The 121,896-nt window shown below is 44.6% G+C and overlaps 3 protein-coding genes across 5 annotated transcripts; 2 read left to right on the forward strand and 1 right to left on the reverse strand.

Moving 5' to 3' along the window:
* Positions 1-3,219: 3,219 nt before the first annotated feature.
* On the reverse strand, positions 3,220-17,533 carry LOC134400158 (perilipin-3-like). Its single transcript, XM_063128448.1, has 7 exons — positions 17,420-17,533; positions 16,570-16,765; positions 14,137-14,186; positions 12,886-13,159; positions 9,364-9,569; positions 4,925-5,053; positions 3,220-3,585 (listed from the first exon to the last, which is right to left on the reverse strand). Exons 1-7 carry the CDS (start codon positions 17,531-17,533, stop codon positions 3,220-3,222), a joined length of 1,335 nt encoding a protein of 444 aa, XP_062984518.1.
* Positions 17,534-30,897: 13,364 nt separating this feature from the next.
* Positions 30,898-77,493, forward strand: LOC134400159 (stimulated by retinoic acid gene 6 protein-like). Its single transcript, XM_063128449.1, has 19 exons — positions 30,898-30,923; positions 37,537-37,618; positions 40,355-40,455; positions 43,478-43,608; positions 46,500-46,620; positions 51,568-51,613; positions 53,765-53,893; positions 55,350-55,420; positions 56,224-56,335; positions 59,072-59,213; positions 62,846-62,921; positions 65,314-65,395; positions 70,927-70,975; positions 71,072-71,189; positions 71,901-72,020; positions 73,967-74,130; positions 74,314-74,466; positions 75,475-75,558; positions 77,020-77,493. The coding sequence occupies exons 1-19, from the start codon at positions 30,898-30,900 to the stop codon at positions 77,142-77,144; spliced, it is 1,932 nt and encodes a 643-aa protein (XP_062984519.1). The 3' UTR covers positions 77,145-77,493.
* Positions 77,494-82,607: 5,114 nt separating this feature from the next.
* Positions 82,608-121,591, forward strand: LOC134400202 (stimulated by retinoic acid gene 6 protein-like). Of its 3 annotated transcripts, XR_010025567.1 has the most exons (19): positions 82,608-82,815; positions 85,224-85,296; positions 85,391-85,491; positions 87,835-87,968; positions 91,044-91,164; positions 91,408-91,453; positions 94,738-94,863; positions 96,503-96,576; positions 97,944-98,055; positions 101,109-101,271; positions 104,551-104,626; positions 105,159-105,240; positions 106,326-106,374; positions 106,475-106,592; positions 109,245-109,364; positions 112,272-112,435; positions 115,225-115,371; positions 115,946-116,294; positions 121,540-121,591. XR_010025567.1 is itself a non-coding variant. In XM_063128496.1 (18 exons), the coding sequence occupies exons 1-18, from the start codon at positions 82,796-82,798 to the stop codon at positions 116,038-116,040; spliced, it is 1,821 nt and encodes a 606-aa protein (XP_062984566.1). In that variant the 5' UTR covers positions 82,608-82,795; the 3' UTR covers positions 116,041-116,729. The 3 variants fall into 3 exon arrangements, 2 of the variants coding, with proteins under 2 accessions (XP_062984566.1, XP_062984567.1); XM_063128496.1 differs by lacking the exon at positions 121,540-121,591 and having other exon boundaries at positions 115,946-116,729; XM_063128497.1 differs by lacking the exon at positions 121,540-121,591 and having other exon boundaries at positions 96,506-96,576; positions 115,946-116,729.
* The last annotated feature ends 305 nt before the right edge of the window (positions 121,592-121,896 follow it).

A 121,896-nucleotide genomic window follows, 5' to 3' on the forward strand; every position in this document is an offset into this window, starting at 1 on the left:
GCTTAATTGCCATGCAGTTTTCAAGGGAACTTGCAGCTGGAGAGAAAAGGGTTTCCTCTGCCCTTCCCATATGCTGTAACCCCACCCCACCAAAAGCCTTCCCCTGCATGACAATTAAGCTGAGGGGGGAAATGCTTACATTAGTGTGGGATTATCTGGGTCAAGGTGCAAATTAATTGAATTTATTTTATTTGAGATGATTTGGATGAAAAATTAATTAGCTGGCTTTGCTTCCTGCAAAACATAAAGAGCTAATGGACTGCTGTATATCAGAAGCATGGCATCTTCCATTCCACCCTGCCTTGGGAATATAACAGCAGCTGTTGAACAGAATACAGAAACATAGACACCTCGCTTTGGAAGTGGAAGCCTAAGCCACACGCTAAGGAAAATGTATGCCGGCAAATAGAAGTGAACAGAGACGTTCAGTTCCCATTAGGCCCAGGTCTATTTCTTAAGAGTCCTAAGTATCAATTGTACCAATGGTAGGTTCCCTCTCCCCCCCCCCCCAGCTCAATTGACATATGCATGGCAATTCTCAAGGGGGGTTATAAATGCTGCAACACATATGCCTCCCCCAAATCCCCCCAGCTTAGCAATTAAACATAGGAAAAAACCTATCTTCTGGCTGAAATACTGGAAGCTTCCATCAAAGTAGGCAATATTAAGCTAGATAGGAATACGGACAACCTCATATATGAGTAAATATACCATTGGTTTGCCCAACTGCAGTCTTCAAGTCTGATTTACTGTCCTTAAGAAGAGCAGCCTTTGGGCATGAAAAAAGCTAGCATATGGAGTTTTCCAAACAACAGACCACATTCTTTCTTGATAGAATGGAAGCTTGTTTAATGGAGGAAGAATTCACATTATTACTGCATAACATCAGATTAAGATAGACAAAACAGCCACCCCACCAGAAGCCTGTCCCTATATATCCTTAAACTCATTTAATCTTAAAATGTGTCTCCTTCTGTGCATTTTATAAACTCGGTCCTGGTTTAATTTATCCTTTCCCTTTTTTGTTTATGGGCCTACTGTACTTTGTTATGCACAATTTTAACTTATTGTATAATAAAATGCTTTCTGAAATGATTATATGTAAGAGTTGGATGCCTTTTAGCATTTTTTTTAGTGTTGTGAACAATGAGAAGGGCAACAATTGTTGAATGTGGCCATAAGCACCTCATTGGGGACCCCAGATTTAGGTCAAAAATAGCAATGAACCACTTTCAGTGGTGAAGTGCAGGTACTCATGATAGCTCCCATAGGACTCCAAGTCCAAAATTGCAGGCAGCTGTGTTGATCCCCATGGAACCAGTTCTAGGAGTCTTCATCCATTAGGAACCAATCTTTTGTAAAGCTAATGGGTCTTAATTGCCCACTCAAGACCATGCCACTCCAGAGTACTTTGCATTACAACAGGGAACCATCTATTGTTGCTGGGTATATTCATTCTCACCTTTCCCCAGCTACTGCTGATTGCAGCTAAACTCAGAGGGAACAGGGTATTATTCCGGTGGCAGAACAGCACTTTTGCTATTCAAAAAGTAGGGTGGATCTCCCTCTGGTCATGTATCATGCCACTCTGCAATGTCCAATTTCTGTAATATTTGTTAAGGAAATAGCAAAGTATCAAGTGGAAAGCTCTAGGCTTGATAGTTAAGAGGCCATTAGAAACAACTGGAGTTTTCAGATTACACCTACCAGCCAGGATAGTGTTATGGCTTGTGTGTGCAGGACTGGGTGTAGGGTGTTTTACAGGTTAGCCTTGGTGGGCCTGCATGCTCCTGTGAAAGGCTGCCTGCGGATCTTCTTTGCACTCAGGGAAGTGAGGCAAAGAAGACACAGTACACGCTTAAGGATTACAAGGGAATTTTGTAATTTCAGTTACTGAATGCAAAGGTGTTTATAAGTATTTTCCGTCTCATGAGGACATGTTACAGTGGTTGGATGTGTTGCGAAAAAGAGGTCCCACAAAAACCCTTGGGCCGGCCAGCTACAAGAGGGAGAGACTCCACAATTCTGGTCTCCACAATTCAAGGAGGACGCAGACAAGCTGGAGCGTTTTCAGAGGAGGGCAACCAGGATGATCAGGGGTCTGGAAACAAAGCCCTATGAAGAGAGACTGAAAGAACTGGGCATGTTTAGCCTGGAGAAGAGAAGATGGAGGGGAGACATGAGAGCACTCTTCAAATACTTGAAAGGTTGTCACACAGAGGAAGGCCAGGATCTCTTCTCGATCCTCCCAGAGTGCAGGACACGGAATAATGGGCTCAAGATAAAGGAAGCCAGATTCTAGCTGGACATCAGGAAAAACTTCCTGACTGTTAGAGCAGTACAATGGAATCAGTTACCTAGGGAGGTTGTCGGCTGTCCCAGACTAGAGGCATTCAAGAGGCAGCTGGACAACCACCTGTCAGGGATGCTTTAGGGTGGATTCCTGCATTGAGCATGGGGATGGACTTGATGGCCTTGTAGGCCCCTTTCAACTCTGCTATTTTATGATTCTATGAGACCAAACTACTGCTCTTTGAGTGAAGCAGTAGCATTACTTCCACAGAAAGGCATACCTCGTGGTAAGGTTTTCTGCCTATGCTATAGGTAGTGTACTGGGCATGGAGCCCATTCTCCTACTCTCAAGGGACTGACCCATATCAGCAGGTATTAGTTAAACCCTAGGACTACTTCAAAATGGTAGCTCAAGTTTCAAAGACCATTTGTGTAGGACTTACGAGGACTACAACACAGCTTTTTCACTGCGGTTAATGTTTTATTTGCATACACTCAACATACAAAAGCCTCAGATACAACTGAAGTATTCCATCTGTACTTGCCTCCCATAAACAAGGCCCTTCAATTTCTGTAGGTGACAACTTGGGCCAGACAAGGCCAACTGAGCCTTTGACTAGCTGATACATGGTTCTGCCTTGTATAATGATAAAATACTGAAGAAACCTCTTATGTGGGTTTTAGAAGAGATCGGTCCATTTGGAAGCTTTTCTAGAAAGACTATGTCACTGAGTTTGTTCAAGGAAGGTGCACCACCGATCTCTAATAAGTGTTGCTGTGTCTACTTTACCATTACCAATGGATATTTAATTATTACACCTTTTATACAGTAGAATTGCTACAAGCTACAGATCTGGCTCCATGAGAGGTAGATAGGTATTACCTAGAGCTCGAAATAGAACCCTACTTTTTGGAGGTTGCATTCCTTTAGGTGTCCACCTTGGCCTCCTCTTCGGATTCTGGTAACTCCACTGGAAGGGTTCCGGCAGGAGCGAACGGTCCAACTACCCAGTTGAGGGGAGTGTTCTTCGTCACATACTCCATGACCTCATGCACAGCCTCCTGGGCCTTGTCGATCTTCTCCGGGCTCTGCTTCAGGACATCACTAGGAAGATCCTGAACGGATCTGACACCGGAGAGAGCAGTCTGCAGCTCCTTCATGTCACTATGGGCTGTCTGGACCTTTTCTTTGAGAGCATCAGGGAGGCCCTGCATGTTAGACAGGAGATTCTTGCAGACAGCCTGCATCTGCTGGGCAACGTTTTGGGACATGTTGAGAGCCTGGGATTCCATCTGTTATGGAGATAAGACTTCGTTAGCATTACATTTCTCTCCCACTCTCAAAATACTAGAACCTGGGGACATCCCATGAAACTGATGGATGGGAGATCCAGGACAAATAAAAGGAAGTACTTCTTCACACAGTGCATAGTTAAATTATGAAACTCACTACCAGGAGATGCAGTGATGGCCGCCAATCTGTATGGCTTCAAAAGGGGGTTGGATAAATTCCTGGAGGCAAAGGCTATCAATGGCTACTAGCCCTGATGGTTTTGTGCAATCTCCAGTATTCGAGGCAATAAGCCTGTGTGCACCAGTTGCTGGGGAACATGGGTAGGAGGGTGCTGTTGCACCATGTCCTGCTTTGTTGGTCCCTGGTCAACAGCTGGTTGGCCACTGTGTGAACAGAGTGCTGGACTAGATGGAGCCTTGGTCTGATCCAGCATCAGGGCACTTATGTTTATTGTACAACATCCTGAGAGATTAACTAGAGGGAAGCACAGACCTTTTCAAAAGATGTGCAATGCATGGCTTAATTCAGAGATGTGCAGTACAAGCTTTATCTGCTCATGCATCAGGGGAGCCCTGCCCATTTCTCTTCTCCCTCTCTACCCCCAACTCAAGTTTCTCTTTTCCACGCTACATGGCAAGCCACTCCAACTCCCTGGAGCTGCCATGGGAGGCTGCAACCTGGTGGAACCCAAGCACACTCCACCACACCACCCATGTGAGTCAAAATGCTTTTTGCTCGTGTCAAGGAACTTTGAACCAGCCCTTGGTGTTGGCTTGTCTTTATTCATCTTTATTGAGAAGCACCCCAAATCTCTTCTTTTAAAAGCTTATTTCACTATTTAGGAACCCTCTAGAGCAGCCTTTCTCAACCTGGGGCGCTCCAGATGTGTTGGACTGCATCTCCCAGAATGCCCCAGCCAGCTGGCTGGGGCATTCTGGGAGTTGTAGTCCAACACATCTGGAGCGCCTCAGGTTGAGAAAGGCTGCTCTAGAGGGTTCCCATCCAGATACTGATCAGGTCAAGAGCTGCTGAGTTTCAGCGATGCAATCTAGGAACCTGCTTTGTACAGAGTCCATCTAAATCAGTATTGCCTACAGTGGAGAGCCACTGCCAGTCTGGATCTGAACAGACAGTGTACTCTGCCACTGGACGATGTCCCTCTCCATTCTCTAGGCCAGGGGTGAGCAGAAGGGAGTTCTCCAGATGCTTTGGACCAACTCCCAGAAGACCCTGCTGGGATGGCCAATGGTCAGGCATGAAGTCCAAAAGATCTGGAAGTCTATTTTCTGCCCATCCTTGCTCTAGGTGACACTCTGTGTCTTTGTAATGCCAACATACCTCCTGTTGATTTGGTGCACTGGTCTCGTTCTCCTCTGATTCACTGTTGTTCCACTGTTGCCACATCTGCCACAACACCTCCTGGCCATGAAGAACTTTCCATTCAAGTCTTCCCTTGAGAAACTTAATCTGGAAGGGCATTTTGAAAACAGTGGTGTTTAATACAAGGAGAAGAGCCCTACAGGCCCTGTCACTCTTGGCTCTGAAACTGCATCCTCAGTCTCGTTTGGCCACGCCCATTCCATCCTTGACCACAGCCCCCTTTTAAGCTGTTTCCTGTAAAAGCCCCTTCCCAACATTCCACCACACACTTTACCACAGCAAGAGAACAGAATGCAGGCCAATTCTTAATTACTGTGATGAAATTGTCAACCCAGTGTGCGGCCATTGTAAAGAAGGCAAACTCCATGTTAGGCATTGTAAGAAAAGGAATTGAGAATAAAACTGCTAATAATAATAACAACAACAACAACAACAACAACTTCTTGGCCCTGTGGGGAAGAAGAAAGACCGAGGGGACAGGAGCAGGCCGAGGAAACATCGGGGCCTGCTCCTGTTGGTCTCTTCCCCCACCCCCACAGGGCAAACTGCCATCTTGGCCCTGTGGGGAAGAAGAAGGACCGAGGGGACAGGAGCAGGCAGAAGTAACATCGGGGCCTGCTCCTGCTGGACTCTCCCCCCCCCCCACAGGGCAAACTGCCATCTTGGCCCTGTGGGGAAGAAGAAGGACCGAGGGGACAGGAGCAGGCAGAAGTAACATCGGGGCCTGCTCCTGCTGGACTCTCCCCCCCCCCCACAGGGCAAACTGCCATCTTGGCCCTGTGGGGAAGAAGAAGGACCGAGGGGACAGGAGCAGGCAGAAGTAACATCGGGGCCTGCTCCTGCTGGACTCTCCCCCCCCCCCCCACAGGGCAAACTGCCATCTTGGCCCTGTGGGGAAGAAGAAGGACCGAGGGGACAGGAGCAGGCAGAAGTAACATCGAACATCGGGGCCTGCTCCTGCTGGACTCTCTCTCTCTCTCTCTTTCTTTCTCTCTCCTCCCTCCCTCCCTCCTTGACTCCTTTTCCTTGTGTGTCATGTCTTTATTAGATTGTAAGCCTGAGGGCAGGGACTGTCTTTTTTGCTAAGTGTAAGCCGCTCTGAGAGCCTTTTTTGGCTGAGGAGCGGGGTATAAGTATGATAAATAAATAAATAAATAAATAATTTTATTTATTTATTACCCGCCTCTCCCTTTGGATCGAGGCGGGAAACAACATTAAAACAGGAATCAATACATCTTAAAAATTCACGATTTTACATTGATCTGGATAGGCCTGCTGGAAAAGGCTAGTCTTTAAAGCTGCCTTAAAATCACACAGTTAATTTTACGAATCTCCTCCGGCAGGCCATTCCACAATCTGGGGGCGACAGAAGAAAAGGTCCTCTGGGAAACTGATGTCAGCCTAGTACCATACTGCCCTTATACAAATCTATGGTGCAACCACACTTAGAATACTGTGTACAGTTCTGGTCACCACACCTAAAAAAGAATATTATGGAGCTGGAAAAAGTGCAGAAAAGGGCAACTAAAATGATTAAGGGGCTGGAGCATCTCCCCTATGAGGGAAGGTTACACCAACTGGGATTGTTTAGCTTGGAAAAAAGGAGGCTAAGGGGAGACATGATAGAGGTGTACAAAAATCATGCATGGTGGGAGAACGTGGATAGGGAGACAATTCACTCTCTCTCTCAAAATACTAGAATCCGGGGTCATCCCATGATGCTGATTGGTGGGAGATCCAGGACAAATAAAAGGAAGTACTTCTTCACACTGTACATGGTTAAATTATGGAACTCACTAACACAAGATGTAGTGATGGCCACCAATTTGGATGGCTTTAAAAGGGGGGTTGGATAAATTCCTGGAGTAGAAGGCTATCCATGGCTACTAGCCCTGATGGTTGTGTGCTACCTCCAGTATTCGAGGCAATAAGTCTGTGTTCACCTGTTGCTGGGGAACATGGGTGGGAGGGTGCTGTTGCACCATGTCCTGCCTTGTTGGTCCCTGGCCAATGGCTGGTTGGCCACTGTGTGAACAGAGTGCTGGACTAGATGGACTCTTGGTCTGATCCAGCATCAGGGCACTTCTTTTTACTTTCATAAAGTTCTAGGGGACCAGTTCTACTCTGCCTTTGTCTCAGTGAACAGGACTGAGTTTGCCATCCTCCCTCTACACTCTTGGTAGACAGCAAGACAGTCTGAGAGACTTAGAATTAAGAGGCTGGACACCCACATGGGCCACACCGTTGATTAATGCCAACACTTCTTGAATGTTGAACTCAAGTTCCTTTGGAGCAAGCTTTTATTTATTTTATTTTAATTATTGCATTTATATCCTGCCTTTTTTCCTCCGAGGAACCCAAGGCGGCCTACATAATCCTCTTCCTCCTCTCCATTTCTATCCTCACAACAACAAGTAGGTTGGCCTGAGAGTCTGTGACTGGCCCAAAGTCACCCAGTGGGTTTCCATGGCCGAGTGGGGACTAGAACCCAGACCTCCTAACTCCCAGTCCAGCACTCTAGCCACTACACCACACTGGCTCCCTTTTGAGAGTTTCTACTAGTCCTCCCATATTACTGCTAGAGGCCAAACGCAACTCAATGAAGACGGTGGATCAGGAACTTCCAGGATTACATTTAGAAGTTCAAAACACTGTGTGTTGGGGCCATAGTGACACAGGAGGGAACTGAACTCCATCCCGGTGCTATTTTCCTGTTCAAAAGAGTCACCTGCCAGAAGCCCCCCTCCTTTCTCCTGCTTGGGGAAACAAACAGGTACTCTTCAAGTTCAGCTTTAAGCAGGGGTCATAACTTCTGCCAGCTGCACTGACTTTTCAGGTCTTATCTTCTTGTTCAGAACAATGAGGATCTCTACACTATCAAAATGTTGTGATGACCCTTTACACTATCAACATTCTCCCACACTAGAGGCCTTCAAGAGGCACCTGGACAACCATCTGTCAGGGATGCTTTAGGGTGGATTCCTGCATTGAGCAGGGGGTTGGACTCGATGGCCTTGTAGGCCCCTTCCAACTCTGCTATTCTATGATTCTAAAAGTCATTCTCTAAGCGTGGCTACTTACATAGCCCAAAAAGGCACCATCCATGTAGAGGAGGGAAGTGTCAGCAGGCTTGGGAAAACCCAAAGATTTGCTGCAATACAATGTAATATGCAGTTCCCCCATCTACCCAAGGAGAAAACCCCAAACACAGCTCTATGGGTTCTGAGTATGATCGGTGGACAAAGAATGCGGACTTTGTTGTGGTGGGGAGAAATGCAAAATTGGAGGGGGAGGGCCAATAGAGTATCCTGAAAAGGGGCATGGCTGGCAGGCACCCTGAAGAGCATACCATTGTTGGTCCCAACACACATATCATGGACCCTGTATTTTAATAGCGCAAATTTCCCCTTCCCTTTAAATCAGGGCCAAAGCCACAGTGGTGGAGAGTTCGAGGAACACAGATATTCCTAGATTAAGTATCTCCTTTTTTAAAACAATGTAATGAAAAGTAGAGCCGTTCTTGAACAGTTTGAGCCAGATGCTCAATAAGACACAGATCTGCTGCGGCCTTCTAGCATTTTCACCAATGAACTTACAGAGGCACTGGGGTATCAACAAGCACTAGAGCATGCGCTAAAAGGCTTTAAGCAACTGTAACAACGTTTATCCATCGATTGAAATAGCCCAGTATGCTTAAAAGGTTTCTGCGATTGTGTCAATCCCACCACCACACCACCTAGTCAATCCCCCACCTTAAAGTCATGCCATGAGAAGCTTTATGGCTTTGGACCTGCTTTAAATATGGATCTGAAACCTATAGACCTAGGTGAAGTATAAAGTGTTGGTTATCACCTTTAAAGCCCTACATGGTTTAGGTCCAGGCTACCTGCGGGATTTTCCTGTACAATCCGCCCTGCGCACTCAGGTCCTCCGGGAAGAATTTACTCCAGCCAACAAAAACAAGGCTGACAACTATTACTCAGAGGACCTTTTCTTCTGCCGCTCCCAGTTTGTGGAATGGCTTGCCGGAAGAGATTCGTCAACTTAACAGTCTTCCGGAATTTAAGAAAGCCATAAAGACCGATCTCTTCCGGCAGGCCTACCCAGCTGAATTTTAAGATGCCTTTTTTAATGGTATGCTGCTTTTAATGATGCACTGGTTTTAAACGTTTGAATTAGTGTTGTACCCTGCCTCGATCCAGAGGGAGAGGCGGGTAACAAATAAATATATTATTATTATCTGAAAAATATATGCTATTGTGTCCATTTGCATCTTATCCCACCCCAAGGTGTCGGGCACTGGTTCCTTCCCGACAGCTCATCTGTCCAGCCACTCAGTCCTTGGACCAGATCTACACAGACCGTGGAAGAGTCCAAAGAGGCCTTTTGGTCCTTACCATAAACATCGTTTGTTCAAGGTGGAAGAGTATGTCCTGCGCAGTTCGCTTGACTTTCTGCAGCTTTTCCAGGGAGTGCTGGTAGGCTCGGGTTCGGAGCTTGGCTGTGAGGGAGCCCAGCCGCACGTAGTAGCTCTGCTGCACTTTCTGCACTTCGAGGGGAGCGACATCAGATTCATCGAACGTCACAGAGGCTGCCAGGGCAGCTAGAGAAGAGAATGCGGTCAGAAAGCCCTCCCCCTTTGCATTTCAGCTGGGGCCAGCGGGTCACCGCTGCGGCCACCCGACACCTCCCTTTACTCAACGCCCAGGAAACCTCAATGACAATTACGATAGAATAATTGTGGACTAGGCTGGGCTTTGCAGCTCAGAGGGCATCAAATAGGTGCTATGGCTTTAACCAGCCCAGCCGCCCTTCTCCAGAAACTGCATAACCATGATTTATGCCATTAACTGCATTGATTGAGCCCAGAGTAGTTGTTTTAAATCAATATTGTTTTTATGCTTTTGATGGTTTCAAATTTTTGTAGATCTGTTTTTAAGGTTCATTGTTTTTAACTTTTGTAAACCGCCCAGAGAGCTTCGACTATGGGGCGGTATACCAATGTAATGAAATAAATAAATAATAACCAATTCCGAACCTTAAGTCAAAAGAACATGCGAACTACAAGTTCAACCACAGTTTTTAAAGCTCAGCTAAAAACTTTTCTTTTTTCTAAAGCTTTTAGAACTTGATTTTGATCTTACTTTTATACTGTTAGTTTTACTCTCCCCTGTGCCTGTTTGGGGCATTTTCTTCCCCTTCTTATTGTTTTATTATGATTCTATTAGAATGTAAGCCTATGCGGCAGGGTTTTGCTATTTTATTGTTTTAGTCTGTACAGCACCATGTACACTGATGGTGCTATATAAATCAATAATAAAAGGTCAGCTATGAAGAGGCCAGCATGACAGCATATTGGCCATACACCAAACTTCCCGAACCTGGTGCCCTCTACAACTCCCACAATCCTCAACCAGCAAGGCTACGTCTTGGGAATTGTATTCCCAACACATAAGGAGGGCACCAGGTTGCCATAGACAGTCCAGACTAGATTCCATGTCGGTCATTTGCAGCTTTGGATCTGTTCGGCCAACACACTAAGCCCTGGTTAGGCCACAAACCCTTTTGCAGCAAATGGTTAGTGAGCGTTTTTATAGCCACCAGGGTTAGGAATGGTGCACATGGCACATTAATTCCTGATTCATATGACATGGTAAGCCACGTTTAGCTCAAAATGCTTAACCATTGTGGCTTAGCGTGTCGTCTGAACAGGCCTTTATGGAACTGCTGCAGCTAGGCATATCATGTGAACCTAACCCTAACCATGGTGGCAACATAACCACAGTTTAAATTTATTTATTTATTTATTTATTTATTACATTTTTATACCGCCCAATAGCCGAAGCTCTCTGGGCGGTTCACAAAAATTAAAACCACAGTAAAACACCCAACAGGTTAAAACACAATTACGAAATACAGTATAAAAAGTGCAACCAGGATAAAACCACACAGCAAAGTTGATATAAGATTAAAATACAGAGTTAAAACAGTAAAATTTAAATTTAAGTTAAAATTAAGTGTTAAAATACTGAGTGAATAAAAAGGTCTTCAGCTGGCGACGAAAGCAGTACAGTGTAGGCGCCAGGCGGACCTCTCTGGGGAGCTCGTTCCACAACCGGGGTGCCACAGCGGAGAAAGCCCTCCCCCTAGGGCTTTCACTAACCCATTCACTAACCATTTGCTGCTAAAGGGTGAGCGGCCGAATCATGTTTTAGCATGTTATCTGAACAGGCCCAGTGGATATCACACAAGTACACTCTGGTGACTTTACACCAACTTCAACTGGCTTGTGTTGGCTGGAACAACTCTATTATTCTCCTAGTTGCTCAGTTCTCCTGCCTGTTACGCTGTCTTCGTTGTGTCACATTTTAAGAACACCTCTTGGTTATCCAACTCCATTACATGGGTTGGGGGGTGGGAACATTCTTACAGCAATTTCAAATTGTATCCATCACTGCAAAGGGATGAAACTCTTCTTACTGCCAGAAAGATAAACCGCCCAGAGAGCTTCAGTGATGGGGCAGTATATAAATGAAATAAATAAATAAATAAATAAAGAAAGAAAGAAAGAAAGAAAGAAAGAAAGATAGGCTCATTGAGCAGCATTAATTGTAAGGTGCTACGTTTACACTGCACATCCTGGAGATCTGTTTGGATCATGGTCGTTTCTATACCTGATCATTAACCGAAACACATCCTGGATCCCCTCAAATCATGTAAAAAGAAGTTTGGGTTGATGATCAGATTTTAGCCCCACTGTATGTAGGGAAAGATGCACTGTGGTCTTTCCCTGCATACTTTCCCTTCTGCTGGATTCCAATAAAACAGATGTGGCTGGCTAATGAAAAGAACACTTTGAGAGCACAAGCAGCAGACGGGTCCCTTTTGCCTCTCACTTGGGATACCGCCACAAACTTCCTATACATGTGAAACAAATTCAGGTTTAAGCACGCAGACCAGCTGCCAATACATACGCAGCCAAGAGGATGGATTTGGCAGCTGAGAGATCTTTTATCCAGATGAATCAGGAAATGGGCATTGGGCTCAATCTTGGGGGGGGGGGAATCTATTCTCTTATTTAACTTGGTCTTCTCAGAAAGTGTTTAGCCACAGTCTTCCGGCTGATCTATTTATGCAGTTAACAGAACAGGCTGTGTACTCTCCCTTGCACTCACCAGCCTAAAACGCAGGCAAGTGAGAAGGGCCTCTGTTGATGCAGGCTGGTGCGGGAGAAGATGGTCCTTCAAATAACTTGGGTCCCAAAATCATTTAAAGCTTACGTTGAAAAGCATCATGAACACTGACAGTATCATATAGAGATGCAGTAGCAAGTTTTTAAAATGTGAAGCAGCTTTATACCAAGTGAGGTCCTTGATCCATCTAGCCCAGCAATCAGGTGACCCCCTAGATGTTTTCCACTACATCTCACATAATCCCCATCATTGGCCATGCTGGCAGAGACTTATGGGAGTTGTAGTCCAACACACCAGGAGGGCACCAGGTTGCCTGCTCCTAGTTTACACTGGCTGGCAGCTGTTCTCCAGGTTTTCTGGCAGGAGATATTAGGGACTGAACCTGGGGCCTTCTCAAATAAAAATCGCAGATGGCGTTCTAGAAATTACAGCGTACTACTTAAGATTTGGACCAGCTTTCCTAAACCTGGTGCCCATGTTGGCTGGGGCAGCCCAACATCACTGGAGGGCATCAGGTTGGGGGAGGCCAATTTAGAGGTTCTGCCCAACTCACTTCACACTTCCCTTGAACTAATGCTATGCATGCAGATTGTTTCAAGATCATACTATTTACAGCTCCAGTAGACCAGATGCAGTCAGCCAGAGGGATAAATATTCTCAGTCTACACTTTTAGTGGACAAATAATTCCTCATCTGGAGAATCCCGGAAAACTGCAATATTCTTACCTAGCTCTGCATCGGTTATTGGGAGGTAGTTGTCTATGAGGTCATCTGATCTTTCTATCATGTTGTCAAAACCTTCAGCCACCATGAGCCCCAGTCTAGATTCCATCATGGTGTTCATTCTACTCATCACCACAGACCTAGCCATCTCCAAGCTCTCCTGGGCAGCCTCTTTGGCTACGTCCACCATATTTGACACAGCATCCTTTGCTACAGTGACTGTAGTGTAAACTGGTGACAAGGACTCTGAGACAAAGCCTTTTGCATCTGATACTACCTAGGAAGAAAAGTTCAAGAGAAACAAGATGAAGATACCACACTAAGAGCCATACTGTGAAAACTCATAAAACCAAGGTCCCGGGAACAGCCCCTCTCAAATCCCAAGTCAGTTTGGAAGTTCGTTACTTCCCCAGTGCTTATTTGGATTAGACCAGGCTTCCTCAACCTGGCACCCTCCAGATGTGTTGGACTACAACTCCCATCACCTCTCAGCCATCATGGCCAATGGCTGGATTAGAGTTCTCACTGCAGGAATGTTTACACCGGGGTGGGCAGAAGTAAGAACATCAGAAGTGCCCTGATGCTGGATCAGACCAAGGGTCCATCTAATCCAGCACTCTGTTCACACAGTAGCCAACCAGCCATTGGCCAGGGACCAACAAGGCAAGACATGGTGCAAGAGCACCCTCCCACCCATGTTCCCCAGCAACTGGTGCACACAGGCTTACTGCCTTGAAAACTGGAGATAGCACACAACCATCACGTCTAGTAGCCATTGATAGCCTTTGCCCCCAGGAATTTATCCAGCCCCCTTTTAAAGCCATCCAAATTGGTAGATCTCCAGATGTTTGGAACTTCAACTCCCAGAAGTCCCGGCCAGTATGGTCAATAGTCAGGAATGCTGGAAGTTGGAGTCCAAATCAACTGGAGATGTACTTTTGACCCACCCAGGTTACACAAAGGGAAATGTTTACTTGAGTATCTTCAAGCATTCCAAATGTAGCACTGATAGGTGGTTAGGAAGAGCAAGGGAGAGAAATACCCAAGATGAAACAGGAATGCCATAGAATACACATAAAGATCCTCTTAAAGTATTACTGAAGTTCTTATCCAACTTCTACTACTAGCTTAGAAGTGTAACTGTATCAGAAAATAGCAACAGTCCAAACACAGGAAGCCTCCTTAGGCCTAGTCCATCCAACTTCTGTACAGATTGTCAGCACAAGGCCAGGGGAGTCAAGGCTGAGGCATTACCTCCTGTAGCTTGTCAAGACCCTTACAAGCAATGTTGTTGGCTGCAGCAACTGTAAAAGAAAAAGGAGAGCAATTTACTTCCTTGCTAGCCGTCTCACTGCAGTCAAGTTACTTGTTGAACGTTTGACAAAGAGGTGTGTCACATTACTATGACACAAAGGAGGAAGGTTAGCAATACAAATTCAGCCATGTGACTTACATAGGCATGTACATGACAGACAGGGATGGCATGTCACACGGGCAGAGAAAAACTCTGTACACTCAGTCCCCTCCACACATCCAGCTGTAACTATTGTCTTAACCAGCTTTCTCCAAGGTAGCCAGTCTTCAATCTAGTTTTAAACTAGCATGTACATAGGAAACTGTCTTATACGGAGTGAGAACTCTGGTCCATCTAGTTCAGGATTGGCTACACCGGGGCAGGCTGAAGCCAGATCTCTACATGATTTGGACCAACTCCCCAAAATTGGAGTTGAAGTCCAAGAACCTGGAGACCTACTTCCTGCTGTCCTCAAGCTCTCCACCAGCAGCTGTCCAGGGTTTCAGGCATGGGCCACTCCCAGCTCCACCTAGAGATGCCAGGGACAGAATGTGGGAACACCTGCATGTAAAGAATGCTCTACCCCTCTGCTACAGCCCTTTCGTACCATGGCAGTTCTGTTGCTCATGGTGTGTGCATGCTCGTCCTTTTTGCTGCACTTTGCAGGCTTCCAAAAAAGAAGAAGAAAAAGATGAAGAAAAAAAGAAGCGGAAGCACTGGCAGAGAGAATCTGAAGAAGAGAGCAGCCATCATCATAAGAAGAGCCCTGATGCTGGATCAGACCAAGGGTCCATCTAGTCCAGCACTCTGCTCACACTGCGGCCAACCAGCCATCGGCCAGGGATGAACAAGCAGGACATGGTGCAACAGCACCCTCCCGCCCATGTTCCCCAGCAACTGGGGCACACAGGCTTACTGCCTCTGATACTGGAGGTAGCACATAACCATCAGGACTAGTAGCCATTGATAGTCTTTGCCTCCAGGAATTTATCCAACCCCCTTTTAAAGCCATCCAAATGGGTGGCCATCACTACATCTTGTGGCAGTGAGTTCCATAATTTAACTATGCGTTGTGTGAAGAAGTCCTTCCTTTTATTTGTCCTGGATCTCCCACCAATCAGCTTCGTGGGATGACCCCGGGTTCTAGTGTTGGGAAAAAAATGTCTCCCTACCCACATTCTCCACACCATGCATGAATTTTGTACACCTCCCTCATGTTTCCCTTTAGCCTCCATTTTCCCCCAAGCTAAACAATCCCAGTTGATGTAACCTTCCCTCACAGGGGAGATGCTCCAGCCCACCAGATTTAAAAACTCATGTTTCCTTCTCTAAAGGGGTAGAGAAACGGAGTACGAGCAAGACTACAATGCACATTCCAGCACCATTAGTAGGTTAGACCATCTTTCCCCAGCCTGGCGCTCCCCAGATGTGTTGCACTACCATAATCTCCTAGCTGGAGGGCACCAGGTTGGTGAAGGCTGGTCTACCCACTGGTATGTAGGCTCAAACACTACAAATCAATTCCAAAAATGGTGTTTATGCACCAGCTCCAGAACCTCAGTAAGAGGCCTCAACGTAGGCCCCTGAGTTGTAAGTAGAACTTTGCTTGCTCTTGGCTTTGCTGCCAAGGTGCAAGAAACTCGGAATGAATTCTGCCTTGGCTGAACCTGGCTCTCATGTTTCAGGTGGGCTAGCTACCTTTAGTTTTAAGCACAACACTGCCCTAGGGTTTTGGTTGGGAAGGAAGGGAAGATGTCTTGGCAATGCCATTTGGAGGGGACACCATTCAGTCCCATGCACAGCTGGCTCTTGCTGCATTGCAACCCTACAGAACAATGCCTCTTTCAGCCTCTGCTGAGAACTCAGCCCTGAAAAGAAAGGGCTGCATCCCATGTTGGTCTAAGTTATGTCTCACTCATTTCAATGGGTTACTCTAAGTAGGACTAATATTGGATACCACCAAATATGGTTGGATGTAATGAAGATTTAAGACCTATGAACAATCCAAGTAAGCCCCATAGGACTGACACAGGCAGAAACTGCCAAGGCACTTCCAGAGTAGTTCCACCACCCTAGAAGGGAAGCATCTACTTCCACCCTAGCATCAGTTTGGGGTGAAATAACACAACCCTGAATTCCTAGGCTTGAATTGCTGGAGTTAAGGCACATTCAATATTGAAGCCATTTGTTCCCTGGATGTTGCTGGACTACCATAATTGCCAATCATTTGCCATGCTAGCTGGGGATGGTGGGAGTTGTAGTCCAACATCAGTTGGAGAGTGACAGGTTGAGAAAACACAATCTAACCCAGAAGAATGAGCCTTGGAGGGAGAAAGAGCTTAGACCCACACCTAGCAATGTGGTTATGTATTTAATTTGTCAGATTTACTTACTCTGTGGTTCAAATTTATCCAGAAGAGGCTGTGCACCATTTGCAGCTGAAGCAGCAATAATCTTCACTTTCACCTCTGCCATATCACAGACTGCTTGGATAGCTGGATGGGATTCCTTGGCAGATGCGTAAGTAGCGGAAACCATCTCATAAGTAGAGCTGACCAAGGGCAGCTCAGCTACCCTTTTCATGACACACTAGGAAAAGACACCATATTGAATCACTAACTCGTTGAATCCTATAGGAGGTCATAGTCTCGTACCTTCCTAGGTTTTAATCACGTAACATCATCAGTAAAGCTAGAATTCATAAGTGAAGGTGTATTTCACACCTGTACTTAGAGCTACATCTAGCTTAGTGGGGGTGGGCCAAATTCCAGTTTGGTACTGTAATTTCCTTCAATCAGCAATGTTTGGATTAAAAGCATAATTATCTATCATCAACTGCCCTGTAGGAAAAGTCCAGGTGCAGGCAAAGACGAACTAAGAGCCTGGTGAAATTCGCTCTTCATCACAACAGTTAAAGCTGCAGGTGCCCTGCCCTCTTTTAAATCTGGTCACTCTAGTATAGCTCCTGCAGCTTTAACTGTGGTGATGAAGAAGGAATTTCACCAGGTTCTCCATATATACCAATGACACCTGCTGAAACTCCCTTTTCTATGCAACTGTTAAAGATACAGGAGCCCTGTCCTCCTTTTCATAGGGTCACCCTAGCTAAGTAGGAACAGGAAAGTCAGGTGATTCATGATTGCATCTTTCACCTTTTGCATGTAGTTTGGCCTAGAGATGCTGCCTCAGTATTCAATTGGTTCTTCCAGTCTCAAGTTAAGCTGTGTAACAATGACCACCTACCCAATTCTCCTGTTCTGTTCTTTCAGGGCTTGTAGCCTTGGTCTCCTCTTCAAAAGAAGACATCATGATGATGAGGTGCCACCACTGGAGGAAGTAAAGAGCACTTTCATACATCAGCAACACATCCAGTTAGGTTACACTTACTTTTTTACACACACACAGAGAGAGAGAGAGAGATCTAAGCTGCTACAGTAAAATGGAAAAGGCACTTGGAACCCTACTCAAAACCTTTAATAAAAAGATTGTAAGTAGTGTTATGGCACCTTAGAGACTAACAAGTATCTGAAGAATCGTTTCCTACCATATGTATCTGCCTAGACCCTAAGAGATCTTCAGCTGTTTTTCCCCCAGAAATGATGCGGGTAGTTACCAAGAAGAGAACCTTTTCTGCTGTGGCACCCCAGTTCTTTCTGACACCATTTTCCCAAGCATTTTAGTCTTTTAATTTTGTAATTTTAAACCTGTTGCTGTATTTTAATTCTCTGTATTGCTGCTAGAAGTTATAGCAGTTTTATATTGTAATTTTAAGCTTTTACATTTTTATTGTATTTTTATGGTGTATTTTGTGGTTTTAGATGTTGGGAGAGGTTCAGCTATTGGGCAGGATACAAACGTAATAAACAAATTTATTCTAGCATGATCTTTTGTGGACTGGGCATAGTCCACAAAAGATTGAGAGAATAGATTTGCTAGTCTTTGAAGTACCACAAGAATTGGTTGTTTTTGCTACTACAGTCTTTGCTACCCCTCTGGAAATAATTTTAAAAAGTGATTCTTATGGCGATCTGTTAATTAGTAGTCCAAGCAATTCTCTCTACAAGAATGCAGCCTGAATAGTTAAGAGGTGTCTTCTATCACTATGTTTCTTCCTCAAAAGCCCTCTTAAGCCTTCCCATATGACCCTGAACCAACACCAGATTGTACTTGGTTCTTATGTGGAAGTATGCAGGGTTGCAACTGGAATGGCAAGAAACCATTTTAAAAACAACAACACCTCATTACTTTAACAGAGAGATGGTCTGCAAGGGATCCGTTGAGGCCTCTGGCAAGGGGGGAGCCTGCTGCCCCTCCCCCAGAAACCTCAGGCTAGGTGGGGTCTGGCTTCACCCACCTTAGGCTCTTGGGGGGGGGAGGCCATTCCTGATAAATCACCCATCCCCCCAAGCCTCCAGGGAATGCAGCCCTCAAGAGAAAACACCGGCTTAAAGCAGAATGACTCATTTCCCCACCCCCACTATACTCAAAGGGGATCTGGTGCAATCCCAGGAGCCAGTAAGACTGGACTTCCCTATAGAGGATTTTCATGGCGTTGTAAGTTTAACAGCCCCCACACCCCAATGTAAAGCAGGCCAATATTAGCTCCTGGTTACAGATAGGAGCCAAGTCAGAGAGAGAGGTTTACTCAAGATTACCTAGCGAGTTCAAGGCACAGAAGAAGCATTGTTGGATCAAAAGTTCCTAGCTTACTCACAGCTGGTTTTTAGTAGTAACATTTCTGTAGACCACAGTATTCAAAACTAGCCAAAAGCGCATCCATTTAACATGAAATCTCTTCAAGCCCTTAGGAAAAAAGTTCAGCTCTATAAGGAAGGTCCTATTGAAAGTACTCAGAAGACCACGTTTTGCATGGTATTTTTTTAGCTGCACCTTACTAGAGTTGAGATCTGCGGGACAAAAAGATCTGGGTCCACTTCATTCAGGCGTCTACCTCCAGCAATACCCACCCAACTGCCTTCTGCAAGCCCACAGGAACTGTTTGTCCCCAGCGTCAAGTACTCAAGAGGTATCCTGTGTCTGAACAGAATGGTTCTGTTGCAGTTTGCATAGGACCGACCCTCCACAAAAGCATTGTATTTTTGGACACTAACTCTCACAGCCTAACATGAAGTTAATTTAAAAGGATACTAAACAGAGCCATGCACAACAATGCAGCACATTCCAGACAAAACAAAGTAGCAACACGTAGGAGTTAGTTAAAGCTGAGCGCGAACTTACCACGACTTTACCCCTACCGCCCAAGGACTCGTGCCTTACAAAAGCCCACCTCGCTCAACGTGGCCTTATATATCAGTGACGATGTCATGAAGAGGCCGGCCAGCCTTGATGGACTGTTGAGAAGAGCAATCAGAAACATCCTACAGAGGAGTAGGTGGGTCGCTCTGGGAAAAGGCTATGCCTGCGATCCTATAGCGTCTTTCATAGGAGTAAGGCCCATTGAACGCCAAGGGACTTACTTCTGAGTAAGCATGTTTTAGGATCGCGCTGTAGGTTGAGACATTGGTGGCTGCTGGTCGTTTTTTTTCTTCCTGCCTGCGCTCTCCGTGCCTTCTAATTTAAACTCTTAAGGATTTGCATGGAGTTACCAACCGTATTTGCAGAGTGGATCTTGTCAGTGTGTGACAGTGGGCATCCCACTGGTGTCTGTTTCCTTGAACAGTACTCAATCCCTGTTTGAACCGGAGCCAGGGCCTGCCTGGGCAATGGTTTGTTTACGTAGTCACATCGATGTTCATGGCGCTTTACAGAATAACATCAACAAAACGACAGTCCCCCTGCACTGGCCCTGGGGGAGATTGCAATTTAAAAGCAATGTATCTATTGCTTTTAAATTATATATTGTTTTAACTTGGATCATGGTTTAATTTGTTTTTAACTGTGTATATTTCTTGTTTTATACTGTATGTTTTTATCTGTACGCCACCCTGAGATCTTAGTGATATAGGGCGGGATATAAATATTTAAAATAAATAAATAAATAAATAAACAAGCCTTCTCGCAACCAGGTGTCCTCACGAGGTGTTGGACTGCAACTCCCATCATCCCTAGCCAGCCTGCTGACTGGAAATGATGGGAGTTGTTGTCCAACACCTCTGGACTGTGCCAGATTTGGGACAGCTGATCTAAATGTTGTCAGTGGAGAGGGACCAAAGGGCATTACGATGTTGGAGGTAGAAAATCCAAATGACATCCCCCTCCCTACAGGAAAAATATAACATAAGTTAGCCTGCCTTGTAATGTTGCTTCCCTACAAAGTTGGGAGTCTTTGATGTATAGAGTCTAAATGTTTTTAGTTGCTTTATAAATAATCAATGTTACCATATTTCTTTGATTGTAAGACGCCATCAATTGTAAGATGCACACTAATTTCAGTACCACCAACAGAAAAAAAACACCCTAAGACACACCTGCGATTTTAAGACGCATCCCATTTTTAGAGATGTTTATATGGGGGGAAAAGTGCGGCTTAGAATTGAAGAAATACGGTATTATAACATCTTCTCATATTTGTTGCCCATGTTGGCTGTCCCACCCTGTCTAATGGCTGGGATGGCCCTGCCTGCCGCTTGTTCTCTAACCGTGCTTCTGTGAGGAGTACAGGACACGGAATAATAGTCTCAAGTTACAGGAAGCCAGGTTCCGGCTGGACATCAGGAAAAACTTCCTGACTGTTAGAACAGTACGACAATGGAACCAGTTACCTAGGGAGGTCATGGGCTCTCCCACACTAGAGGCATTCAAGATGCAGCTGGACAACTATCTGTCAGGTATACTTTTGGGTGGATTCCTGCATTGAGCAAGGGGTTGGACTTGATGGCATTATAGGCCCTTTCCAACTCTGCTATTCTATGATTATATGAGGAGTGCCCATAGGGTAGCCACAGTTTTACCCATAGGGTGCCTGTGCCTTTAATAGCCACTTGACGGGCAAAAATTCACGAGGTGAAGCGTTCCTCATTTATTCATGGAAAAGCTGCACCTGTTGAATTTCTACCTTTCCTGATGCTGCTAAAGGAGAGTTTATAACAACAACAACCAAAATGATTATCCTGAGCTCACAGGACCTAAGGATAGAATGATTGACACCCTGCTCCGTAGGGTAGGCAGATGCAAATGAAGGCTCTTGCACCTTTAACAGTTGGGCAGAAGAAGGCATTTCAGCAGGTGAACCTTGTGCAACAAGCTACACCTGCTGAAATGCCTTCTTCTACACAACTATTAAAAGTGTCCTCTCTTACATATGGCCACCCTAGTAGGAGCAGATCTAGGAATATTTATCACTTTGTTCAGTAGTGGTGGTAATTTACTGCTATGATGATTTTCTAAATGGGGGAATAGTGGATATTACAAAGTGGATATTTCTCCCATCTATGGTAGCATCCTCATTTACTTACTAGTCCACAGTAAGCTTTGTTCTTGCAACTCTGTCTTAAATACAGAGTTTCCTAGTGTGTGTTTTGGGTCCAGATCTGAGACTCTTCATGAGGATGATGGGTGTTGGTTGGTTGTGTTTATATAAAGTGCTTCTTCTTATGTTTGATGTTTTGTGGCTTAGCTTTTGAACATTGTTCTCTATTCTCAGTTCGCCCTTCTGCTCTTTAATGCTCCTGTGTACTCCTTTTTGTGGGATGTTTTGCACATGAGTATTTCCCTTTGTGTAACTGTGCAAATATCTACTACCTGTACTACTTAAAAAATGTTCTAGTCTGTTGCTATGCCTGCCCAATAACATATATTCTTTGTGCAGCTCAGACAATAGTAAAAGAATAAGGGTTAAATACTGGAGAAGGTTGCATCCAAGGGCAGATTGGGGCAGAGGGGGTCACTTTACCAGGTGGGTTTTTTAAAATGCTATCCTCTCACCTTCTCTCTCTGCTCCCACAGAATCAATGGGGGGGCACTAGCGCCAACAACTCCAGGCTGATATAGCTGAGTGGTCCAATCCTGGTACCCATTGGTGGAATGGAGCAGCTTTGGATAAAGCAAATCTCAGGCGGCCTCTACCCTGTTCCCAGAATGCCCCATTTTGGAGCCTACCGGTAGTAAATTTACACCCATGGATTTCTCCGTGGATATTACTGTTGATTCCTAGGTGAATGTAGCACTGCTGCTGGCATAGGGCATTATCCTAACACTGGTCAGCCTGTGGATGGGGGTGGTGGTTAAGTTTGCCAAATAAATACAATGTTAAACATAATATCGAAACAGTGGAAAGCAGTATTAAAATGTTTCTTGCCAGTATAAATAAAACAATTGGTAATGCAGATACATAACAAAACACCATTTGGGAAACCCAGGTGGTATAAGCATGGATTGTTTAAAAGTCCTGGGTGAATAAAAAGGTTTCCACCTGGTGCCGAAAAGATCATAAAAGATGGCACCAGGCGAGTCTCTCTAGGGTGGCTATTTCATACTACAAGGGTGTATTTAAGGAACTGTGTTTTTCTAGGTGGGAGGAAGAAAATACTTGAATGAAGATCTAATTAATACAGTCATTAAGACATCAAGATAATTTATATACCTGTCAGTAGAGGTTTTTCGTTTATCAAAGACATTGAAAGGAGGATGCAGCAGAGGTATACAAGATAATGGTGTGGGTTGTGTAAGTGGGGAACTTTGGAGACAGACAATAGTCTTTAGGAGAATGGAAAGTGATTTGAGAATCTTCTGTTTCTTTAGTGTCTGCAGGGTTGTTGTTTTATGTTGTTGTTCTACTGTAGCCTTTGTTTAAACATATTTTGCAGGGTTTTGAAAAATCTGCATCACCATTTGCAAGATTTGGAAAAACCTGCATCACCATAGGGGAAACTGGAATAATAGTGTACACCATGAGCAACAGACTCCCTTTCAAACAGCTTAAGAAGTCTCTGGAAAAAAAGGTAGTGGTGGGAGACAGTTATCCTACCCCATGGCTTTTGGCTTGTCTAAAAGGCTAACACATTCATTCTGGTATGAGCTTTTGTGGACTAGAGCCCACTATCAGATGTGTGAAGTTGAGTTACAAATGTGTATATACCCATATGTGGATGTGGCAAGGGAGAAGCATTGTATAAAGTGAGGTCAGAGTGAAATTAAACATAGGAAGTATAGATAGTAATACCTTATTTAACAGTGGCCATTCACGAAACATTTGTTGGGTGATCATACAGATATCATCAGATTGGTGAGCTGATGTGCTGGTTCATATATATATATATATATATATATATATAATCTTTGTCTCTGTCCAGGCAACACGAAATGGAGGCGATGAATCTTAGTTCAGCTGTTTCCCACTGAAATCTTTATTTGAAGTTCCTTTGCTCAAGAATGATCACTTTAATGTCAATTGAAATGTCCCCCCACTGGCTTTTGAATATTGCCATTTCTGCTTTCAGGTTTGTGTGTGTTCTTTTGCATAGAGACTGACCTATTTGTCCTAGGTAGAATGCAGGGCATTGCAGGCAAATATAGCCTGCTTCGGCTATTGGGCAGTATAAAAATGTAATAAATAAATAAATAAATAAATTACACCGGAAGATGTAATATATGCTATATAGACCCCTGATATATAGACCCCTGATGTTGTAGGGGTGCTGCAGGAGCATAGTATTTGGTCGTGCAGTAGCATAGCCAGAGTACGCATAGGGACAGAGTTGGCCACAGGACCTGATGCCTGTATGTCCATTGAGCATGGTCTGTTGGCCATGGGTGGTCTGTCCATATGGTTTACCACCCAAGGCCTGTGAGAGGGAAGTATCACTGTTCAGGATGGGCTGTAGATCAATGATATATTTGAAGTTATTTTAGCTGGCAACTGTAAGTGCTAAGAAGTGGTGTTCTGTTATTTCTTTTGTGTCTGTCCTGTAGTAGATTATTATTGGGTAGTTCCAGTCTGGTCCTCTTGAAAGTTTCCCAACTGCTTCATTGAGTGGGTATTGTAGTTTCAGAAATGTCAGATATAGAATCATAGAATAGTAGAGTTGGAAGGGGCCTATAAAGCCATCGAGTCCAACCCCCAGCTCAGTGCAGGAATCTACCTTAAAGCATCCCTGACAGATGGCTGCCCAGCTGCCTCTTGAATGCCTCTAGTCTAGTGCATCACAATCTCACTAGGTAACTCCCTAGGTAACTGGTCCCATTGTCGTACTGCTCTAACAGTCAGGAAGTTTTTCCTGATGTCCAGCTCGAATCTGGCTTCCTGTAACTTGAGCCCATATAAATCCTTACGTTACGACTTTCTGTCTGACAAGTCTGAACAAATAGGTTTGTATCAGAGGACTTAGCAGAAGACCATGGATTTTTTTTGGTGCGTTCTGGGTGGAAGCCAAAAGCATGTAAGTATGTTTAGTGGTCCGCAGATTTCAGATATCCTGTGCCTAGGCCAGTCCAACCAATAGTTTGACTTTATGGACACTATTGTACAACAACATAATGGACATATAACTGCCACTATAAACTGGAAACCTATTGATTGTTATACATACTTGGTAGCAGAATGTGTTTCATCATTAATTATAGTGAATAGGTCCCCCTGGTTGCAAATCCTGTCTTAAATTTAACCCAACGCTTTTTTGGGTGTGTGTGTCTTATATGTGTGTATGCTTGTTATAAAATTGTTTTAGGGCAAAATGCACTAGAAAGTTCTAATTCAGAATCCCTTCAACATGAAGATCTGTACAAGAACACAGACTTCAATGGGCATTACGCAAGATAACTTCTCAGTGGATCAGGCCCCAACATTAAGTTGTTTCTCTGTGTGCTAGAGTATTGATTATGATGCACACTGTTCATAGAGAAAGAGTGTCTATCGCTGAGTGGAGTTTTGAACCTAGATCTCAGTTTTGGGTTGACCATTTGGTTTGTCTCTTCCTTCCCATAACAGGAATGTTAAACATGCATTTTCAGTTGTCCATTTCTGATGAGGTGCTTCACTCCACCACTGTAGGCATGGGTGTTTGTTTTTCAGCAGCGTGCTTGGATTTTCTGCTCTATTGGAACTCTATCTGTTTATTTGAATTTAATGACATTTCATAGCTGTTTATGTAAACTTTCCTCCTGGGTGTGCTTTGGTTTTGTTCTGCCCTACTGAAAAGAAAGTTGTTCTGCTGGTTGTGGGACCACATGGGAGTGACTTCGGGGTGTAGTCAAGTCTGATGCCAAGTTCCGGGACCTATCATCATGATTTAAAACCACGTTCTTTCCCTGATGTAGCCCGAGGCGGTGGTGGTGGGTTGCGGATGCATTTCAGCAAGCGCAACTACAAGGTGGCGACAAGATCGCTAGGAAGATATTGGAAGGAAATCCTTGACAAAAGGGAGAGCATTAGCAGTTCAGAGCTGCAAACATTTCTGTTGAACTGACTTGCCCTCATCTTTCCCACACCACCGACAGCAGCCTTTTGTCAGGAAACTGTTTGGCCTTCTTGAACACTGTGAATAAGACTCAGATGTCAAGACATTAAACAAAAGGGCCTGACATCTTTGAATGGCTGTGGATAATCGCCCCAGGAGGCAATCTACCTGCAAGAAGTGGGGTTTGAGATTAGTGCTCTGTGGGGGGTGAGGTGGGGAAAGGGTGCAGGCTTAAGAATTTAAGAAGAGCCCTGCTGGATCATACCAAGGGTCCATCTACTCCAATATTCTGTTCATATAGTGACCAACCAGCTGCCCATGGGAAATCCACAAGCAAGACAGGAGTGAACAGCACCCTCCCACCCATGTTCCCCAGCAAGTTGTATACATGGGCATACCGCCTCTGAAATAGGAGATAGCATATAGCCATCAGGACTAACCTTCTCTTCTTTTGGTTTGAATCCAAGGAGAATGAGACAGACAACCCTTTGAGTCAGCAAAATGTGAAGCATAGTTGTCCTGCTGTCTGATGCAGGGCAGCTGCTGGATTGTCTGCCTCCAATCTTCTCTGCTTGCATATTTGCAAATAAAACAAATATCACCACATCTCCAGTGTGCTCTGTCATCCAAAGGAAATTCTGCTGTAGTAGTGCTGCTTTTGGGATATGTATTTATTTTCTTATCTTGTAACCTGGCTTTTCATCCAAGGAACCCTGGCAGCATATATGATCTTCCTCCCCTCCATTTTATCCTCACAACTATCTGTGAGATAGATTAGGCTGAGAGTCAGTGACGGATCCAAAGTCATCCCGTGAGCTTTGTGGCTGAGTGGGGATTTGAACCCTGCTCTTCCTAGTCTAACACTCTAACCACTACACCATGCTGGCTGTCAGTCTGTGGAGTGTGCAATATACACAGCTTTTAGGAACCATCTCTATATGATGACCCAGCTACAGGGAAGGTTGGGACAAATTTAGCTCAAAAAGTGGTTGACCAGACCCTTAAGCTTGTGGGATGTACTTCTTTTTCTAGAGGTTTGAGATGCACCAGCTGGAAACCTGGTACAAAAGATGTGTACTTAGAATTAAAGAATTCCAAGCCCAGGAATTTGTTTGAGTTATTAGAATTGAAGAGAGTGGGGAGTCCTTCTGCACAAAAAAATCACCCATGGTTACCCCTACACTCTTGTCTTTTAACTTTTTTATTTTTTTTATTTTAAACTTCACCATATAATACATTCGAACAAAGGTATACATAAAACAACTACACTTACAATAAAAACATTTAAGGGTAAGGTTGTAAGCCTATGCGTCAGGGTCTTGCTATTTACTGTGTTATCTGTACAGCACCATGTACATTGATGGTGCTATATAAATAAATAATAATAATAATAATAAGGTTAAAGTACATTTTTTGGCCCTCTTCATGCCAGAAATGCTAACTAATTTCTTAATTACATTTATACATCAATCAAATTCAGTTCTTTCTCATGACTTATCAGAGTCTCATACATTGGATTCACAGAATCATACTTCATTTCTTTCTAACCCCTCCTCTTTCCCCATTTTAATACTAAAATCCCTAAACAAATATATCATTTTTCTCTATCTCTTTCAGATCTTCTATCAAAGGTTTCCATTCCAGCATAAACATAGTTGTTGACCTTTCTCTCATTATCGCTGTGAGTTTTGCCATCTCTGCGAGTTCCAACATCTTCAACATCCATTCATCCATTGTTGGTATTGCTTCCAGTTTGGACCCCTATACTCTTAATTTCAGCAGTATCATTTGGGGAAGAGGGAGTCACTTTGCTGCTGCTATTGTTACCCTTGATGATTTACTGCAAATCACCCAGTTCTCCCCACCCTGGCTGTTTGCTGTGCTGTCACTTGTCTCTCTCCATGAGTCAGCCAGAAGGCATGCTCAGGATGGTGATTCGTGTCTAGGCACAGGTCTATAGATTATCTTGTGGCAGAAAACACTCGTGTCAGGCCTGTTTCCTGCAGCACATGCAACATGAGGATATGATATATGGAAACGCTCACATCTTTAAACAGCACCATACATGTGTCTGGGAGTCCTATCCCAAGCTGGGTTTCCCATATATGTGTTTTGGTGTATAAAAATGCATGTGCTGTCATGCATAGTCTTCAGTTATGTGTTACCTGTGGGAAACCCCTCGGTAACACTGGTGGTCCCTACAACAAATTGCAATGTGTTGAACCACCCTTGAAACATTTATTTCAAGTTCTTACACCTTGCTCTTCCTGCAGAAGGAGCACAGGGTGGCTTATAACATTAATAGAACAGTAGGATTTTATTGTTGTTCTACTTAAGAATCTTTTTTTTGGGGGGGGGATCCCAAGACATTTTGCTGCCTGAAGTGAAGAACAAGATGGTGCCTGCTTCCATTCCATGTACAAATGTCAACTGGACTGACAATTTATTCTAAGGTTGTTCACATCCCCACTTCCTGATTCACCTCAGAGGCTGCTTCAGAGCCTCCAGAATGGCTCTGATTTGACTTGGGGTGCTTTGGGGCTCAGCCACTTTGCTTTGGTACTGAAGCTGAAGTGAGGTTCGCCCCCCACAAAGTGGGCCAGCCTTTGCAGGTTCCTGGGCACCTGTCGCACCCCTGCACAGCAGGCAGCCAGAAAAGCCAGGTTGAATGCTGAGTAGGAGCCCGTTCACCTTGGGATGACCTAGTACTGCCTCATATTCAGGCTGAGGCAGGCCAAATCAGCCTACCTTGATTTGGATTCGGGGCTTTAGCCTGAGGTGATGCACAGCCCAAATTTATTCTTTCTTCGACACTAGCATGGGGACAGCATCCTCCACCACACCTGAAGGCAGCAGGTAGCTAGTTTAGGGGGCACGAGGCAGGCAGCGTGGCAACACCTTGCTTCCACCTCTGAGGTGACTGCCCCATTCTGACTAGTGGTAGGGCTGCCCCTGTTTTCAGGTATGCCTCCATTTAAGAGGGCTGGGGAGAGCAAAGTAATCTTGCAGCAATTAAAAAGACTAAGGGTGAAATCTTATGCATTCTTAGACAGACACCCCCACACACAACTCCCAGCATGGCTGGCTAGGGGATGTTGGAAGTTGTAGGACTTTTTTCTGTCTAAAGATGTGGTGTGGTGGCTAAGGTGTTGGACTGGGAGTTGGGAGATCCGGGTTCTAGTTCCCACTCAGCCATGGAAGCTCACTGGGTGACTTTGGGCCAGTTGCAGACTTTCAGCCCAACCTACCTCACAGGGTTGTTGTTGTGAGGATAACATAGAGAGGAGGAGGATTATGTATGCCACCTTGGGTTCCTTGGAGGAAAAAAGGCAGGACATAAATGTAATAAATAAATGAATAAAAATAAAGATGTATAAGTTGCATCCTAACAAATGTCTATGCTTTCATGGACTAGTGTCCATTTAGATCAGTGGTTCCCAAACTTTTTCAGGTAACCGCCCCCTTGGTTCCACAAACTCATGCCCAGTGCCCCCTGGGATTCCAATAGGGTCGGTGAGGGGGGGAGCAGTTAACGGCAGCAGCAAGCCCCATGCCAAGGAGCACTTGGAGGGACCAAAATGCTGCTGCAAGAGAACGCATGTGCTTAAAAAGCAGGTCAATCACAGCAGTGTCCTAACTTAATTTTTTTTAAAAAAAAATCTCCATTTTTTGCAAACCTCTGCTAGGAGGAGGCACTTTGAGGAGGGCCTTAGTTGATGAGTGTAGTATATTTGGGTAAGGTCATGCTGGGAGATGCTCCATCAGCCTGAGTTGTATGGAGCTGTGCTGCCAACAAGACCCTCCTCAGTATTAATACCCTCCTCAATTAAGAAGAGTCCTTTTAAAGGTGAATTGAAATGTTTCAAAAGCACCAAAACGCTAACAAAGAGATATACCCTGCTTGGTGTGCCCCGCCACGCTGGCTGCAGACAGAGGCATTCACTCTCTTTTCCTTCGCTTGGCAAGCCTGGGGTGGGTGTTTCCCAATTAAAGGGGCCGTGCTCCTCTGGAGCCTGCTGGTCTGGGTGCCCAGGCTGAGCAGCGGTGGTGGCCGGACAGAGGAGCTGAGCTGAAAATGAAAAAGGGGCCATGCTGCATGCGGCCCCTTTAAATGGGAAGCACCCGCTGCAGGCTTGCCAAGGGAAAAGAGAGCGAACGCCTCTGTTTTGCAGCCGGTGTGGCGGGGCACACCAAGTAGGGTATGTCTCTTCATATAGGATTCTTCCCCTATATGGTTGGGGACCAAACTACCTTCTCCCATTAAAATGCTCCTGGGTTTTAAGACCTTCTGGAGAGGCGTTTCTAGGAAAAGACCACCTCGAGCGCCCCCTGCTGCCCCTTTACCTCTTAGGGCCCCCCTGCCGCCCCCTTGCCTCTTAATGCCTTCCTATGCAACCCCATCACCCCCAAGGGGGCAGTACAGCCCACTTTGGGAACCACTGTTTTAGATGCACGTCAAAGTCAGTCTTTAAAGTGCTGCAAGCCTGTTTGTTATTTTTATAGCATCAGGCTAACAATGGCTTACGCTCTAGAAATTGTTCCTGGGGAGAAAAGTAGACCTCCTGTGTCAGATATTTGGATGCTCCCAGCTTTGAAGGCGCACACAGAAACATAACTCAGATCTGTCTGTTTTCTAAAAGCTCCTTCTTAGTCTTTAAGACCTGGGTTGACAGCTTCTGGACCTCTTTGGTGTTTTAGCCTACAACTCCTATCAGCCCCACCTGGCATAGGCAATTGAGTGGGATCATGGGAGCTGTAGGCCAAAACATCTGGAGGGCCTCAAATCCTCCCCACCCCCTGTGTTAAAGGGGCTATTTTTAAAGCGGCAACAGATTTTGCCCAGCACAAATTTTACCTTGTTGGTTTGATTGTGTATTTTAGAATTCTTGAGAGTTGCTCTGTGTGTCGGTTACTAAAAATCGAGATGATGATCAGTAACTGCATCGCTAAATCTCAGAGGGGAGGGCTGGCAGCCTGCCAACACCCCCCTCTCCCCCCCACGGGAGGTGGAACCGAACAAAGACTCTGCCGGCGGCTCCCTCGGGGAATAGAGGCGGTTTATAAACACCCTCTGCGGGAGGAGGAGAAGCGCGTTCAGCGAAGATGCCGGTGCCGCCCTGTTGATCCCTTCCGCTTCGGAGGGCGCGCTGCCATCGGGGGAGAGGGAGCCTGCGAAGCGGCACATAGGATGCCCGAGTGGGAGGGAGGCCGGGCGTAGAGCGCAATGGCTTTGCGCGGAAAGGTGGGGCTTGGCTGGGCTCCGATCCGAAATTAAGTTAGAAGATCGGCACCGCCGCCCCTGCCCTTCCCAGCAACTCCCACCCCCATCTTCTCCCTTGGTGAAATCCAAGCTGGGGAAGCAGAGCCATGGAGGACGCCGGAGAAGATTTGGGGTAAGTTGGACGTTTGGCGCGCGGGACCCAGGGGCTGCTGCGGCGGCGCGAATCCGCGGGAACGTGTCTCGCATCCGGACGACGGCGACTGGGAAAGTTTGTTAGCCGGGAACGGAGGAGGGCGACGTGATGCCCAGCCGTATCTCGGGGTGGCGGCTTTGGAGCGAGCGGGGCGTTGCTGGGCTCACGGAACGGGCAGCCGGGGAGAGACCCGGGCCTGCGCGGGAATGAAGTTGGCGGGGGATGCCAAGGAGACGGGGGACGCGGGGTCTGGGAGGCTCCCCGGCGAAAGGGAAGGGGTTTTTTTTTTGCGGGGGGGGGGGGACACTGGCCAAGGCCCGGGAACGATCCCTCCCGGTGTTGGTTGGAGGGCGCGCAGCACATTGGATCTGGCCGGCGGAGGGGAGCGCGCTTCCCCCTGGCCTCGCCTGCTCTTCCCCCAAACAAAATCCTCCTCCTCTTCCGCACGGGTCTTTTCCTCCTCCGCTTCAAGAAGGATTACGTATAGGAATGTATAGACCAGAAAAGGGCGGGCGGATCCAGACGCTAACGCTCAAAAGGCAGGGCGCTGCTATTCCGTCTTTTTCCCGTAACACCTCACCCCGGGTAATAAAAAAAGGATGGAAAAACTGGAGAGAAACAGAGGCGAGTTATTAAAAGAAGGTGATGTTGCCTTCGTTGCCTCCCCCCTCCCCTCGTAAAATTCCGTGAATAAAAACAGAATAAAAGCCTCATCTGGAAGCACCCAGCGAGAGAAAGGGTCGGAGAAGGGAGTTCCCCTCGCTTTGCTTCTGCTTTGGCCCTGGAAGTACTTGGCTCAAAGGGGAAAATAGAACATAATATACCCCAGCAACTAGGTTACGGCCCCTTAGGGGAATCTTGTCCAGCCCAAAGTTTTGCTTATGCACACTCTGCTCTGAAACATGAAGTCTTCTTGCAAAAATGGCCAATACACCTATTTTGTTAGGGATGACACAGGGGCGAGCTACAGGGGCAGCTCAATTTATTTATTTATTGAATTTATATCCCACCTTTTTCCTCCAAGGAACCCAAGGTGGCATACATAATCCTCCTCCTCCTCTCCATGTTAACCTCACAACAACAACCCTGTGAGGTAGGTTGGGCTGAGAGTTTGTGACTGGCCCAAAGTCACCCAGTGGGTTTCCATGGCCGAGTGGGGACTAGAACCCAGATCTCCCGACTCCCAGTCCAACACCTTAGCCACTACACCACACTGGCTATGGATGCATAACCACCCTTCACTGGCCAAAGCTGAACAGCATAAAACGTAACCAAGTCCATTGAAATTTCCCCAGCCTTCCCTGACTTAACTCTGAGGCTCCAAAGCCAACCCAAACAAACAGGTCCCCACTCCCTGCACCTCACCCCCGATGGGCACAGAGCTCCTGAGGAGCACTGCGCCCCATGCATGGGTCTCGACTCCTTGCGAGGAACTGGGACAAACAGCGGTGCCTGGCCACACATTCCGTGGTCTCAGACTGCGGAAAAACGAGGCCTAAAGGGTAGGGCGAGATCCTGGGGAAAGAAAGGATGATCCCTCCCTGATCCTGGGATCACCCTGGGATTCAGCTCCGCCTAGCTATGGCCAGAGTTATAATTGAAACTTGGATTTTATCTGCCAGGAGATCTGAAAAATAATCTGCACTTCATTATAAACACATTATGTTTTCTTATAGTACAGTAATATATATGCAATATATTATAGTAGATACAGTAGTTTTTTGTTTTACTAGTGATTATATTGTATGTTTTTGTTATTACTTTTAGAATTTTTTATGATTACATGATATGGTTTTCTGATTTTACTGTAGAAGAGTAGAGATGTTGATCAATGCTTATTGATAAAGTTGTATTGAAAAGGGAAGTTCAGCAGGTGTTATTTGTATATATGGAGAACCTGGTGAAATTTCCTCTTCATTACACAAGTTAAAGCTGCAGGTGCCCTTTCCTCTTTTAAATCTGGTCACTCTAGTATAGCTCCTGCAGCTTTCACTGCGTTGATGAAGAGGGAATTTCACCAGGTTCCCCATATATACAAATGACACCTGCTGAAATTCCCTTTTCTATGCAACTGTTAAAGATACAGGAGCCCTGTCCTCTTTTTCATACGGTCACCCTAATAAGGTTGATTAGGATTGTGGTCCTGGTCCTTATAATTTTGTTTATTGATTTAATACTCAAATGCCTATACTGCTTTGCACTGAAGTATCAAAGCGGTGGACATAAAATACAATGGTATCAAAATAGCAATACATATAACAATAAAAACAGCAAATTAATCAGCCATAAAGCTCACATTTCTCGGTGTGCTGCAAATAATACCCAGCTGGGTCATACTTCAGAGAAACCCCATGTGAAGAGATGAATTTTAAGAAGTTGCAGTGCTTTTAGCAAGGGTGTAGTTTGCTGTTGGAAAAAGACCCCAGTTAGCAACCTCGCTGCTGCATTCTGCACCAGCTGCAACTTCTAGATGTGCATGTACTTCAGATTAGGGTGAACCAGCCTGTCCTGTGTTCTTTGGGGCCTTCCTCCTCTCTGCTGAGCCCCCAAGCCTTGCCTGGAGTGTGCAGTGCTCAAAATTCAGTCCCTTTGAGTGGAACATGTGCCCCAGGCTACCATTTATTTATTTTTTTAAAAAAACGTTGTATAATGAGCATGCTGACCCCTGGTGCCAGCCCAGGATGAAGCACATATGCTTAAAATTATGGGATGTGATATAGTGTCAGACTGGGAGTTGGGAGATCTGGGTTCTGGACCCCACTCGGCCATGGAAACCCACTGGGTGACTTTGGGCCATTCACAGACTCTTAGCCCAACCCACCTCACAGGGTTGTTGTTGTTGTGAGGATAAAGTGGAGAGGAGGAGGATTATGTATGCTGCCTTGAGTTCCTTGCAAGAAAAAAGGCAGGATATTAATGCAATAATAAATAAAATATTACAAACAAAAGGCAAAGAGATGTCATGTTTCTGTGGGGGACAGAAAGTGGTGTAGTGGAGCCAGCTTTTGCAGAGATGCAGCACCAGGACTTGTTTACTATTATTTATTTATTTATTTATTTATTACTAGCAGGGTCTCTGAGGTCATCTGCCACCTCCACCCCCCTCAGACTTCCCTGTTCCCTCTGAGCTCAGCCGCAATCATCACATTCGTCTGGGAGAAATTATTTCCCCCAGCAACAATACATTGCTCCCTGATGCAATGCCAAATATTTTGGAGTGGCTTGATCTTGAATGGCCTAATCTACACCAAGCAGGATATTGCACTATGAAAGCGGTATGGAGCCACACCAAGCAGGATATAGTGGTATGAAAGCGGTATGTGGGTTTGTGTCAATGGGCCCCAATGGTTGTCAGTGCACTTCAATACCTCTATAAAACAGTAGTGTGGCTCCTTCCTTTTATATATTGCTCAGTTTCATAGTGCAATATCTTGCTTGGTGTAGATTAGGCCTAAGACTCATTAACTTAACAAAAAAACCAAAACCCTTTTCCTCTCGGAGAGTCAAACTTTTAGAACTAATTTGATGCCAGGAACAACATAGCTGCCTGCATTTTTGGATGAGAGACTCCACTGCAAAATTTTCCACAGGGGACAACCCGTCCTTTCTCCTGCACCTTTTAAAAACAGTACAGCAGGCCATGAGTGAAAGTGTGGGCCAGATTTTGACTATACCTTGGCTGAAGTCCATCTAGTCTAGTGTTTGTTTCCAACATTGGTGCACAAGATGCTTCTGAGAATAATTTGAAGAAGGGTGCAGCTCTCCCGTATGTATTGTCTCCATCATTTTCTCAGATATACAGACCTTGAATGCAGAGATTCCATTCAGCTATAATGGCAGTTCTTAGTTTTACACACTCTAAATAGATGGTTGGAAATAGTTGTGGCCTTCTAGATGTTTTTGGACTTCAAGTCCAATCATCCCTGATCATTGGCTGGGACTTATGGGAGTTATTATTATTATTATTATTTATTTATATAGCACCATCAATGTACATGGTGCTGTACAGAGTAAAGCAGTAAATAGCAAGACCCTGCCGCATAGGCTTACAATCTAATAAAATCATAGTAAAACAATAAGGAGGGGAAGAGAATGCAAACAGGTACAGGGAAGGGTAAGCAGGCACTGGGTAGGGAAAAACTAACAGTAGAAAGTAACAGTAGAAGTCTGCACAACATCAAGTTTTAAAAGCTTTAGGAAAAAGAAAAGTTTTTAGTTGAGCTTTAAAAGCTGTGGTTGAACTTGTAGTTCTCAAATGTTCTGGAAGAGCGTTCCAGGCGTAAGGGGCAGCAGACAAAAATGGACGAAGCCGAGCAAGGGAAGTAGAGGCCCTTGGGCAGGCGAGAAACATGGCATCAGAGGAGCGAAGAGCACGAGCGGGGCAATAGTGTGAGATGAGAGAGGAGAGATAGGAAGGAGCTAGACCGTGAAAAGCTTTGAAGGTTAACAGGAGGAGTTTATATTGGATTCTGAAGTGAATTGGAAGCCAATGAAGAGATTTCAGAAGCGGAGTAACATGGTCAGAGCGGCGAGCCAAGAAGATGATCTTTGCGGCAGAGTGGTGAACAGAAACCAACGGACTGATGTGAGAAGAAGGAAGGCCAGAGAGAAGAAGGTTGCAGTAGTCCAACCGAGAAATAACCAGTGCATGAACAAGCGTCTTGGCAGAAGAGACAGACAAAAATGATCGAATCCTGGCAATATTATACAGGAAAAATCGACAAGATTTAGCTACTGCCTCAATATGAGGAATAAAGGAGAGCGAGGAGTCGAAGATAAAGCCAAGGCTACGAGCTTCCTTGACCGGAGTAAGCGTAACATCATTGACAGTAAGAGAGAATGAGAGATGAGGAGAAGGTTTAGGAGGAAAAACAAGCAATTCAGTCTTTGCCATGTTAAGCTTCAAGCGACGATGAAGCAGCCAAGCTGAGATATCTGAAAGACATGCCGAGATACGATCGTGAACATCAGGAGAAAGTTCCGGAGATGACAGATATAGTTGTGTATCATCGGCGTACAGATGATATTGGAGGCCATGAGATTGAATAAGCTTGCCCAAGGGCAACATGTATAAGGAAAACAACAACGGGCCAAGCACCGAGCCTTGCGGAACCCCTACTGAAAGGGGAAAGGAGGAAGACGAGCTGCCATTAGCCAACACGCTGAAAGAGCGACCCGCTAGATAGGAGGCAAACCAGTTATAGACAGAGCCACAAAATCCAAGGTCATGAAGGGAATCTAAGAGAAGATCATGATCAACCGTGTCAAAGGCTGCAGTTAGATCAAGGAGAATCAAGGAGTTGAAATGCAACAAACATCTGGAGGGTCACAAGTTCAAAAAGTAAAGTTTTTATGGTGTCTGAGTGTGCCTCCATTTTTAATTCAGAAAAAAAGCAGATTGGCTATCTGTCAGAAGCATGGGGAACACTAAATTGTGTGAAACTTGCTAGTTGTTGCAGAGATCTCTGTACTGAAACATACAGCCATGAATACTCTCTTCTTTTGGTTGCATTCATGACCCACAGGGCCTTCTCAGTGGGGGCACCCACCTATGTTGTTACCTTTTTGCACCAAGCAAATGCCTTTGTTTTCTCTCAGGCATTTTAGTGATCTAGTTTTTATGGCTGTTTTATCAATTCTTGTGATGTTTGTTGTTTTGTATTGTATTGTATATTTAAAAGTTTATGCTTTTAAATATTTGTGTTGCATTTAATATTTTTAACTGTTCTATGGCATTTTAGTTTTTTAACTGTTTGTAATCTGCCCAGAGAACCTTAGTTATTGGGCAGGTTAGAAATGTAATAACTAAATAAATATGTTAGGGAACCATACATATTGATGCAGCAGTATGTCCCATTGAGCACAACAGGGCGTACACCAAAATAGCCTGGCTTTATACGGAACATCGCTGCATATACACATCACAGTTAAACCTCTTTTAAGGACATCCTTGATGGTCTCCATAGAGACCTGGTTAGTGTGAATAACAGAGCTGCAACAATGTAGTTTGTTTGGGGCTGGGCTTCAATGTAATCTGCAACCCTGGGTTCCAAAGCGCTCATGTTTGGTTCCAAATTGGCAGCGTGTTGAATAGCGGTTGTTTGTGTAGCTTGTTGACTGCTGCTGACTGAAGTACTAGTTAATACAGATCTGAAAATAAAGGCAGCAGGAAGTCTTAACTGGGTATACAGAAGGCACGGGAGCCACCTTAGGCCTTGCTGGCATTCATTTGTACCCTGCGTGCGACGGGTAGAACTCCTACCATCGGGTGTGGGAGTTTCACCTTACAGCACTTTAGACAGCTTATGGGAACGGCCAGACTCCAAGGAGAAGAAGGCTTTTCCATTCTGCCTGGATGTACAGCAGCCTTCCCCAACTTGGTGCCCCTTAGCAGTGTTGGACTACAACCTCCATAATCCCTAGTCATTTGGGGATGGTTGGAGTTGTAGAGCAATGGTGCTGAAAGGTACCAAGTTGTGTCTAATTTGACATTCTCAGCGGAGATGGTTCTCTAAAAGGACAGTTTTGAAGTTGCTAACATCTGTCTATTACTACCTTGTAAATCTGCTGTCTGCCTTTGTTTCTTTAATAGGAACACAACCATCTTCAACAATGCCACTTGTGAAGAGAAAATAGAAGTGGAGGATTTTCTACCTCATTCCCTTGTACCATCAGTAAGTTGACCGACTGTCTGATCATTATTGACTACTTAGAGTTTCCCAGTTAAAGCATGCACCCCTAGACATAGGGACTTCATTTGTGATAAAGGGAAACTTTCAGTTATTCAGATTCACAGGATGCTTCTCCCAAATCACTGTCACACAGAGAAAATGACTAGTCTGCTTTTCTGAACATCTGATTACCACAGGCCCAGAATGGCACTATGAGAAACTGATGTGATTATTAAAATTATTAGGACGCTTCCACCTCTCTTGGGAATTTGGTATACAAATAGTTTAAGGCCCTGAATTACTAGAAAAATCTGCAAAACCAGGAGATTTCTTCATCTTTCCCAGAAAATAAACTGTCTTAAATTTTGCTCATAATGGTTCCTTCACCATTAGTTACAATGCTGAATCCCGCACACTCTGATAACAAGAAACATCTAACAATGAGACATTCTTGCATCTAACAGCAAAAATGTGGGGAATGACTTTACCTCATAAAAGGGGCTAGCATTTTACCACAGAACACGCCAACCTTCATGTGGAATGGGCAGTGGACATTTGGTACGGTGACCATATGAAAAGGAGGACAGGGCTCCTGTACCTTTAACAGTTGCATAGAAAAGGGAATTTCAGCAGGTGACATTTGTATATATGGAGAACCTGGTGAAATTCCCTCTTCATCACAACAGTTAAAGCTGCAGGAGCTATACTAGAGTGACCAGATTTAAAAGAGGGCAGGGCACCTGCAGCTTTAACTGTTGTGATGAAGAGGAAATGTCACCAGGTTCAAATGACACCTGCTGAAATTCCCTTTTCAATACAACTCTTAAAGATACAGGAGCCCTGTCCTCCTTTTCATATGGTCACCCTAACATTTGGTATCTCTTCATATGCTTCAATTTGGCTTGGTTTCTTTAATTCATTAATTCATTTATTATTAATTACAACTATTCATAACCCACCTCTCAGGATACAAATCCTTCTAAGGCAACTTTCAAGTGACATTAATAGTCATTTATAAAAACTGCAATATTTTTAAAAATAAATTGATATTTGTCGGCCTGCCTTTGCAAAGTGATCAGGATCTTTCCCATGGGGCAGATGGTGGAAGATGGCCTTGTTGGGGGCAGGCTCTGAAGTGGTTTTCCCCTGCCTGCCTCCCTGTCTCTTCTGGGATCCTTCCCACAGGGCAAGTGGTGGCATTGGCCCTATGGATGGAGGGGGCAACCTAGCTAAAACAGGCTTTGAAATGGGATTGACCTCTCTGTCCATATTTTGAGTAGGGGTGGGTAGGGTTCCAGCTGCAGATTGGAATCTGTGCTTGCAAAATGCAAGCGTTATTTATTGATAATGAATAATAACATTAAAATGCAAAGACTTTTAAATGGGACGTTGTCAACAAAAAATATTGAGACTTCCATCATCATCATCATCATCATCATCATCATCATCATCATCTTTATTTGCAGTCAATTGACCAGAAAGAGGAAAATACAAATCGTTTCAACAGGGAATCAATACACTGAATTAATTACAGAAAACATACCATTAAATCATATATGGAAATAGTGCATAGGGATCAAGAAGGGAAGGGAGAAGGATCGAGAAGGATACATAAATTAACATTAGGTCTTGAGCTGAATATATTCAAACAATTATACAATCATACATGGTCTAGTAAGGATGGCCAGGTTCAAAAACTTGGCAACCTGTATGGTAATTGTTTTATTTTGGCCCTGGAGGAGACTAATCGTCAGGGTCTCCGGAGGTTGGCCGGGTAGAGCCTGTGTGATAGGCCGTATCAACTCCTTTCTAATGGAGACTTTCATGGAACATATTATGTAGCCATGTGGAAAGGTTTTACTATAGGAAGGAATATATAGAATGTGACTTTGTACATAATCCCATCTGTACAAAGACACTTTGTACAGATGGGATTATCTTGTAAGTAATACACTATTTTACACCGGTAAAAAGACACTTTGTACAGGTGTAAAATTGTGTATTACTTACAAGATAAGAGAGGACATGGCATCAGCCTCCTAGTTCTCCCCTGAGGCACACTTGTGATGCTTCCAGATTAATCTCTGGGCGTGTTTGCATGACACGACAACCCACTGTGGGTGACAAGCTACACATTGGCCCCGTTCAGACAACACGCTAAACCATGGTGCTTAACCACAAAACAGTTAACAGAATGCATAATGCATTCCATTAACTGTTTTGTGGTTAAGCAGCATGGTTTAGCGTGTTGCCTGAATGGGGCCATCGTGGGCTGTTTTGGCAAGATGATTGAGGTTGTGGTTTATTTCCCTCAATTTCCCCTTCTCCAGAAGGCTCGTCCACCATTGCCTGGGTTTCATTGTGCAAGCCAGATAACTGCGTATGTATTAATGGTGTGTTTTAGCCATTTTGGGGGCTTCCACAATAATTGTAGCACAGTTTCTGGTTTAAGCCTTTTGTAGCCCTAATCCCATCTGGTTTGAAGGTGGTTTGGAGATGGGCTGTATAATCTCTATCCTACTGGCACCTCCACCATTACCCATTCCACAGTGCCATGGCGTTTGTGCAGTCAAAATTTGTGAAACCCAGGCTGGGGATGATGGGAGTTGTGGTCAAACACATCTAGTGGGTTGGGGAATGTTTCCAGGTCTGAATTGTGTTGTCTCGTTATTCTTCATTCATTTCTGAAAACTTTTTGACGCCTTCACTACTCTTTTGCCTCTTCTTCTGTACTTGCAGGCCATCATCATTATAATCCTGGCCTGTCTTGAAAAGAGAGTAAGAAGATGTTGTTTAGATGAAAAATTGCCCTGCCTCAGTGGATGTTTCGGCGTGATGATGTGAGTTGGAGAACACCTTTCCTGCTGCAGCTTTAAGTCAGCAAGGACCATCCCTGGGTGAAAGTTGTCATTTATTCAGATCTGTCTCCATGCTTGCAGGTGGGACAGATGTAGCATCTTACTCAAGGTACTGCCCTTCGCATCAAAACAGAATAGTCTCCTCCTGCTGTATCAGGGGAAGATAAAACCTCCACATTGGCGCTGGGCAGAGCCTTTATGTTTGGGGCTCCCAAGCTCTGCTGGTTCCAGGATCCTGGTAGACAAAGGGCTTTGGGGAGAGTGCTTCCAAGATGTTATTGGGCATGTTTCCTCTGGTGGGGTCTCCAGGTACCTTCTTGAAGCCAGACAAGACAAAATGTTTTAGAGTATAGGCAACATAGTTCTGGCAAAAAGGAGCCATGAGCAACCTAAGATATGGTGTAGGGCTGTCCTCCGCTCCATTCTGGATCCCCAAATCTGGAGCGGATTGGGCTGATCCGGACCAACTAAATTCGGATCCGAATCAGGTTGGGGAGGTTGAGTATTGGAAAGAGATAGTGAAAGTGCATTTCAGGACAATATTAGCACTTCAAAGGGAAGTGCTAATATTGTCCTGAGATGCACTTTCACTCTCTCTAATACACATTTTATTTCTGAAGGATATTGTGGTTGAGGTTTAACTTTAAAAAATTGCTAAAAATCAGGGCATGATCCGATTTCCTTCAAAGTTGGCATGCATAAGTTCCTATGTGGAAGTTATTGTGGTGCCCAGTTACATGTATGTATCTTGAAAAATGACAGAGATGCATGCATTTTTGTAAATGGGGGAATGCTGAAATCTTTAAAAATTTGCTAAAAATCAGAGGATGATCACATTTCCTTCAAAGTTGCCATGCCTAATGTTTTATCTGGAAGCTATCATGGTGCCCAGCTACATGTGTGCATCTTGAAAAATGACGGAGATAAATGCAGTTTTGTAAATGAGGGGTGGAAGTTTTAAAAATTCTCTAAAAATCAGGGCATGATCCGATTTCCTTCAAAATTGGCATGACTAAGGATCTATTTAGAACAGTGGTTCTCAACCTTCCTAATGCCACGACCCTTTAATACAGTTCCTCATGTTGTGGTGACCCCCAACCATAAAATTATTTTCGTTCTTCTCTACACGATCCATTGTCATGGGATGGTTTGCTAATGAAAATAATACATAACAATAGCTTTAATAATACAAAAGATGATACATGATATAGTTCAGTCAATACAGTTTCCTAAGACCATCAGAAATATGTGTTTTCCAATGGTCTTAGGCAACCCCTGTGAAAGGGTCGTTCGACCCCCAAAGGGGTCCCGACCCACATGTTGAGAACCGCTGATTTAGAAGCTATCATGGTGCCCAGTTACATGTGTGTATCTTGAAAAACAAAAACATTATAGGCATTTTTCTTTTCCAGTTTAAGTCTATGAGGGAAAATCCGGACCGCTGGATCAGGTCGCAAGAGGTCCAGATCGATCCAGAGTGGTTCGGACCCAAACCAGAAGGTCCGGATCGGGATCCAGAGCAGATTGAGGGGTCCCTGCACAGCCCTAATATGGTGTATGTGTGCACATGCACAGGGGCGGGGGAACACCAGTCTCTGGCAGAGAAATTTGGTGTTACAATAGGGCTGTTCCAAGTTCATGAGAGTGCCCATAATCTGAAACGTCAGAGTGTGTGTGATTCCATAACGGCTGGACTCTGGATTGACCCAGGAAAGCGAGAGTGATGGAAGGGAAGCTTGTGAAGGACTGGGGAGAGAAGAGAAATGCAAACACTGGAGCTGTAGTTCCTTCTCTAGCCTTCTCATGGATGAGGGTAGGCTGTTCTTCCTCTTGCCATGAAGTTCTTCCTGGGAGGCAGGGGCTGCAACATTCCCGTGGCGTTTGGGCCTCCGGCCAGTGTCAGAGGTCAGAGTGTGACTCCCTTCAGCTCTGCAATCCCAGGACAACAAAGATCCAGCGAATGCCTTGCTAGGCATGAAATGTCTGTATCTAGCTTGGAAGAACCTATTTTGCAAGATTGGGAAGGTGACAGCCCTGACATCTTTTGACACAGTGCTGTTTTTGCTGGCACAAGGCCTTAATTTAGATCAGCCTTAGCTGGTGCACCTCTTTGGGCCCCTCCGCAAAGCACTTCTCAAATAGCTTGCTATTTTTCTTCCTAACCAGAGTAAATCCTCTTTGGTTTCAGATTCAGCAGCTGTAGCCCCTTGGAACATGAGCAACAATACATAAGTTATAGTGGGGGAGGGGAGTTGCCTAGGAGTAGTGAAGTGGTTGAATCAAAGAGTTTATTTATTTATTTATTTATTTATTACATTTTTATACCGCCCAATAGCCGAAGCTCTCTGGGTGGTTCACAAAAATTAAAACCATGAAGAGCATAAAAACAACCAACAATTTAAAAACACAAATACAAAATACAATATAAAAAGCACAACCAGGATAAAACCACACAGCAAAAATTGATATAGGTCAAAATATGAGCTTAAAACAGCAAAGTTTAAATTTAAGTTAAATTAGGTGTTAAAATATTGAGAAAATAAAAAGGCCTTCAGCTGGCGACGGAAGGAAAACAATGAAGGTGCCAAGTGAACCTCTCTGGGGAGCTTGTTCCACAGCTGGGGTGCCACAGCAGAGAAGGCCCTCCTAGTAGCCACCTGCCTCACTTCCTTTGGCAGGGGCTCACAGAGAAGGACCCCTGTGGATGATCTTAAGGTCCGAGCAGGCACATATGGGAGGAGGCGTTTAGTGATAAAAAAAACTATTTTAATCTTTCCAAAGTAAGGGGAACGTATTCTCTCAGGCAAGGGTAAGGAAACTCAAGCCTCCATGAATGATGTTGGACGACAATTTCCATCAGCTCTACTCAGCATAGCCAATAGTAAGGGATCATGGGAATTGCAGTCCAACAACATCTGGATGGCAGCTGCAAGATGTCTATAACTACTCTAAAGGGTTCACTCTTGTTCCCCAGAGCCCTAAGGATTGGTTTATTACTTTACAGACCCTTTGATTTTGTCAGCTCATTCAGCAACCGATGGTCACTTGGATTTGCGTTCGGAGTTACTGCAGATAAAGTGATGTACCTGTTTATTAACAACAGCATCCCAGAGGGACTTCCTGCCTGGGCTAAGGGTAAGAATAGCTAATAACAGCAGGGAAATCTCAGTCTTGATCACTGGCAGCGGCGGGAGTAAGAGGCGAGTTTAAAGCCTTTCCCCGCTTTCAGTAATTGTGTGTGTGTGGTGGGGGGGAGAGAGAGGAGGGGGGAGAGTGAATGAGAGAGAGAAAGAGAATGGGTGCACATTTGTGAAATGTGTGGGTGAAAGTTGGTGTATGTGATGTGTGTGTTGTGGCCTCACTCACTTGTGTAGCCCTGAAGGGTTCTGTGGGAGCCAATGAAACCCCAAAAGGGCCTTTTCGGTAGTGGCCCCCCGACTGTGGAATGATCTCCCCGATGAGGCTCGCTGTTATCTTTCAGGCGCCAGGTCAAGACTTTTCTCTTCTCCCAGGCATTTAACAGCATTTAACAACGCTAAGTTTGTTTTTTGACGGACCCCAGAACTGTTGTTTTTAAATGGATACTGTTGCTTTTATACTGTTGTTTTTATGTTTCTGATGATTTTTAAATTTTGAATACTTTTTTTTGATGTTTACTGTTTTTAACTTTTGTAAACCGCCCAGAGAGCTTCGGCTATGGGGCGGTATATAAATGTAATAAATAAATAAGTAAATAAATAAAATAAAAAGGCTGCCCACCATGGGACCAGATAAAGTGAATTGCCCAAGGTCATCGGTGCGGCAAGGGCCCCAAGCAACTCTTTTGTTCTCACATCTGATGCCACAACACAACCGTTTTACAGAAACATTTCCCCTCATTTTACAGAAACCAAACCAGTTAATTTCCCATACAAATTCCACCTCAAAGAAATTCCTTTCGATTGATTTACTCACCCCCAGCCCCAATTCGTTTAACATCCAGAACCTCCCCAAACACTGTCTTTTCAATTGGTTTCCGTACCTCAAAAAAGAATAATCCCATCTCCCTTAGCCTGGGCATGTCACTGACACAGCCAGCTCTCTGCCCTCTTCTCTTACCTGCATTAATGCAGCTGCTGAGGGTGGGGCTGGCTGGGGCCTCCCAGAGGTGCATATTTCAATAAGGGTGCCTGGCCAATCAGCAGCCCTTCCCTCAACAGCACCACTGATGAGGATGAGTTGCTTCTCCCCCCCCCCCCCATCACTCTTCTGCCTCCTCCTCCATCTCCATGATCTGACCAGACAGTGCAGGAGCTCATTTGCCGTTCTGAAGCCATTGTGGTAGGAACCACATGGAGCAAACCCTGAACGCTGCAGTTGTGCGTTTGTGGTACTGCTGAACCCCCAAACGTTCAATCTTGGAAATTGTGACTGCCATTTCAAGGGAGTGGGGGGGGGGATTTATTATTATTTATTATAAATGTTTTGGGATCAAGTTACTTGAAGGACCACCTTCACCCATAATCGGCCTACTTGCACTGTAAGATCAGAAAGAGATGCCCTTCTCATTTGCCCACCCGTGAGAGCAATTAGGTGAGTGATCCCACGTGAGAGGGCCTTCTCTGTAGTGGCTCCATGCCTTTGAAATTAGTTGCCATTGAAGGTCCACCATGCCCCATCATCTCAGGCTTTTAAGAAGGGTTTGAAAAAATATTATTTTACCATGACCTTCCCTTGATATGACTGCTCCTGTTGCTGCTCTTGCTGTTTTTGCTGTTGCTGATTTTTTTGATATTTTTTTGCTATTTTATTTGGTTTATGTTTTTACTACTTTTAATATTTTAACTGTTTTTATGTATTTTATTGCTTTAAGCAGCCTTGGGAGGGCTTCTGCCCTGAAAAGCAGCTAAGAAGTGTTTAAATAAATGATGATGATGATTGCTATTATTGTAAAAGATTTTACAAAAGATTTACAACAGATTAAAACTTTAAAAATGCATCTAAAGCATAATATACAAAATCATTTGCAAAACAATTTCAAAGACTCAACAGTACAAATCTCATGACCAGTTAAAGCCATATACTGTTAAATGTTTTGGAGCAGAGGAAAGTTTTAATCTGGCACCAAAAGGATGACAAAAGGTGCCAGGCAGACCTCAATGGGGGGAGCGTTCTACGATTGGGGGGCTACCACTGAGAAAGCTCTCTCCGTTGTTGCCACCCTCTGAACTTCCTTTGGATGAAACACCTTGAAGAATGCCTCAGATTATGATTGTAATGTTAGGGCAGGTTCATACTGGGGGTGCGCTCCAATTGGTGTTGGGTTTGGGCAGGCTCTTGTGCTGACTGGAAATGACTGATCCTTTTGAGTTAGGGTAATTGTAGCAAAAACCACTTTTTCACAAGTTTATCATTGGTAATTGGTTATTTATTTATTTATTGCATTTCTATATCGCCCAATAGCCGAAGCTCTCTGGGCGGTTTACAAAAATTAAGACAATTAAAACACACACACCAAAAAACAGTATAAAACCATAATATAAAGTACAATATAAAAGCACAACCAAGATAAAAACAGTAGCAATGCAAAAGGACAAATTTAAAATACAAATTTAAAACAGCAAAGTTAAAATTAATTTATAGACTGTTAAAATACTGGGAGAATAAAAAGGTCTTCACTTGGCGTCTAAAAGAATATAATGTAGGTGCCAAGCGAACCTCCTTAGGGAGCTCATTCCACAGCCGGGGTGCCACAGCAGAGAAGGCCCTCCTCCTGGTAGCTGCCTCACTTCCTTTGGCAGGGGCTCGCGAAGAAGGACCCCCTGAGGATGACCTTAGGGTCTGGGCAGGTACATATTTATTCTCCCTTGCAACAGTGAGAATAAAACCTTGAAGGTGAAACAGCATTTATCAGTGCTCAGGGCATAACTTTTTCAAATGACAGGAAGTAAGCTATCCTATGGGAAATGCTAGGCCTCAGTTTGGAGTAGCTATGGCTTATTTAAATCTGTCAGAGAATAGAATAAATGCATGTTATCTTTTTGCAGTGTTCTGGGTTCTCCTCATCGCCATGGAAGTGGGCATTTCCTCGTACCCTTTCTTTGCCTGCCTTTCAACAAGTTACGTGATTACGGGAGCCACGCTAGGATTTCTTTACACGGCGGCCTGGTGAGCAGAGATTAATTGGGGATACGGGTCTGATAATGATACTCATGAGCATGGCAGAGATTGTGGGAGGCAGGGGGTTGGACTCGATGGCCTTGTAGGCCCCTTCCAACTCTGCTATGCTATTCTATGTCTTCTCAAGAGAACCTAAGGGCATCGTAGTGAGCTTTGCCAGAGAGCAAATAACATTAAAACAGTTCAGGATTCACAGCACTGTCTTGCTATGTCTGCAACTTCTCAGGAGGTGTGTGTTGCACTGTGGACTTCCTTCTGGATCAGAACTGCCAGGGATAAGAGCATTATGAGCCAGAAAATATGTGGGTCAGACAGCACTGGAGACTCACAGGAGGACACTTTCTCCATGTTTTTGGGGATGTGAAGGCACCATCACATACCAAATCATCCTTGTTAGCATTGACAGCACTTAGTTTTTGGGGAACCTCCCTGATCCCACCATAGATTTTTTTTTTAAAAATCTGTATTTAGTTGAGCAGCCATTGCCTTTGCCTGTTATTCTTCTTCTTAATAATAATAGTTATATGGGAAGAGCATATCCTGACAGACTAAGCAATGTGCTATTCCTTAAAAGACCTGCATTTCTTCGATTCTAAGACGCACTTTCCCCCCCCCATATAAACATCTTTAAAAATGGGGTGCATCTTAGAATCGCGGGTGCGTTTATCATTTCTTAGAATCAAACCTTTTTTTCTGTTGGTGGTACTGAAATTAGTGTGCGTCTTACAATCGATTGCATCTTACAATCGAAGAAATACGGTAGTTAAGAGGTTCTGTGGCTGCCTATAATGAGGTGGATGGATAAATGATGAAACTACCAAGAGTTTTGTGGCACCCTAAGGAATTTGGTGGACTAGAGTTCATTACATCAGATAAATTAAGTGTAATCCTAAATTCGCAGGTGTATAGTTTGGGTGTTGGGGAAGTGAAACCCACAGATAGTGACAATTTCATAAAAGCAAAATAGTTAAAGTGGCCATTAACAAAGCAGTGTTGTGGATAACACATCGATCCTGGAATTGGTAAACAAATTAACACATGTACTGTCGTATTTTATTTATAAAGCACAAATAATTATGGGGATTGAACAATAAAAGATAATTCCGAGCAACCAAGCTCACAGTCAAAAGTCAACCAGAAGGGTAAGGGGATAAAAGCAAAAAAAGGCTGAAGGGAAACAAGCCAAAAGAAATATGGAAAAATGGATTCTGAACGAAAAGATTTTATAGACGAAAAGGCAATACAGAATAGGTAGGTTTTATAGAAACATTTTAAAAGAAGAAAGCGAAGAAGAAATATGTGTATAAAGAGGCAAAGATTCAGGAAGAAGCCAGAGCAAATGACCTAAGGCAACAGAGCCTGACTTGCTAAAAATTCTCCCCTGAAATCTATCTTGGGAATAGTTATCTTTGTATAATTTTTAATTATATCATGTGTATGCGCCTTAATTTAATTGTTTCTTTAAGTGTACCTCATAAGTATTTGTTCACGGCATTAATGAACTATGCATTTACTGCAACAGCAAATTAAAATCTGAATGGGTAAACTTGTAAATAAACAGACCTCTATTCCTTGCTTTCTGGGTACAATACCAAAAGAAAATTAAGAGAAAATACTGCTGCCATTTAAAAAACGTAGAATTTGTAGATATATTCAAATTAATTTTAGCTTTGTAAGAGACAGCCTGCTAATGCTTCCTTTCGAATTTCCATGAATGCAGCTTTGTAAACTAATCTGAGGTTGTGAGAGGAAGAAGTTAATTAAGTAAGGTCTTCGTTGTGAGGGCGATGTTTTAAAGGCACAAAAATGTTTTTACATTATCAGTTAAGGTTGAAGCTTTTGCTGATGCTGGAAAATTGTTACAAATCTCTTTAGAGAGGTCTCTCTCATCACACGTACACACACACACACACACACACACACACACACACACACGGGGCAAGACCAGGCCATAGCTTGAGGCCTGGTCAAATGGAAAGGCCAAGAATTTAGGCCACATGTAGTGGGATTCTTCCTGTGAGTATGGAATCATGCAGCTGCTTCCCCTCCCTCTTCCTAATGTGGACACGTATGGGAAGTTTTGAGTGTTGATTGTTTGGGACCCCATTTTGAGGGTTGATTGTTTGGGACCCCGTTTTGAGTGTTGATAGTTTGGGACCCCGTTTTGAGTGTTGATTGTTTGGGACCCCGTTTTGAGTGTTGATAGTTTGGGACCCCGTTTTGAGTGTTGATTGTTTGGGACCCCATTTTGAGTGTTGATTGTTTGGGACCCCATTTTGATTGTTGATAGTTTGGGACCCCATTTTGATTGTTGATAGTTTGGGACCCCATTTTGATTGTTGATAGTTTGGGACCCCATTTTGAGGGTTGATAGTTTGGGACCCCACTTTGATTGTTGATTGTTTGGGATCCCATTTTGAGTGTTGATTGTTTGGGACCCCATTTTGAGTGTTGATTGTTTGGGACCCCATTTTGAGTGTTGATTGTTTGGGACCCCGTTTTGAGTGTTGATAGTTTGGGACCCCGTTTTGAAGGTTGATTGTTTGGGACCCCGTTTTGAGTGTTGATAGTTTGGGACCCCGTTTTGAGTGTTGATTGTTTGGGACCCCATTTTGAGTGTTGATAGTTTGGGACCCCATTTTGAGTTGATAGTTTGGGACCCCATTTTGAGGGTTGATTGTTTGGGACCCCGTTTTGAGTGTTGATTGTTTGGGACCCCGTTTTGAGGGTTGTTTGGGACCCCATTTTGAGGGTTGATTGTTTGGGACCCCATTTTGAGGGTTGATTGTTTGGGACCCCATTTTGAGGGTTGATTGTTTGGGACCCCATTTTGAGTGTTGATTGTTTGGGACCCCGTTTTGAAGGTTGATTGTTTGGGACCCCGTTTTGAGTGTTGATAGTTTGGGACCCCATTTTGAGTGTTGATAGTTTGTGACCCCATTTTGAGTGTTGAGTGTTTGGGACCCCATTTTAAGGGTTGATTGTTTGGGACCCCATTTTGAAGGTTGATTGTTTGGGACCCCGTTTTGAGTGTTGATTGTTTGGGACCCCATTTTGAGGGTTGATTGTTTGGGACCCCATTTTGAGGGTTGATTGTTTGGGACCCCATTTTGAAGGTTGATTGTTTGGGACCCCGTTTTGAGTGTTGATAGTTTGGGACCCCATTTTAAGGGTTGATTGTTTGGGACCCCGTGTAAAGATGCTTGGCTAAGGGATGCAGTGAGCTGAGGGTAGCATTGGGAGAAAGTCCCTGGGAAAAGGGGAATACTCGGCCCCAATTTTGTAGGGTTATTGTTGCCAGTGGAGACTTGCTTTCTGCTGATCCCCCTTGCCATTTTACTGCAATAGTAGTTGCAGCCACTGCAAGTTCCACTGCTGCCAGTCCTGCCACTGCCGACTGAGAGTCAGTGTGGTGTACTGATTATAGTGTTGGACCAGAACAAAGGACAAGCACATAGTTATCTTGGTAACACCATTTGGGGTGTTCCCCATCCCCCCCGTAGGGGCAAAAAGTCAGTTTTGGGGGCATAGCTAAGCACCCTCGTCTGAACTGCCTCAAATTGTGCACACAGATAGCTATGGTAATTTGCTAGTGAATTATCTAGGTTTGGTGCATAACTAACATTTATTATGGGATGCTGTAGGGAAGAAAGATTACCCCCCCGGACAGAAGTTAGCATGACCTTTTGAGATGTAGGTCCGTGGGGAATTTTTCTAGTGCATAGGCAATATAAAAATATATTATTCAGTGTGAAAATTCAAGGAAAAAAGCTTGAAACGGCGTGACCTGTCACACGAAACATAGATGGAAAACTGCCAAATTTGCCAGGCTGGGAGAGAATGGGCCAACTAGCAGTGAGGCTGAGATCTAGCAAGATTGGGCAAAGATTTGGAGATATGAGCTCTCCCCCCTCAAACTCTTATTTGTTTGTATTGAGGCTTTGGAATGTTTGGGCTAAGCTGTGACATGTGGCCAGACGGGGAGGATTTAAAGGGACCCTCTGGCATTGCAGCCTGGTCCTGGTAAATCTAGGTTTAAGCCAGAGAGAGTGAATTAATAGGGCTGTGCTCCACCCCTGCAGAAGGTTGGTTGGTTTGCATTTTTTGTTAACCAAAGGTCCAAAGCCAATGTGTGTTTTTTTAAAAAAAGGCTGCAACCAGAAGTGCCAGAGGTGTTGAAGCCAGGCGGCTCATGCCAGGGGTAGATGTCTGTGGGATGGGGGTAGGTGGGCATGTGGGGGATATGGGGAGGTTAATTCCTGGGTGTGCAGAGTGGAGTCTTAGGAGGTGATGATCCATGCTTGAGCTCCTCTCCAAACCATTTTCCCCAGCCTGGGCCCCCTGCCTCCAGCACACACACCCCAGGCGTGAGCCTTCACCCTTAGGCACCCATCCCCAGGATGAACCAGGCATTGTGGGGAGAATCGATTGTGATGATGGTATTCTTCTGAGGCGGTGGGCTGGTGTATCCCCATGCTCTAATTGTGAAATCTTCTCTTACAACTCCAGTGTTGATAAACGCCAGAGTCTCCACACACTTTTGTGCTCTTACATCCGTGTTGCAATATTTGTGGGGAGGCAAGAGTGACGCTGGCGGGGGTCACCAAGAACATGTCCTAAAAGCTATCCTAACAAAACTGATGATATCAGTGGCAAAACCTATGGTGGTTTATGAATTATGCTTGAACTGAACACACAACGCTGAGAAACATCTGCATCTCAAAAGGACTGTGCTGGTCTTTTTGCACAAGGCGCGTTGTGGTTAGTAAGGGGTCTGGCGTTATCCTTGAAAAAACGACTTCCCAGCTTTTGTGTGTTCAGTTCAACCATAACTCACGAACCACCGTAGGTTTTGTTCCTGATATATGGCGGCTCCTACCACTATCTTAGGATTCCAGTAACTCCAGCTTTTTCTTTCTTTCTTTTTTTTGGCAGGTTGATGCTTACGGTGTTAGATATTTTAGACTGTCCTGATGAAGAAGTAAGTGCTTATATATATGTGATTATTACAATAGTTTCATAATGGACATTTCTGGTTTCAAGGCTTACTTAGTAGATGCAAGATACAGGAATCTTCGTAAAACTTAACTGTTCTGGGACTGGTCCATGCCTGCATGGCGGAACCACCTGTGAACCCCCATGCCTGTGGCCTTAAGCTCCCCATAAGAAAAGGGTGATATAAACATAAGGTTAGGGCCTGTGGAGGAACTTTTGCAGCCTGTAAATGTGTGTTCATCTGGGAAGGCAAGAGAGCACCAGGGAGAGATCCTTCACTTCTGGAAGTCCAGGCAGGGCATTATTATTATTATTATTATTATTATTATTATTATTTATATAGCACCATCAATGTACATGGTGCTGTACAGAGTACAGGAGGCATAAGGGAGATGGCTGTGGAGAGGGCCAATCTAGAGGGCTACACCCATGACCCCCCCATTCATCAATCACAGAGAGGGGCAGGATTGTACCTGCTAGTTCTGCCCTGCCCCCAATGCAGCTGCTGGGCGCACCCGGCTGCTGACTGCATTGCAGCATTAACATAGTGTGTACAGTTGCATGCACAACTACCTGATTCCATCTCACAGCTTTGCTCCCTGCAGTTTACCTTATGCCAGCCTTCCCCAACCTGGCGCCCTTCAGATGTGTTGGGACGACATCTGCCATCATCCTCTGAGAAGATGGGAGTTTCAGTCCAACACATCTGAAGGGGCTCAGTTTGGCAAAGGTTGGCTTGTACTAAGAGAGACTCTGGCCTTAGCTAGACCCAAGATTTATCCCGGGATCGTCCCTGCCTGCTCCCGGGATATCCTGTGTGTCATTTACATGAACAGGGATGACCCCGGGACGATCCTGGGATAAACCTTAGGTCTAGCTAAGGCCTTTGTTCTACCTCAAAATCCTAAGAATTCTGCTGGGGACCTCTTGCATTGGAAGTGTATGCTCTACCACTGAGCTGCAGCCTTTCCCTAAAGTGGTCTTGAGTCAGAAATACAAGTCCCTTTCTGCCCTCTTGGCAGTAGATGCAATGCACAAATAAAGAATCCAAACTGGTGCTATTCAGGGTTCCACCCATGTCATTTTCCAGAATACTCCATTCTGTTCCCACCCTTTGGCTCCCCACAGCACCAGCAATCACGGCCACTGAGCATGCTCTGTCCTCATTGGGCTGTTTGGGCTTTTTATGGTGGAGCTGCCAGCTTAGGTTGCCTATTTACACTGTTTTAGGTTTCCCTCCCTGACCCTTTTGTACTTCTACAAGGCATAGAGCCCCTCCAAGTATGCTGGTACCTCCCTCTTATTTCTCAGCCGCCTCATTTTGACTCCAATCATCTCTGCACGCACCAGCTGAGTTTGCTCTTAGAGGGAGAGATGGCAGGGCAAGTGTGAATTTGTCCTTGCTGATGCACATTTAATGTCTTAGGCCTCAGCTAGTGAGTGAGAAAACAAGCTGAAGGCAGCGGCGGAACCAAGGATCATCTTGCAAAATATTATTTATATAGAAAAGGATTTAATTTCATTCCCCCCACACCCCTTTTCACTACAATCCCGAAGTCCACAGCTGGTGTGCTCCCCCACTTCGTGAAGCTGTTGCTGTTTGGCCAACAGCCAACTTGCTGTCAGGGGAGTGTGCATGGGCATCCACGTGTATCATTGTCAAAACTTTCTTCTTTTTTACACAAACATATCAATGCGCAGGAGCGCATCTTTGACAGAGTTCTTACCACCCCATTTGTTGCTCTGTGTCTGCTCTGGTGTGCTTCTCTGAGGAGTTATTAAAATATATATATATTCTGTGCTAGTCTGTCTAGTCCTGCCCACTTCTGCCGATACACATTTGGAACTGCCGTCACAGGGCACATGTGCTTCCACAACAGCTCTCCTTTACTTGCGGGGAACTTCAGTCGTGTGCCCTGTGAGCGCCGATCGCGTAAGCTGAGAACCAGCGTGAAAATCCCTCCTCTTTTATGAAAGGCCTGTAGATGTAGGTTTCATAGTCTTGGCACTATGGTTGTAGACAGACTCACAGGTACACATCATTTTTTTATCATTATAGAAACACAGTTTGCAGAGTATAAGGGAGTATGGTGGATAGGGTGCAAATGCCTTCGATAAATTTGCTTTCTATGTGTAGTTTGTGGGAGGATACAGCAGCTTCATTCTTCTCTGGCCTTCCCTGGTGTGCCAGCTTTTCCTGCTGGGACGATTCGTTTTCATTTTTGTGAAAGAAGTAAGAGTTCGATGTGGGCTAGAACCTGTCAATGTGAGTAGTTTGTGATAAGCATTTATTCCTATTATACCTCTTTTAAAAAATCTTTCCCAGGGCTTCTAGATTCCGTTCTATACTTCAAGAGGGGAATATATTTTATTTATTGTAAAAAAGAAAGAAAGAAAAAAGACTAAGATGTACCCAAAATAATGTTGTTTTCCTTTTTAATTGTGAATAATGATAAAACAGAACAAAAAAGAGTCATGAAGGAAAAAAAGGAAAAAAAGCCCACATTGCATACATAGGAATATTGTTATTTCCTCTCCATCAAGTATACCATTCGTAAAGAAAAAAAAGGGAGAGACTTAAACATAGGTTTCAAGAAAAGCAGATCAAATAACCATATATTTATCCACTTACAAGTTGCACCTATATAATACCCGCTCAAATGTTTTATTTCTTTATTTATTACATTTTTATACTGCCCAATAGCTGAAGCTCTCTGGGCAGTTCACAAAAATTAAAACCATAATATTGATGAGCATTATTAAGTCCTCAGTCCATTGCATTATTGAAGGTGCGCATTTATCCTTCCAATGTGATAATATAAGTCTTTTGGTTTATTTATTTATTTATTAAATTCATATACTGCCCCATAGCCGAAGCTCTCTGGGGGGTTTACAAGAGTTAAAAACAGTGAACATATATACACAAAATTTAAAACCATCAAAAACAACAGTATAAATACAACAGTATCCATCCAACGGTTGTCATAAGGGTTCTGAAGATCCATTTGCACTGACTATTTTTTAACTTCCAAGAAGCTGGTAGGTAATTTAGGAGGACATTCACATTGCTCCATATTATAGATCATTTTAGAACAAAGTTTATCCTTACTATAACCTCCTCCCAAAAGGAGACGACGACTGGGCATTGCCAAAACATATGAATTAAAGAAGTATTAGGTGCATTACATCTCCAACAATTATGCAAGTTAGACAAACTCTTATTAAAAAGGCGTTGTGGAGTCCAATAAACCCAAAACATTTTTTTTTGCTGAATAAGATGTAACCTGAGATCCATATAGAAGCTTCAGATACAGATGCTAGAACAACTGTCCATTGATTAGGCAAAATAGGGCACTCCAATTCTCAATTCCCAATACTGCACACCAAGTTAGGTGCTACTTATGGGACTGTGAGAATTGTCCCGGGTCATTGCTGTGCTCTGAACAAGAAGCCAGGCAGGCATATTGCACTGCTTCTGCTGTTCTCACAGCCATGTGCACAAGCAAAGACTAAATATAATGTGCATGTTTGCATTGCACATGTCAGAGGCACCCAAATAGGTTCTCCCCTGCCATTCTAGAAGTAAAATAAAAATGTATAAATAAATACAGTACATCTTTTTTCCTAAATTAGAACTGTGTGATTGAGCGAGCATCAAGTCTTGCAAATGTAAAGTTGAATTCCTGGGATCGTACGTGACCGTTCTTTTCTCACCCACACAGGAGGAGGCTTCATTCATGGAGGGACATCAGGCGCAGTATGTCCAGCACTTGTTGAGGAAGCCTCCATTGGAGTGAGGATCATTTGGTTCTTGGGGCATTTTTCCTTTCCAGTTGTAAGAGAACACTGCAGAATATCTTCATGTCAGATCTGATGACAGTGTCCAACAGAGCAAGCTCCTCCCGCTGCCCTCCTCCAGCACAGGGAAGAGTCCTTAGGCTCATTCACCATAGAATGACAAGGTTGGGTGAAGGAGTTTCCATTGTTTGTGAAGAATCTATGCAGAAGTAGTGTTCTAAAAGGCTGGAGCACATTGACCCCCTAATATCCTTCCCCCATCCCCAATTTGTGTTTCCTGATTAGTAGCTACCCTTTCATATGCCATCCTCCTACACACAGAGAGAAAGGCACCCACAACAAGTAAGCTTATTTTACAGAGTGACTGGATTCACACAACATGACAACCCTCAGTCAAGGTTGAGTACAGGTTAAATGTAGGTTGTTACTGAACAATGCATTGTGGTGTTGTAGGAACCCAGCTGTGCTAACAAACCATGGTTTGTTAACTGCGAACAACTCAAGGTTCACAACCCAACAACAACAACTTTGTGGGTCGTTTGTGATTAACGAATCATGGTTTGTTAGTGTGGCTGGATTCACAGGACACAAGTAATATTTCAACAACAAGCCATGGTTCAACGACAACTCACACTCAGTCCAGCTGTTGAGGAAACACAAGGCTTGCAGTCCTCCTCTGTGTGTTTGAAATTATGAGGAAGAAAGGGCTCCCTTTCACTTCCATTCAGAGCAAACAGCATGGCTTTAGAGCATCCATTTTTTAATTGTTACACAGCTGATATTTTTGTCTACCAACAGGCCATCTCAAAAATCCTGGATTCGGAGGAATTTGTATGAATCGGACCCTTACTTTAAATTCCCAAGCAGAATAATCAGTACAGTTGTGCTTATCATCGTATGCCTTTATATGGTAAGTCAGGGGTCCTCATACATTTTGGGTTGATGGGCGCATTTGGAATGTTGAGAGTGCTGTGGGCCCTCAACAAAATGACTACCATGAGGGTGGCTTGCTTATTCATAAAATGGCTGCCATGTTTGGTCACAAGACATCCATTTTTCAGAAGGCAAACTGGTAAGACTAAAATAAAAGTAACTTTCCAAGACCCTAAATACAAGGCAGAGGTGGGATCTGAGCTCCAAAACAGAAAACCACTCATTGTAACCCAAATAAAGATGGAGCTGGAGGGCAGGACTTCACTTTGCAGTATGCCAGTCTTTTTTTTAAAAGTGTAATTAAAAGAAATCTTAAGAAATAAAAGAAAAATCAGGACGGGCATGGAGCCTGCCAGGTGCCAAGAGAGGTATCTATGGCACATTGGTACCCATAGACACCATGTTGGAGATCCCAGTGGTAAGTAATGGAGCTGCATGATATCATGCTCTGAGCAAGGAAATAATTCTAGCAGGGGTGGGCAACCTGTGGAGCTGCAGATGTTTTGGCCTACAACTCCCATAATCACCCAGCATTGTCTATGTGAGCTAGGGCTGATGGGAGTTGTAGGCCAAAACATCAGCATTCAGATGAGGCTCCATTACTTCATGACTCGGACCATGAAGATGCTAGTATGCCACAACCACTGCCATTTAAGCATCAAACTTCAGTAAAAGTAGAGGTGGGGCTAATTGGCCTAAAGGCCAGTAACTTCTGGCTTAAGCTTCAGTATTGCTCTGGCCTTCCTTGAAGCATCATAGAATCATAGAACAGCAGAGTTGGAAGGGGCCTACAAGGCCATCGAGTCCAACCCCCTGCTCAATGCAGGAATCTACCCTGCATTTATTTAAACATAAAGAAAAGCTTGTCTGGCTTCCCATCCCGGAACCACTCGGAGCTTTTCATGGTACTGATTGCTTTCTGCTTTGCTTCCTGAGGAACCTGATCTAACCTGATTCCTGTTCAGGATTTGAATGATAGCAGAAACATGCAACCCGACAAAGCATCATCCGAACCCAGAGCCTGAAGTGGTACATTGGAATTGCATGTGTTCCAGCTGCAATACTTCATGGGTTTTGTAGTGTTAAGGTTTCATAATAATCTCACACATGTACCTCCCCTCACCATTTTAGTACAGGGCATTTTGTGGTGTTAAAGTTGTCCTAATATTAGGGATGTGCAAATTAGCAAAACAAGAGCTGCTCCATTTTCCAATCTGAAGCTTATTTTGACTTGGGTGTATACCAGATTGTGAAGTGTTTTTTTTTTTTTTGGCACAGAACTTGATACAGATTTCTGTGTGCATTTTTCTAAATGTTTGGATTTTTGAAAAGTACACATTTTCTTAAAGTATGTCTCTGTGCATTTTTCTAAATGTATGCATTTTTCATGCACGGTTTAAGAAAATATGGACCTTTTGCCTTAAGAGTCTGATTAGGCTGACCATATGGAAAGGAGGACAGGGCTTCTGTATCTTTAAAAGTTGTATTGAAAAGGAAATTCCAGCAGGTCTTATTGATATGCATGCAGCACCTGGTGAAATTCCCTCTTCATCACAACAGTTAAACATCACAACAATATAGCTAGAGTGACCAGATACAAAAGAGGGCAGGGTGCCTGCAGCTTTAACTGTTGTGAGGAAGAGCGAATGTATCTGCTGATGAACTGAAAGCATTCTAATCGTTGCTTTGCCTGAGTGAGGGTCAGCTGGCCTAAGTACTGACTACTGGTCACTAGACTCAAGTCAGTGTGATGGAGGCCAATTAAATAATGGAGGTCTGATCACTGAAGCCAAGGGAGATGTGCCTGGAGTACTTTATAACAATTTATCCAAAATGTATAATGATGTATCAAAAACAAAAAGAACACTGCTGCAATACACCAACCTCTTATTCTTCCTAAACCAAACTATATAGATTCTCACTGAAAGCATTCAATTGTTGCTCTAGCGGTAGTAATTATATCCATTAAAGCATTAGTGACTGGGTTTGCACAACACGGTAACCCTCCTTAGCGGGATTTACACAACATGTTAACCTATACTCAGTTGTTCATTGTTAGTTGTTGTTGAACTGTAGGATGTTTTGTACTGTGGGTTATCATGTTGTCTGAAGGCAGTGCATTTTCCACAGGGTGGCTTGTTAACCATGCAGTGTGGCTTATTTTTCTCAAACAAGCCACCTTGAGAATCCATGGGTTGTTGTTGGGTTGTTCAAGATGATTAATAAGCCACACTGCATGGTTAACAAGCCACCCTGTGGAGAAAACGCTGCATTCAGACAACACAATAACCCACACTTCAACAACCAACAGTTCAACAACAACCCACACTCAACCACTTAGTATTGGCTAGCGTGTTGTGTGAAACCAGTCCCATCTTATAATACAGTCATCCCCAGCTTGGTATCCTCCAAATGTTTTGGACTATAGCTCCCTTTGTCCCTGGCCACTGACAATGGCTGGCTGATGGGAGCTGTAGTCCAAAACTTTTGGAGGGCACTGGGTTGGGAAAGTTTGTAAATATCTTCCTTTACATGCTTCAGGAGAGGGTCATAATTATTTCTGAATAATTTCTTTGTTACTTCCAGATATACAAATACCTAGCTATTTTAGTGTACTTTTAGCCCAGGCAATCTTAATACAGTGTTTTATCCTATCATTGTCTTTTGCAATATTCGAACCCACCCTTGTTGTTGTCTTCCCTTTGTCCTCCAGTTTGTTGCAGGTATATTTATGATTTTCAACACACTTTTAAAATTTCTCAGAAGGATAATCTTGTACTTTGAAGGACTCGGAATATCAGAAGAGGAAGGGACATATTTCAGTAAAATAGAAGAATTTTGTAGTGTCACAGAAGGTAGAGACCTGATTTTATGTTATTCTAAATCCGAAATAATGTTGTTGTGTGTTGGGAGTACACTGGAATAGGAAAACAAAGTGAGAAATCTTTTAGCAACATAGAACCTAGACCAGGGATGCGGAGTTGCAATCCCAACACATTTGATGGGCGCCAAGTTGGAGAAGGCTGCTCTAGATGTTTTGGGGTTGCAACTCCCGTCAGCCCTACTTATCACTGAAAACAATGAGGGATACTGGGAGTTGTATACGTTCCCTATCCTTGCCCTAGACAAAAGTGTGACATTGCTAGTTAGTGGACAGCACACAGCACCTCTTGTATTTGTTGTTTATTCATTCAGTCGCTTCCGACTCTTCGTGACTTCATGGACCAGCCCACGCCAGAGCTTCTGTCGGCCGTCGCCACCCCTAGTTCCCCCAAGGTCAAGTCTGTCACCTCCAGAATATCATCCCTCCATCTTGCCCTTGGTCGGCCCCTCTCCCCTTTGCCTTCCACTTTCCCTAGCATCAGCCTCTTCTCCAGGGTGTCCTGTCTTTGCCTTGAGGGAAGGAGGGCAACTAGCAGGAAGGCAGTCTCCAAGTATAAACCAGTTGCATGGGGCGGGTTCAGCCCAGCTTGCCTTTTCCCCCTGTGCCAAGCCTACCCATTTAAACCTACCAAAGATGAAGCGAGGGAAAAAAATACTTCTTCGCCAAGAGCAAAGAGGCAACCCCTACCCAGTTTCTCCATACCTCAGCAATTCCCTGAGGTGAATTTCTTTTCCTGCCTCCCCTCCTCTCCCCTCAGCCCTAGGCCAGTGGAGAAGCAGTTCAGAACGGCCGTACAAGGACACTGTCACGACACAGGCCTCACACACCAGGCCTTGTCACACACAAACCCTCCTCAAGCCAAGCGCCACCACTTGGACAACCTGAGGGTAGGGTAAAACACAACCTTTCCCTCATATGAGAGGGTAAAGGCTAGAATCTGAAAAGGTTTTACTGTGTACATAATAAGCCAAAGGTTATATATAAGGTGTTTACGATAGTAACTGTAGAGCAGGCGATAAAGCCAAGCAGACACATGGTTTGAGGTAACAAAACAAAATAAAATGTTTATTTTTATCTAACAGATCTTAGTTACTTCAAATTCAAGTTAACCTGCTTAATCTACTAGTTTTAATAATGGCAGTAATCTTAAGTCTCTTAAAATCTTATTTCCTTTCACTCTCCACACCACTGACAATCCTGACACTCCCAACTAACAAACTCCCCAAGCGCTAGACTCCCCCATTTATACTCCTCCCCCCTTTCACAGCATCATCAGCCACGCCCACTCAGTCCAACATTCTGCACTCACTAGACATACAAAACCAGACATAGCTAAGGGAACAGAACTTTGGGGTAATGCCACAGGCACCTTTCCCATTTTGCTCACAGCAACCTTTACTGTCACACTGGCTCTTTGGGTCAGCACCCAGGACTCAGAATTTACCTGAGCCCTGTCTTTGGCTCAGAAGAGGAGGTGGCAGCTACTAATCATGTGACTGAACACTCTGGACAGAGGTGGACAAAGAGTCCCAACAGGGCAGAAGACATCAAAATCTCTCCTCGTGGTTTCCCCTCCAGATTGCCCATGGCACAAGCTATATCCATCAGGAGAGAAACAAGGGGACCCATCACTTTCTTACTCCTCTGGATGAGTGAAAGAGGAATCGATTTATCCAGCTTTTGTTAGCTGGATCAAGGCCACTGCTTTCTTAAGGCTTATTACTCAATTACTTCCTTCCTGCTTTCTTCTATAGGATCTGGGAAGAAGCGTTTCCCTTTCCATCCTACTAGCCACGGGCTTTGTGGCTTCATTGCCTGTTGGGATAGATTTTTCAATGTCCTATTTCCGTGGCTGCTGCAGGAATAGTAGAAGCACTACTTTCCTCCTTCCCATAAACATGTAATCAAGCAGATCCAGATGCCCCATCTTCTCTCAGTGCCAGTTTAGTTTACACTCTAGAGAAGGGTGTTTGTCTGTGAGCCTGCAGCACATGACAAGAATGGTCCTTTCTCTCCCTTGGGCCAAGTGAAATTCCACATGCACCAGCGATCCCTAGTTTAAGAGGGTTTCTTGGGTTTGAAGCCCAAAGGCAAAAGGCCAAGTTAGTTATGGCCCTTGGAGCTGTATTCACTGCCTCCATCCTTGCCAGGGCTACTTTCACTTGGGCTAACAAGGCTTTGGAAAAGAATAACCTTGAGAAGGTTATCAGGGACTATCTCTGCTGGATCTCCCTCATTGCAGCTTTTCTGCCACAGGCCTTGTTGGAACCTCCACAGGGCAAGGTGTGCTCCTTGGCCTTTGACATCACTAGATGGAAACTGATTCCACAGCTGAGGGGGGATGCCAGGTCAAAAACCAAACTGGCACATGCTCCTTTTAAAGCTGTTTGGAGACCTTCTGGGGGTAGTTTGGTGGAAACAGAAGATAGAAAGAAAGCTTAGCCCACTGCAGCAAGGCAAGAGGGAAAGAAGGCCAAGCAAGCCCATTCCTTTCAGTCCTTTGAGCCCTCTTCATCCTTGGGGAGCTCCCTAGAGATTTCATGCCCAGACTGAGACATACAAGCCCAAAGTTAGTTCAAACTTTCAGTGCACTAGCAAAAAACCAAACTCCACATGCCAGTCTTCTCCCCACCAGCATGGATATCTTAGTCTGCAGTCACCTCACAGAATTCACAGATGCTTGGAGGATCCTGACCGGTGATCAATGGATCCAGAAAATGGTACCTCTAGACTTCCAGAAATCGCCACATGACAGGTTCTTTTCAGAGCCATAGTCAGCAATGTTGCTAAACAAGAGTGGATCCCCCATCTTCAGGAAACCAGCTTAATTAAATTGGTTGTTATTGAAGAGATGGGTCATGGATTCTTCCATATTTTTCATTGAAAAGTGAATAAGGAGTCTTGATCCATCTTGGATCTGAAGCATGTCAATCATAATCAAGTTCAGCACATGTTTCACATGGAGACCGTTTGTTCAGTTCAGTTCTGTCTCTGAAAACTTCCAAAACTTCTCTTTTTGTCTTTCTCATGCATGTGCATGCAAGTATTTTCTTGGTATATACATTCACATTCTCTCCTGTTCCCTTTCTTCCTTCTTTACTGGCACCAATGAGGAAGTGCCCAATAGAAAATGAAGAGTGGGAATACTCCATTCCTACTACACACTGCTCCCAATTGCTCTAACTTGCCCATGACTCCGATCCTGCCTGTATAAACCTAAAATCTAAATCGAAGGCCAGAGTAAAAGTAAATTAAGATATGCCATAGTATGTGTACATGAGGATGATTTTCTGGGGGTCAGATGGAAAGAGTATGTGATTTGGTTTATGGGCCTAAGTTTTCCATTTCTGTTCTATGTGAACTCTCATGACCATTGGGATATGGAACCATTCCCATACTGCTTTTGCCAGTGGGGTGTTTTATGTTTAGAAGGGTGTGTCCTTCTTCAGATGTCCACACTGCTATCGCTTTAGCATGGTCAAATCCCAAGGCATATTATTTCTGGTCACCTAATGAGTGTGAGGCTAGATTACAGTCAGGATGGAATTGTGGAGTCTAGAGGAAAACATCTCTAAATAAATATGATGGTTACTTGTTTTACAGGTGTTTGGATTTTCGCCACTGTTGTTTCCTTTCTCACGTGCTTCAGTTATGTGTTTCACGTCTTAGCCTGCTACAGGTATGGATATACTTTGAATTATAGAGGCCCCATGCAGAAGTTACACTGATTATTGCCTAACAATGGTTGGGTGATTGGGAGTATCCTGTGGGTTTGTACGTTCCTCCTCCTCCTCCTCTTTCCAACTTGCATGGGATTCCCTCCTCCATTTCAATTTTGGATTCTGTAATCCTTATCTGATCTTCATTTTGCTCCATCTGCCAACAGCTTGTATGATGGTGCTTCTATTTTCATTCTTTATTTTCATTCTTTATTTTCTGTTGCATTCTCTTCGCCCAGTATTTCCTCCAGTCAGGGCCGGCGTGCAATTAGGTAGAGTAAGTTGGTTGCCTTAGGCGGCAGATGCTGGGAGGTGGCAGCAAGGTGTTGGAAAAGAGAGCTGTGTGTCACATGGCCTGTCCTGTGCTCCCTAAGCTACCCTGCTGTCTCATTGATAATGAACAAAGATTCAGTTGCCCTTCCACTCAGCTTTTGTACATGAAATTGGAGGGGGCGACATTTTGGTTTTTTTCCTCAGGCGGCAAAACATCTTGGGCAGCCCTGCCTCCAATGTCCTGCTGGTTTCTTAGAGAACTTTCAAGCCATATGGCTATGTGCTATGGGGGTAGGGTAATCCTTATTCTTGCCAGATCAATACACCCAGCTGTTTCCCCATGTTTGATAACTCTCTTCATTTGTAGAACAGCTGCACTGTTCAGCTTAACAGGAGTGCTTCCAGATACCACTTGGCACTAATAAATCATTGTTCTTTTGCTGTAAGCTAGGTGTGGGAAGAAAGTAGATCTCTGGAGTTTTTGGACTTCAGTTCCCAGCATTCCTGACCATTGGCTATACTAACAGGGGTATCTGGGAGTTGAAGTCCAAAACATCTGGAAATCTACCTTCTTTCCACTTCTGCAGAAAGCTACATGCAGAATTGCGATTGACTTTCCACAATATCAGAGGATCCATATAATCTGGATATCCCAGTATGTTCTGTTCACACTAGTGCCGTTTGTGCTACTCTGACTTTTTTAAGGGCATGGTTTTGACATTAGTAGTGACTTATCAAGCAGTGAACCTTATCACAGCTCAGCACACATTAACTGTAGTGTTAGTAACAGTTGCCATTTTATCACCTGTTTAATCAATCTTTTAAGTAGTACTAAAACACTTTTAAAAATCACATCATAAGGGGATAGTGCTATATATTTATAATAGGATTTAAAAACAAAACAAAAATACCTTTCTGTTCACCGCCATTAATTACCTTGCTAAAATGTTGGTGGCTATATATATATATATATATATATATATATATATATCTCATTAAGTGGTACTTCTGTCTTGTCTTGAAATTGTTTTGTAAAATAAATAAACAGCCACGCTACTTAAGACATTGATTTAAAAAAATCTGATAACAATGGCATCCACTTGAAGGGTTACACTGAATCTGTGCTAAGCTATGATAGCTTTATTTGCCCAAAAGTTTCCCACCTGAAAAGAACACCTCTTAAAAAAGATGGAAGAGTAGCACTCAGGGCATCTATACCTGTGGAGACTGCATTACTCTTCTGTACTTCTCAAAGAAATCCAGACATTTTCCAGTGAAAATAAAGATGGAAGCAGCACTGGGAAAGTTCAGTGGATGTCAGTGGCCTGGTTCAGGCAGCACGCTAAACCATGCTGCTTAATCACAAAAAGGTTAAGGGAATGCATAATTAACCATTTTGTGGTTAAGCAGCATGGTTTAGCATGTTGTCTGAACCAGGCCACGGTCATGCGGATCCTCCATAAAATGTGAACGAACGAGCTGTAGTGATTCCACAATAAATCTTCATCTGAACACAACCCAGGGGCAACTTCCTGCAAAAGGACCTTTCAACAGAACAGTGCCTTTTCTGCCACCCTGTGGTGCAAGACCTTTGCTATCTCAGCAAATGGATGATTTTAATTCGGTCTCACAATGTAATTGCTCCCCCATGTCTGTGCACAGGCACAACTATTGTCTCAAGAGAGCAGTAGAACTGTTAAAAATGTTTTTCCCCTCAAAATACAATTGAAGGGTTCCTAGGCAAGGGAGATGCATTTCCTTCTTTCAATGTTCTTTAATGTTTTAAGGTGGGGTAGACGATGTGGCATCGTCCAGATATCTTGGACTACAACTTCCACAAGCCCTAACCCATGTTGTCTGGGGTTAGGATTTTGACTTGTAGTCCAAAACATTTGAAGGGCATCAGGCCACTAACCCCCGTCTGGTATCTGATTGCTGATATTGTTTGAGTCTCACACACCCTTCAGCATCTTACAGATGTAGAGGAAGTGGGATGGACCCATGAAGGGTGTGAGGGCTTTGATGAGTCCCAGTGCAACCAATGCTTTTTTAAAACAATTTAAATGTTTTCCACTCTAGAAAACACATCAAATCATTGCGGTCAGGCAAGAAGCACTTTCTTCTGCCAGAATCTTCTGCAGTGTCATCTACTCAAAGTGTGGTGAGTTTTCACTCCTCGTCCTTGAAAAATGCCCCACTACTGACCTGGATTCTGTCAACCATCAACTTACTTTCCTTTTCCTAGACCGTGGACAGGGAACCTCCATCCTGTGGACTGAATGTGGTCCATGGAGGTTCCCCACCCCCTCCCCATATTTGTGCACTGAAGGGAATACAGCCACTCCTCCAATCACTGGCCAAGGGTCCCTTTGTGCACTCCATGCCAGCCCAATCAGGACAGTGTGCAGCAGGTAGAGAAGGTCCCCGACTGGGCAGGCACCTGGAGGAGCCACACCTTCATCCCTTTCTCCTCATGGAGAAAGGTAAGGTGGGTGGGGTGGAGACAGATGACACCAGTGGAAGGGGCCTGCCCCTCCTGACATCATCCAGCAAACCATGTTGGTCCAGAGGGGGCAATCTGGCCCCAGGACCAATTAAGGTTCTCACCCCTGCGTTAGAATTAGAATCAATGTTAATAGGTACAAAGGTAGAATAGAAAACTATGATTATCTATGGACAGAAAGCATGGAATTCAATGTGGAGTAGTTTCACTTCATAAGGTAAGTTAAACCTACAATTTTCTGAAAGCCTTCAGAACTTATAGTGAAAGCTGTAATTCTGAGAGGAGCTTTATAGATAGCATAATTAAAAAATGTATGTTGACTTTCTGCAAGGGCATAAGAAAGTAACACTGTGCTCTTATATATTCCCCAACGTATGGGTAAATTTGCATTCGTGTGAACTACTTAGAGCACATGGGATTAGGTGCACCAGTAGTCCTCTTCAGGCGTTCATCTAGGAACACACGGAGGGGTTGTGAAAAGGTGTGGCCTTGATGACACCTGTGCACCGGTAATGATCCCAAGCCGATGCACAATTAAGTCTGAAAGTTGGGTGGCTTTTATCATACATAGGCTTTACAACTGTTGTTATTTTAAATGGATACTGTTTTATACTGTTGTTTTTATATTTTTGATGGTTTTAAATTTTGATGTCTTTCAACTAGGGATTTAAAGGCCCGCTTCCCCGGCGCGTTAATAGCCAATCAAACACACGAGGCTGGAGAATACACTTAATCCATTTACTTCCCATACTGCAGTATGGGGGCGCTCTCCGGTTCCACAAGATGGAGGCACCCAGAATAAACGAATCTCACAGTATATATAGGCCCTGACTACAAGAGGGTGTTAGTCTCTTTCTAACCCTTCTATTGGTCAGTTCTGTATTAGCAAGTTAAGTTACATTCAATTTTCAAGTTAAGGTGCACAATCTCAACGAGTCATAGGTTACATTCGATGCTCTATTGGTCGAAAGTTTTTCCCTTTGTCTGATTCCACCATTAAGGAATGCAAATCTGTCATATAGCCATATGTACCCATCCTTTGGCAGAGAAGCCATCTTTAACCCTTGACACATTACATTCATTAGAGAGATGAAACCTCTCCCTGGGGCTATCACTGTTGTTTCTATATTTTTGATGGTTTAAAATTTTGCATACTTTTTAATGTTCACTGTTTTTAACTTTTGTAAATCGCCCAGAGAGCTTCTGCTATGGGGCGGTATATAAATTTAATAAATAAATAAATAAATAAACAAACCTGAGGGTGGGAATCCCCATCATCAAGAGGCTGGTGTTACCCTTGCATGTTTGCACAGCTTCTTCGCATGTTCCTAAATGAAAGCCTGAAAGGGATTTACGTATGCTTCGAGACAAAAGGTTCCTAGTATAAGCAATCAGAAGGCCCGTCTTCCAACTAAGAAAACACGAGGCTCATGATTAGAAGACGTCATCTGGACCCCCATGTAAATGTCCATGAATGAGGGAGTGGAGGATGGCACCATAAAAACCTCGCCTGGCAACTCCCTACATCTTTGGCCATTATGTAGTACTAGCAAAAAAGCCCGTCATGCGACAGGTGTAGAGGAGCAGTCTGGTGAAGAGGTTAGTGGGTTTTGGTCCCCCTGCTAGGCCGGAAGCTCCTGGCAGTTATCTTTCTCGGAACTTGGAACTTCCATAGAAGGCTGCAGTTCTGAGAAATGTCTCTAGATGGCGCAACCTAGAAGTGGCTTGGAGGCGCCCTCTGGCCTTCTATCTTGGAACTTCCCTAGATGGCAGTTATTTTTCTTGGTCGATGGCAGTTATTTTTCTTGGAACTTCCATAGAAGGCCCTGTGAGTGCAGAATTTTTAAACATGCAAATAGGAGATAATGCAGAGGCAGTGGATTGGCCTATAAGTGCAAATAGGAGAGAACATGCAAATAGGAGAGAAGGCAGAGGCAGTGGATTGGCCTATAAGTGCAAATAGGAGAGAACATGCAAATAGGAGAGAAGGCAGAGGCAGTGGATTGGCCTACTGGTTGGTGATGTCACATCACCACCACCCTTGTTGCCCTCTGAAACTGCTTCTACACAGCCATTTTTCTGCTGCTGTGGATCCTTCCAGTCTGAGGGTGGATTCGGACAACACATTAGCCAACCCTGCCCACATAGTCCACTCCATGGATGACGGTTTGCTTGCCGCACTTGGGCGACACATGCAAATAGTCATCCATTGAGTTGGATCTATAATAGCAGGGTTGGCTAATGTTCTCTCCCCACTGAATGGCCGTGCTGATTTCCCCTGGTTTGATCAGGCTGCTGCCATTCCGTGGGGAGGGGCAGAGACGCTCCCCCCCCTTGCTGCATCAGTGCCTGCGGCATGTTCTCATTCGCTGCTGCCACAACTGGGGGAAAGATCCAGTCCCCCAGTTCTGTCCGTGGTGGGGTATGTGGTGCAGGCGCTGTGGGTGCAGCTGCAGCAAGAAGGAGGTGGGGGAGCCTGAAGGACGCGCTCCGTGTCCTTTCCGGGCGGGTTCTCCCCCATCTCCTTGCTACAGCAGCGCTCGCAGCGTGTGCCCCTCTGCAGTGCCATAGCCAGAACTGGGGGACAGACCCAGTTCCCTGTTTCTGGCTGCAGCGGCCAGAACCAACTTTAAAATCACTTCACTGGCTGCCAATTAGTTTCCAGGCGAAGTATAAAGTTTTGGTTGTTACCTTTAAAGCCCTACATGGTTTGGGTCCAGGTTACCTGCGGTATCGCCTTCTCCTGTACAATCCGCCCCGCACACTCAGGTCCTCTGGGAAGGGTTTAGTCCAGTCAGCCACAACTAGGCTGGCAACGGTTACCCAGAGGACCTTTCCTTCTGCCGCCCCCAGACTGTGGAATGGCCTGCCGGAGGAGATTCGTCAGCTTAATGCTCTCTCTGAGCTTAAGACAGCCGTAAAGACTAGTCCCTTCCGGCAGGCCTACCCAGGTGAATTTTAAACCTGAGAATTTTAAGAAGCTGTGGTTGTTGTTTTTAATACTGCATTGATTTTATATGCTCTTTTAACTGATTTTATGTATTGTATTTAGTGTTGTTCCCTGCCTCGATCCAGAGGGAGAGGTGGGTAATAAATAAATAAATGATAATAATTATGCGTCACAGGCACCGCTGCAGCAAGCAGGAGGTGGGAGAGCCACCACTAGGGATGCCCATGCCACAGAGTGAGACCAGCCCTGGTCCAGGCTGGTATCCCTCCACAGCTCGTGCATCTTCACTTGTTTTGATGCTGAGGGTGGAGAGAGCTGCTGCTGACAGCCCTCTTTGGCCTCAGGCATCAAAGCAAATGGGGCTGCATGCGCTGCGGAGGGACACCAGCCCTGTTTCGTCTGTTCCCATTAGTTTTGGGGCTGAGGGCAGGGGGAGAGCTGACGCCCTGAAACTGATGGGAATAGAATGAGCTGTGGATGAATACCATACCTGGGCCGGGTCTGGTATGGTATACACCTGCAGCGTGTCTATTCTCATTAGTTTCGAGGCTGAGGGTGTAGGGAAGGCTTATGCTGCCACTCCCTCCGCCTTCAGCCTTGAAACTAATGGGGAATGGAGGACGGGACTCAGGAGCATGCCCTCACTCCTCCTGCGCCCCGTCCTCCGTTCGCCGCGAAGTGCTGGCGGCTGGCAACGGAGGCAGCAGCAGGAGTTCCTAGCATCCCCCGTCTGCAGTCACCAGCACTTTCCCTCCGTAGCAGGGGCGGCAGAAAGGGACATGCACATCCCTGGGAACACGTGGGGTGTCACGATTGGCAGCACCCCACCCAGGTTTCTTTCACTCTTGCCCCTCTGTAGGCAGGCGGGGAAAAAACCCACGCCGCCTGACAGACGACACAATAATGAATGGCTGTGCAGATAATCAGCTCTGCACGGTGTAAATTATTGGAACTGGTTATTTCACCATGGAGTGGTTTCCTCCCCACAGACGACACAATAGTCAACGGTGGACAATTTAGTCTACCATGGACTATTTAATCAACTATTGACTATTGTATCATCTGAAACCAGTCAGAGCCTTGCTTGGTTAAAAAATGACTGTGGAAAAGCACTTTCATGGCAGGACGGGTTCAGCCCCCCATCTTCTTTTTATTTATTTATTTATTTATTTATTACATTTTTATACCGCCCAATAGCCGAAGCTCTCTGGGCGGTTCACAAAAATTAAAACCACAGTAAAACACCCAACAGTTTAAAACACAATTACGAAATACAGTATAAAAAGCGCAACCAGGATAAAACCACACAGCAAAGTTGATATAGGATTAAAATACAGAGTTAAAACAGTAAAATTTAAATTTAAGTTAAAATTAAGTGTTAAAATACTGAGTGAATAAAAAGGTCTTCAGCTGGCGACGAAAGCAGTACAGTGTAGGCGCCAAGCGGACCTCTCTGGGGAGCTCGTTCCACAACCGGGGTGCCACAGCGGAGAAAGCCCTCCTCCTAGTAGCCACCTGCCTCACTTCCTTTGGCAGGGGCTCATGGAGAAGGCCCCCTGTAGATGATCTTAAGGTCCGGGTAGGTACATATGGGAGGAGGCGTTCCTTCAGATAACCTGGCCCCAAACCGTTTAGGGCTTTAAATGTTAATACCAGCACTTTGAATTGGGCCCGGACCTGGACTGGCAGCCAATGAAGCTGGAAAAGGACTGGCGTAATGTGATCTCGCCGGCCAGTCCCTGTTAATAACCTTGCTGCCCTGTTTTGCACCAGTTGAAGTTTCCGGACCGTTTTCAAAGGCAGCCCCACGTATAACACATTGCAGTAATCCAAACGAGAGGTTATCAGAGCATGGATAACTGTAGCTAAGCTATCTCTGTCCAGATAAGGGCGCAGCTGGTATATCAGCCTGAGCTGATAAAAGGTGCTCTTTGCCACTGAGTTCACCTGTGCCTCAAGTGACAGTTCTGGATCGAAGAGCACCCCCAAACTACGGACCCGATCCTTTAGGGGGAGTGCAACCCCGTCCAGGACAGGGCAAAGAGCTTGCCTGCTCTTTAAATTCCACCCCCTCACCTTGAAAGGAATTGCAGCAACCCAATCCTGATGTACAGATATGCTGCTGTCATATTGAGTTTACCTCTTTGATTTCCTATGATGACTATGTTTTGTTTTTTGTATTATGTTTCTAGGATCCCTGCATTTTAAAAAACTTGTTTTGATTGTTTTACCCCAACAGGTATCCGTTTCAAAATACATTTCTTGGCAAGTTGCATACATAATGTGGGGTATGTGAATACCTGTGTTGTGAGCATTTGGCATAAGTTATTGGGGGTGTTGTTCCCATTTCCCCCCTTTTATTGACGATTTCCCTCCTTTTCTAGGGTACCTGATCATACAACTGGTGCAATGGGTGATTGGAATGATCGTTATGTATGTTTTTATTTTGCCCATGAAGCGCGGCGAGTGGATGGAACTTCTCAACAAGTGGGGAACGGTCATGTAAGTGCCAGCTGTCACAAAAACAGCTTTGCTCTCCCTACCTTTAAGAAGCTGCCAGGTTGATAATTTTGGGCACGGCCAGAAGACATGCCCATGCCACTCAGTCACACAACTGTCGTTGCCTGCAAGACGGCTACAGACCAATTGCATGGAATGGAATGCCCAGTCATTGTGGATTGGGGAGCATCGGATAACTGTCTCCGTTGTCTGCCTGCCTTTTAACACTGCTTTGTGGATGTGGATGGACACTCATTGGAAATCCTTTGTGTGGTATGTTGAGCAGATGAGATTTTCCAAAATAAGCTTGTAAGCCAGGACCCAAAGAGCGAACATGCATATCCAGGAAACAACTGTGTACACAACTCCAGTTTCCTATTTTAGAAGTTTCCATAGTTTCAAATCAGCTTGTCTCTTTGGCAGCAGGAAACCCTGGAAGGAGAAAAGCCTGGAAGGCTCTGGCTGAATCCACAATTCTCTACCATTTCCATATAGTCTCCTTTTCAGTACTAGCGTTTTAAAGAAATGGATCATGGGATAGAATGAGCCTGCCCCAAACTGCACAAGTGCAGGACTTTGAGGATCCAGAGTGAGGAGCTGGCCGCTAAACGCAATCTCCCAGTTCTATTTACATAGCTTCTGATAGGCTTTCCCTCCACTTCTTTTTTATTTTAGCTATAAACTAGTGGTTTTTCTTTGCCTTCTGTCTCTCAGCCTTTCGTTTGTCATCATCACGGTTATCAGGAAGCTCCAGGTTCTTGCTGCTGCTAGGTTTTGCCTGCAGCCAAAGATTTCTCCAGATGACAAGCAGAAGCCTTTGGCCCTTGATAACAGGTTAGTGCCTAGAAGTGATGCTCTTCCTGCTCTTCAATTCCTTGAATATTTTTTCCCCCACTGCATGGCTGTCATTGTTGAAGGATACCTCGGAAAACTGTGCAGGCTGGGGAGATTTGCCGCCCTTGCAGGGCTAGCATTTCTCATTTGCACATGCATTCGTTTACGAAACAATCCCATGCATGTTCAGTCAGAAATAAGCTCTATTGTGCTTAATGGGATTTACTTCCAGGTAAGAGTGCGTCGGAATGCACTGTCCAACATGTTGGTCTTAACTTTTACAACTCTTAAGCAATTTGGGCCTCGGTTATCTGAAAGAGCCCCACCTCCGCTGTGTTTCCAGTCCTGCATTTTAAGATCGTCTCCGGAAGCTCTGTAGTGAGCTTCTTCTCCCCTGTCTCTGCTCAGTCTCCCCCAGGTCACTCTCTGCCCCTTCCCATACAGACTCAGAATCAGCAGCACCTTCTTTCCCCCTCCAGCCAGGGAAGAGTTTGGGCACGCTGCACAGCGAAGCTGCGGTTGTTGCACCCGGCACCGTGGTTTTCCAGAGCGCCTCTGGGTCCACGTGAGGAGGCCCTCTGGGGAAATGAGGATGCCAGGTGGGACTGGCGCCGTACTCCACAGTGCGCCCCACCTCTCCTGGTGTGGTATGGCTGGCTGTTGGGGGGGGTATTTGGAGGCCCTCAGGGCTGTGGGGCCTGGACGGGCGCCTGGTGGGCTGGCCCTAGCAGTGCCTTTGATAAGAAGGCAAAGGTGGTGAAACTGTGGCCCTCTAGCTGTTGTTGGACTTCCAGCTCCCATCAGCTCCACCAGCATGGCCAGGGCTTGTGGGAGTTGTAGTCTAATTATATCTAGCAGGGCCGTAGGTTCTCCTATAACAGGGATAGAGTCCAGGTTCCGGGCTCATCCCTTCTGACAGAGAGGAAGGAAGGAGCTGCAGGTGGACCCAGGAACTGGGTCATGGCAAAGGTGCCAGCCCACACAAGCAGTTCCTCTAATGGTTTTTTTTAAAATCTATCGTTATTTTGTTTCATAATGGGTTTTCTTGTTAACTGCCCCAGGAATCTCTTTGTTGAGAGTCAGGCTATAAATCTGAAAGGTAAATAATTATATGCTGCTTTTAAAACATCCACTGTCAATGATGCAGCACTGAACTGCAGACCAGGTGGCAATAAAACCAAGTAGTGTGGTGCAGTGGTTAGAGTAGGAGACTAAGATCAGGGAGATCCATGGGCCCCACCCACTCCCTTCCCCAAGCTCCACCCCCTGGTGTGGAGCCTACCCGGGACTTGGGAAAGAGACAGGGAAAGGAATCCCCTTGTGGCGGCTGCAAGTTCAGCCATTGCTTGCAGTAGTTCCTGTAAGTGCCGTCTGAGTGCACTTTCCTCCTCCTTGTTCACCACGCAAGGGATTGACAAGCAGGAGCGAAGCCGGCTGCACACGTTTGCAAGTGTCTGTTGAGTCCCTTAGCGTGGTACTCGCTGTTTCCGTTGAGACTAAAGGAGGCTTCCTCCACCCCATCCTCACCCAATGGGTCAAACTGTCACGGCCGATTTGCTGGGTGGCATCATTCTGCCCACAGGGGGTCAGGTCATCTAGCGCCCCACATAAATTTAGTTTCCTATTTCTGGAAAACTACAAAAAGGCTTCTTCAACTTAAAGAAATTGAAGCCTCAGTCAATACTGTAATTTGCTCCCGGTGTAATTTATCTCCTTAAACTACTCCCAGGAACAATCAGTAATCATTCCTGAATATTTTAGCACGTTCTGATTGCAAAGACATCTGTTTTCAAATGTAAACTTAATGAATCTTTATGCTTAAGTCCACAACTATGTTTAGTTCAGTCCAAAAAATATATATAATCACTTGGTTTTCCACCCAAATTTGCAAGGGGTGGGAGTAAATCACTGTGAAATGGTTCATTTCGGACATATCTTCCTTGCAGGAAAGCCTTCATGAACTTCAGCTACTTTTTATTCTTCCACTCGGTGGTGGTGGGCCTGTTGTCTTGCCTGATGAGACTGATCCGCAGCATCGTTCTAGGAGCCTGGCTGGTGGGACGGATAGACAGGCCGGTAATGCCAATGGGCTTTGAATCGTGTGATAAGGGTAAGTGCTTGGGATCTCTGAAGGCTTTTCAGGAGGGGTTCTTAAAAGCTTTACATGGAGCTTTCCAGACAGAACAGCCTGTCATTTCCATCCATTGGCCACGAAATGACTCCGGCTTCAACCCTGGGGAAACAGAAAACTGCACTTGATTTGCACAAAGAAACGATCCTTTTATCACTGCAGGCTTCAGTACCTGGGTTCAAATGCTGTACCTGGACCACTACCACACAAACCCCATCCTTGTCTGCTTCTGCCACATCCTTGATAGTGCAAACAGGAAAAGAAAATGGCAGAGAGCCACCGCGGATGTTGCCATAATTCAGCCCAGGGGAACAGGTAAACTGTAACACAGGTGCTAGCAGTCATGGGGCATACTGAGATGCCAGGAAGTGTAGGGGACGAGCTCCAGTATTGGTGAAGAAGGTCAAATCACTGCAGGTCTCCTCCAGTGTAAGGCTGACTCAAGTGTGTGAAGATGCAATGCGACACTCACAGTCCCATCACATGTACAACTTGGCTTGTTCCAGCCCCGAGTGCTGGCCTCTGTTTTAAAGCTAAGCTTATGTCCTACATGTTGATCATTTCATGTCCCAACTGCAGGCATTAGTAGCATCCAGCACGAGGGCTACATCCCTACCATGGGTGTACCAAATGTTGTGTTTCAAGACAGTGTGGAAGAACCTTAACCACATTTGGGCTACACTTCATGGCCCTGTTTTGACTTGCAAATCCTCCCTCCCACAATAACCTGAATCATAGAATCATAGAATAGTAGAGTTGGAAGGGGCCTAAAAGGCCATCGAGTCCAGCCCCCTGCTCAATGCAGGAATTGAGCTAAGTACAGACGTAATTCAAGACAACTTGAGAAGGAGCCCAGTTTTTAAGAGCTGTAACTGGTACAAGAGAGGCATCATTGCCCATGATGTTCAGACAAATTTCTTTTGTCTCACTGTTGCCTCTGGTCACAGACATCAATGCCACACTCATTGCACTTGGAGTTCTTAGGGGCAGGGTGGGGCAGGGGAGGAGGATTGATCAAGACTTCAGTTTGCTGGATTTTGCGTGTTTGTTATTATTATTATTTTTTAAACCAGCATTTGCATGTCTTTTTCTCTAAAACAAGAGGGATGAAAGATATTTTAGACAACTAAACCACATAACAATTTGCCTCCTAACAATTTGAGCTTGACCTTTGCAACATTGAGTCAGACATGGATGGAGGGTGAGTAGGTGGTTATTTCCATTAGTAGGATCAAATATGTCTATGTCTGTATCTATTAGCTGGACATACAGGTTGGTCTAAACTTGCCCTTAATATTCCACACCTCTTTTACATTAAAACAGAGCTCGGTAATTTCAAGACAGGTGAATCGAGTTGGTGTGAAGATGCCCTTTATATTCCAGAATGTCTGCCAAACGCCACATCTGGTAAAGAGAACTCCAACCTTCTGTTCAACATCCTTGTTGGGGAATGAATATTTATTGTTAAATATTGAATCTTTGGGTAAAATATAAACAACTTGCTGTATTAATAAGAGAACTGGCTGAGTAGTGCTGTATATTCTATGGGGAACATAGTACTACGCCTTATATTGAGCTGCACCATCGGTGCATTGAGCCCAGTATTGCCAAACTAACTGGCAATAAATCTCCTGGACCTTAGGCCGAGTCTTTCCCAGTTCTGCTTAGGGATTGGCATCATGTTCATGCTCTGCCAGTTGCCCAACTCTGGGACGCACGAAGAATGAACCACCAGACGATCTGCAGGTGCCCGGCAAGAGCTCATGTCCTTTTCTTTTATCCGCAAGTTGCAATTTGTGCAAAATAACAGGTGGCGCTCTCCTCTCAGCACTCTCACTGGATGTCAAGGGTGTCTGTCTTAGAGTCTCTGCTTGATATCTGTTTGGTATTCTTTCCCCAAACTACACCAGATTTAAAATCATCATCATCATCCAAGCCCACAATTCCAAGAACAGAGAGTTCGAAAATGTACTAATCAGAGTTGGCTATTTGAACCACCATTGGTTATCGTGTTGTGTGAAGGGAACCATTGGTTATTTCCTCGGCCACCGTTGGTTATTTCGTCAGCCACAGAGTTGCAAGGCAAGAGTGGTCAAAGCGGTGGCTGCCACTCTTGTCCTGCCAGCAGGATAGATTTGCAGCAACAATGGCTGATGGGATACTAGCAGGAGGACTGAAGAGGGGAGAGAAGGTGTGGGATGAGTGAATCAACTCAGCGTGGACTAATAGTCAACTCAACGCTGTTGCTAATCTACACCACAGTTGATTATAATAATGTTGTGTGGGGAGTACCCCCTAGATAAACAGCTGTCGAGTTGATTATTACCACACCGTTGACTATTGTGTTGTCTGAATGCAACCAGAGAGACTCGCATATATCTAAAACAAACTGAAATACAATTCAAAGCGTTTCTGGGCCACTGCATAATCTTAGCGTCGCCAGCTTTTTTTTTATCAGCCTTCTGCTTCGTGCCTTTCATAAAAGTTTGATTTATAAACCTTATCAGGTGATTATGGTTATTTCTGTGTCATGAAAAGCTTTACCTACTATTTGCACAGATTAAAATTCTGTTAAATGCAAACCAGAATAGTTTTTTTTTTTGCCCTTGCCAGTCAGACTCCCTACATATTCAGCCAAATTCCACCCGGGTTAAAAAAGAAAAGGACAAAAAAAAGCCCGCCTTATTCTGTCTGTATTCTAATTTTGTGGGGTATTGGCACTTAATTGGTACAACCACATTGCACTAATTTCAAATATATTACCAGGGTATTCAATTACTTCATTGTTCTGTAATGAACAAGGGGAAGACATTTGTGTAATATAGATGCTCTGTGTGTTAGAAATTAAATGCTGGTGTCTTCTTGTAGGTTCTAGGGTCTCAGGCAAAGCCAGGATAAGATGGCTGCTGCTTTACACTCTTTTGAACAACCCCAGTCTCCAGAGAATCAGGAAGCTAAAGCCAGGATTTCCATCGGATCAGCCGTGGCACTGATCGGCCTGACTTGTTTTGCTGCTGAAGTGGAACCATATAGTAAGCCCACAGAGCACATACAATAGCCTCCCTGGAGTCAACAAATAGTGACTGGCTATGAACTGTGGAGATGTTGGCCCTGATGCTATGAGGTGTGCATGACGTAAAGATGGCTAAGTTATATTTATTGCAGGCTACTTGCTGACGTCTTCATATTGTTTTCTAAATTGACGTCTGTTGTATTTCGAGCATTTTATAAGCCATGAAACTCCCCTCCCCAGACATTTTGCTGTCTGGCTGCTGGAATTGCTAACAAATTGTGTACAAGCCATTGCCTTTGGGTAGATCTGGATGGTCTCCGAAATTCACAGAAGAATGCAGTCCCCCCCCCCCCCCCCGCACACACTCGAAAGTTTTCTTCTGCTCAGGCTATATTGATCTGGCATGAAAGCACACTTGAAGTGGGCAGCTAAGTTAGAGTGCATTGCATCGGTTTAACGAGAAGCTTTCCAAAGAGTACCGAATTGGTGTATTGGCTCCTGTGATTTGGAATTTGCATGATTCCAAAGGTGCTGTCAGATCATTTATTCTCAAAATGTCTGCATCAGTTAGCAGGTGCCTCTGATGCCGGTCTTGGTGTACTGGTGGAACTGACCTTGTCAATGACCATCTTGTCTGACCTTGACAATGACCACTTTGCCTGTTCGGTTGCTGTACATTTCAATGAAAGTGGTTGTGAGTTGGCACCATTTTGCCATGTTTACTGTTGGTGTGTGTAATAAAGCAATTTCACATATCCCGCTGGCCCTTTCTTATTCTGCATTCTGTTTAAGGCAGAATAAGAATTACATCATTTCTGATGTCAATCAAAATAATTTATTGCTGGTGGTGGGCAAACAAAGCAAATGCATTGTGGGTATATATATATATATATATATATATATATATATATATATATATACTTTTGCCAGTTGTATGTGTCCATCTTGCAGACAGCAGGGATGGGGAACTCTAGCCCTCCTGTTGTGATGGTACTCCAAATCCCATCAGTCCCAGCTGCCATGGCCAGTAGTCAGAGGTTAGTGGAATTGTAGTCCAACAAATCTGGAGGCCTGTTTATTCTCCCTCACCCAAGCACGCAAGAATTTTCTGGATGATGGTAGCGAAGTAGCTGGAAAGATCCCCTTGTTAACACGGGCTTCCCAAAGGGAGAGAACAGGAGGAGTGTGCAGTACAGAAAGGCGAGGAGGTTGAAAGCAGCAGAAAAGGGAAGGTGAAAGTGGGCGTCGAAGGGAATAACTGGAGAGATCACTGGAAGGTTTATGGGGAAAGGGTAGAAGTAGGTTCAAAGCTGACCTATGTTTGCTGAATCAAAGAAGGCAAACAGGAGCTGAACTAGGGAGAATAATGAAAGCAATGTCTAGCATCTTTTAAACTCCTGGGTTTCATCCTGGCCTCCTCCACCCTTCTGGATAACGTTTATTATCCAACATCAGATGGGATAATAAAAGGACTGGATCCAGATGAGGAAACTGTTCACAATTTCCTGCTAAACCATGGGCATTATTATTACTCTGAAAGGAAAAGGCACTTTTGGAGAAAACCAATTCACGTTTCCTGTCCTCAACAATCCTCCTTTGTCACACTTTGAGAACAAACAATATTTAAGGGCTCGAACGTTCCCATAAACCAAGACCTGACAATATCTGTTTTGCAAGCGGAAATGCTGCTTTCTATTTCTCTTAACTGACATACTTAAACTGGTAAATGCCATTTTTTCATTGAATTTGTAACTACCAAAGATTGAATTACTGTAGTTGGGGGCTTGAGTTGGGTAGCAGATGGTGTCTGATTTCTTGGGGTTTCTAACATTTTACTATTTTTTGTACTCTGATTATATTGGAATCCAATAAAAACAATATTAAAAAAAAAACCTACAAAGCTTTCCACTTCATGAGATACCATTTGCAGGGGGAGGGAAAGTTACAGTGCAATGGATCACACAGTAGTAGTAGAAGTAATAAAGCTGTATTGTTTCAACCAACGGTTACAACAAGCATAATAAAAGCAATGCTAAAACAAATCATACATGTAAGGTCAGAATTTTTGCTCTATACATTTGGGCTGTAAGAGTGAAGTTGGCCAGAGCCAATATGACAGTCTTGTTATTGCATGTAAACAAAAAGTATATTCTTTCTGAATCGGGCCAGCTGGACTTACTCACAAAAACCGATCTAAATATTTAGAACGAATTTGAGACTAGATAGGGCAGTAGAGCAAATTATGAAGCAGATCCTCCACTTTGCCACTACGGCAAGGGCAAAGCCTCGAGGCATAAGGAATTTTATTAAAACGGCCTTCTAGCACTGCTGGTTTGTTGCATCTTTAATTCTGCAAGACGAGGGTTGGAAATTAGGGTCAGAGAATACATTTTAGTTTATGGGATGCTCTGAGACAGGGAAAGGGATGTTGTGCAGACTTCTACTGTTACTTTCTACTGTTAGTTTTACCCTACCCTGTGCCTGCTTACCCTACCCTGTACCTGTTTGCATTCTCTTCCCCTCCTTATTGTTTTACTATGATTTTATTAGATTGTAAGCCTATGCGGCAGGGTCTTGCTATTTACTGTTTTACTCTGTACAGCACCATGTACACTGATGGTGCTATATAAATAAATAAATAAATAAATAATAATAATAATAATAATAAGATGTCAGACATGCTTTGGATCCGCCTTTCCCAATCTGATCACACCATTTGCTTGCGGTTAATATTTTTTTTTACCACAGACAAATGCAACAGACTATGGACCTTAATATTTCAAAACAGCTGAGCAAAATAAACCCTGGGTTCAAAGGTGCCATATCTAGAGTCATCAACCCAGTAGCATAGACAACTTTTCCCAAGAAAATTTAAAAAGGGGACATTCTCACAATGTGTTTTTTTTAAAACAGTATTAGGCTGAAAACAGCTGAGGCACATATTGTCTTTCTTACAGATTTTGCTAAGTTGAGAAGGGGCAAAACACAAGCAAAATAGCATTCTATACTGTGGAGTGGGTTTTTTTTTTTTGCCAATATATTCAGGGATGGAGAAAAGTGTTTTCTTTGCCAGGTTGTTTCTGAGCTTGGTATATTCAAGATATTTTCCCATTGTGTATAAAATTGATTCTGGCATAATCATCTAAAGACAGCAATAGTGACATAATAATAGTGAACCGCCCAGAGAGCTCCGGCTATTAGGCGGTATAGAAATGTAATAAATAAATAAATAAATAAATAATAGCTGATTGCTAGATGTCTGCCTCAAGCTTGTGGGCCAAACCCTGCTTACCTGGAGCAGGTAGCTGCATCCCCTCCTGCTGCCCCCTCCCTCTCCCCCCCAGCCCTTTGGTGACTTCTTGACTTTTGTGCAGTCCCCTCCCCTGCGTTCCAAATCGTTGAAATGCCTCTCCTATGGCTTACTGGCAGTAAAAGCTTTAAATTAAAATATGCTGACCTTTTTGGCTCTGCCACTTGGGCATTTTGCCCATCATTGAAATGCAGCCCCCATCAGCTTCTCCGAAATGAAATTCAGTCTTTGACCTGAAAAAGAGTCAATGCCCCTGCAATAAACCCTTCCAAGATCTTTTTATTATTATTATTATTATTATTATTATTTTACACTAGCTGTTATATCTGGCGTTGCTTGGGCTCCCTAACATGCAGTATATGTATGCAGGATAATCATCTTAAAGTAGTAGGTTGGTGCTAGGCCTGTCAGTTAACTTTTAAATGATTGGTTTCTTTCCCCTCCTCTTCCACCCTCATGGCAACCCTGCAAGGTAGGCCGGTGCTAGGCCTGAGAGGTAACTTTAAAACACATGAAATTCTTTTCCTTTTCTCTCTCACCCCTGACACATGGCCAGGGCCACCTTGAAGCCGCCACCATAATTTTCCTTGTCCCCACAGAAAACGAAAACTACAACTCCCAGCATGCCTTTTGCCATAGTGCCTGACTTGCCCGTAGGTAGGCTGTGAGGGAGCTGGCCGACTGACTGTTAGCTCGGTCATTGCTGTTGGCGGTGGACCTGGAACTGCACCCTCCTTCCCTGCTGCTCCCAAAGGCGCCTAGCGACGGAGGCAGCTGGCCCTAGGCACACTTTGAACACCATCTGAGGTGTGGTGGGAGACAACTGGAGAGTGGGCCTTCTTAGTTGTGGCACTCTGCTTATGGATTTCTTTTTCCCAGGCAGGCTTGCCTAGTGACTGTATTAATGGTTTTCCAGTACCAAGTGGATTCTCCCCCCCCCCCCCAAGGCCTTTTAACTTGATGAGATTTTTTATGCTGCATTTTCCCCCTGTTATAATTCAACATTCCAAGACAGATGCAGGAATTATCGAATAAAGTTTATGATATTTTTTTTATGAAAAAGCCTGACTATACCATTGAAACTGAAGAGTGAATGGAGGAATGACTGATAGCGGAGGCTAGAATGGAACTGCTGGTGGGGTTAGTGGCAGTTGGGGAAAGAAGAACAAAGACAGTTACTGAGCGGTCAGGAAACTGGGAATGGAGTTAGGATTGAGAGATAGTGACCTGGTTTGCTCACCAATACTTTATTTTAAATCAGCCACTCTACATGCCAGCACTACACCTCCCAGCATGGCTTTGGTGGTCCTCAGGTGCCCGCGTCCTCTGAGAAGTGCTTCCCTCCTCCTGTTGCTGATACTGCTCCTAGATAGAGCATCGAGAAATAGCATCACCGAGGAGGGGAGGTAAGCAGCCCAGCTTTGGCCAAGTCCTGCTAGGACTACCTCAGCCCTTGTTGTGTGATAAATAACAGTAGTGTAAACATTAACTCTAGGGTTGTAACTCAAGCAAGCAAGCTAACAGCAAAAAAGGAGATGAGACGGCAGAAACCGAATCGGCTTAGTGTGTGCAATGTTTTGGCCTGATCAGATGCACTTCTTTTCCTGGTGTCCAACCTTTCTATTATTGTTATGGACCTGGAAGCCATCTTGGCCTTTGTTCCAGGTGTGCAATGAGAAGAACAAGGATCTCCCATTTCCTTATGCAATCCAGGTACAATTCAGAGTTGATCACAAATTTAACGATTTACATTGCAGCAAGTTTGAGGATAATGCAAGGTGAGGTAGCATCCGTTCTTTCTGAAACGGCCCATTTACACATGAAAATAACCACCTGATGTTGCAAGCGTCAAGCCCTGCCCTTGCTGTTTAAGTCATACAGATTGGCATTTTGTTTACCCTCTCAGACCTTTCACCCCAAATTTCTACACTTGTCACTTGGCTTGCGTTGTCAGTGTTTGAGAGGGCTTTTTACTAATCACTCTTAGTTGTAAAAGCGTCTGGATAACCAGGACACCTCCCAATCAATGGGCTGCAGAATTCTCAGCTTACTTTATATGCCCACATGACTGAGGTAAATATTTAACCAAATGTTTGCTTTCTGTCCATGGGGAGCCTTGTGGGAGCTGAGAATTACCGCATACTTTACTTTGTAATCCGCAATGGTCAAAGGTAACAACATAAAATGCGTGACAGAACTGCAAATGGGGAACAAGGAAGGCAGATAGAGACACCAAAATCTCTGGCATGTCTACTGTCACTTCGCTGCACGTCTAGAACCGCGTACATCTAACTGGACCGGGTCTTCTCAGCATTGCCACGATGGCCTCCCCTAAGTTTGGGTAAGTTTGATCAGTGAATAATATTGAGACTTGCCTTGAGTGAGTTGTACCAGACTTAGCAATTCCGGAGCCCAGACAGCTCATGTATTATACTGGATTGAGAGCATGTGTTGGAAGAAAGGGCAGAACGACATGTTTCATAGTAAATATGGGTCCTGGATTCGTAATGCCAACACAGGAAAAGTGGGAGCGTTTGCAGAGGATAATCCACTGCTGGGAGTGTGGTGCTTAAGCCACACACATGGACACACACGCACACGTGTACTGCTCTAACTTCCTGACTTAGAGCAGTATGACAATGGAACCAGTTACCTAGGGAGGTTGTGGGCTCTCCCACACCAGAGGCCTTCAAGAGGCAGCTGGACAACCATCAGTCAGGGATGCTTTAGGGTGGATTCCGGCATTGAGCGAGGGGTTGGACTCGATGGCTTTATAGGCCCCTTCCAACTCTACAATTCTATGAAGCACACACACCGATTTTCTCCTGCAAATATTCCTCAGAAATAAGTATGTCCAGGGCAGGGGGAGGCTTGAGGTGGGGGCAGTTGCATGGAAGAAGCAGGGGTGGGGTGGGGCTAAGCAGCTAACTCCTACTTTTGATTCTCTCATAAAAATGTTCCCCTTGCAGTTTCATTTACTTAAATGGGGGTGGGGGTTAGGGTTCTTCCCCAAGAAGCACTGAAGTTTGATAGTGTTAATTTCTGGCGCTGTTTGCTTACTGGCGGGGATTGTTAAGAGACTGTCTTCAGGATCGGTCAACACGTCGTCCGGAGAACATTTTAACTTTTGCGTGAGACTCCCACAACAATATCCTTTCGTTTACAACTATTTAAAGCCGCAGCAAACGTAACAGGCGGGGAGAGGACAAGGAAGCGCAGTGAGCACCACTCCTTTCCCTGCCCCGCTCTCTAACTATTGACCCCTCCCTTGCCAGTCTGCCATGACGTTGCCAGGTCAGCCAAGCGTGCATAAGGCAAGTGGAGTTCTGCCCCCCAACCTTGCTCGCACCCCCTTGCTCTGTCAGCCAAGTCATAACTGTAGCAGCCTCAGTAGAGAATGGGAGACTGAGGTTGGGGGTAGCATCAGGTTCTTCTCAGAGCTAGCCCTACTGTTACGCAGAGTGAGGAGGTGGCCATCTCAGGCACCTGGACGCTGCGGGATGGGGTGGCAATGGCGAAACCTTCTCCAGCCATTCCCTTCTGAGGGAGGACAGGACAGAGCTGTGTTTACCACATGGCTAACCTGATGCCCTCAGGCGTGGTGGAAGGCAGTGTCCTGTTGCTAGTGCCATAGTTAAATTCGGTGGCTAGACCTGTTGCCTTCTGTATACGGAATGGGAGGGGTGGTGCCATCTTGTCCTTTACTTTCGGCAACAAAATGTCTTGGAGTAGCCTTGCTCCTTCCATCTCCCTGACTTCATGCCCATCACTGAGACTGTTGTCACAGGCATCACAAGAGGCGGGGCTAAGGAGCCCCACTTTTTTAGACACTGCCTCGTCCCCAGCTTCCTTTTACTGCCTCCTGCCTGCCTGTCCTCTGGCAAAGCCCCCTCCTGGCATTGTGGGGGACACACATTATCCACTCCCATGTAACCCCAGAGCTGCATTGTCTCCTATGGGATAATCTTCATAAGCAACAATAGTGTCCTCACTCATGAATTATTGGTCGGCAGTGTCATGTACCACATGGCCATCCCTGCACCCCTTAAGCTAACCTGTTGCCCTCAGGTGCGGTGAAAGGCAGTGTCCTGTTGCTAGCGCCAAAGTAAAATTCAACGACTCGCCTAGTTGCCTTCTGTATGTGGAATGGGAAGGGTGGCGCCATCTTGTCTGTGCTTCTGGCCGCACAATGTCTTGGGGTGGCCCTGCTCCTTCCACCTGCCTGAATTCACATCCATTACTAAGACAGTTGTCACAGGCAGGGCAATTGGCAAGGCTAAGGAGCCCTACTTTTTTAAAACGTTCCCTTTTTACTGCCTCCTGCTTGCTTATCCTCTGGCAATGCCACCTCCTGGCATGGTCAGGGCAGAGTGGGGGGGAACATAGGAAATACATTCCTAGGAATCCAAATACATTCCATAGGAATCCACTCCCTTGTAATCCTGGAGCTGCATTGTCTTCTACGGGCTAATCTTCATAAGAAGTAATACATGTTCTCACTCAGGAATATTTGTCGGCAGCATTTATCCTTCATTCTCTGGCAGTCCTTCTACCCTACACAGAGGTAAAATGAAGTGGTGTACACTGAATCAAGTCCTGAGTTAATACATTGTACCAACTTCCCATGAGTACGGTCAAGAAGATTAGCGTTCCATTAGCGCAACCTTTACCTGTCCTCCGTTGTCCTTTTCAGATGTTTTTATATCGCTTTCAGATAATCTCTTATCTGCATTTTTGTTTCTTGAGCAGGCAGACAAAAAATGAAACCTGCACAAATTCGATAGACTTGGAACTCTTTCTACATTATTCACTTCTTCCCTCCGTAAGTAGATCAGTTCGACAGGCTACTTGTAATGACTGACAGAGGTTTTGCTTGACATGGCTACACATTTGTGGCTTTCACCTCCTTCTTGTAGGTTGCCATAATTGTGGTGCTGTCCTGCCTTGAAAAAAGAGCCAGGAGAAGCCTCATAGATGAAAAGTGTCGTCTTCTCAACAGGAGGTGTGGAGTTGTGATGTGAGTCTAGACAGCTTCTTTGCAACAGCTTGGTTTGGTTACAGCAACAGGTTTTAGACTGCAGAAATAGAAACGTAGGGCTTTAAAGAATGGGTTTAACTGAAAGCTCCATCCGACAAGTGTTTTATTGCACGCTCGTTACTGGGCACTCACAGAGTTTGCTCAGGTCGTGCCCACCCAAATGTGCCCAACACGCTGGGGGCGGGGGCTGGAGGACGCGTGTCTTCCAGCTTCTCCCTCCAGGGCCAATTTCAGCCTTTTCCTGTTCTGCCGCAATTGTGCCTGCGCAGGAGAAGGCCGAAATCAGCCCTGGAGGGTGCGGGGACTGGAGGACGCATTCCCGGAAATCTGGGAATGTGTCCTCCAGCCCCTGCCCGCAGCATTGATCTAGTCTTCTCCTGTGCTAGATTGGCGCTGGGGGACGCGTTCCCGGAAGTCTGGGAACGCGTCTTCCAGGCCTTTCCCCCGGTGAATTGGGGCCCAGTCCCGGTTGCCCCGGAGACCCCTGTTTTTCCGGAGGTCTCCGGGGTTTCCCGGTGCATCTGGTCACCCTACCAGTGGGGAAGGTGGACTGCCCTCTGTAAAGTAAGACATATGGCCACCATACATTTAAACCTGGAGGATCCAGTGTCATGGCTAATACAGTTGTACAAACTGCCTTCCTTCAGCCAGCCACATGGCTCTGAAAAGCTTAGGGCAATGGAATTTAAATAGGGAATCACTTTGGGATGATACTTTAACCCACTTTTACCCAAGAAGCACCATGCTAAAGGTGCAGGGCATGCGTGTCCAAAACAAGTAAAGAGACAAATCCAATTTGCATTATGGGAACTACTTGTCCTTTTTTAATGGCAGATATCAGCTGACTGTTGTTCTTGCTGCTAGTCAAGACATCACTGGTAACAAAGAGCTAAGGTTGCCGACAGACCAGTGCTGCATACATTCTTCTGCTACGGAACCTGAGGGCTGTCTCTATGCTTTGAAAGCCCAAAGGTGGCTGCGCAGTGGCTCTGCAGCGCTGGGCTTTTCCGCGAAGCTGCGAATTAAAAAAAGTCGGGGCCTTACCCTGACTTTTTCGCTGGAGTGAGGCGAGTATGGGGCATCCACTGTCTAACCTCGCTGGTGGCAGAGGCGTTCCCAGGCAGATGGCAATCCCTGATTGGTTGCCGTCTGCAGGGGGCAGGGGGTGGACCCAGCAAGCTGAATGACTGCCAGAAAGCCCACGCCCTCCCTCTGCATCGGGATTAACCGCCACCATCCCGTAGCAGAGAAAGCGCAGCGTTTCCCTAAATACAGTGGCAACTCAGTGCCATTTGATTTGATTTGATTTGATTTATTACATTTATATACCGCCCCATAGCCGAAGCTCTCTGGCGGTTTACAAAAGTTAAGAACAGTGAACATTAAAAAGTATACAAAATTTAAAACCATCAAAAACACAGTATAAAAGCAACGGTATCCATTTAAAAAACAACCGTTCTGGGGGCTGTTAAAAAACAAACAAACTTAGCGTTGTTAAATGCTGTTAAATGCCTGGGAAAGAGGAAAGACTGCCATCAAGACAGTCCCCTGGAAGCAGGGCTGGTTGTACCCTGCGGCTGCCAAACTTGTGACTTATTGTATGCTCATCAGCATGACAGTAGCACATGACATTTATGTACTAGATTTATATCCCACCTTTCTTTCTCATGGAACACTGCCCATCCAGGCACTGGCCAGACCCATACCTGCTTAGCTTCAGCAAAGTGACTGCATCACGTACCCTCCAATCATGCCCTGGAACTTGGTTGGGTGTTGACCAGAGTACCACTTTCTTATTTTCCTTTCACTCAGTGACTACTTAACTACACATCATCATGAGCTACATTAGTTTATGCAGACTAAAATACTGCCTTCAGATCCCGAGGTTCCTCCTTGAAAAATGCAAGCAGATGAATATGCATGTGTGAATCTCAAGATAGGTTGTCAGTTCACAAGCCCCCTGGCTTACTATCTAGAAGAATAGACCCAACTTTAGTCCTTACTCTGACTTATGGGTTTTATCAACTTAAATTCACTGCTGGGTGATTAATTCCAGAGTCATCTTCCTTAAATTAATTATTTTAACCATCCTGAATTGGCTGTACAGCTGCTAATGGAATGCTGATTCTTCCCAGTAGAAACCTACAGCACCCCTGATGGGTGGCCATCCAGCCTCCGTTTAAAAACCTCCAGCAAAGGAGAGTCCACCACCATCTAAGGCAGCCTATATCCCTACCATACCCATCAGGACTTTCGTCCTAACGTTTAGTGCAAATCCCCATTTGAACCTGGTGCAGAATTTGAATGTCTTTTTGTTCACAGACCCTTGGATTCGGTGGGGGCATTCAGCAATCGGTGGTCACTGGGTTTCGCCTTCGGAGCTACAGCCAACAAAGTCATGATCATGTTTTCGGAAGGGTACCGGCCAGGGCAATTGATGCCGCAATGGGCTCAAGGTAAAGGACTCTTTGGGCCTGTTCACACATCATGTTAACCCATGGTGGCCAATAAGATTATTTTGCAAATACCTACTGTGCTCAACTGACAATTGCACAAATGAGCTACACAGAGTAGTTTATTCCCCCCCCTCGCCCCTCCTTCCCCTGTAGTCCTATCGCCCGGCCGGGCAGGTATCCCAGCTTCCTTTGCTAATTTTTAAGCCTTTGCCAGGTCTCCTTTCTCTATCTGCATGCAACAACAACAACAACAACAACAACAAATGGGGTCTCTAACTCCTTGGAAGTTTGCAGAAATGGAACAAAATTTAATATACAGGTTCCTTTGTTGGGAGCTACCACATGCACTACTGGATAAATGAAAGAAAACTGAAGCTCTCTCCACATGTGAAACCGTTTGAGAACCACACAGGACCGGGGGAGCTTATTTGGAATTGGAGACACAGCTAAATGCGGCAGGAAAATAAGTTTGCTCGGAGATCTCTCGAGAAGAGCATTGTGGCAGCAGTGTTTTGGGCTGCTCTTGCCAAGGGCGGGTTCCCAGGGTGGGTCATTTGGGGGAAATAACCCACTGTGGGTGGGAAAAGAGCTCACAGATGACATGCTAAGCCATCATGGGTTAAATAAATCACCATGGTTTATTTAACCCATTGTGGGTTAACTTGTCATCTGAACCCAGTCTTTGTCAGTCATTTCAATATAGTATATGAACCAGCCCAGACTCTGACCAAGCTCTGGTTTCGTAGGCTAACTGGCACAAAGATTTAAATATTTGGAATCAGCTGAAATGGAGGGGGGCATACATTTCCCCCCTCATAGAAAGAACCCCCTGTTTTCAATGATTAGGGAGTTTGGGGTGCAGTTTTCCAGTAACGCTGCAGAAAGAAAACATCCTCTACGTAGACATTCGTGCAGCCTTTTCCCACCTCCTGCTCACACACATTTAGGCTGCCTGTGCTTCTTTATGTGGCACTCAGTTGGTGGCTGCATGCTTTGTTGATTTCCTTGCCACACAGAAGGCGCAATTATGCGCTGTCACTCATGTTCAGTTGTCCTCGTAGCAAGTTCTGTGCCTCGTCTTCATCCAGCATGTCTCATCAGCCAAAGCTCTGCGGAAAACCACGGGGGCACCTGGGCTCCACAACATCAGGCGCAGTAGTACTTTATGGCGTGGGTCCGAGGCCCATTGCAAAATAAAAACAATATCAATCATTAAAACAGTAAAAGGGTTACATATTTTAAGCAAAGATCACAATTTAAAATCAACACATAAAACATTGAGAAGATGAATAAAATGAAACAAAATGCAGCTTATATAACCACAAAACATTGCAATTTAAAAGGCTAAAAGAAGAGTGAAAATATTGTCAAGGTGCAATTTTAAAATGTTCGGATCTCCGAGTTACTATGGCCCTTTACAGAAAGAGAATCAGGTGAATAGAGGAACGTTCCCCGGCGCCTTGCGGCTTTAGTCGCAAACGCTGCAACCCTTTGAACAACAAATTGATTCTCCGATTGCAGAAGGAAGTCCAGTTTGTGTGATATACCCCAATATTTCGTTTCCTCCAGAAATGGATCTCCACAAACACACAATCTCTTCTGAGCTGGGATACCATAGTATCGCCCCCATTTCATCATTGTGTCCATTTGTTCAAAACGTCATCTAGTAAAAACGATCCGATCTTCCATTTTCATGGGGAATGACAGGTACTTTTCATATTGGTGCTGTCGTTTTGTCCTGGATAGCCATTTTGTAGTGGCTGAAGCTACGAGGGCAGCTAAGTCAGTTTGTACATCAACGTTGGAAACTCTTTGTTTGAAAATAGTTCTGCTGGCATCTGTTCTTGGATTTAGTGCTTGGACTGAAAACGTGCTAGGTGGTTTTCTGCAATGGCCCTCCCCCCACAACATCAGAGAGAGTGCTCAGAAACAATCGTGTCAATGGATCACCCTCACCATTCCATTCTATAAGGAGATCCAGGCCTCAATACGTTCATCAGCTCTAGCTACTGGAAACTCTTCCAGAGCATGCAGGCATCACTCAGATTCCATAAGATTCCATGGGTTGGTGCTGAACCAAGACCCAGATGAGCAAAACTGGGTCACATCAACCCCTCCCAGCCCACTCACTCTGGTCTCAGTGATACACACCAGGTTGACTCCCGCATTTATGATCAAATAATGGATGAGTTTGATCTCATTATGAATTGGCCTAGCATTGTGCAAAAGAACCAAGAGACCAGAGGGCCAGGTCAGGTATCTGAGAGATGGAAGGAGAATCAGAAGGAGGAACATCCTACAGGTATCTATGCCTTCTTCTCTGATGACCAGTCCTGTCTCCCTTTGTCCATGGTCACAGTAATTGTGGCAGCATCACCAGTTTCCCCTGTGTCCGGCACATCCTGAACCAACCTTTCACTGACTACAACACATTCACTCAGTACGCCTATGGAACTTCACACCTCTATCTCATTCACCATCCCTGAACTCCATCCACTCCTATATGCATATACAATAAGAGTAAACCAAAGCTAAGCCAGGCCTCCACCCATGTTTCATACAACCATTCACAAATGCACATGATTATCATCCATAGCTACAGCCAGGCTCTTACTCCAGCCACTCGCACCCTCCCCCAGCTCTCGCCTAGGGATTGGTCAGATCCGAGCCTCACTAACATTCCCACATCGTCACCTTGAGAAAGCATAATCACACCTCTACTCCCACACCAACACATCATTACCAGGCCTTGGCAACAAGGGGATAGTGTCCTCGCCCATGTCACTCCCCAAAGGAGTGACTCCCCTTTGGTGTCACCCCTGCCAGATCAGCCTGCAACAATGGCCCACCATGCCTTAACAGCACTGCTTTTATAGTTGTATGGGCCATCAGACAATCCAAACAGCTACAGGTGTTCCAGCACCCTCAACCTCTTTCTTGTTTTTAAAATCACTTGTCGTCACACGTCAGCCAACTGTGATTCCCCTTCAAACTTTCCACCAGCCCCTTTATATATACCTATATAGTGCCTTTGTACAATGGGGATTTCAGGATCCATTTTCTATCTTATTACAGCCATTGTTCTTCTTATCGGTGCCACGGAAGTAGGTCTTTCCTCCTATCCATTCTTCGCTTGCCTTTCGACACGTTTCCAGATTGCAGGTTCCTGTCTTGGATTCCTTTACACCGGAACATGGTGAGCAACCTGAAACATTGGATCCAGTCCCAGTCATGGGCCCTTTCTACACCTAAAGATTATCCCAGGAAAATGGAGGGATCGTCCCTGCCTCCTCCCGGGATCCCCTGTGTGTCATTTGGATGCACAGGGATGATCCCAGGATGATCCCGGGGGGAAAAGGCTTGTGTAGAAACGGTCATGGTGCCTACTATGACTGATGTTTTCATAACTGAATTGTTAACCTTTTTCTTTTCTTTTCAGGTTTGTAGTCATGATTGTGGACATTGTACAGTGCCCACATGGACAAGTGAGTATGTGCCTATGTAATAATGCTAATTGTTTGATGTCACATAGCTTCTCATGGCTATAGCTTTAGGCCTGTTCAGCAGTTATATCATAAACAATGAGTGTGAGTGTGTGTGAATTGTGGGAGACAGGGAAAACTTGGTGGCAGGCTCCACCCCCAACCTATGGGTGTACAAGTGGGGTCTCCCTATGGCCATTCTAATGAATGCACATCCACCTTCCCCTTCATGTATTTGTTGTATCCCAATGTACTCCTGAAAAGGGCCTTTTGGTGGTAGTAGTTCTTGAAATGAAGAGATGAGGAATTCAATATCATTGTAATTTGAGTTGAAGTACTAGGGTTCTACAGGTTAGATCCAGACCCTGGATGTAATCCTATACATGTTTAGATGGAAAAAGTCCTACAACTCCCAGCATCCCCTGGACAGTTATGTGTAGAGAAGATCCATCAAAATCAATGGGACTTAAGTTAGCAATGACTAATTTAAGTCCCATTGATTTCCAGTGGATCTCTTTTAAGTATGACTAAATCTGGATTAATTTAACTCCCACTGATTTTGACAGGACTACTCTGATTAAATCTGGATATAGCTCTGTATATTTAGTGCCAGTGGAATGAAAACCAAATATCTTCCCTTATCTTCTAGGATTATCTTCTAGTAGGGCTCTCCCCTTATGGTTCTTTAGCTTTAAATTAGACATGGATGGGACAGCCTTCAAATAGAGAATGCCTTCAAGCAGAAACTGTCTGTAAAACAGTGGATTGTGCTTCAAATGTAGCAAGACACTCTTTTTCTCTTGACACTACATAATATAACACCTTTCCGGAGTGCTCATAGTGCTTTGCCTATATTGTCTTGGGAATTCCTATAGCAACCTTGTAAGGAAGGCCAGTACTAACACTCATGGAGTAAAAATATATAAATATTGGGGGTGGGGTGGGGTACTTCCTGGTTTATAGCTCATTCTTGGGGACTTCCTGGTTTATAGCTCATTCTCTAGTTGGTGATTCAAGATGTAGAGTTAGTTATCCAGAAAAGGAAGTCAAAACATTATACAAGTGTGGAGCTCCAAAATAAAAGCAAACATACATGAGCTGGTATAGGGTAGTTCAGGTTTTCCCAACCTGGTGACCACCAGTTGTTTTGGACTACAACTCTCAAGAATCCTAACCGTTGACCATGTGAATTGAAGTCTAAAACATAGAATCATAGAATCATAGAATAGCAGAGTTGGAAGGGGCCTACAAGGCCATCGAGTCCAACCCCCTGCTCAATGCAGGAATCCACCCTAAAGCATCCCTGACAGATGGTTGTCCAGCTGCCTCTTGAATGCCTCTAGTGTGGGAGAGCCCACGACCTCCCTAGGTAGCTGATTCCACTGTCGCACTGCTCTAACAGTCAGGAAGTTTTTCCTGATGTCCAGCCGGAATCTGGCTTCCTTTAACTTGAGCCCGTTATTCCGTGTCCTGCACTCTGGGAGGATCGAGAAGAGATCCTGGCCCTCCTCTGTGTGACAACCTTTTAAGTATTTGAAGAGTGCTATCATGTCTCCCCTCAATCTTCTCTTCTCCAGGCTAAACAGGCCCAGTTCTTTCAGTCTCTCTTCATAGGGCTTTGTTTCTAGACCTCTGATCATCCTGGTTGCCCTCTTCTGAACACGCTCCAGCTTGTCTGCGTCCTTCTTGAATTGTGGAGCCCAGAACTGGACGCAATACTCTAGATGAGGCCTAACCAGGGCCGAATAGAGAGGAACCAGTACCTCACGTGATTTGGAAGCTATACTTCTATTAATGCAGCCCAAAATAGCATTTGCCTTTCTTGCAGCCATATCGCACTGTTGGCTCATATTCAGCTTGTGATCGACAACAATTCCAAGATCTTTTTCATTTGTAGTATTGCTGAGCCAAGTGTCCCCCATCTTGTAACTGTGCATTTGGTTTCTATTCCCTAAATGTAGAACTTGGCATTTATCCCTATTAAATTTCATTCTGTTGTTTTCAGCCCAGCACTCCAGCCTATCAAGATCACTTTGAAGTTTGGAGGGCATGTATTGGAGGGCATCAGGTTGGGGAAGGCATGTATTGTGACTAAGAATTTGCTGGCCACCAGGTCAGCAAGCATAGTGGTGCCCTTACAGCTTCTCATTGGCTCTAAGCCTGTAGACCAGCCTTCGTCAACCTGGTACCTGCCACGACACAGGCTCTGACCACCAGACCTCACGTCTGCCACCACTTCTTATGGGGCGACACAGGCTCTGAACACCAGACCTGGCCGAGGCTACTCCCTTCTCAAGCCAAACACCACTGCTTGATATGCCTGAGGCAAGGGATAAAGCCCACCTTCCTCCAAACTATGTGGAGAAAGGGGTTTAAATTGGAGAAGGATTTGATATATATACTAATGCGCTGTGAGTTATATCTGCTTAGGTGAATGATTGTCAGAGTGGGTGCTGAATGTGTAAACTTAAGATGATAAATGCCAAACAGACACGTGGGATTTTTGTGGTAGTTTTAAAATAAACAATCAAAATTTATTTTTAAAAGTTCATAAGCTTTGTTTCAAATAACAACATTTAAAACCCTTTTTGAAACCATCCATCCAATCCTGTCACCCTCACATTCGCGCTTTCCTTTCTCTCACACAATCACTCTTGAACTTTCTTTATTATCAGTATTGAATAATATACTTCCACTACGTGCACACCACACTCTAAAGACACCACGCACTACACTGACCCTCAAATTTCCCAGAACTTAAGTACCATAAATACAGAGAGCACTACAGACTCTAAGAGTCCCTTAGAAGTCTCCCTGGAAAGAACAAGAACAGCCCACACAATCCCCTCCGTCATTCCCTTATATATCACTCCTCCCCCCTCCCAAGACATTCTAACTCCGCCCACTCAGGCCAACATTCTAAAAACCACAGACTTACAAACTGCAGGCATACCTTTGGGAATTGACTTGTGGGGTGTAACGCCACAGTACCCTCCATATATATTGGATTTCAACTCCTGCTAGCCCCTACCAGAATGGGCAATGGCCTGGAATGCTGGGTGTTATAGATCAAAATATCTGGACGACTGGGTGGGGAAGGCAGCTGTAGCCTAACACAGTAAAATACGTCCAGTACTTTACTGGATACTTCTGGTGGGGATGGAGGACATTTGCCACCTGGGACCTGAGTGTAAGAAATAATTGGGAGTCTGCTTAGGACATAGAAACAGAAAGGACTAGTTTCAGCATTAGCAGGTGAATCTTTTAATCCAGCTTTCTCTGCACAGGCTGTGGGGGACTATGAAAAGATCATTTTTTACTGGCCTTCCTTGCTCTGCCATATTTTCCTGCTAGGCAGATTTGTCTACACGTTTATGAAAGTGTCATGGGTCCGATTCCGAATGGATCTAAACGTAAGTATTCTTAGCTAGTAGTACATTCCTTTTCTGCTCTTCATGTTGAAAACATCTCATCTGTCCCTTTAGGGTATTTTCTTCCACTCCTTGCTTTTGGTTTCATGGTTTGCCTTATACATTGGATCAGTTTCTCAGTCTTCCGCTTGTACTTCAGATGGGCTGAGCATTTCTTTTTAAAATACACACTCTCTCTCTTATATTGGTGGGTATAGATATATAGATGTTATCGTGCAGCCACTTTCTTATTGGATTCTTTCCACTTCTGGGTTATAAAAGCCAGCAGGGAGGGGGGACCAGCTGGCTGGGCCATGGAGGTGTTTAATGCCTCCTTGCCAGTGGGAGTGGTCCCAGGCTGCTTGAAAGAGGCGGTGGTGAGACCACTCCTGAAGAAATCCTCCCTAAACCTGGGCAATATTTTTAGGCTGGTGGCAAATGTTCCATTCCTGGGCAAGGTCCTTGTGCAGGTTGTTGCAAACCAGCTCCAGACACTCTTGGATGAGATCTGGATCTATTTCATCTGGGGTTCAGGCCAAGTTTTGGCACAGAAACAGCCTTGGTTGCCCTGTATGATAAACTATGGCCTCATCTACACCAAACAGGATATTGCACTATGAATGCTGTATATAAAAAGCAGGAGCCGCACCACTGCTTTACCGCAGCACTGAAGTGCACTGACAACTGTTGAGGCCCATTGACACAGACCATATACTGCTTTCATACCACTATATCCTGCTTGGTGTGAATCCTGCCTTTTATATACGACTTTCATAGCGCAATATCCTGCTTGGTGTAGATGAGGCCTATGTTGGGAGAAAGACAGGGGGAATGTGACTTTTGGATCTCTTGGTAGCTTTCGATACTATCAACCATGGTATCCTTCTGGGGCGACTGTCTGAACTGGGAGTGAGGGATATTGCACTGCAGTGGTTCCACTCCTACTGAGATGGCCAGCCCCAGAAGGTGATGCTTTGGGAATACTGCTCGGCTCCATTGATTCTCCAGCATGGGGTCAGTTTTGTCCCTGATGCTATTTAACATCTTCATGAAACCACTGTGTGGGGTCAATCAGAGTTTTGGAGTGCATTGCCATCGGTATACTGATGACACCCAAGTTCTGCTTCTCCTTTTCATCTTCATCAGGTGAGGTTGTGGATGTGCTAACTCAATGCCTGGCTGCAACAAGGGACTGGATGGGGGCTAATACACTCAAGCTCAATCCAAACAAGACTGAAATACTGCTAGTGGATTGTTCTTCTGAATGGATGGAAATGCTCAACCTGTTCTGGATTGGGTTGCACTCCCTTTGAAGAAGCAAGGTCATATCTTGGGCATTCTTCTGGAACCATCTCTGTCACTTGAGGCTCAGGGGGCTTCGGTGGCATGGAGTACCTCCTACCAGCTTTGGCTGGTGGCCCAGCTACAGCCCTGTCTGGACAGCGATAACCTGGTTTCAGTAATCTATGCACTGGTAAACTCCAAGTTAGATTACTGCAATTCATTCTATGTGGGGCTGCCTTTGAAGACTGTTCAGAAGGTGCAGCTTGTGCAAAATGTGGCAGCCATGCCCCTCATTTTGGAGTCTGTCAGTTCAGAAGTGCGATTCTTGGAATAATAAGTAGCCTGTTCCTTCTCCCAGCAGGAGGAGACATCTTTCCTAGAGGTACATCAGGCCCAATATGTCCAGCAACTGATGAAGAAGCCTCCACTAGAGTAAGGAGGGTCATTCTTTACCGGGCCATTTTCCTTTTTAATCTGGAAAAAAACAAATTGCAGAATCTTCTTCCTAGGACATCATATACTCCATCCCTATGTTCATATCCATGTCCCTGGTAAACCACTACCTCTCGTTTGCCTGTATCTTGCCCTTTGGGGAAGTGTTTGGGATACCTTTTTAAAAAATGTTGTTAATGTTCGTACCTGTGCACGGGAGTTCTACAGGCTTTAGCCTCCTCTCCATCTCTTCTATCTTAGTTAAGGGAATGGTTATGATCTAACCAACGCTGTTAAAGGAGGCAGGGCAAACAGCCAAAGCTGTTGCAGAGTATAGGAATGTGAAGAAGAAGCAGGGACCGGCTGAGGAAACTCCTTGGGTGTGAGGAAAAGAGCATTACAAATATGTGTCTCTGGTTTCATCTGTGAAATGTTGGAGTGTCACACCCTTTCACCACAAAAAACAAAGGGTCTGGCTGAAGCTATTATTGTTGTTTATTTATTTATTAAATTTATATACCGCCCCATAGGCAAAGCTCTCCGGGTGGTTTACAAAAGTTAAAAACAGTGAACATTAAAAAAAAAAGTATACAAAATTTAAAACCATCAAAAACATAAAAACAACAGTATAAAACAACAGTATCCATTTAAACAACAGTTCTGGGTATTTTATTTATTTATTAAATTTATTAAGTTGTTCATCTATAGTCAGCCGATACTATTTGCCCTTGGGATCTTGTGCTAAAATAGAGAGCTAAAACAAAAGCCAGAGCGGCCTTCTCCAACCTGGCACCCTCTAGATGTGTTGGCTATGCTTGCTGGGAATTATGGGAGTTGTAGTCCCAAAACATCTGGAAGGGGCCAGGGTGGGGAAGGCTGACCCACAGCATATTGACTGCCCCCCTTTCACTTTCCCTCTGGTCCTGTGTCTTAGAGCTGTGTTTCTTGATAGGCTAACTTAGCCTTAACCTGGTACCCTCCAGATGTATTGGACTACAGCTCCCATCATCTCCCAACCAGCTATGTAGCCCAACACATAAGGAGGGCACCAGGTTGGAGAAGGCAGGTCTAGCTTGTCTTTTATCCATCATCCTTTGGCAAGGGAAGATAGCATTTGTTGACTGACAACCAATATCAGGTGGCCCAGTGGTTGCAAAAGCCTGGAGATGCTGGTCCAAGGTGGAGAGGGGGCACATGCTGTAAATTACCCGGGTCTATATTTTGTATCAGAGATGGAATTAGGAGGAGGGTAGATCATGAGAAGGGACGTTATTTAAGTATTCCAAGAAATACATTCTGACAGCAAATCTCCCTTCCATTGCCGTCCATCTCCTCAGAGTTACTCATACGTTCTTCCTTACCAACAGGCAGCCTCAGAAATTCTGGATTCAGCGGAAGGTGTATGAATGGGACCCTCACTTTCATTTCCCCAGCAGAATGATCAGCATGGCTGTGCTAGCCATAATCTGCCTCTACATGGTAAGTACAGGGCCTGCATAGTATTTGAGAGTGTCTGTTCCTTCCTGGGGGTGGGGGGACATTTCAGGATGCTGAAATCCTCTGCATATTATCTTCCTGCACACTAATTTCTAGAAAATAATTGGGTACTCTGAGTTAGACAACAGCAACCCAATTTAGGGTGCAAACCTATTGATTGTACCCTCGATGATTCTAAGCCCCTGAACTAGGAGACTTATGATCATCCTACGCAGCTTACAATCTTCACCTTCCCATCCTCTTGCCCTTCATTTTTCACTAGATGGGGTAGCTCATATCCTGGCCTCTCCAGTCTTCTCCCCTCCCTGTCCACCAAAATGACCCCTTTCCCACCCTCCGAGGTTAACTTCCTGACCTTGGAGGCCAGCCATCGTGGTTCTTTTTGCGCCATCTGCGGAGGCGGTTGGGGAGCAGATCTCCAATTCCCTCTTCTGAGGTTGAAGCACTGTCTCCGACACTGGAGGAGGGAATCTGCACTCAGATGCAGTTTAGGGACCATAGGATTGCTCCTTTAATGAGTTTAACTTTTCCCAGTGGAAATTGTGGAGCAGCACTGCAGGGGCAGGTTCCTTTGAAGATGGGGGAGAATACAGGATACATGAATGGTGTTTTGCATAGAGATGTGAAAGCCTGGAAACCCCCCGAAAAAAATACGAAAAAACTTTTTTCCCATTTCCCCCCAAAGCTTTTTTGTTGTTTTCTTCCGAAAAATTGAAAGAAAAGAAGAAAAAATGGATTATGGGATGTTTTATTTTAGCATGATGAATAAAATGTTTAAGACAAGGCGTTCAGATATTTACTTCTCCAAATGATTTCTAAAAACAGTAGAGTGTCAGATTATTACAATGTCTGTGCACCAAGGACAAGCAAGTCCTAGGTTGCAAACTGAGACTACAACTCTCAAATGCAAGAGCAAGATGCATTTCTGCCTCTAGGGGGCACTGCCATTGAGCAGAGACTGAAATTGATAGCTCAGGAAATGAGTCTGATTAAATTTCATGCATATTCATTGAATCTTGTTCCCACCCACTTTTTCTCAGTTCTTTTTATGGGAATGGGGGCTTTATGTCTTGACACTGGAGGACAAGCGGAGACATAAAGAATTTTCTTTGTTACTAATGTTGGTGGTTTCTTCTGTTGTTGTTGTTTTAAATTGTTCTTTGCCTGCTCCTCATAAACTGGCAGAACCAAAGAGGTTCCTTACAGTTCAGGTGTCCCTAACAGTTCAGGAGCTTGTCGCTCCATTTGTTACCAAAAAACCTAAAAAAAAAATCTAAAGAAGTAAATTAAATTTGTAATAATTGTTTGAATACACTGTACTTTTAATATACCAAATGTAATAATTTTATGCCAAACCAACTTGGACATAATTACATTTTATGTTCCTAAAGTAACAAAGTGACTTTCAATCTGTAAAAAGTGCTAATATTGCATTATTTCAATTTTTCTGAAAATTTGCATCCCCCCCCCCCCGAAACCCCCCTGAAAGAAACCCGTTTTTCCCCCATGGCTTCAAAATTTCCGGAAATTTTACATCTCTTACAAACATGCAAATTGAGAAGGTAGCAAAACAAGCAGACACAGAGGCTGGCAGTACTAGTCCCAAAGCAGCATCAGCCGGAAGCATCTGAGCCTAGCAACGATTCCCAGCCAGTACTAAAACAAAAATGGTATCTTTTAGCTCCTCACCCAGGCAGATGTGTGGGAACAGGCCCATACTGAAGAGTGTTTACCACAAAGTACCAGTCCGTATATACAATTGGAGACAGAGAGCCCAAATTGCAAAGCAGAAAGCAGGGTAGGTTTGCAACAGACATTAGTTGTATATATAGACTGGTACTTTGTAAAGTGAGTGAATCATACCTGCCTTTCCATCAAGGTAGGAACAAGGCCATTGTGGGAAATGAAGGTTTCAAAATGCTGTGAAATTATTGAAGTTATATTCTCCCAGGCTATCAATTATACTTCTGCACACAAGAGCATGGCTTTTAAAAAATGCCAAATGCCACTCTCATGGGTCTCCAAGTAGGCACTTGAGGATGACTTTCTGAGTTTTTACCACAGCAGCTCCTTCCATCTTATTCTCATGGTTTCTTTGGTTCTCTTCAGAAAGTGTGGGATCCAGCTACAGAGGAATGGCATCAATAATACTCTGGTGCCAGAGGAACCGGCCCAATGGATCAGGCCTTATGGATAGCTTCCATTAATGACGCAAATAAATAGAAGGCAGTAGTTTTTAAATGACTAATATATATATATATATATATATATATATATATATATATATATATATATGGTGCCTGAAAGCACACAACTATCCAAACCACTAGCACTGCTTTCCGCGTTTTTCTTCAGACCACAAACAGACAGGCAGCCTTCAATTGGAGGGGTTTTCTCCCCCACGATAAAGTCTTTGAGGATGTTGAATATTCCATAATTGACGGTTTAACCTGACATGGCGTTTGTTCCGATGAAGCTTGAGCAGCGAAAACGGGAAATACGTTGCAAAATCCTGTCAACTTCCAATGCTGGAAAGAACAAAATATAATAAGAACAAACCTTATTTACAATATAGCTGTGACTATATGTTTATGTACTGATGTTATTGCCAAATGTGTCAAATATACTAAAGTGTGTTAGTGTGATTTTGTTGGGCTATATTATAGACTTGTATAGTCTTTAAGGAGGAATATCATTCCAATTATTGGTTTATTGTATATAGTACCCAACACCACTATTGTTAAACAACTATAGGATACATCAGCCTTTTTGTAACTTTTGTATAATAATAAATGGGTTTCTTGTTGATCATCTCTCTTTACTAGCGGTTTGGGTAGTTGTGTGCTTTCAGGCACCTTATATATATTAGCTTCCATTAATGACCGTTCTTAATGTGCTTTCTTTCCCTTGAAGCGTTCATAGATCTTTAAAGGAATCCAACTGTAGGAATTTGCTATTAATATGACTTTTTTGTGGGGGGGAGGGGATTTTCAGCAAGGTATCTAAACTGCTGTTTTGATCCATTTGTCTTCCAGTTTGTTGTGATGGAGTTTTATGTTTACAAGATTGTTTCACATGAGCTGAAAACTCTGGAGTCAGAAATTGAGACGCTTATGGCTTCCAGTAACATATCCAGAAACATATCAGGCATAGTTGCAAGTATCCAGAACTTGAACGAGTTTGTTGACATCACAGAAGGTACAGGCATGGTGGAATCAGACTTCTAAAACCAATCTGTGATTTATTGAGTGTACCCACGTCAACCCACAAAAACAATGTGGGTGGTTGCATTTGAGTAACATTTCACACCTACTTCTGGCATTTCCCTTGTATGTTATTCAAATGCACAAGCTGCAATGGCTACAACATACCGTACCGTCCATTTAAAACTTGGCTCTCTTTCACTATTATTCTCATGTGTGCACAGATAGCAGGAGAGAGGCTCAATGTGTGGAAATTCAGAGTGATTAAAGGCAAACATACTATTTAAGTCATGGGATGGGACGTTGGAATTTGCCATCTTGGCCCCTGACCGTTTTTCTGGGCAGGATAGACAAATTCCTGCTTCTGGGTTTGGTCTGTGAGATCTTTCATTCTTCCATATGCTGGCCTTAAACTGAAGCTTCCTTCAAGGGCCTCTCTCGGTTAATTTGTTCATAAATAACCTTTAAGGATGAACAGTAAGGGGGCCAAGTTTTCTGACAACACCAAATGATTTAGGGTGGTCCAAACAAAAGGGATTGTGAAGAACTCTAAAAGGGTCTCTGCAGACTGGGGAAACAGGCATTAAAATGGCAAAAGCAGTTAATTGTAAGCAATCATAAAATGATGCATATTGGGGCAAAAAACCCCCCTAACTTCATATATATACTGATGGGGTTTGTGCTGGCAGTAACTGACCAAGAAAAGGATTTTGGCAGGTTGTGGTGTGTAGCTTTATGAAAACGACACATTCTGTGGCTGCTGTGAAAAAGAAATATTCCATGTTGGGGATTATTAGGAAAGGAAGCGAATATAAGTGTCTTAATCCTAATGTTTTTAAGTGTCTTAATCTTATGTAAACTGCCCAGAGAGCTTCGGCTATGGGGCAGTATACAAATGCAGTAAATAATAATATTAATATTAATAATGAATCTGCTCATATCATAATGCCGTTATACAAATCTGTAGTGTGACCACACTTGACCTATTGTGTACTGTCCTGATCCCTGCACCTCAGTATTGCAGAGCTGGAAAAAAGTGCTGAAAAGGTCAACCAAAATTAGCAAGGGGCTGAATTAAGTTTCCTGTGTTTGAGGCTTTCTATCAGAGAAAAAAGTTGAGTAAGTGAGGGGGCTTATTATTTATTCATTTCATTTCTATAATGCCCAACAGCTGAAGCTCTCTGGGCAGTTTGCAAAAATTCACAGCATAATACAAGATAATAAAAACATATTACGAAATCTCTAACGTACGGAATTTAAAACAGTTTAAAACATTTACAATAAGATACTGGACCTGATTAAAACAACTGACATAAATGCCCCATCATATGCCATCAAATGTCTGGGCGTATACTACAGAATCGGACTCAAAGAGTACTTATCAATGGAACCTTCTCAAACTGGGGAGAGGCAACGAGTGGGGTGCCGCAGGGCTCAGTCCTGGGCCCAGTGCTCTTCAACATTTTTATTAATGATTTGGACGAGGAGGTGCAGGGAACGGTTATCAAATTTGCAGATGACACAAAATTGGGTGGGATAGCTAATACTCTGGAAGACAGAAACAAACTTCAAAGCGATCTTGATAGGCTGGAGTGCTGGGCTGAAAACAACAGAATGAAATTTAATAGGGATAAACGCCAAGTTCTACACTTAGGAAATAGAAACCAAAGGCACAGTTACAAGATGGGGGATACTTGGCTCAGCAATCCTACAAACGAGAAGGTTCTTGGAATTGTTGTAGATCGCAAGCTGAATATGAGCCAACAGTGCGATATGGCTGCAAGAAAGGCAAATGCTATTTTGGGCTGCATTAATAGAAGTATAGCTTCCAAATCCCGTGAGGTACTGGTTCCTCTCTGTTTGGCCCTGGTTAGGCCTCATCTAGAGTATTGCGTCCAGTTCTGGGCTCCACAATTCAAGAAGGACGCAGACAAGCTGGAGCGTGTTCAGAGGAGGGCAACCAGGATGATCAGGGGTCTGGAAACAAAGCCCTATGAAGAGAGACCGAAAGAACTGGGCATGTTTAGCCTGGAGAAGAGAAGATTGAGGGGAGACATGATAGCACTCTTCAAATACTTAAAAGGTTGTCACACAGAGGAGGGCCAGGATCTCTTCTCGATCCTCCCAGAGTGCAGGACATGGAATAACGGGCTCAAGTTACAGGAAGCCAGATTCCAGCTGGACATCAGGAAAAACTTCCTGACTGTTAGAGCAGTACGACAATGGAACCAGTTACCTAGGGAGGTTGTGGGCTCTCCCACACTAGAGGCCTTCAAGAGGCATCTGGACAACCATCTGTCAGGGATGCTTTAGGGTGGATTCCTGCATTGAGCAGGGGGTTGGACTCGATGGCCTTGTAGGACCCTTCCAACTCTGCTATTCTATGATTCTATGATAGATGTCTATAAAATGATGCATGGAGTGGAGAAAATGGATACCTTTTTTCTTTCTCTCATAATACTAGAACCTGGGATCATCCAGTGAAGCTGAATAATGGGAGATTCAGGACAGATAAAAGGAAGCACTTCTTCACACAGCGTATTGTGAAATTATAGAATTTGTTTCCATAAGATGTTTTGGCCACCAAACTGGCTGGCTTTAAAAGGGGATGAGAGAAATTCAAAGAGGAGAAGCGTGTCAGTGCTTCATAGTTGTGTGGCTGTATATTATCTTCAGTACCAGAGGAAGTATGCCTATGAATACCAGCTGTTGGGGACCACAGTAGGAAAAAGCTATGTGGGAACGGAAGGGTGGACTGTATAGGTGTTTGTTCAGTTCCAGCAAGGCTCTTCTTATGTTTTTATCTTCCTGTATTCTGAAGCTGGGGAGAACTTCTCCCCCTCTCCTCCAACACTCTCCTTCTCAATCTTAGAACAGACTTTTCCAACCTTGGGTCCCCAGATGTTGTTGGCCTACAATGTCCCTCATTTCCAACCAGCACGGTCAATGGTTGGGGATGATGATGCATGCTGTACTCTCTTGATATCTGGGAACTCAAGGCTGGGAAAAGTTGCCCTAGAACCTGCTCATGCTGAGAAGGCAACATGAAATGACAGCATAGAATACGTACATCAGGCCCATGGTGGGGTCTGCACATCTTCATTGGAAAAACAGTTTAGTTCAAAAAAGAGGGAGGATGCAGAAAAACGGTTCTGAAGCTTACAAGTATATTCATAACTTCCATACGTGTGAAGGCAGGTTATTATAGGGATTTTGTTGTGGGGACTGGGACATAGAAAGGATAAGGCCAAGTTGATGGTTGCTTTTTCCACAGGTGTTTGGATCATCACTACCTCCACTGCCTGTCTGACCTGTGTCAGCTATGTGTTCCACATCTTAGCCTGCTACAGGTATGGATAATGCTTTTTCTCTCCGTTTGTGACCGTGGGTACCTTTGCCAGAGGCGTGGGCATGGGATGAGGGACTTCAGATCCCTGGCCCATCTGAGCATCTTCCTGTTCACAGACCAGCCTTCCTCCAATCACATGACTCAACTGTATAATGTTTTAAAATTTTAAATCATAAATTTTAAGTAATGTCTGTTTGTTTTTAATGATTATGTGATTTTTTGAAATGGTCAGAAGACTTATTCAATAAAGGTATTCATTCATTCATTCATTCATTCATTCATGACTCAACTGAAAAGTATTAGGCCTTAGCTAGACCTAAGATTTATCCCGGGATCGTCCTGGGGTCAGCCCTGTTCATGTAAATGACACACAGGGGATCCTGGGAGCAGGCAGGGACGACTCTGGGATAAACCTTAGGTCTAGCTAAGGCCTTAGTCTCTGCAGCCAGCCATGAGGCCTAGAAGCTTAAACTAACAAAAATGAATGCTGAAAATTTGCCTCCCATTTTAAAGAATGATGTTTTTTTCCTTAGAAAACACATGAAGCGGCTGTGGGCAGGGCAGAAACAATTCCTTCCGTTGGTGTTTAGCAAATGTTCATCTGCTCAAAGTGTGGTGAGTTCTCTGTTCTGTTCATCTAGGTAGAATCTACACTGGAGGCCCATTTGCCTGTGAGACACTGCTGTGCCAATGGGTTTTTTTTTTAAAACCACACAATTGTTGCTCTGTGGGGACACCTTAATGAATACCGTGCAGTTGTATTTATAATGCAATCAAATGCCACATGCCAGTGCACAGTGTAACTGAGGGAGATGTAGGAGGCGTTTCAGAGGTCACATGTATTTTATCATATATTTTTATTGCATGAGCACAAGCCATAGTATAGTGCTGCAATTGTGGGACAATTGGTGGGGCAAGCAGCCATTTTGGTTTGCTTTCCCCGCCCCAAGCATGGCCATTACTGTGTTGCTAAGTAACAGTATGTAAATGAGCCTTGTCATTAGTGGTACGCACTCTCTGGGACACCCTTCCAGGTGTTGTTCAAGAGGCAGAAAGTGTGTCAAGCTTTAAACTCTCTCGAAAACATATTTGTTTACCCAGCCTTTCCTTGACTTGTAATGAATTATGACACTTCTCCATTTTAACATTGACTTCTTGTAATGATGTTATGTATTTACTGTTATTCTTGTTCATTCACTATTTATTGGTTTTATACTGTATTTTATGTATGTGTGTATTGTGAGCCACTTAGAAATCTTAGGATATTATGTGGTATAAATGTGGTATAAATAAATAGCATGGTAGTTGCATGCAGAACTTTTCAGTTCTGCAGGAATCTGGGCCTAAGAATAAATTCTGTGTTTATTTACTGCTCTGCTGTTGTCCACAGGGGAAAATACTCAAACAAAAAAACACAGATTTCCTGTCCAAAAATCCCCCCTCCCCAATTCAGCTCAGAGCAGGCAACTTGGCTTCCTAGCAACCTGAACCCTTTTTTTTAAAGAAAGAAAGAAATTCTTTACAGTTGATAAGTGGTGTTTATGGGTAAATATTAATGGCTTCAGTAAAGAATATGGTCCATTGAAGAATTTCCGTTAGAGATACAGAACACACTATAGATATGTTTTTTACTTTCCATGATATAGGTGGATCCTATCATATATAAACTGTCCATTTAATTTTTATTTTAACACTAACAGGCAGCAATAGCAAGATACTCTGGTTGGCAAATTGCATACATACTATGGGGTACGTGGAAATCTATGTTGGGGACAAACATTTTGCATTACTTATGGGAGTTGCCCCTTTTACCTCCTTTTCAATTGTTCATTTGTGCTTTATTTTCTAGGATACCTGATCATCCACACAGTGCAGTGCCTCTTTGGAGTGTTGTTCATGTACAGTTTCGTTTTGCCCATAAAGAATGGTCTGGGGATAGAAATGGTTAAACATTTGGGAACTGTAATGTAAGTGCCCTCCATTCTAGCAGGACCTAGTATAACAAAGTGGCTGAGCTGTGAACCAGGAAGTTCTTCAGTCATGAATTGACTAGGTGGCTTTAGGCAAAGCTTTATCTCTCAGCCTTATCCTTCGTCCCAAACTTGAAATATATATGTGTCATTCTAATTCTCAAGGAGGATAAGGTTATCAATGGCTACTAATCCTGATGGCTATGTGCCGCCTCCAGTTTCAGAGGCAATATGCCAACGTGCAACAGTTGCTGGGGGACATGGGTGAGAGGGTGCTATTGTCCTCATGTCTTGCTTGTAGGTTTTCCATGGGTTGGCCATTGAATGCTGGACTACATGGACCCTTGGTCTGATGCAGCATGGCTCTTATGTACCCTTCCTCCAAGGCCCACTTTATGTTCACAACCATACCTATGAGGTGGGTTAGGTGAGAGGTGAGCAACCCAATGTCACTTAGCAAACTTCATGGCTAAGTAGGGCACGCAGAAGACCCCAGCATCTCCAGGTTGGTTGGGAAAGACGCATGCCTGCAAACCTGAAGAGCTGCCAGTCAATATAGTTCGTACTGAGCTGGATGTACCAATGGCCTCACCCAGTATAAGGCAGCTCCTTGGGGAGGGTTTGAGGGTAGAGAAGGGATGTAGCTCAGTGCATGCAAAGCAAGTGCAAGGTCCCAGATTCAATATTTGGCATAGGGCTGGGCAAGGCTTCTGTCTGAAGAGCCACTGCCAGTCAGGTTAGGCAATACTGACCTGGATGGACCAGTGGTGTGACCTGGCATAAGGCAGCTTGTTTCTATGTCCCAATGTAACCTAAATCTCCCTGGATCTAGTCAGATATTGCAGCCCTTACACATTTCTTTTGCTTTTCCTCTTTTTATTTTGTGTTGTTTTGTTGAAAATCTACAATAACATTTTTTTAATTTTTTAAAACCATATATCTATCTATCTATCTATCTATCTATCTATCTATCTATCTATCTATATATCTGCCCTGTCTTTTCAATATTGCTGCTAGGAATCACCAGGGCTAAAACTGAGACCCTTTGAAACTGCTATTCAGTATGATGAACTACATTATAATACTGGCCTTCCTCACAGGGCTGCTGTCAGCATTACAGCCAGTGGAATGCTTAAAGTGCTACGGAAACCCCAACTGTTACGTGGAGAGCCTCATTTAAAAGATAGGCTGTTCCATTTCTCTCTCTCAACACTGTCAGCTTATTCATGCATTGGTTTTGCACCAACAGGAAAATGTACAAATTATATATATTTCTGCTTACCATCCTCAAAAGGGAGATGTTTCATAAGTTTCATCAGCAAAGGCATAGCAAAAGAATGCTTAGAGGTATCTTTAAAACATGCCCATTAGAACATATTAGTTGTGCATGTAATCCTGATGACTCTGATTCTGGGGAATCAAACACATGGTTTTGATCCCCACACTCCAGCCGTATAGCGTTCCTATGTGTCCAGGCCTTCTGACAGTCCATAGGGTCTGATGCAGGATGAGTTTCTCAATTCTATGGAACAAGTAATGGTGGGTGCCACCCCTTTATGCCTTGCTTGTGAAAATATCAGAGTCTGCTAGCTGCTTTCATTTATTTACTTATTAAAAGTAGGCTTTTTATATATTTATATTAGTACATTTATAAAAAGCATAAAAAGTATGCTCAACTAGATGAACCTTTGGTCCAATCCATCAAAACAGTTCTTATATTCTTATTAACAAAATGAACGTTGTTATAAGGTGTGGGGCAGAGGGCCCCCCTTCTATATAAGGACTTCACCGTCTGTAGTGATGATAACGTGCCCTCTTGAGATACACGTCCCTCTCCTCCCGAATAGACTGATGTGTAACTAGCTGGGCACTTTGCTGGCAGCATTGAAACTCCTTTCCGGCACGTGATCTTCTCTGTTCCTGCAATCCTGCGGGTGATGAGGAGAGGACTCTGATGTCTGGGTTCTTCAGGGTCAATGGAAATACAGAAGTCCGATTGAGAGAGGCAGTTCTGCTCCTCTTGCTAAGGTTCCCGGTCTGGGCAGATCTGAACCCTTAACACCACTACCACTACTTTCCCTTCCGACACCGTTTACTTTCCCCCACTTAATACTCTAATTCTGGTTCTTTGTTCTCCACTCCCTGCTGCGTTTGACATTCTGGTTCTTCTCTCTTCCTCTCGCACCTCTCTCCTTCCTTCCTGCTGTACATGTTACGTACATACATGCACACATTGGCTCTCTCCTCCATCTCCTTTCTTCTTGCTTGGTTCCTCCCTGCTTGTTTACCCCCTTGAGTGTTGCTACCTGAAGGCTAGAGGAGCATCCTAGACTGACCTGTTTGGGAAGCAGGGAAAAGAGTCATATAGCAGGGTTTTTATTATTCTTCTATTTAGCTACTTTGGGAGGGATTTTTCACCCTTTTTTGTACTTCTGCCAATTTTTTGAGCTCCCTGGAGCATGCCTGCACTCCAGGGTTGCACTCTCTTGGCTATATATGCATCAGGACTCTCCCCGACAAGTTGGGAAATTAAGGGAATGACACATTTCTGAAGTTCTTGTGGCCCAGGGTTAAGTCCTCGTCTTCAGCTCCCTTTAGTTTGTCTATAGTCTTTTAAAATGATAACTGTCTTTGCCTTTTCCGTTTTAGCCTCACAATAAGCATTGTTATTGGACTCATGGTGCTGCAGATCCTGACAGCTGCCATCTTCTTCCTTCAGCCGAAGATTTTACAGACTGACAAGGAAAAGCCTTTGGCTCTTGATAACAGGTCAATCCCAAGATGTTTGGTTGTCAGGGTATTTTGGGGTGGGTGGGGGTGGGGGAAGCAGGTAAGCGCTAAATCTTATCCAGTGTAGGAGCAGACAGGAGAAGGTTTTTCCCAGCACTGCACTCAATGTGGAAAAAAGATCCTCCTGATTATTTTCTGCCTCTCACACCATTGTAGCAGGCACCAGAGCCACGCTAAAAAAATTAAAAAGCTGGCGTTTTTACTAGGAAGAAACATACTTCTTCTTCCATAATCAAATCTGTTCTACTGGGAGCTGTCCGAAGTGGAGATAATTTCCTGCCACTATCAGGGTGGGAGAAAGTACCGTTTTTCTTCGATTCTAAGACGCCATCGATTCTAAGACGCACCCCATTTTTAGAGATGTTTATTTGGGGAAAAAGAGCATCTTTGAATCAAAGAAATACTTCCCTCACCGCCCAGCCAACCTTCTCCCCCCCCTCCACGCTTCCTTCTAATGGTTGTGTCCTTTTCTTTTTTCCCTCTGTGAGAGAAGAAACCGCCGTTTGCGCGGGAAGAAGGGGGGGGCGTTGAAACAAAGAGTAAGCAATATTTTCGGGCGGGGAGAGAGAGAGGAGAAGACGCAATTAAGGAGCTAAAACGCTTAACTCTCCAGTCCCGCTCTTTACTTGTCCGTGCACCAGGGGACGATGACATGCGAGTAAGTCCCATGAAAATCGATGGGACTTACGAATAAATTTGACTAACAAAAAAACAGGCGCTTAGTCTCCCAGCTCCTCCTCGCTCGCATGGCTCGAGGCTGCTGCAGGAGCTTCCTCTTTTCCTCTTACCGTATTGCTTCGATTCTAAGACGCCATCAATTCTAAGACGCACTCCATTTTTAGAGCTGTTTATTTAGGGAAAAAAGTGTGTCTTAGAATCGAAGAAATACGGTAGTAGCCGTAGGATTTGCCACCACATTGTGACTCTAAGCACCTCTGCGCAGCAAATACCTCTGGCCTTGTTCAGACGTATAAGTGAACCCAGGTTTAGAGAGAAGGATGTCGGATTGTGCTGCGCGATCCCACCATCCTCTACTCTTGTGCAATTGGCCCACACAATCCACTCAACCTGATGTCATCATGACAAAGTTAGAGATGCCTAAAAGGAGAAGAGGAGGGAACTCAGCGTGGAACTGTTGTTTTCAGCAGCAGCTTGGCATTGTGTAACATCACTACTTTAAAGAGCACCTTTTTCTCCTGTATGAATTTCTCTGGCCATTAAAGTATTCCAAGAAGTGCTTGTGGAACCGTTTCCCCTGCTTAATCTAGATTGCCCATGGTGTCAGGATCAGACCTGTTTTCCCTAGTGTGGGGGAACAGGCCTTTGACACCTCAGTTGGACTCAGAAGCTGAAGAAGAAGGAGACGTACACCAGGAAGCAGGGGAGGAGATTCTCCAAGACCCTCTTTGAGTCAAGGAGGAATCTTTCCAGGTGCTTATAGGACAGAATGCTCAGGCACTGAGATCACCCTCCCATGTCCAAGAATTCAGTCTTTATTGGAGAAGGGAACATCAGAGTTGACAGATCCCAGGGTCCACTGCAGGGTTAAGTGGGTGGAGTTGAGTGTCGGTGGGAGGTGGTCTGCTAGGTTGGCCACTCTGCAGAGGCTTCACCTTGAAGACCCTTCCTGAATGACGGATTTAGTAAAAGACTGTTGGGCACTCTGTGGGAAACTGTCCATTTAGTTGATAGGCAACTGCCTTGCTTTATTAGGCTAATTAAGCTTAGAGGATAGCGCCTAGCCTTCACTCTCGCTTCTCGTGTGAAGAGAAGTCTATTTACTGAGTAAAGCTCTGTGGATTGTGCAGCAAACCTCTCCATTGTCTCACATCTCGGCGGGACGGCTTGAGGATAACATTACTTGTCTCATTTTTTTCCTGACTGTATTCGTGTATCATATGTTCCACTGAGCAGATTTTTTTTTTTTTTAAAAAAAATGCTGGTATTAAAATCTGGATTGTATGCAGGATTCTTATTGTAAACCAGTTTAAGAGGCCTGTTCTGAGTGGAAAGGCAGCAATGGAACCCTTTTTCTAAGCCTGATTGCAGCTGTGGTCATGGTGGAGGGACGAGGAGGGGAGTCTGTAGACCAGATCCAGCCCACAGCTTGTAGGTTCCCTGTTCTTCCTTTGGATAGATGGATACATATATCAGTCTACTCATAAACCTAGAGCATGTCTACACCTGCCTTTTCCCCCGGGATCGTTCCTGTGCATCCAAATCCCACAGAGGGGATCCCGGGAGCAGGCAGGGACGATCCCTCCATTTTCCTGGGATAATCCTTAGGTGTAGAAAGGGCCTCAGTTTGGGAATCCTAATTATAATAGGTTTGCAAGGGGTTTAGGAAGTTCCTGGTTTTATTTTAACCCGGGTTAACAGCAAAACCCAGTAGAGTTGGGGAGGGGGAATCCACACAAGAGAGGGAAGGGGCTAGAGGGTACACGCTGTCCTGCAGCTTGTTCTTGAGCCTTTAGTTAAACATCTAGACTAGGGGCTCAGCTACACCAAGCAAGGAGATTCCACTATGAAAGCGGTATATAAAAGGCAGGAGCCACGCTACTGCTTTGTAGCGGTATTGAAGTGCACTGCAGGATCTACACTACTGCTTTATAGTGCTACTGAAGTGCCCTGACAACTGTTGGGGCCCATGACACATCTACACTAAGTAGAATATTGCACCAGGAAAGTGGTATGACAGCCGTTCATGGTATGTGTCATGGGCTCCAACAGTTGTTGGTGCACTTCAATACCGCTATAAAGCAGTAGTGTGGCTCCTGCCTTTTCTATACCACTTTCGTAGTGGAATATAGATGAGCCCTAAATGCAGTTTGATTCAATTTAAAATAGAGTGACACTTGATCCTTTCTGGTTTATTCTTATTTTCAGGAAAGTGTTCCACAATTTCAACTACTTCTTATTCTTCTACAATGTGATGCTGGGGCTAAGTGCTTGTCTGTTCCGGCTGTTAAGCAGTGTCATCGTGGGAGCCTGGCTGATTGCTCGGATAGACAGGACCATCATGCCCAAAGGCTATGAAGCCGCTGACATGGGTAAGGGCTTGGGCTACTCGAGGGTCCTTAGGCTGGAAAGTTTGTAAACATTGGGGACTTTGGCAAGCAAGCAAACCCACAAGCAAAGGAACCTATAAATGCTGCACACCTGAATTGGATTAATAGATACATAAATCAAATAAAGGTTTAGTCGATTAATGAGTCAGCGCTAATTTTAATCAGTGGGGCTGCAAGTTAAGAATGTACTTTAAGCTCCAACAGCAACTATTCTGGCAACTGTCCCGGATAAATCACTGTCCTTATTCCTGCCTTTGTGGATGCTTTCTTAAAATGTTGTTAGTGATGGTTGCTAGAGGTGTTGCTATCCTTTAGCGATCAGCCCCTCCCTTGGTGTCCAGCAGTGAAATCTCTGAGTGTGCGCAGTAGGATGTATCTTGTCTCTAGTGCACATACACGAACACTAAAAGGCTATGTGCTCAGCTTGCTATTTAATTATCAGGAGGCTGGAGCAACTCCCCTATGGACAAATGTTGCAAAATCTGGGTTTTTTTTAGTTTAGAAATTTTTTTAGTAATGGGGGCATGATAGAGGTATATAATATTATGCTTGGTGTGGAGAAAATGCAGAGAGAAGCTTTTATCCCTCTCATCATATTGTGGAATTCATTTCTACAAGATATAGTGATGGCCATCAGGTTGGATGGCTTTTAAATGAGATTAGGCAAATTCATGGAGGATAAGGCTAAATGGCTACTAGCTGTGATAGAATCACTCGGTTTGACTCAGCGATTCCCCGGCCGGCGAAGGGGGGTCTGACTCAGCCAGCCCAGACACACGCCCCTTCGCTGCCACTTGTTAACTCTTTAGAGTCTAGGTTCTCAAGGAAACAACACCACACTCCGGAGATACGGACCAAACACTTTTATTCTTCACACTACACACTTCCGTAAGGGTCCATACAGGAATAACACCCATGTAAACACCTAAGAGGTTTTGGGGAAAAACACGGACAAAGGAATGACACACTTAGGACAGCAGGGACTAATACCTCCCCCTCCCCCTTTACACGCTCAAGCCTAATAGAATTCGCACTCACTCCCCACTTTTACCACCCACCAGCCGTAACTCTGGTAAGGTCCCTTGCCCACTTGTACCCAAACCTGGACAAAAACATAACATACACTTAACTCTGCGACTCAACAACTTTGTTGCTCGCTCCGACTTGACTTTACTCCACTCGAACTAAACTCCTTCCCTCAGCGGCCACGTGGAGCCTCCGCCATCCAGCTGGCCCGGCCTGGATGCTCTGACTCATCATGCACACGCTGGACTCCTAACACCCACAGGAAAGAGACTGGACCCTTGGGTGCCTAGGCTTTTTATCCCTTTCTGGGATCCCCTTATCACCAGACCCACCCTGACCAATAGAAACCCCATAGCAACCCACACCTCTCCCGAAGGGAGGAGGGAATGCTCCCAGACATTGCACAGCTGCAACTTGTTACTCCCCACCCCTGGGTACCAGCCTGGGGAGGCATTATCAGATGCCAGGTGCTTCTCGCCCAGCGTGGCCTTGGCATTTCACTTGCCATTCCCTTTTCAGATACGAAGAAACCCCTCTCCCTCTCCCTAAGATGAAGCAAAAAATGTTCTCTTAAAGAGACCATGGGCTCAGCCCATGACACTAGCCATGCTGGCTATATATTATCTCCAGTCTCAGAGGGAGTATGCCTCTAGTTGCTGGGGAACATGAGTGGGAGGGTGCTTTTGTGCTCATGTCCTGCCTATGGGCTTTCCATAGGTATCTAATAGGGCACTGTGGGAAGAGAATACTGGACTAGATAGGCCTTGGATCTGATCCAGCAGAGTTCTTCTCATGTTCGTAGAACCTGGGGTCATTCAGCGAAGCTGAATAGTGGGAGATTCAAGTCATAAAACATAAGCACTCTTTCACACAGTGACACAGTTTGCACGATCAGAACAAACTATCGTGGGTTAAACAAGGTGGCTTGTTGTACACTGTGGTATGTGCTTGGTGTGATTTGCGTAATCACTGCCCTTTTGGGGCTTATGTGTCATCTGAAACCATGTGACATGGCTTGTTGTAAGGTTCAACCACCCTCAAATAACCCACGGACTGTTGTAGGGTTGTTTGAGGGTTGTTGTACCTTACAACAATCGTGGATGCTATAAAGAGAAATCAATTCTGGTGCTTGATAAACGTATTAAAAACTATTTTATTATTAAAATCCAAAAATGCTCTGCTCAACGTTTCGGACGTGTCGTCCTTCGTCAGGAGCTATAGTAAAATATACAGTTCTTTTAAAAAATAACAAAACAGGAACAACACCCATGTATTAATGAAACATTTCATGTAGAAACCTCAGCTACTCCTATCTATAGATTTTGTAGTTGCCACAAGTCATGGAGACTAAAGGTTTTTCTAGTCTCCATGACTAGAATTTTTGGATTTTAAGAATAAAATAGTTTTTAATACATTTATCAAGCACCAGAGTTGATTTCTCTTTTTAGCATCCATGCTTATTGGTGCGTTTCCCCCCCCCCTACATCGGCATACCAGTACCTTACAACAAGCCATGCCAACCAGGTCTGGACAAAACAATAAGTTGCAACCGGGTGGCGATTTTGCAAATCACACCTGGAGCACTATGGCTCAAAACAAGCCACGTGCCTTGTTATGATTGCGCGAACCAACTCAGTACAGTTAAGAATCAGAATATGTCTCTACTGTATATAAAGCTTCGCTAGCTGTACTGGCCATTGCTAGCTGTACTTTGCATGACTAGAGGAATTATTATTTCACTGCAGGATTCAGGACATGGATTGGGATGCTCTTCCTTGACCACTATCACACAAACCCCACCCTTGTCTGCTTTTGCCACATTCTTGTGGCTAAAACCAGAGAGAGACAACAGCAAAGAGGCACCTATTACCAACACTTCAGAAATGTAACAGGTAGACCTAACTGTGGTTGATATGTTATGGTAAACATTAGGGACATGGTATATACGATCATTTATTGATAATGCTTAAATGTTTTAAGATGCTAGTAGGAAATGTCAGAAAATGACATTTACAGGTAGATCTCAAAGCTATTTCTCCTAACTTTTACTATTGAACTTTCCTTCTAACTCATAGATGTTGCCATTTACGAAAACATGTTCCATCTGTAAAATGTAGAGGTTAGGAATTATTATTACATCACAGCAATGTGGAGATGTGGGGGATAATGGCGGCGGCAATGCTTGGCACATCCCACAGCTGGAATCAGGGTGCTTAATGTGGTGGCCACTTAAAGTGTTCTGCCTTCTCTTTGTGCCATCAAGAGAAAGAGGTTTAGACTTAGGCTTTAGCTAGACCTAAGGATTATCCTAGGATTGTCCTGGGGTCATCCCTGTTCATGTAAATGACACACAGGATATCCTGGGAGCAGGCAGGGACAACCCCAGGATAAACCTTAGGTCTAGCTAAGGCCTTAGTTGCTATAGGAATATTGAGAATTAAACACTGACACCTTGTTTTATTTTAGATTTTAGGGTATCAAACAAATCCAGGACAAGATGGCTGCTGCTATATACCCTTCTAAATAACCCTAGTCTGTCAGCATTCAGGAAGTCAAAATAACAGTTTTACACGACGGATGTGCTACTGAATCATTTTACTTGACTAGTTCTACAGGTGCAATGAAATCAAAACAAAAACCTCTGAGACTGCATTATAGCATCCTTCATAATCAGCTTCCTAACACTGAATCAGACCATTGGTCCATCAGGATGCATCTACTCTGGTTGGAACATTGGATCTTTTCCAGTTCTGATACCTGCTACCTTTTTAACGGAAGAGTTTAGAAATGGGACCTGGGACCTTCTGCATGCAAAGTAAATATTCTATTATTGAACAGCTTGTGGAAGCCATTTTGTGTTTTTATTTTTTTACTACATCCTAGAGATCCATCACCTGAAGGTGGAGCAAAATAAATATACTTAGAATTTTAAAATCCCTGATCTCAGGAATTTGTTTTGAGTTCCAGAACTGAACAGAACTCACTGTCTTTCCACACAAAATAAAGTTCTGCTTACTCCAACTTCCTTCATTTCAGCAATAGAATTTAGGTTATGGGAGGAGGGAGTCATTTTGTTCTTGCCGTTGTTAATCAATTGGGGGTCAGAAATCCTTGTTCATCTACTGCAAATCATTTAGAGATTTAGTAGATCCCCATTTACCTTGCGCCCTCTACAGGACATAAATGGAAGAAGGGCTAGTTGCACTACAGGAAATAAATGGTAGAAATACTAGTTCAGATGTCACCTTGAAATAAATACCTGTTACGACTTGCTTGCTGTCATCTTGTTTCTCCTGTGTTACATTTCCACTACTTTATTTGTAAGGGTCCAGTGAAGCCCATCTCCAGGTGATTTGGGGTCAGATTAGCTAACTGTTACAGTCAATATAACTCTGCAATGTTTATCCTCTCCCAGCAAAAAAATATCTAAACTGTTACCAGAAGTGACATGATGTCACAATACATGCTGGTGATCTCACAACACACACTGATGATGTCACCGTTACTGTTTCTATGCACAAAAAGGGCCATATTATCAGCAAGCCAGATAGATGCTCACATACATCTGGAAGTCATCTGAAATAAAAGCCTTCTGACTTGGTAAAATGTAAGTCGAAATGAGTTTTTAGAAATGTTGCTAGTTTTTAAACTGCAAAATACTTGTGTGCAAATAAATACTTGCTGATTAACGATGACAAAAGGCAGACATCATCATCATCATCATCATCATCGTTGACGTTGTTGCTGTGCCACTGAGGTTTAAAGTACATTATCCTGCAGCGTGCAAAGTACAAAAAAACTTGCTGGAGCTATGAATTTTCATTAGCCAGAAGAACAAGTTGTGACACATGGGCCAGATCTTCACCAAGGGGCATGTGACACTTGGAAACGGTTTGAAAACTGTCTATGAAGTGTGTCCTGAGCCCCAACAGTTGTCACTACTGTTATAAACCGTTTTAAACCAGTAGTGTAGATCCTGCCCATGGTGTTAATAATCTGTTCTTAGTAGAGAAAGAAAATCATCGGCTGAAGACACACTTTCTCACTCTCTACTGTTATTTATGGTGTCCGAGAAGATGCAGCTATGATTCCATCTGTCCATTGTCCGAGGGAAGTTCATCGCAGGAGTAGATCTGTCAGCTGGCAGCCTTGTCAGATCCTGGAGTCATACCAGTCCAGTGTGAAACTGCACTAACGACCAAATAGCAAGTTCCATGGAGTTGCACTATCCTCCTCCTTGCTGCTGCTTTAAAATACAAAAGAGCCCTTGGACGCTACAATCCGGAGTGGAAGAAAGGCAGGTGGGGGAGAGGTGTTTCACCCTTTTGCTGCTGTCAATTTTTCCTCTCAAAACTCATGACTAGAGTAGTTCTCTGCAGCAGGTCATCAGGGCCGGTGCTACCATAGAGGCCACTCAGGCGGCTGCCTAGAGTGCCAAGCTAAGAGGGGCGCCGGGCGCCGCAGCACTCACGTGCTTTGTTGGCTGTGAGCTGTGCCAGCCCAGCCTGAGGATTCAGATGGGCCTGGGTGGGCGAGATGGCGCCCCGCGCCTGCCCAGCTGAAGCAAAGCCAGGGATGCTGGGGTGGTGGTGGCTCCACGTTCAGACTTTCGCCTGGAAGCCGCCCTCCCAGAGCCGCTCTAGCCACTTGGAAGCTGCCCTTCCAGAGCCAGGAGGCCGCTGCCGCCAGAAGAATAAAAAGCACATGGCGAGCTCGACCCTGGCCCAAGCCAGCCTCTGCCTTACTCCCGAGGAAAGGGCACTGGGTTGCCTCGCCTCTATCCTCAAACAGGCCACAATGTCCAGGCAGGCGGACAAGCGGGTTCCCCCAGGAAAGCTAGGGACTTGTGGACTCCTCGCAAGGCAAACTCTCCTGCTTCCCGATCCTGCGTGCGTGGATCAACGGGACTTGCATCCGAGAAAGTGTTGCACCGGGAGGCACCAGTGCGGCCCAATCCTCCTATGCCTCCTTACTCGGAAGCCTTATTCCCCCGAGTAAACGTGCGGAGGGGATCGGGATGCCAGGCTGCATAGCGGGTTGCGTTCGCACGGAAGTAAGTCCCGGTGAATTCCAGACGGCTTGGTCCCAAATCGAAGTGAGCCAGTCCCAGTTCTCCACTCGGACTTCCGCGAAATTTGGGGTGTGTGTGTGTGTGCAAGTAGCTAGCCTTGCCTAGGGCGCAAAATAGTCTGGCACCGGCCCTGCAGGTCGTGCAGTGCAGTGTTTCCGTGTCCCACACACTTGTCAACTGGCTTTTCACTCTTGTAATAGGAGCGCATTGCCTTACTTATTGGCAAGCATGCCCAAAGTGAAGTAGAAGTGCCACTATAATGCACACTCAATCTGTATGAGTGAGTTGGCGCAAAACTAAGCTTGCTTTGCTCCTTTTTTATTTATTATTGATTGATTGATTGCATTTCTATACCTCCCAATAGCTGAAGCTCTCCGTTCCGTCTCAGCCACCAGTGAGAAGCCTGGGTGACTGAAGCAGGGACTCCCTTTGGCTTATTGGATGACAGACCTGCAAAGGTGCCCCCAAATGAATGATGAAAACACACGAGGACAAAAAGACAGGAGAGCTGTGGGGAAATGCAGGCAGCTGCTTTCACAGCGCTGCTTTTTTTGCACTAGCCCAGTGGAGGGGAGGGGAGCCAGTAAGCTGAGGTGAGACACAGAATTAGGCCTTGAGGGGACAAAAAGGCAGGAAAGCTGAAGAGAGAGGCAGGCAGCCCTAAGTGAATGGCGGAGCAAGCCATGCTCAGCTAAGGAGGAAGGGGAGCTCTATTGTGACCCAAGGATTGGATCCAGATTTAAAGTGGATCAACTGTGCCGGCGGAAGCAAATTTCCCTGCCACCTACTTCCCACAGCCAGCCCTTCCAGCCCCCTGAAAATGCTTCTCAGAGAATCAAGAATTCCTGTTGAATGGGTCAGGGGAGATCCCCAGAAAACAGGCGGAGGGCCCTTACACCATCAGAAGCCATCCTATTCCAGAAGGCAGATCCCGGATCCATGAACAGGAGTGTGTTTTAAAGAGACCACATACCACATCTTCTTCTGTTGCTGCTCAAGCTGTGGCGGCTTATGGGAAATGTTGGTGGCTGCAGCCATCTTCTTTCCTCAAGAATGCCTAGGGTGACCAGATGGAAAGGAGGACAGGGCTCCTGTATCTTTAACAGTTGCCTAGAAAAGGGAATTTCAGCAGGTGTCATTTGTATGCATGGAGAACCAGATGAAATCCCCTCTTCATCACCACAGTTAAAGCTGCAGGGGCTATACTAGAGTGACCAGATTTAAAAGAGGGCAGGGCACCTGCAGCTTTAACTGTGGTGATGAAGAGGGAATTTCACCAGGTTCCCCATATATACAAATGACACCTGCTGAAGTTTCCTTTTCAATACAGCTGTTAAAGATACAGGAGCCCTGTCCTCCTTTTCATATGGTCACCATAAGAATGTCCCTTGGTCAGGATGATGCTATATCATCACATTGCCCTGTCAGAAGCACAGAGAGTGATGACACAACTCGGCCATGTTAGCAGCAATGCCCTCACCAGACCTGCTTTTGTCTTTGGCATTTAAATCTCTGAATAATGGCTAGTGGGGACAAAGTGTGTGTCTTGAATCGCCTGCATAGGGTTTTTTTAGTTCTGAGCAAGAGGTTTGAGTGAAACCAGTGCAGCAAGTGACCTTATTATGGGAAATGTTTCGTCTAGGGTGACCATATGAAAAGGAGGACAGGGCTCCTGCATCTTTAACAGTTGCCTAGAAAAGGGAATTTCAGCAGGTGTCATTTGTATATATGGAGAACCTGGTGAAATTCCCTCTTCATCACAACAGTTAAAGTGCAGGAGCTACACTAGAGTGACCAGATTTAAAAGAGGGCAGGGCACCTGCAGCTGTAACGGTTGTGTTGAAGAGGGAATTTCACCAGGTTCTCCATATATACGAATGACACCTGTTGAACTTCCCTTTTCAATACAACTGTTAAAGTTACAGGAGCCCTATCCTCCTTTTCATATGGTCACCCTACCCAACATCTGCCATTGCCAGAAAAAGGGGCTAAATGTTTTAAGATCAGGGTCTATGTTTTTGTCCAGAGAAGCTTCATTCCTAGAACATCTTAGGAATCCATGCTTGAAGATTTCTGCCTCCTTCCCAGGGGACACTCTGGGATTACTCTGGGAACGTGGCTTCTATGACAAGAACTCTAGATCTTGATTCTAGAACTCCCCTTTATGTGTGTGATATGGTTGGGGTGGCTGGAGTAAGGAGGGGGGCATGAAGATCTGAACTTTATTCTACTTGTTCCCAAATGTATTACACTGGCACCTACCCAGGAGATAACAATTCTCTGTGGTTAAACTAATGCTAATGTAAAACAGAAAGACAGAGCATTCATTTCTCTCCATCTTTTTGGAGAGGTTTTTTGGAGGCTGCATCACTCGGGGGCTAGAATTCCTTCACTCAACTAAAATCATTTACGGGTATGATGTCTGTGAGACAAGATTAATAAGAAGAGGATGAGAAACAGTCTTTTCTGGATGTTTTCAACAGAATTCTCTGTGGATCGTATGGATGTCAATTAATCCTTGAAGGAAGTATCTGAATTCCTCTCATGTTCTGGCTTCAGGTTCTGAATCCTTCCTTCAGAGAGAATTAATTTGCATGAATATCATGGGGCTTTTATGGGGAATTCCTTGCCCTAGAATAGTAGTGTTCAAACTGTGCTCCGAGGAGCCATGGTGTTCTTCAAGAAGAACGGTAATGGGAGGGGTGGGGGAATCTCCTTAAAAGACTAATGGAAGGCTTTGCTCAATATCAAAATCCTTTTCTTTCATTAGCCTCCAACTCTCTCTTTGTCCACAACACTGTGGCCTTGTTTTGCTTCGAAAGAATCACATTGATGCCCTAGAAATTAGGTGCAGCAGGGGATCAGTTCCAGCTAGCAAGTGAGGAAGTTTCAAAGTGTCCAAGGAAATATGTCCTAAGGGTGGATTACCAGGGAATTTCTCTCTTAGTGACCTCCTACTTACTCTGTTCTCACTCTGTCTGCTGTTCAGGGACCTGAAGCTGGACAACCTCGTTATCTATCAGGATGGCTACATTGAAATCACCGACTTTGGCCTATGCAAAGAAGGTAATGGCAACAGAGTGGTGCATCCAGCAGGCCCTTAATCCTGTTGCAGAGCTCAGACACTTACTGGATGGAGGAGGGGGGCAAATGGACGCTTTCCATCAGGGCGCTTTAACATTCTGCATGAACTTATTCCAGGCATAGGCTACGGGGACAGGGCTTTACCTCGCTGTGGCACCCCCGTTACCATCGCCCCTGAGATCATCAGTCGCAAGTCGTACATCAGATCCGTAGACTGGTGGAGCCTTGGGGTCGTCCTCTATCAGCTGTTGACTGGAAAGGT

The sequence above is a fragment of the Elgaria multicarinata genome, chromosome 6 (assembly GCF_023053635.1).
Source record: "Elgaria multicarinata webbii isolate HBS135686 ecotype San Diego chromosome 6, rElgMul1.1.pri, whole genome shotgun sequence".
Lineage (NCBI taxonomy): Eukaryota > Metazoa > Chordata > Lepidosauria > Squamata > Anguidae > Elgaria > Elgaria multicarinata.

What these genes read in the sequence shown, in the direction of transcription:
- LOC134400158 (XM_063128448.1), bottom strand. Translation starts at nt 17,533, where the DNA reads ATGTATGAAAGTGCTCTTTACTTCCTCCAGTGGTGGCACCTCATCATC. An exon ending in GAACAGAACAGGAGAATTGG is followed by an intron (nt 16,766 to 17,419) that starts GTAGGTGGTCAT and finishes GTCTTTTCCTAG; the next exon opens with TGTGTCATGAAAAGGGTAGC. An exon ending in GTCTTGACAAGCTACAGGAG is followed by an intron (nt 13,160 to 14,136) that starts GTAATGCCTCAG and finishes TTTTCTTCCTAG; the next exon opens with GTAGTATCAGATGCAAAAGG.
- LOC134400159 (XM_063128449.1), top strand. Translation starts at nt 30,898, where the DNA reads ATGGAGGACGCCGGAGAAGATTTGGG. An exon ending in GTGGGCTAGAACCTGTCAAT is followed by an intron (nt 53,894 to 55,349) that starts GTGAGTAGTTTG and finishes TCACCCACACAG; the next exon opens with GAGGAGGCTTCATTCATGGA. An exon ending in TCTGCCAAACGCCACATCTG is followed by an intron (nt 75,559 to 77,019) that starts GTAAAGAGAACT and finishes GTCTTCTTGTAG; the next exon opens with GTTCTAGGGTCTCAGGCAAA.
- LOC134400202 (XM_063128496.1), top strand. Translation starts at nt 82,796, where the DNA reads ATGGCCTCCCCTAAGTTTGG. An exon ending in TTCCTTTACACCGGAACATG is followed by an intron (nt 91,165 to 91,407) that starts GTGAGCAACCTG and finishes TTTTCTTTTCAG; the next exon opens with GTTTGTAGTCATGATTGTGG. An exon ending in CCTTTGGCTCTTGATAACAG is followed by an intron (nt 109,365 to 112,271) that starts GTCAATCCCAAG and finishes TCTTATTTTCAG; the next exon opens with GAAAGTGTTCCACAATTTCA.